The 144,179-nt window shown below is 39.4% G+C and overlaps 2 protein-coding genes across 3 annotated transcripts; one reads left to right on the top strand and one right to left on the bottom strand.

Moving 5' to 3' along the window:
• Window positions 1-44,211: 44,211 nt before the first annotated feature.
• Window positions 44,212-66,568, top strand: TAF8 (TATA-box binding protein associated factor 8). Its single transcript, XM_031964859.1, has 8 exons — window positions 44,212-44,279; window positions 45,307-45,463; window positions 48,243-48,341; window positions 49,234-49,296; window positions 54,461-54,585; window positions 57,046-57,193; window positions 58,303-58,445; window positions 64,496-66,568. Exons 1-8 carry the CDS (start codon window positions 44,235-44,237, stop codon window positions 64,637-64,639), a joined length of 924 nt encoding a protein of 307 aa, XP_031820719.1. The 5' UTR covers window positions 44,212-44,234; the 3' UTR covers window positions 64,640-66,568.
• Window positions 66,569-82,934: 16,366 nt separating this feature from the next.
• C4H6orf132 (chromosome 4 C6orf132 homolog) lies at window positions 82,935-136,657 on the bottom strand. Of its 2 annotated transcripts, XM_031964857.1 has the most exons (5): window positions 135,704-136,657; window positions 115,559-115,665; window positions 97,917-97,998; window positions 93,202-96,109; window positions 82,935-90,056 (listed from the first exon to the last, which is right to left on the bottom strand). In XM_031964857.1, the coding sequence occupies exons 1-5, from the start codon at window positions 135,846-135,848 to the stop codon at window positions 89,939-89,941; spliced, it is 3,360 nt and encodes a 1,119-aa protein (XP_031820717.1). In that variant the 5' UTR covers window positions 135,849-136,657; the 3' UTR covers window positions 82,935-89,938. The 2 variants fall into 2 exon arrangements, with proteins under 2 accessions (XP_031820717.1, XP_031820718.1); XM_031964858.1 differs by lacking the exon at window positions 115,559-115,665 and having other exon boundaries at window positions 135,704-135,840.
• Window positions 136,658-144,179: the final 7,522 nt, after the last annotated feature.

Below are 144,179 nucleotides of genomic sequence, written 5' to 3'. Positions count from 1 at the left end.
AATAAATTGTATTTAAAAGGATATATTGAACTGTTTTATTTTTACATGATATCAGCACATACAGTGAAAAGCAAATTGTGATTTCTTACTAAATGCTTGTTGAATTGTTGAAATACTGACTATTACAGCTGGCCAAAGAGAAGGGCTATAAATACAAAGAAGTGAGCTGAACTACCATTATAAAGTGAAAGTCAGTTAATGAGCATTTATTAAAGACCTACTATGTGCCAGGCAATATGCTAAGGGTTAGGATACAAAGAAAGGTAAAAGATAGTCCTTGTTCTCAAGAAACTTGAAGCCTGAAAGAAACTGGAACTGCCTAATGGAATATTATATTAAATAAATGGAGTACTATATTAAATCACAGAAGACCTCATGCAAGCGTTAAGAAGGAAATTGGTGCTACCCAAGCCTACTAATCAATGGCAATAAAAAGTCTCCATCATGATCTGGAATATATGGATCTACAGAAAACTCAGTATCTGGTACAGAATGAAATATGCTAGGAGATACAATAAAAATATGAGCTTTCTGGCAAATGTGTTCAAAGGGATTGGGCTGGACACTTTATCAACTTATATGGAGAGCACAGTCAGTGGCAAACCTTTGACACCGCTGGGGATTGACTTCTTGTCTTTGGAGAGAATCAGGAAGACACAACATTCTAATACTAGTTGGTCACCATATCTGACATAAATAGTCCTACAAAATCTAGGATTAGTGCTTCCGTGGTGGCCACAGTGATGGGAGAGAAGCATTTCTAAATTCTCTGGGTAATTGGATCAGGATTAAGACTTTGAGAGCAAGTTGTTTAGGGAAACACTTGATCTGGAGGAATGAAGGAGTCTAGAACCGTTCCCAAACGTTTCCAGAAGGATCAACTGAGCTAGCATGTGACATCTCTAATACATGTCTATATTAGTGGCAGGAACAGTACCACAGAATTTATTCTATACTCACTGATATTTAAGTGATTGTCTATTGATCTGAGTTTTGAAAAATCATAGGATAGAGATCCTCTCATTGATAGTCAATATATCACAAAATTGAGAGAAGAGAAAGATTATAAGAAACAAACTATCTAGGTATAGTTCACAGAGTCAGGGATCTAGAGATTGAAGGGAACTTAAAAATAATCTAGTTCAACCAGTTCATTTTATGAATAAGGAAATTGAGAATTCAGAGAGTTGTGACTTGCCCAAAGGCACACAGGTTATTAAGTGGCCAAGCTGTGTTCTTTAGCTGGGTCCTTGTCAAAAGTAAGACAAATGAAGGGGAAATAAAGGAAATTATTAAAAACTATTTTGCCCACCATAGATTAATAAAATGAAATAAATGAATATACGTAAAAATATAAAGAATTCAATTAACAGTATTAAAAAAATAAATTTAAATACAGTAATGGAAAAAAGAAATAGAACAAGTCATAAACAATCTCAACTCCTTTGATTCCATATCTATGGCTTCCAAATGAAGAGTCTATCTGTCAGTCAATAAGCATTTATTAAGCTCCAAATATGTGCAAGGCACTGGCTAGATATTGAATAAATGAAAAAAGACAAAAGATAGCCCCTGTCTTCAAGGAGCTCACAATTGAATGAAGGCTGTAATGATGCTTGAATTTCCAGGTGGCACCCAAAGAGACCTACAGTGAAATATGAATGTCACTGGGAAACCCAAGAAAAAGGAAAATCATATCAGATCTTAGGGGGAGGGTTAGGGACTAAGGAAGGAAGGAAGGAGGGAAGGAAGAGAGAGAGAGAGAGAGAGAGAGAGAGAGAGAGAGAGAGAGAGAGAGAGAAAAGAAAGAAAAAGAGAGAGAAAAAGAGAAAGAGGAAGAAAAAGAGAAAGAAAGAAAAAGAGAGAGAAAGAGAAAAAGAGAAAGAGAAAGAAAGAGAAAGAGAGAAAGAAGAAGAAAGAGAAAGAGAGAGAGAGAGGGAGAGCGAGAGAAGGGGAGGGAGAGAAAGAGGGAGAGGGAGGGAAAAAGGAAGGGAGGAAGGAAGGGAGGAAGGAAGGGAGGGAAGAAGGAAGGAAGGGAGGAAGGGAGAAAGGAAGGAAGCCCTACAAAGATAATGTATCCTAGTCACTAGATGCCCCTAGGGGAACTGTTTGGACCACCCAGAGAAAAAGAGCCAAAGAATCTGGCCCACTAAGGGCCCCATCAATGTGTTCCAGCCAGACAGCTGTCTCCAGAGGAGATCTAGTGTGGGGGTGGCGAGGATCCAGATTCTGAGGAAGATAAAAAAAAAAAAAAAAAAATCATGGTATAATACTTAGGTCTATGGAAGACCTGCAGAGCTATAGAATACAACTACTATGGTGGGAAAGAAGCTTAAAAGCCTGTAGGTAACTACATGAATGTCTGCTACACTTCTAAGGCAGCTCTTAAGGAAGGCAGAGGACTGCTGGGGTGCCTCCTTCCTAGGGACAGACCTGCAGTCATGGAGCAGGGAAAAACTGTGGGCATCACTGACGGCACTGCAGTGACCCCTGCACCTGGAAACAGCCCCCTCCTCTAGGATGACAGGGAGACAGAACACCCACAAGTGACAAGTCCCTGAAGGAGAGCCGGCCTAACAGATGCTGGCCTAGGGGTGAAGCCTGAGGATTTCACTCAGAGACTTCACAGGTGCCCCTGGCTCTGGCACAGACTGCCTCAGAGGGAGACGTAAGTGATTGGTGGCGCGAATGTAGAAATCGCAGTGTTTGGTTTTGAATTTTGTGTGCTGTGAATTTATGATATGCAAAGCCAGGACTATGTATCACATAGTAAGTATATAGGATCTGATTTCATTTGAAAGGATTGAAAAGTTTGGGGAGAGGAAATGCCATTCATTCCTGGATATTCCCTTTCACCTTCCTTCTTCTAAGTTTACCTAGGACCAGAGTGAGCGTCTGATGCCCAGCATGCTAGCATGCTTATAATAATAGAAAAGATACCTAGGGATGGGGATAGGAACAGGTAAAAGGAAAGAAAAGGGGAAAAAGCTGGAGAACCTGGAGCAGTGGGGCCAGGGAGGCCAGAAGAACATTTTAGGCTTCGGTCCCTGATTTTGCAACAGGTGGATGGCAGTGAAAGACAGATAAGTGGAGCTGGGGAATTCCATGAAGAATGGCAGAAAGAAAAAGAAAGCGATCCTCCTCCCTGCCCCCATACCCATTCCCAAGAAGAACAGTAGACAAAGGATTTGAGATGGGGGTGGGGTGAAGGACACTTAGTTAGAGAAGCCCTTGTACTGGAGCACATGTGATGGGGGTTTGCCTGTACCTTTTGGGGGGAGGCAATGGCTATTCATCCAAATATAACTGCTCTTTTTCTATAAAACTTGCTCATGTAATATATGTAAAGCATTTTGCAGCACTGTTTAAATGCTAGGTATCATTGTTATGGTGAACATTATTCTTGAAAATGAGGAATAAGTAGATCTCACTCTTCTGGGGGGTAAGTGCCATGTGGAGGTTTCTCTGGCTTTCCTGGAAAGGGAATCTGAGCCAAGAAAAGTGAGAAAAATCCCCTCCACCCTTAAACATACTTGGACCCTTCATGCCATAAGAGCTTCTGACACAAGGGTTACATTTGCTTCCATTTAATTCTTTAGTAAAGCTTTTTAACCATGACCATGTCTCGGGTGAATTAGTGGGAGGAGGGTTTGCAGACTCTTAGCCAGAAGAGTTGGGGAAATGGTCATATTTCCTTCTGGACACAGGATCGGGGGATTAAGAGCTGGAAGAGACCTTGATTGTTTCTTCCTTCTTTTAAATGTCCTTCTGTAATTCTGTGAGCCACATGTTACTGACCCAGTGGAGCATAGGGATTCTAGGCTCCAAACCCTTCATTTTACAAATGAGAGGATATTACTTGATTAGTGCCCCACTGTTAGTAAGTAGGATTCAAATACCAGGACTCAAACTGGAATTCTCTCTTTCCAAACCCAGTGTTTTCCCCGCTACCCATATGGACTATCTAGGGATGATGACAAAGGTATTCTTCATTCATCCAATATTACAAATATCACAGAGGAAGGGTAAGGGGAAATACATCTTCGAGTGGGGAAGTACCTTATTTTCCACTTTCCTTGATTCTCCCCATACCCTGCTATGCATACAAGTCTCCCCCTTTGGCCGGAGGATGGAGGAGGAGGGATTATGGATGATGTAGAGGAAGAGGGATGTGACTGGGTAGAGAAGAGGGGGGAAGGGACTGGGGGGGGGGGGAGGAAAGGAAGAATGTCCTCATTTCACCCAGCTGCATCTGCCCGCACCTGCTCAGCCCAGAAGCGGGAGAAAACAAGAGCTCTGGGTATGAATGAAATGCAACCCCTCCCCCAGCCTACAGCCTTCACTCTTCCCCCTCACACTCACTGTAGCATCGGTATAACTGACAGGAAAACCTTGAATGAGCTCAGGTGGGGAGGGGTTGGGGTAAGGAGAGAAGCAGCTGTTTCTCTATGGGAGGCAGGAGCTCCCTGAGAGCCCTCTGGCCATGGCCTTGACATTCACTTCAATGAACAAATCTTACTGTGAAACTGGGTCAAGGTTGCTGTATTTTGTTCAGTCTAGAGTTAGAGACCTTTGCAAATGGCAGCTCACTGGATCACTTTAAGCTGGGAGGAAGCTCAGAGGTCTTCCAGCTCAAACCCTCTTGCTTCTCCCCCTCATTTGATAAAGAAGAAAAGAATAGAAAAGTAGGAGCCAGAATCTGACCCAGATGCTGACCCCAAAGTCAGCATTCTGGTCCCACTGCCCTGCCAGTCCCAGCCCATAGGCTTCTCATCCATTCTTTTTACCATTTTCCACCAAGAGTCCATCCCACACAATGAAGGTCTTCTCCCAGGTTTTTTATGTTTTAGACACAGGTGTTGTCTACCTCCCTCTTGCCACATACTCATTTTCTTCTTTTCTCAATCCTCTTTTTACTCAAGGATATTTCTTGTGAGCCTATCTCAACATCCTAAATATAACTAGTTCTGTGAAAATACAATTTTTGTAAAACAATACTGCTAATTCTATGATGACTATGTTAAAAATGATAAGTTCCCGGGCAGCTAAAATTTGAACTATAATTGATTTAAAAAAAAAACAATAACAATAAACTATAAGAAGATTGTATTAGTTTACTAGCTTAACAGATCTGGGGGTTGAAAACCAGGCACACTAAGTCATTAAAGTGATCTCTAAAATTTCCAGTTTAGGGAATCATTTGTTGTGCTCTAGAGAAGAGACAATATTTATTTACTCTTTGGAAATGACTGTAAGATAGTTCTGGAGAGCTCTGTGCTAGAAAATTTTTTATATTTTCTTTAAGGCTTAAAATCTGAGAGTCATTATTGAATGTTCCCTCTCCTTCACCCACATCCAATTGGTTGCCCAAACATAATAGCTCTTTTATTTGACCCCTACTTTTCAAACTTCTCATAGGTGTGTGCCCATTCCTCTCCTCCCTTCCCCAAGTAAGTTTAAGACCTCATCATCTATTGTTTGAACTGTCATAATGACAGACCCCCTAGTTGGCTTTCTTATTTCCAATCACCCCTTTACTCTGCTACCCATGTATTTAATTTTCCTAACTCATTGTTATAATCATGTAACTCGTCTACCCCAACATCTTCAATGTTTCTCCATTTCATACTGGAAAAATACCAACTAACGTTCCTTTCAATTGTAAATCTATGATCTTATAATCCTTCGAATGGCAATTAAGACCTTCTACAATTTGTTTCCAACCTATCTTTCCAGCATTATTTCACACTATTCCCCTTCATGAATTCTAATTTCTAGTCAAACTAGATAACTCACTGTTCTCATTCTGTTCCTATCCACGATCATATTGTCTCTCATTCATGGGACAGATCCCAACTTCTTCAGCTGTGGTTTGTGGTTACAGATTTTGTAACTGAATATAGGGGCTGTGGAATTAAGATTTATTATCAGTAAATGCTGGACTTATTTTATATACCTATATATTCGGGCTCATGTAAAAATTTCTCAGGAAAAAAGGGGTCTCAAGTGGAAAAAGTTTAAGAAGCCCTGGGAATAGATCCCCTCCTCCCTAAGCAAGCAATTCAAAGTTTTTCCTTGCTTCAAGGACCAACTTATAAATGTTCCCTCATTTTTAAAGTTAGAAATAATTTCTCCTCCCTGAATTTATCGCATCACTTTGTATGGCCCTATGTTTTGCATTTGACCAATTTATATTATATTTGTGTATTTATTTTGCTCCCTAGATAGAATAAAAGCTCCTTGAGGACAGGGATTTATCTTTAGCTCCCCTGTCTGTACAAGGTAAGTACTTTATGTGTATTGTTTGTATTGAATTGAATTGCATCCAATTTGTATTATATTTGTGTATGTATTTTGCTCCCTAGATAGAATAAAAGCTCCTTGAGGACAGGGATTTATCTTTAGCTCCCCTGTCTGTACAAGGTAAGTACTTTATGTGTATTGTATTATATTGAATTGAATTGCATCTAAATCCTTCATGATGAAATTTAAAGCTATTTTCTTTGTTTTATTTTTAGAGGAGACCAAAAATTGTAGAATTCATTTATTTATTCATGGAGTGACCATTTAGTACGCTTTCATTGCATGTTCAGCTTGGGATGAGACCCTGTGTATAGGGGATATTAAAGGGGAAAATAATCAATTTCCTATCCTTTAGGAACTTAAAGCTTGATTAGGGAGACATACAGGTATGAAACAAGACAATACAAAACACTTATATGTAATAAGATTGTAGGAAGAGACTTTAGAGATCATCTAGTCTACATTGTTCATTTTACAGATGAGAAAACTGAGGTCTAGAGAGGCTGAGACTTGCCTAAAGTCATGCAGATACTAAGTGGCAGAACTGAGATTTGAACCCATATCCTCTAACTTCTGAATCCCTACTTTTCTCAGCATACCACATTGGGGGTTTTTCTTTCTTTCTTTTTAAATTTTCAATAATAATTTATTTTTCCAAATACATGTAAAGATAGTTTTTAGCATTCATTTTTTGTAAGACTTTGTGTTCCAGATTTTCCTCTGTCCCTCTCTTAACTTTCCTCCTTCCCAAGACCACAACCTGATATGGGTTAAATATTATATTGTTTCTTATAAGTTATAATCAAAAAGTCCAAAGTCAGCATGTCTTGCTGAGAGATAACAGAATAAAAAAGTGATCATAACCAGCTACGCTAAGAGAAAGAACTCTGCGTGATGACTAAAAACCATTACATTGAATTCTCAATCCCTATATTTATGTCCACCTGCATTTCTGATTTCCTTCACAAGCTAATTGTACAATATTTCAGAGTCTGATTCTTTTTGTACAGCAAAATAATGTTTTGGTCATGTATACTTATTGTGTATCTAATTTATATTTTAATATATTTAACATCTACTGGTCATCCTGCTATCTGGGGGAGGGAGGTGGGGGGTAAGAGGTGAAAAATTGGAACAAGAGGTTTGGCAATTGTTAATGCTGTAAAGTTACCCATGCATATAACCTGTAAATAAAAGGCTATTAAATTAAAAAAAAATTTTTTTAAAAAGTGATCATAGCATCTTAAAGTGCGATTGAATTTTGTTCATTCCAGCCTCCCTCCCAGTGTAGTAGGCTCCTAGTCCACAACATTCCAACTGGGGCTTAGAGAGTAGAATTGGAGGAAGCGCCTGAACTCAATTTTCAAGGAGGCAATGAATCCAGACTGAATGCAGCAGTGATCATAATTTAGGAGAGGGGGAATAGTGCCTTGGCTAGAGTAAGAAAGGAAGAGACCAAACACAAGAATAACAAGGAAAGGAGGTGGGGATAATTTGATTAGGATTGAGGAGAAGGGCATTATTATGAATTATTAGTAATGAACATCATTACTAATAATTAATAATTTGGATGATGTGCAGTGGGCAATCTGGAGCCATACTAGGTTCTTTAGTAAGGGATGGTTCCCTTGATAAATAACCCTTTATTGACTTGAAGATTACCATGAAGCCCCTCAGCATTTTTTCCTAGGGCCTTAATAATCCTAGTTCCTTTAGCTTTTTGCTTACAGGTCTCACTTGCTTCCTTTTCTGGCTCTGTGGTTCAGTGTTTTTTTGTTTTAGGCACTTTGTCTTAGGCCCATGTTCCTCTGAAGTTTATAGAATTCAGAAATAGACATGAAAGTCCTGAATGAAATTTGGGTAAAACTTCTTGATCTCTACCTGAAACATTCCTCCCTATACTATCAACATTTCACCTTCTTTTTAAAAGGTGACCAATACTGGTTTGTAATAAAGAAATCTTCTCTATTCTTATTTTTTTAATTAAATTTTATTTTTAAAATTACCAACTTTTCCCCCCATCTCACTAAGAAAAGTAAAACAAATTTCTAGTAATAAATAAGCATAATCAAACAAAAGGAGTCTTTATATTGGTCAGGTCCAAAAATACGTGCCTTATTTTGTGTTTTAACCCATCATTCCTTTCTGCTGAGAAGTGGGTAGCATCCATTATTGGAGGGAATTGTGGTTGAACATTGCATAGATCAGAGTTCTGAAGTCTTTAAAATTGTTCATTTTTACAGGTGGGGCATATGGAAACAACATGTACAAAAATGCTATATAGTAGAGGATAAATTGGAATAACCAACAAGAGAGAAGACACTAGAATCCCTTCAGTGAAGGGAGATTTTAGCTGAGACTTGGAGGAAGCTAGAGAAGCCAAGAGGTAGAGCATTCCAGGTAAAGTGATAACCAGTGAAAATGATCAATTGATTAACTAAATATAATGATAAAATAATTACAAGACTTGAAAATATTTATAAAAATAATAAAGTGAAGCACAAGCACATACTTTGTGCTAAGCACTGGGTACAAAAAAAAGAAGCAAAAGGCAATCCTGACCTCAAAGAACTTTTAATCTAATGGGGGAAGACAACAAACAAACAAATATATACAAAATAAGCTATATGGGATAAACAGGAAATAATTAAGAGAGGGAAGACCCTAGAATTAAGAGATTCTACTGTATATTGCACAAAACCATTCTCCTGGTTCTGTTCACTTTACTTTGCATCAGTTCATACAAATCTTCCACATTTCTCTAAAATTTTCCTTTTTTGAAAATATTCCCTTTTCCTTTATTGAAAATATACTCTGCATTCCTAGCTTCTGACACCAGACCTCATTTCTCTCTATTCTTGCTTCCCTTTAGTACAGCAAGTGAATGAATAGGAAAACTTTTTTTTTTTTTAATTTACATCAAAATACTTCACTCATCCCAGGGAAGGTGTAATCAAGCCAGAACAGCAAGATTAGAAATGTCAATAGTAACTAGAATCAGGTTTTATCTGCCATTCTGATTCCTTCTATTTCCAGCATGGAATGGAGAACAAGGAAGGGACAGGGAACAGGAAGGGATACCTCAGATGGTGGCATATTACAATTTTTATAATCTGCTTTGAAATATAAATTTCTGTCATATTAAGCACAATCTCATTCACACCTAAAAAGAAAATCACATCTAAAGCCAAATACAGATGGTTTTTAGATAATCCACTATTTGGAGTTACCCACATCTGTCAGCTCTGCTAATTAAGAGTGAAAAATAGTAGTGCTATATAACTGGTAAATTAATTTTAATAACAGCTCACTTATAAGGTTTTAAGGTTTACAAAGTACAATTACTCTACGAGCAGACCAAAAATTACTTTCTCCATTTTTCTAGTAAGGAATTTCTGAAAGCCAGAGAGCTCCAATAATGCGTGCCCAAGATCATACAGCTTCTAAGTTCAATGTCAGGATTCAAAATCTAGGTTTCCTGTTCCCAGGGATTTTTCTGTTCTACTGAGCCTGAGCCTGGTATCTGCTACAATTCTAGCTGCTTCTCAGCTATTTTTGTGCCCATGTCTCCTGTTCTGGGCTCCTACCTGTTCTGGGGCTATACTCTGAGGCAAGAATTCAAGGGCAAAACCAAACAAACTTTGGGCTCCAGCACCAAAACTGAGATTCAATAGAGGGAAGCTCTATTTTAGAGATGTGGGGTGTGTGTGTGTGTGTGTGTGTGTGTGTGTGTGTGTGTTAGGGAGTGAGAAACCTTTTATTTTTTGGGGAAAAAAACACAACTAGCAATATTCTCAGCTGCTGCTGCCTCTTGGAGGTTTGGCAGGCACTCACTCCTGTCTCTTTATCCTCCTCTCCTCCTCCTCTTCCTTTTTTCTCTTCCATCTCCTCTTTTTTCCTCCTCTGTCTTCCACTTCTTAGGTTTCCCTCTAAACTTGCCGGCCTAATTCTCTCCAGCTCACAGCTTTCTCTTCTCATTCCCCAGCTCAGTAAGTACATTCTCTTGCTCAGTCCACTTCTTTCTCTCCCTGAAACTCCCTCATCGGAGCCCCCCCTCCTCTTCCCAGGGCTTCTCTGCTCCAGCTGTCTCTGCTAATCAATCCTTTGCAGCCATTTCTGTGGGGAGCGGGTTGGCACCAGAGCAGAGGGGAAGGTCCTTGATAAGCAGCTGGAGCCTGGAGCCCCTTGTTCTCAGAACTGGAGTCCCCAAAGGAAAAGACGAGGCAAACCACCCAGAAACTCATAATCAGTCACAAAGCATCAGTTCTCAGCCTTGATCCCTCTCTTAATTCTACTCAAAGGACCTTTTTTTTTGTGCCTGTGACAATTATCTCCTCACCTCTCAGGCTTGCCTCCTTCCACTAAGTTCTTCAGGAATCCAGCCCCCGTCTTAACTTACTTACCCTTTGGATCAAACTTCCTCCTCTGCTTCCTACAACAGCTAAGGAATAGGGAGGGCAAGAACAGGAGAGGGGAAGTCTCAAGAAGGATGGAGAACGGTACAGAAGAGGTGCATAAGTGAGAACAGTCTCTTAATCATCCCTCAAATACATGCAAGTATTTTTATATACTTTTATGAAGTAGAGAGGCAACAAAGTGTAGTAGAAGGTTGAGAAGACCTGAGTTCGATCTATTTTAGATTCTTGCTTGCTGTATGATCATGGGCATATCACAAAATTTCTGCAAGCCTCATTTATAAAATGAGCGAGTTGGATTTAATTGTTTCTGAGGCCCCCCTTTTTGAATTTCTGCTCTCTTTGGATTGTTTCCTTTGCAGTGAATGCACTACTTGTCTGCCTCTCCAAATCCTAGTCATTCTTCCAGGCCCAAATAATCTCACAGACTTCTGGAAGCCTTCACTGATTATTTCAGCCCTCACCAAATCCTCCTCTGACCTTATGGTCTACACTATAAAATTAATTCTTATATATAGCCTTGAATCAGTAATGATTACTTCATATATTAGTCTATCTCCTCCTCAGACATAGCAATAAATATTTAATATGTTATTAGTCTTGTCTGTCTCTACATTCCTTAGGGCCAGGAACTCGTTTTTTGTTTGTTTGTTTGTTTTTATTATAAATCCTTTTCCCCACCAGGACCTAGCATAGTACCAAATGTATACTGGTAACACACTTTGTATAGATAGCAATAAAGGAGTTTTGGATGCATTGTCTTATGTAGATAATTATGACATCTCTGGGGACTGCACCATTAGTAATCCAAGAATTATTATCCCCATTTTACAGATGAGGACAGAAGCAAGTTTAGGCCACATAGATAAAAACTGCCTAACCATTAAGAGCCATCACTTAGATGGCTCTTTAAAAAAGTAGAACAGACTACTTTGGAAGGCAGGGGCTCTCTCCTCACTAAATTTTCAGCAAAGGGTAAATGGCACTTCTTGGGTATATCGGGGATGGAATTATTGTTCAGCACAGATTGGACTAGATTGGACAGATTGGACAAATTAGGTCCCTCCTAACTTGGAAGGCACAATGATTATGTGATTCTCCCAGGAATCAGTCAACAAGTTCTGACTTTGTGGTAGGGCCCTTGAGCTAAGGGTAGGAAGTAGTAGGAACTCCACCTGGAGCTGGGATTTGGATCCAGGTATCCTGACCTCAAGGTCTATTCTCTTTGCACCACACCAAGAACTTTCAAAATGTTTATGTTTGGACTGGACCTTTGAGTTCACTGGTACAGGGAAATTCAGGAGAAAATTGTCATCCTAACTGGAGCACTGGGAATTTAAAGAAGCCCAGGTCTCACAGACAGTAACTGTGAGAAGTATTAACTGGAAGGTTGGCTGTCTAGCCGTCATATCATTGCTGCTTCACTACCTACTTGTAGAATCAGTCCATGATGGGGTCTTGGCCAACTCCCTTCTCTAAAAATAGAGGAGCCCGGTCCAAGCCAGAGAGGTATAGCAGATGGCCTGGGGAAGACGAACCCAAGCCCCATGGAGGGGAGGGGGAAACACAAGACAATCATTTAGTTACCACTTCCTCCAGTTGGGGGCCAGTTCACAGTTTATAACGGTGTGCAAGGAGGCGAATACACATATACTCACCCACACATACACACACACACTCAGAGCTATTTATTTCCTTTTTAATTGGGCAAATAAAGATCAGCCAAAAACAGGTTCTCTGCAACTGACAAGGTCTCCCCCTCCCCCCAGGTGTCGACTCAGCACTTGGGGATACAGAGGTTACAGGTGGTTGCCTGTCCGTGTCCCCCTTTCCTCCCCTCAACCCCCTCTCCATGCATGTGTGGGTTGGGTTCAGCTTGAGTGTGTGGGTGTGGGTATTTGGAGGGGAGAGAGGTGGTGCTGGAGTCGTGGAGCTTGGGAAGGAGGCATATTGGAAAATGTTCTCAGGTAAGAAATGGTTCAGGAGTAACAAGGAGGGTACCTCCCATTAGACAAATAGCTTTCTGCTCCTCCCTTATCTATTATTTCCCCCATTTCCCTCTGACTAAACCTAGACAGTTAACCTTGTAGTTGAGATGGATGTAGAGAACATGGGAAATTAAAAAAAATATATGTATTTGTAGAATCACCCCCACCAGAGCCAACCATCCATAGTGTGGGAAGTGCCCTGGATACTTTCAAAACTTTTAAAATTTTTATTAATATATTTTGTTTTCATCATTTCCAAATATATCCTTCCCCATCCACTAAACCACATCTTGTATCAGAAGAAGAAGGAAGGAAGGAGAAGAGAAAAAGAAAAAGAAGAAGAGAGATTAAGTACAACAAACTAATTAACTGAGTCTAACAGTATTATATCACACTCCATACTTGTGGTCCCTTATTTCTGAAAAGAAGAAGAGGGATAAATATTGATTTTCTCATTTCTTATGCAGGGATAGGTTCATGTAATTTTGGATTCTTGAGGCTATACTAGTGGAGTGCAAGATTATACCACTATAGGAAGGCTTCAGTGGCCCTATGACTTGACTAATGAGTCAGTACTCTGAGAACTTTGAATGTACTTAGTGCCTCAGGCATTTCTCTCTGCTTATAAATGGTGGCATACCTGCCATTTGCATGCGAAGTGGGGATTCCCTTCACTGGGAGCTTCCTACATAGATCTGAACTAAAAAAATCCCACCAAAACCAATTTTACACAAAATGATCAATAACCAGAGAACAGGAAACCAATCAAAGAGGTTTTTTTTTTTTGTCACAGCAACTCATGAAATCCTTTACTAAGACATCCAGTGAAAGACTGAAATCTTGGTGATTTGGGAGTACTGAAGACCAGTCTAATTCCTAAGATATCTATATATGTACAACAGTCCTGCAGGTCTTAAGACTGGGGCTAAATTTGCCTAAAAGGTGAAAAAATAAGTGAGCTTGTATATAGCTTGACTTTTCCTATCAGCTGTTCACTTCCCTTAAACCTATTCCCTAACTTTAATTCAGTCCAACATTTATTAAGAACCTACTATTTGTAGGGCAAAGACAAAATGAATGTCTTATTTGGAGTGAGAGATGAAGGATATAAAGTTGAGACATTATAAACTATGGGGTGGGGGAGAAGTCTGAAAAAAGATGAAGGAAGTGAATTCTGAGTCACATTTTGAAGAGAGAAAGTGAAAGAATTAACAGAGGGAATAGATACAATACTGAGTTAAGAGGACTAATGAACATCCGTGGGGAAAGTTCAAAGACCAGAAAGTTCATTTATAAGGGATCAGATAGGGCAGTTTAGATTGGTTTGGGGATCTGAATTGAAGAGTTATGATAAAATTGATCATAGTAAAGAAGGTAAAGCAAAAATGAAGCCTTGAGGGCCAAACTGAAAAGTGTGGATGAGATATAATGGGTAATAAGAGCTATTGCTGATTATTGAGCAGGAGGTGTGACAGAGAAAGGGAGGGACATGACATTTCTCTTTCCTGATTAAAGGTACCCAGGCAAATTACTCTGCACCCTAATGCTGACAAACTTAGGGCAATCAGGGAATGTAGTGGGAGTGAGAATAAGTGAATGAAACAGAATCCTTCATAAATTAGGCTGTCAGATAGAAATAAGAAGATGGCAGAGGTGAGAAGACATTTTCCCTCTACCCAGATTGGAAGTTATAAACCTCACCAACTGTGAAAGCTTATTGTGCTCCCAGTAAATGAAGGAGAACTGAAACTCCAAACCACCCATACCCCATCATCACTCTCCCACTCCACCCAGGCTCCCCTGCCCTTGAAACGTGATGAAAATCATTAGGTCCTGTGCCTCCTGAATCCAAAGCTACACCAGGCCTCCAAATCATTGATAGGCTGTACTCATATTTCAAGGAGTAGATGGGGAAAAAGTGGTCATATTTGATTAGAGATGATCACAGACTCTTTAGAAGAGAAGTTCTATAATAGGGCAAAAAAGACTGCAGGTCTTGGGGTTAGGAGACCAAATTTGAATTTTGGTTCTGTTATACTATAAAGGTATGTTATACTATAAAGGTCCCTTCTTAGAAACTCAGTTTCCTCATCCGTTCACCCATTCATTCAAGGAGTATTTAAGTGCTGGCTACAAAAAGGATACAGTTCTAAGGATATACAAAGAGAAAAATAAGATGATTCTTCCCTTTAAGAGCTTACATTCTAACAGAAGAAACAATGTGATCAGAGATATAAATAAAATACAGTACAACGGTAGAAGTTTCCAACCTATATGACTAGAGGGATGGTGGGAGCCTTTAGAGGAATCAGAGTTATAAAGAAGAAAAGATTTTGGAGGAAAGATAATGAATTCCTTCTCTGTAAAATGATTAGATCTCTCAATCCTAATCCTAATACTCTATCAGACTACGATACACCTGTTTCCTAAGATGGGAAAAGAGGGACAAATGAAGTTCCAAAAGAGTAAGACATCTTTCAATATCTAACTTTCCCGACACACAAGTAAATACAATGACATTTCAGAAGTGAAGGTATTAGCATCTGGGGGTGGGAATAATTCAGGAGAAACTGGGGATTCTATGAGGCATAAGTGAGAAGAATGCTTTACAGACTTTGGATGACCTGTGCTAAGGAATATAGAAGGTGAAATGTCAAGAATGGGTTAACAGCAAGAAGGTTAGCTAGGCTGAAAGGTAGAGTGTGTGAAGGAGTAAATATGAATAGGAAGTCTGAAGTCAGACTGGGAATACCAGGCAGAAGGATTTGTATTTTGTCTCAGAGGCAATAGAACACTTTTTAATAGGAGGAATTACTTGGGTAGGTCCGTGATTTAGGACTGTCATTTTGGTAGTCTGAGGAAGATGGATTGGAAAGAAAAGAGATGAGCAGCAGGAAGACCAATTAAAATAAGAGATAATAAGAACCAGAAGTAAGATGGTGGTGATATAAATAGAGAAAAAAGGACAGATGATAGAGATGTCATAGTTAGAAATGGAAGTCTAGGCAATTGATGGAAAGTGAGCAATAAGGAAGAAAGAAGAGTAGAAGTTTCCAACTTGTATGACCAGAACAATAGTAGTACAGCTTTTAGAGAAATCAAAATTATAAAGAACAAAAGGTTGTGGTGGAAAGAGAATGAATTCCTCCTCTATAAATTAGATCTCACAATATTAATCCTAATATTCTGAGTCTACAATATACCTGTTTCCCAAGATGGGAAGAGAGAGGCAAATGAAATTTTATCTTTCAATACCTAACTCTCCAGTGATTTGAACTTTGTCCCATCCAAAGTTCTGCTCACCCCCCAGCTCACAGTCTCTGGTGTTTTTATCTTTCCTTTTTTTCATATTTTCAATCTGTAAATCACAAAATCACAAAATCTTTAGAGTTGAATGAGACTTATACAGCCATCTAGTGCAATCCAGAACAGACCTCTCTCCCAAAACACACTTTGCAAGCGGCCATATCAAATTTACAGGTAGACTTCCAGTGACTAGGAACATGTTACTTCCTGAGATGGCTCATTCAACTTTGGGTAATAAATCATTAGAAAGTTTTCCTAACATAAGGCCTAAACTTGATTTTGCTACTTCTACCTCCTGCACCTTCCTTACTCTGCTATTTAGAGTCATATAGAATAAATCTTCTACATGGCATCCATTAAAATATTTGCATATAGATTCCATGTCCCCGGAGTATTATTTTCTCCAAACTACATATGAAGGGTCTCGTCAACTGATCTTAACTCAAAGGATGGATTCAATAATGTCCTTTCTAAACTAATATTCCCCAAACTAAACCCTGTAGTATTTCTATATGTACATATCTCCATCCATCTATCTATCTATCTATCTCTGGCCCTATCCCTGGGTCTCTCTATTTCTGTGCCTTTCTGCCTTAGTCTTCTCATGTTCAAAATAATTCCATATGGTTCTTGCAACATAAATAGACAATAAACTCAGAAAAACAAACTGCTTTTCTTTGGCAGAAAAGCAGCTCTGCTTACTAATGCTTCCTTCCAGGTGATCCTCATCCCAGAACCAGAGTTACTCACACACCCTTCAAAGAGTCCTGATAACATTATTAGCCACATTAGGGACTCAAAAGATGAATTAGAATCAAGAACTCTGCTTTCAATCCAAGTAGGAGCTGACCCAGAGGAGAGTAGTCCCTGAACTAGGAGTGTTTCTTGACCTTCAGTTCTGTAGGAATTGTAAACTTCTTGAGAGAAGAAAGTCTTTTTGCCTTTCTTTGTATTCTGGCACTTAGAAAGTGCCTGGCACATAGTGTTCAATAAATTCTAGTTGATTGAGGTCCTCATAGAGTCTATTCTCAAATGTTCCCCTTTTCAGTAATTCTGGAAAGAAATTCCCCCACGTCTTCAGAGCTCATCTAGCCCTATCCTGGAGAATTTATCAGCAATTATGTCTAGTATCCTAGGAATACACTCCTCTCTCTATGCCCATCCTAGGATACTATCTTGTCCTAGGGGAAGGAGCCTTGAAGATGCTAATTATCTTTTACTTTCCTTTTTTTTTGGGGGGGGGGGGCAAGGCAAATGGGACTAAGTGACTTGCTCAGGGTCATACAGCTAATAAGTGTTAAATGTCTAAGTTCACATTTGAACTCAGGTTCTCCCGACTCCAGAATTTTATCCATTGCTGTCCATAATACTGCTTTTCTAATACAATAATGGTAATCTTTTCTCTTTTTCTTTCTCAAGGCTTTCTCTGTCCTCTCTTTAATTCTTTGTTTTTTGTTGTTGTTGTTTGTTTTTTGCCTTAGCATTAGCCAGTGGCTAATAGGTGGTAATAGGTGGTAAATATAGGAGTTAAAATGAGTACAAAAGGAGTTCCCACACTCCTCCACAAAAAAGTGTTATTATTGTTATTGTATTGTTCTCATTATTTTTTTTTAAATGTCACCTCTACATATCCCCTTGGGGCTCAAAAAAGAATCAGAACAGCAGGAGAGCACTTGGGTTGAAGCAAGAAGAGTTAAGTTTCAATTCTGGACTTATTAGATGAGTTTTTGTAGGAAAGCCACTTAACTTCTTTGTATCTCAATTTTCCCTACTGTAAAATGGGAATAGTAATGTTTCACAGCCTTACCTCATGTGGTTATGGTAAGGAAAATACTTTATACACTGCAAAGCACTATTGAGAGATGAATTATAGTCATTTCTTTTCCTAACCCTTCAAAAGATCTGTGGTTTCATTTTACAGGCTCCTCCAACATTGATGATGCAGAGAATAACACCCCACCCACATCTTAGTGGATGATCTCTGTCTTTGCCCAAAGATTTCATCAAGTGATTGCTATCTCTCTCTCCCTCCCTCCATCTTCCTTCTCTCCCTCCCCCCTTTCTTTGTCTCTCTTTCCCTCCTTTCCCCCCTTCTTTTCTTTCTGTCTGTCTTTGTATCTCCTCTCTCCCTTTTACTCTCCTCTGTCTCTTTCTCTGTGTGTGTGTACCTCTGTCTCTGTCTCTGTGTGTGTCTCTATCTCTCACTCTCAATTAAGCATCACATTTGGAGGCAAGGACCTGGATTCAGACTTCTGACTCTTTGATATATTTGCCTATGTGACCTGGAGCAAGTTATTAATGCGTCAGTTTTCTCACATGTAAAATGAATACACTAGATAACCCTTAATATTTCTTCCAGCTCCAAATGTATGATTTTGTTGTTGTTCACTCATTTTTCTTTTGTGTACAACTTCTTATCATCCCTTTCGGGGTTTTCTTGGCAAAGGTACTAGAGTGGCTGCCATTTCCTTCTCCAATTTATTTTACAGATGAAGAAACTGAGGCAAACGGATTAAGTGACTCACCCAGAGTCACAAAGCTAGTAAATATCCGAGGTGGATTTAAACTCATAAAGATGAATCTTGCTGATTCCAGGCCTGGTGTCCCATCTACTGCTCTGTCTACTTGACATGATCTTAAGTAGACTGATGTCTTAAAATGGATATAGTTTTATTGAGTCCATACACAAAGCTTTTCCAGCTACTAGATCAATTCTAGTGGGATACCCTTTGAGAATCAAGATCACATCCATGCCAAAATGAGGCTTTGAAAGAAGGCAATAGTGCATTATTGTTATTATAATTTTATTAATTGTAGTTTTACTAAAATATATAGAAAATTAATTCAAATTTATAATACAAGCCATTCTCCAATTGATAAATGGTAAAAGGATATGATCAGATAATTTTTAGATAATACCATTTCTAGTCATATGAAAAATGCTCTAAATTACTCTTGATCAGACAAATGGAAATTAAGACAACTCTGAGGTACCACTACACACCTCTCAGATTGGCTAAAATGACAGGAAAAGATAATAATAAATTTTAGAGGAGATGTTGGTAAAACAGGGACACTGATACATTGTTGGTGGAATTGTGAATTTATCCAACTATTCTGGAGAGCAATTTAGAGCTATGCCCAAACTATCAAACTGTGCATATGCTTTGATACAGCAGTGTCTCTACTGGACCTATATCCCAAAGAAATCATAAAAATGAGGAAAGGACCCACATGTGCAAAAAATGTTCGTAGCAGCCCTGGAGCTAAATAAGTTATGGCACATTAATGTTATGGAATATTATTGTTCTATAAGAAATTATCAATAAAATGATTTCAGAGAGACCTGGAGAGACTTTCATGAGCCTGGACAGACTTGCATGAACTAATGCTAAGTGAAGAGTATAGAATCAAAAGAACATTATCACAGCAACAAGATTATGTGATGATCAACTCTGATGAATGTGGCTCTTTTTAACAATGAGGTGATTCAGGCTAATTCCAATAGATTTGTGATAGAGAGAGAGCTATCTGTATTCAGAGAGAGGAATGTAGGGCCTGAATGTGGATCACAACATAGTATTTTCACCTTTTTTGTTGTTGTTTGCTTGCTTTTTGTTTTCTTACTCATTTTTTTTCCCTTTTTAATCTGATTTTTCTTGTGAAAATATATATAGAAGAATTGCATATATTGGATTACCTGTTATCTAGAAAAAGGGTTGGGAGGAAGGGAGGAAGGGATAAAAAATTTGGAACACAAGGTTTTGCAAAGAGGAATGTTTTAAACTAATTATGCTTATATTTTGGAAATAAAAGGCTATTGTTTAAAAAAAAAAAAAAAGAAATTGTAGTTGTATACATGCTCTCTACTTAGATTTCTAGCTTCTTAATTGATAGCATTAGGTTTCTTTAGCTATTTCCAGTATTCTATTTTATTTTACAATGACCATACTCTTGGAACTTGGACTTCACCATTATTTTATTCCCAGGAAAAGTCTTCATCAGTAAGCTCATCATCTTTGAGACTGGTCAGCTTTGGTACCTTTTCCCAGTACCTTCTGTCCCTCTGATTGGAGGCCTGGAGATCCACCCTCCACCCAACTAGTTCACAAGAATTCCCAATGCCTCCATTTAAAGAGGGTTTGCCAATCAGTCAAACCTTCATTTCACACCAAGAATATTCCTTGAATTGGATTCTATTTACTACCTTCTTCCTCTCTTCACTACCTTTTCAGTTTTTTTGTTTGTTTGTTTGTTTGTTTGTTTTTTGTCAAAGTCTTTCTTCTATTATATTCTAGGTTCTTTGAAGGCAGGGACTGTCTTTCCTTTTTCTTAGTTATATCCCCAGGACTTAGCACAGTGCTTGGCCCATGGTGGTGGTGTTTAGTCCTTTCATGTTGTTGTTATCTTGCTTATTTAATCGTTTCAGTTATGTCTAACTGACCTCTTTTGAGATTTTTTGGCAGACCCTAGAGTAGTTTGCCATTTCCTTCTCCAGCTCATTTTACAGACGAGGGAACTGAGGCAAACAGGATCAAATGACTTGGCCAGGGTAACTCAGCTAGGAAGTGTCTGAGGCCAGATTTGAACTAAGGAAGATGAGTTTCCAGACTCTAGACCTGGAGCTCTTATCTATTGTGTTCCTAGCTGGTGGAACTTTTTTTTTTATTATAGCTTTTTATTTACAAATTATATACATGGGTAATTTTACATCATTGACAATTGCCAAACCTTTTGTTCCAAAACCACCCCCCCCACAGATGGCAGGTTGACCAATACATGTTAAATATGTTAAAGTATAAATTAAATACAATATATGCATACATGTCCGTACAGTTATTTTGCTGTACAAAAAGAATTGGACTTTGAAATAGTGTACTATTAGCCTGTGAAGGAAATAAAAAATTCAGGCAGACAAAAATGGAGGAATTGGGAATTCTATGTAGTGGTTCATAGTCATCTCCCGAGTTCTTTCTCTGGGTGTAGCTGGTTCAATTCATTACTGCTCCATTGAAATGATTTGGTTCATCTCCTTGTTGAAGAGGGCCACGTCCACCAAAATTGATCATCATATAGTATTGTTGTTGATAATGATCTCCTGGTTCTGCTTATTTTACTTAGCATCAGTTCATGTAAGTCTCTCCAGGCCTTTCTGCTGGTCGTTTCTTACTGAACAATAATATTCCATAATATTCTATTCATTTTCTAGTTTCTGGCCACTACAAAGAGGGCTGCCACAAACATTTTGGCACATACAGGTCCCTTTCCCTTCTTTAAGATCTCTTTGGAATATAAGCCCAGTAGTAACACTGCTGGATCAAAGGGTATGCACAGTTTGATAACTTTTTGTTGCTGCTGGAACTTAATAGATGTTTGATTGACTGTAATCAAGTACCTGGCACAGAGTTCCCTAGGTGGATGCACTGCAATGTTGCCATATGTGTTTTCTCATTAGATTTCTAGGTTTCCACTAGAAAGAACTACTGCTTCTGAGTCAGAGCATCTGGGTTCCATTGTTTCTAGGGAAAATATTTCAGTCTCTCAGTTAAATTTCATGCATTTCAACTGTTTAGACTGATGCAATTTTAATCATTATTGTTATTATTATTATGTGTTATTACCACCCCTACTTATAGATCCTTTCTATATATCTGGATTCTGGGGAATACTGATGGCAGGAGAGTGACACCTGCAGCTTAGAGATGAATCTAACCCACAGGTGAGGTTGTGGGAAGAAGGGAAGGAAGAAGAGGAAAGGAAACTGTGGTTATAAAGTGAAAGAGGCAGAACTACAAAGAGGCAGTGCTGGTAGTAGGATAGGGAGGGAAACCCAGAAATCCCCATCTCTGAGCACTAGCTTGGGAGGAGTGGGTATATATTATATCTAACTAAAAAAGACTCCTTCCTTTCCTCTCCCTCCATTCCCTTGCCTTTGTGTCCCACCATCCCCATAGTATTATGAGCTGCTATTTCTTTCTCCTGTCATTCATATGGCCTGAGAACTTACCAGAAATCAGAGCTGTCAAAAATACTATGGGATTCTTTGGGAGGCAGTTATTTCTCCAACACTGGAAATCTTCCAGTGGAGTCTGGAAGACCATTTGTCAGCAATATGGTACAAGTGATTTTTGCATCAAACTTAACCCTGTGGTGTTCTTGCCCACTCTGAGAGTTTAAGATTTCTACAAGTTGTCTCATTCTGTCCTTCTACTCCCTTGCCAGGGTTACCTGGGATATACAAAAGTGAAAAGAATACTTGACTCTAGAGAGTCCTTGATTTGAATTCTGCATTTCTTACTTGCTAGTTGTATGTGACTTATCCTTTCTGAGTCTCAGTTTCATCCTCTGTAAAATGGGGATAATGATGCCTTTATTACCTATCTCACAAGGTCTTGTGAAGCTCAAAAAGAGGAAAAATGCTTTTAAAACTTTAAAGCTTTATATAAATCTGAGGTATTATTACTATTAACAAACAGTAGCAGCAGCAATAGCCTTCTATAAGAAACAGAGCACTGAAAGTACTTAATAAATAAGCTTTAAATTGAAATACCTCATATCCTCAATTTATTCATCAGTTAAAGGGAGATACTTGCATTGTTACCCCAACTGGGTTCATTCAAATAAGTTAAGGTGAGTGAAAGTGATCTGTAAGTATAAAATGCTAATCAATGTAAATCACTCCCCCCTCCCCAATTTTTTTAAGTGTGTGTGTGTGTATAAAATACTTTAAACATCCACTTGGTCAGGACTCATCTGTGACTATGTGTGACCCTGGGCAAATAAATCACTTCCCTTCTTGGGGCCTCATTTGTAAAATGAGGGGGTTAGGCAAAATATCCACTGAAGCATTTCCAAATCTAACAGTGTGTGTGAGCTTATGAGTCTGTTAAATGAAGTTTGTTCTCCTTTTACTATCCAAGTATATCTGAGAGATAAGGCCCAGGAAAAGGAAGGGAGATGTGATGAGGGGTCTGAAGGGTTCAGGTGATTTAGATCCTTCACAAGTAGCTCAGATTTGTACAGAAATCCTCCTAGCTGCTTTTTGCTCCCATCCAAGCTCTAGATCAAATTGGTCCTATCCAACCATAAAAGGATTCAGGGAGAGCCCAAGTCACCATGAAGTTCAAGAAAGAAAGCCATCAGATTAAGACCCAAGGTCACTCTAAGCTCATCATTTTCACCTTGGGTCTTCACCTTCCTAATGCCTCACATTTCTTTCTTCAATTATTCTGCATTTCTAGTCTTTCAACTATTGTTGCCTCTCCCCCCCCCAAAAAAAAAAAATACACCTGCAGACTCCTGAACTGGCTCTGGGGAGACAACTAGAATAGGCTAGGCTAACTAGTAATACAGACACAACTAGGGTTTTTTGATTAGAGCTTTACTTCGGGGTTCTGCATTTAGAGGGCACAGTCTGTAGTTGCAGTCCTTCAACAGAAACAATAGAGCTTAACAACTAGTTCACAAAAATATATTTATATTTATGTTCAAAATAGCCCCTCCTTTCTTAACCTTACAACCCTCCTCCCAAAGTGAGTCTTACAATGTCCTTGATTTTCTGCCCATAAGGCCAGTATTCTGGAACATTCTCTCTCTCCGTCTCTCTGTCTCTGTCTCTCTTTCTCTTTCTTTGTCTCTATCTCTGTCTCTGTCTCTTTCTATGTGTTTGTCTTTCTCTGTCTCTCCATACCTGTCTGTCTCTGTGTCTCTCTCTCCTTGTCTCTGTCTCTCTTTCTCTCTTTGTCTTTGTATCTCTATCTCTGTCTCTTTCTCTGTCTTTCTCTCTGTCTCTGTTTCTCTCTTTTTTTGTCTCTATCTTTCTGTGTGTGTCTTTTTCTGTCTCTGCCTCTCCATACCTGTCTATCTCTGCGTCTCTCCCTGTCTGTCTCTGTCTCTGTCTCTTTCTCTCCCTGTCTCTATCTCTATCTCTCCCTCCTTCCGTCCTTCCCTCCCTCCTTTCTCTTTCCCTTCCTCTCTCCTTCTCCCTTCTCTCCCCACCCCCCCATTCCTTCAGTTAAATGAGGTCATGTTTTGTGCCACTTACTGCAGAAATGGCTGGTCATGCTCTGGTTGGTAGATATATAAGCCCCCAGGGACACAAGCTTTAGTTCTTTACCAAAAATAAAATAAAATAAAATAAAATAAAAATCAACTTCCCTATCCCTCCCTTGCAAAATCTACCTTCTCAAAAACAAAACAAAACAAAACAAAACAAAAAAACAATGTAAGAGAGTTCTGTTCCAGAGATTAGAGTGGGGGGGAGGCAATTCAATTGGAGGTACCTTGGAATCAACCAACCAACCAACATTTTAAAGTGTCTCGCTGGCTAGGTAAAAAGAGATGCCTAGGGAAGGCAATTTGGAAGAGGGGAATGGTGATAGGAAGAAGAGTCAGAGAAGGAGATATGAAGACCATTTTTCCCGGGCTACAGCTGTTTGTTTCTATCTGTAATGTTGGCAGGCTGTGTAACTCTTATCTTGGGACTCACTTGAACTCTCTCCCCTCCTCCTCATTTCTCATTACTGAGCTGGACAAGGTAGATACTGGGGGATAAAGAGACTCTCCCAGGGTGTTCCCACCCTTGACCACTTTAGGATCCCTTTCCAGCTACTTCAATAGACATAAAGAAAGCTAGTCCTTCAACAACATTCTAGTTCAGCTCTTGAGACACTCTGCGATGACAGGATCATGGGACCCTGAGCTAAAAATGACGTAGAAATCATCTATTTAGTCAGGGAATTCTTCAGCTAGGGTTGATAAACTTTTTAAAAAAATTTTCCTTTATAACTATATTACAATATAATTTGGTTTCCTTTTATAATCCTATAGGTTTTATTTTAAGCATTTAAAAAACATTATTCTGAAAAGAGAGTCCAAAACATGAACAAGGTTTAGTATCTCGGCCCAAATTTAAACTGCCCATTTTAAAGACAGAGGGGAAGTAACTTGTCTAAAGTTGCATAGGCAGAGCCAGGACTAGAACCCAGATTTTTCTATCTGGTTTTCACTGAATTTCACAACCGTTTACACCAACGTGTATTTACATGAACCCAAGCCTTTGAAAGTGAGCTAAGTAGGGGTCAAGATTCTTTTTAAAGTAGAGCAGACAAAAATTTCAGTTCCAGAATGTTGAGGGCACTGATTAACCTTTAAAGTCAATATCTAGTCTTCAGTAGACAAATAATGGCTATGTCCCACTTTATATAAGCTGTGCTCCACTCTATGTTGGAAAGACCCTAAGACTTGTAGTCAGAAGACCATTACCTCTCTGGATCTAAGTTTCCTTATGTATAAAATGAAGAGGCTGAATTAGGTAACATTCAAAGTCCATTTAGCTTTAAATCCTATAATAAAAGGACTTAAAGAGATAGCTAGCCTGTATAAATAAAATCAAGTTGGTAAGAATAGAAGAAATACAGAAAATTGAGAAGAAACTTTATTGACAATCTCTCAGATAGGGTGTGAGTGTGTTAGAATACTGCTATAGTGTAGGAAATGATGAGCTGATTGATTTGGAAAAACATGAAAAGACTTCAATGAAAGGAGATGCTATTCATCTCCACAGAAAGAGAAAAGAAGTCAAAATACGCATATGATGGTTTTACATATGTATATATAAGTGTACATGTGTATGTATGGCTATGTTTATGAATATCTATGTAAAAGTATTTTAATTGTAGCCTTTTTGGGTATGGGAAAAATATAGTAAAAAGTATATAGTAGAAAATAAAAACAACTTAGAAGGAAGCAAAGTACAGAGAAGACACACACATATGTATATATGTATATACATGTATTATGTATATATAAATACACATTGGTAGGCCTTATATAAACAAGAGTTATTAATATTTCCAAAAGAAAAATATAAGTAGCAACCACTTGGAAAAATATCCAATCTTATGAACAGATAAATAAATTGCAAAAACCATGTGGTAGGACTTCCCACCCATTAAAATCAAACCAAAAATTAAACAAATAAACAAAAGGGATAAACCCATTGCTACTCCTACAGCTGGATCACGGCAAAAACTTTTGAATATGTTTCTCTATTTTCCCACCCTTCTCACTGCCCCCAACTCTATTTTCCATACAGATTTGAGATTAATCTTCCTAAGGCCATGTTTTTCTCATGGTATTTACCTCAACTATTTTTTAACAGCTCTTAATATAGACCAAATCCTAGTCTAGATCTTTCTATCTTTATCTGCAACTACATACATCCCCTACATATGTTGGATCCTCTCACTACACTCAACTACTCATTTTTCCCTAAACATATTTCATACTTTCTTTCTTTTCTCTTTTTTTTTTTTATATTTATTTGTTCATCAATTCCCTCCCACCATCCACCTGGGTAATAGCACCTACCTTAATTTCTTTCTATCAAAATGTGCCTACCTTTCTAGACCCATCTCAAAGTCATCTCTTCCCCAGAGACTACCTAGATTTTCTCTTCCCACCTCTGGGCTTCCCAAGTCAAAAGTGAAGCTGTTCTGAACGCCTGCGGCATTTTTTACTTCTCAGCATACAACTCCTTCAGGGCAGGGGTTGCATATTAATCTCCAAACATTTCTTCCCTCTAGTATTTTCCCCCCATCCCTATCTTTTCAGCACCTCATACAGTCCCTTGCATGTATTACATGCTCCAAAGATTGATGAATGAATGGATGGGAAGGAGAGGGGTGTTGAGATATGATGGGGTCAAGGGGAGAGAGGCAATGTCAGCAAGATGAGGTAACCCATCCAAACAGCTCGCCCTCTGGGCCAGGGCTGCCTCCTTCCCTTACCTGAGGGGCCAGGACAGAGTCCTGCCTTTCTCTCTGAGGTAGTCAATGTCAGGGCACAGCTCGCCCACACACCCCAGGAGTGCACCACACCCCTGCTGAGGCCTTGGTATTGGGGGAAGAGAAAGGAAGGGAAAGAGGATGGGTGGGGGATGGGGGGAGGAGATTTGTTTGCACCATGACCACAGCTGGGGCTGCTGTGGTCAGGGCTGATTCATCCTGTGCTCTGCAGAAGTGTTGGTCTCATAGCCCCACCTAGCCTGATTGGCACTCACCTCCACCCACCCCTGCTTCCTGGGCCTGGACCTAGAAAGCCTGCGTCTCATCTGTGATCCCTGACCGTCTGTCAGTTGGCCTGCTCTGATTAAGGAGGCCGTCCTTTCGCCTCAGGAAAAAACTCTACAGGTTTTGCTTCTTTTCTCCCACCTCATGTCCTTTCCTGGAGAAGCCTAATGTTCCCTGGTTTTGTGACAAGGGGATCAAAGGGAATTCCCCAAATGCTCTTCACCTTCGGTGTTATATGTAATGCTAACAGTACAAAACAGGTATCTCATCAGGACAAGAGAACTCTGACAGGCCATCTCTGCTTGCTATTCATTGAGATAATTTTAATATTCTTGCTTTTGCTTCCTCCTGTTAAATGCACACACACACACTCACACACACACACACACAAAACACAAACACCTTTAGCAGGAAAATCTGAAGCAGGAATCCTGAGTTTCCTCTTTATCCAATAGCCTAAGGAAAATTCCCAGGGTAAGAGCATTTTTGTACCACTCCCTTTTTTCTACTCCCTTCCCCTTACACAATACCTTAGCAACTCCTTCCCCCTCTTTCGGAAGAGAACACTCAAAAGTCTCCCAAGCCCCTTGTTCCTTGCCCGGTTACTCTGATAGCACTTTAAGATTTACCAAACATTTTATATTCTTGAGTGCATTCATTCCTTACAATGAAGCAGTGAGAGGTAGGAACAAGCGTGACTATCTTCATTCTACAGATAGGGAAATTGATGTTCAGAAATGTGAATTGAACTATGCCAAGTCCAACAATTAGTAGTCGATTCCAAAGCTTCTCTCACTCTCTTTAGTTTGATTCAATACTCAGTTATTAAGACCTACGATGTTCCTGGAAGTGGGATACAAAGAGAAAAGTAGAAAATGGTTCCTGACCTCAAAGTGCTTATATTCTGGGATAGGGGAATGGCATGTACACCTGTAGGGGAAGAGGTGATCATTCATTGCTTATTCCACTATATCAGACAGTTTTGGTCTCCTTTATTTTTACTATCTTCCTTCTCCTCTCTCTTTCATACTTAAAAGATTTCTGTCTTTTTTTTTTTTCATTTTTAAATATTTTATGAATGTTTTTATTACTGTCATTTCCCAGTGAGTCACATACATACAAAATTCTCCCTTGTATCAGATAAATACAGTTAAACAAAACAAATCAAGACCTAAGTATGTTTAAAAATGTATGTCTCATTCTCCACCAGGTACAAGACATACTTCTCCATCAGTCCTAATGTCACTCGTAAGCCATAGTTTAAGGATTAGGAATGACTAGAGTTCTCAGGTCCTATATTACTGTGTCCTTCCCCAACAGTAAGCTAGAAAATGACAAAAATGTGTAGGGAGAAGCTTCAGACATACCAGAATCCATGGATATAGTATATCTCCAGTGGTTAATTTAATAGTCATTTATTAATCATTTAGTATATGTTAGTGTATGTACAAAGTTGTGCTAGGTGCCTCACCTACAAAGGCAAAAATGAAAAAGAGGATCTGTTTTCTAGGAGCTTAGCTTCTACAGGGTATCCTTACAAAAGACACAGAGAATAAATGGGCTTAACCTCAAGCAAAGGGATTTCCATTAAGGTGACCTCCCTCTGGATGGTGAAGGTTATTAGACACAGGAACAGGTACTACCAGAGCAGTTGCAAAATCTCCAGCCAAAAGGTGGGGGGATGACTTTTCAGCTTTATAGCATTGGGCTTGAGGTGGAGGGTCTGGAATGCCCTGATTAATTCCTTGGGTCAGTGTTATAAGGTTTAGGAGAGATGCAAATCTGCCTCACAGAGCAGTCTCTGTAGATGAGTATACAGTATCCTGTCATACAGTATGACTGTATAGCAAAGTACCTCAAATGTACTGAAGTGGATGTGATAAAATGTAAACAGGGGGTTTAGAAAATGCTAACACTTCAGAAAAGAAGAAAACATCAGGCAGGATGTGTGTGGGAAGTGAATGAGAATTCTTAACATGCTAATCCATACCTGGCTGACTTTAATAGCATTGACCTCACCAGGTTGTTGGCAAGATCAAGTGAGATAATATCTGTAAATTGCTTTGCATATTTTAAGCACTGTAGAACTATTATTATGTAAATATTAAGTATGGAGTGAATTATTATTATTGTTGTTGTTAACATAGTAATAGTAGTTTTCTACCCTAGGTAGCCCAGTGATTCTTAAAAGATTTGAGTAGAAATTAAAATCCTTTAGAGGAAAAAAAAAGGCATTCAGAAGTAAGGAATCTGAGTTACTGAGCAAGGAAGGCCTAGAGTAGGGGACTTTAAAGGATATCTCCAATACTTCATTTTACATCTGGGGAAACTGAGGCCCAGAGAACTTGACTTGACCAAAGTCACACAGGTAATAAGAGGTAGAGAGCTGAATTCAAATGCAGATCCACAGCCTTCTCACTGCCTCTATTCTGTGAACGAATTCCAGGTAGTAATAACATCAAACTGAAACTCTTGCTTCTAAGACTTCTTTTCCCAGAAGTCCAAGGAAATAATCAGTCTAACAAACATATCATGGAAAAGTTAGATTTTAGATTGAGAGAGTAGGCCTTGGGCCCACTAAAGACAGGACTCTTTCTCTAGGGACAAAAGAGTTTAAGAGAGAGCCTTGCATAATAAATGTGGAAATATGTATAACAGAATTACATTTTTAACATATATTGGATTATTTGCTATCTAGGGGCAGGGGATGGAGGAAGGGAGGAGGAAAAATTTGAAACACAAAGTTTTGCTAGGGTTAACATGGAAAACTATTTTTGCATGTATTTTGAAAGGAAAAAGCTATTAACAAAAAGAGAGAAAGAGACACAGAGACAGAAAGAGAGAGAAAAAGAGAGAGAGAGAAAAAGAGAGAGAGAGAGAGAGAGAGAGAGAGAGAGAGAGAGAGAGAGAGAGAGAGAGAGAGAGAGAGATTGAGAGAGAGAGGAGAGAAGAGAGAGGATCTCAAAGTCCTGGGGCAAAGGGGCCCTGGAAGGAGTATGAAATGCAGAATGCCTGAGAAAGACTGATTAAGACTCTACCACCTTGCCAAGCTAAATAAGTAATGGTACAATTTTACCTCCAAAATCATAGAATGTTAAGGCTGGAAGGGACCCTGTAGATTATTTAATCCACCCTACTCATTCTACAGATAAGAAAATTGAGACTATAAGGTAAACTAGTGTTAGAACTAAGATGAAAGGCCCAGTCTCTGGACAGTTCAGTCTTCCTTTGTTCATCCAAAAGTAGTGTATCTTTACCCAGTATGTACCTCATGTACCTCACAATAAAGGAAAAATCTCATGCATGAATTGACTGCTGAAGGGAGAAATGTATTAGAAATAAAAGGAGAAAGGCAATAAGAATATTATCAGGTAAAAATAATTATTAGATAAAAAGTAGTTAAAATTCTTAGGTTAAAAATTAGGGGAAAAGAAAAAAGTTAAAAATTAAAATAACAAAACAAAACATGGGGCAGCTAGATGATTCAACAGATTGAGCACCAACCCTGAAATCAGAAGGACCTGAATTCAAATTCAGTCTCAGATACTTAACTTCCAAGCTGTATGACCTTGAACAAGTCATTTAACCCCAATTGCCTCACCTCTCCAAAAAAAAGGGAAATAAAAGAGAAAACACAAAGATTCTTGATTTTGCAAGAGAAATACATGCCTGGAGCATATTGGAAAGGGCTTGGGCTCCAGGTCTAGTCCACTGGTTGACCTGAGGCAAAACATTTCTCCTTCTTTGAAACACTTGACTGCTCCTTAGCAAAATGGAGAAGCTAAAAGAGATGGTCTCTAACGTTCCTTTACAGATTTCCTTAAGCCTCCTTTAATTCCAAAATGTCAAGTATCATTCTCACATAGGTGCGAACTCTGACCCCCTGAACTATTCCATGGGCTAGATAAGCTGAATCCTCCTCTAGCAGTCCACTTCTAGGCCGAGCTGCTTCCTTCCATAAATACTCCTGGGTTTTTTCCTAGTATATTCCCATACTTCCCAAATCTTCTTTCCTACTACAGCAGTAAAATCCTGACTTGCTTCTCTGCCTCCTCCTCCCCTTGCCTTGCACCTGCCTTATGCCTGGACCTCTACACCCTGTATGCTGGTTTCCTTTCTCAGAATCCTAGAACTCTCACAGAAGGGGAAGGAGAAGGGGAAAGGAAACAGAGAGGATCTGAAAAGGAGAGCATGAGAATATGCAGCTGGAGAAATTGAGATGGAATGAATTGTAGGCAAAACCTCGAGGCAAGCAAATCCTGTCTTCTCTGTTCTCTGTCTGGGAGAAGGCTAACCTGGCAACACTGAATTGTTCTCAGGTTACCTGGGGTTTCTCATGGTATCATCAGGACAGAGAACAGTGCCTGACTGTAGTGCCTAAAATGTAGCCCCACAGTGGGTCCCTAAAAATATTTATTGCCTGATTGATGGTCATATTCTCTAACCCTTCATGACCCCAAAGAGGCTTCTTAGATTCACAGAACATTAGATCTAAGAGGGCTTTAAGAGATTTTTTACTCTAACCCCTTAATTTGAAAGATGAGGAAACTGAATCCCAGAGAGGGGGAAATTATAATTTAATGGTCAAGTATGGACTAGAACTATGTGGCTAGTTTATAATCTAGAATATATATATGCTCTCTCTCTCTCTCTCTCTCTCTCTATATATATATATATATATATGTAAATAGCCAGTTTACAATCTAGAACATATATGTGTGTGTATATATATATATATTTAGTATTTTTTTCCAAATCCATGCAAAGATAGTTTTCAATATTCACTTTTGCAAAACCTTATGTTCCAAAATTTTCTCCCTCTCTCCCCATCCCCTCCCCAAGACAGCAAACAGTGCAATATAGGTAAAATATGTACAATTCTTCTAAACGTATTTCCATATTGTGCAAGAAAAATCAGATCAAAAGAGGAAAAGACATGAAGGGAAAATAAAAACAAACAAGCAAACAACAACCAAAAAAAAAAAAGGCGAAAATACTATGCTTTGATCCATATTCAGTCTCCATAGTTCTCTTTCTGGATGTAGATGGCACTTTCCATCACAAACTGTTGGAATTACTTTGAATCAATTCTGAATCATTGTTGAAAAGAACCAAGTCTATCACAATTGATTATCGCATAATTTCATTACTGTATACAATGTTCTATTGGTTTTGTTTATTTCATTTATTATCAGTTTATGTAAGTCTTTTTACGTTTTTCTGAAATCAACATGCTCATCATTTCTTGTAGAACAATGATATTCCATTACATGCATATACCATAACTTATTCAGCCATTCCCCAACTGAGGGGCATCCACTCAATTTCCAGTTCCTTGTCAGTACAAAAAGCATTCCAGTATATTTTTTTACTATATTCTTCCAACTTCTTACTTCCTAAAGCTCCTTGGGATTTCCAGAGAATCCAAAGTAATAGTCGATTAGTCTGACAACCTAATCATTGGTATTAATGAAAGAGGTGTAGAGAAGGAAATCTTTTCTTTCCTCAAGCCTTGTGTCTCTCCAGGAAACATTCATTGTTTTAACGGTATCAGGAAGAGAAAGGGAGACTATGTTGAGAGGGGAGATGGTAGTAAAGTATACAAGTCTTTTAGGATTGTCCCCAAAAGATTAAATTAAAATCATAAAGCACTTTTTTGGGGAAAGAAAGCACAAAAGCAGTTTATAATATAAAAATATTTTTGTATCTTTGCTAAGGTACAGAGTAGTGTAGCCCAAAAAACACTGAATATAGAGCTTAAATTTTCTTGAATTTTTTTTAAGTCTTGGCAATCTGGTGAAACCTAAATGGTTTAAAATTCTCTTAACTTTTTCCCCCCTCCCCAAGTCTATAACATCACTCCTCTGACACTGTGACTACCACCACTCTGGTACAGAACCTCATCACTTCACACCCATATTATTGCAATAACCTGATGGTGGGTCTGCCTGCCCCAAATCTTTCCCTACTTCAGTCCATCCTTTATTTAGCTGCCAAAGGAATCTTCCCAAAGTGCAGCTCTGACCATATCATCTCCCTTTACCATTCAATAAACTCCAATGAATTCCTTTTATTTCCAGGATCAAATATATATATATATATATAAAGCTCTTCATAATCTGCCTTTTTCCTATCTTTCCATTTATTTTTTTGAGGCAATGATGATTAGGTGATTTGCCCAGGGTCACACAATTAGTAGTAAACATCTGAGGCTGAATTTAAACTCGGTCCTCCTAACTCCAGGGTGAGTACTCTATCCCCTATGCCATCTCTCTGCCCCCTTTCCTTTCTTCTTTCCCATTTTTTAGTGCCAGGGTCCTTCTTGTTATTCTTCCTCATCCTCCTGACCCCGGACCTAGCACTCTATTCACTTGAGATCCAACCGAAATGACAGAACAACTTCCTCGCTCCAGAGGCAATGTTCTGTCTACCATACATGCTGTTACACATCCCTCCTCACCTTCCCATCCCCCCGCCCCATGTATATTATAGCTAGTTATACTTGTATAGCTTGTCTTCTCCTAGATTCCAGTTCTGGTCCGTGAGAACAAGGATCTTGTTTTATCTGAATTTAACCCCCAAGCTCAGTATATCCTTTTCACTTAGTAGGAGCTTAATAAATTTTATTTGCTTTAGTGTAGTCTCTGCCACTGCTTGGCTGTGTGCCTTTGGGTAAATTTTTCCCCTTTCAGGGCCTCTTTCTGCAAAATGAAAGGCCCAGTCTAAAATGGTCTCTAAAGTCCCTTCTGGCTTGGACACTTGAGGGTTGAAGGATTTTTGGATTTATTTAGGCAATGGCCTCCTTAGCGTGGGAGTCAGCTTGGCCAGGCTCTCTGCCCTGTTTTGTGAGGCTTGGTTCTAAGGAGGGTCTGTGATGTTTCCCCAATGAGCTGCTGGGAAGACTGGTTAGCAAAAAGTCTTGCTCTCTGCCCTGGAAAAAGGATTCTGTCTCCGCCTGAGCCACTCCTGCCTCCCCCGCTCTATCCTCTCTGCACTCTCCCCCCCCTCACCCCCCAGCTCAAAACATGCCAGGAACAGAAGCCGGAGTGTGTATGTGTAAGGGGAGGGGGGGAAGAATGGGGGCCTTGAAAGGGGATTGGATGTTTCCAGCCAGCCTTTGAGGAGACTCAGCCTGCAGACACCAGAGGACTGATGTTTTGGGGCCCGAACTAGGGTCTGTTGTCTGGAAAGCCAGAGGGAGTCATTAGCAAGTGGGAGAGAAATCCCGAGTAGCATCGAAGCTCTGAAGTGAAGCTGGATTGCAGGAGGTCCAAAGGACTGGGGACTCATGGCGCTGACATTTCCCCATCTGGAGAGTCTTAGGCTGGATCCTGTCCAACACCCCCACCTAGTGGTCCAAGGCGGTACTTCACAGCTTTGCTCGTTCTGTCCAAACCTCTTTTCCTTTTTCCCATTCCCCACCTCTCCAGCAACAGTGCCTTAGGGGTTTCATCCATCCTCATCATTTTATAAGACAGCAAAATCTTATAAAACAAAAAAATTTCTCCAGAAAGGGGAAATTAACAAGTTTTGCTTTATTTGTTTAGTCATTTTTCAGTTGTATTTGATTCTATGACCTCTTTTAGGATTTTCTTGGCAGAGATGCTGGAGTGCTTTGCCATTTCCTTCTCCAGCTCATTTTACAGAGGAAAAAACTGAAGCAAACAGAGTGAAGTGACTTTCCCAGAGTCATATGGTCACTAAGTGTCTGAAGACGAATTTAAAGTCAGATCTTCCTAACTCCACAGACCCAGCACTCTACTCACTGATCTATCTAGCTCTGCCTTAACTTTGACAAGTGGCCATTCACAGTTCTTTGGTTCGTACAGTAACAAGGAGATCATTCCTTCAAGGATACAGCTTATTCCATTGCTGACAACTCTGTGTGTCTCTGTGTTTTTTTTTTTTTTAAATTTGGAAATTAAATTAAATTAAAACTCTTAGCTATTAATACAAATGCCAAGATACTACACAAAATATCCACAGGTACTTTTTAAAATAACTTTTTGAATTATTCACAAACATTTCCTACATAATCCAACATACAACAGAGAAATGGTACATCTTCCTTTCAAATCTGCATACAATGGGAAAAACCCATTGTTGCTAACTTATGCTATAACATCTTTCTATGTGTGGAGTCAAAATTTGACTCTTTGAATCTCCACTTCCAGGTCTCATATCTATTCCTGTCCTCTGGAATAACAAAGAATAAATCTGACCGTAGTTTGATCTAATGGAAGGAACACTGGACTTAAAGTCAGAAGATCTGTGTTCTACCATCATAGCCCTGGATAAGGCCCATTTTTCTCACCTGGAAAATGGAAGAAAGTGCTTTGTAAACTATAATTGGTTAAGATTTGGTCCTGTGATTTCACTAGTTTCAAGCTCGGCATCTTAAATTTTTTCCACTCATGACCCCTTTTGACCCAAGAAATTTTTATGTGACCTTGGATACATAGGTATATGAAATATGTATACAAAATCAAGTATTTACTGATAATAAAACATAATTTCCTGACTCTCACATTTAGTTATGAGACGTGACCTACAGTTGGAGAAGTTTTCTTGGAATTCCTATGAAGGAATTCATAGAAACTTACTCTATAAAAAAGCAGGTCAGCACCATATCTGCAACATATAGTTTGACAAAGTAGCCTGGAACATTGAAAGGTTAAATGGCTTGTTCAGGGTCACACAGCCAATATATGTCAGAGGCAGTATTTAAACTCATATTTTTTTGGCTTTAAGCTGCTTCTAAAACTATAAAGTACTATAGAAATGGGCTGACCACCCCTGAGGTGCTTGAAGACAATTATTTTGTCATCCTTACATTTTCTCTTCATGAATAACATACTCAAGTCCTTCAATTAGTAAAGCAGTGGTGTCAAACTCAAATAAAACAGGACTACTAAATCTTATATAAGGATTCCTGTAGGAGTACATTGACTTAAATATTACATATTAACATGATCTGTTCTTTATGGTATTTTTATCTGTTTTGTTAAATATTTTCCAATTATATTTTAACCTGGCTTCCAGGGACAGGAGGGAATGTTATAGGTTATATATTTAATACTTCTGCAGTAAAGGATTTAGTCCCAATTTCAATTAGAAAGTTTTTTCTTCTAATATCAATTGTCCTTGCTGTGGTCCATTTTCTTTGGTTCTATCCTCATAAGATCAAAAACCTCTGTGTATATATAGTCCTACCTTAAGATTATATATTTTGTTTGTTTTATTTTGGGAAGGCAATTGGGTTAAATAACTTGCACAGTGTTATACAGCTAGTAGGTATCTGAAGCTAAATTTGAACTCAGGTCCTCCTGACTCAAGGATTGATACTCTATCCATTGTGCCATTTTAGCATTGTTTTTAAATAAAAATAATAATAATAATAGTCTTTGAAATATTTGGGCTTCTCCTCAGCCTTCCCTTCAGGCATCGAGGTAGTTCAAGGGATAGAGTGCTGCTGGGTTCAAATTTGACCTGACACTTCCTCGTTGCAAATAAAGCTCTACCTCTCTTCTCTAGTCAATAAGTAATTCTACTTCTGGGAATTTGATTGTTTTGTTTGGTAGTCATTTGTTTGCCTATTCTTTACACACCTCAAAGGATGGGGGAGAGAGGAAATCAGTGAACCAAGATGTGGGAAGGCTGGGGAGAAGGGCATAAAAGGATGAAGAGAAAGTGTTAGAATTCCAAGACCTTGCACAGGTATTATACACCATTCTCTTTTAATGCTGATAACACCCATTTCTAATTTCCTGAGATTATATCCAAAGAACCTACCCTATGACAGGTTGCCTCAGTTCCTTCCTGGAACCCACAGGTTTTAAAATTTAAATATCTCTGTGGGTAAGGTAAACACATGTGCTGCTCAGCTGGGAAAAGGATATTTGGCACTGTCCCAACATCCTCCCCTAACCCCTACCCCACCCCGAGCTTCCGTTGTGTGGTTTCTTAAGAGTACAACTTATTCCCTACTATAGTTTGTGGGCAGAAAGCCAAAATCTGCCTCCCTGCCCCTTAGGGACTCAGGAACTAGAGATCAGTAAACCTGTTGAGGGTTTGAGTTAAGTAGTAGGGTAAAGGGATAATAGAGATAATTGTAAAATTTTACCAAATGCATTACAAAGAACTTTGCAAGGCAAATGTGGGGATGGTTTGGCTAGACAATAACATCCACGGGAAAGAGATAGGAGAGTTTTAGTGGATTGCAAACTCAGGATGAGTCACAGTGAGATATAGCAGCCACAAAGGCCTGAATGATCTTCTGCAGCTTGAAGGGAGAAGCAGGGCCGTCTCAAAGGACCTGGTAGTTGGGTCCTTTGAGTCAGGCTCCTCTGAAAGGTTAAGTTTAGTTCTGGGCATCACTGCTTAGGAAGCTTAGAGCAGGCATACTGAGGAGGGGTGACTAGGAGGGGAAGGGTTTTGAGACTTAGCCATAGGAGGATGAGCAGAAGGAATTGAGGATGTTTAGCATGAAGGAGAGAAGGCTCAACAGGTACATAATAACTATCTTCAAGCATTTAGATTGTTCTGCGGAAAAAGGTTTAATGATTTCTTTTGTTTGGCTCCAGAAAGGCAGACCTTGGAATAGCAAGGAAAAGTTACAAAGATACAGACTTTGTGTCCATGTAAGGGAAAATATTCTAGCAATTAAACCTGTCTAAAAGTAGAAGAGGTTGGCTTGGAAGGGGTGGGTTCCTTCTCATTTGAAATTTTCATGTGGGGGTGGGGTGAATGCCACTTTCTAAGAAAGGAATCTCAGATAGGGAGTGATTAGTCTAGAAGTTTTTGGAGTTTTCCCATTGATCACATTCTGATTCTTTAAAATGAAGGGGAATATGTTAGAAGAGAATTGCAACTCCCTTTGTCTGCCAATCAACCTAAGATCTGTTGAAAATCTTAACTGAAAAAGGCCAAGGTTTCTCACTTTATCCAGGGTCATCTCCAGAAGTCTTGATCTGTATTTTGTCACTGGACATGGCTCTGGAGGGAAAATAAGGTAGGTGACCTTGCACAGCCCTCCCTTACTCAAATCCAATCACTTGCATGTTATAGCCTGACATGTTCCTGATGTCATGATACTCTTCAAGAATGAAGGAAAAACAACAACCCTCATGTTGATTTTTTTTTTTTTTTTTGTCAAATACTCCTTGATTTTTTGCCCAAATCAATGAGGAATCAGAAATGGATTGTATTCTGAAATCTACCAATCTGTGATTGATTGATGCTCTATGACTTCTTATTGTCAAAGGTTCGGCCAACTCAGTTTTTGCCTCTTTGCTACAAAAAATAAAGGATCACAGTTTTGAGAGCAGAAAGATGCTTTGAAGTCATCAAGCCCAATGTCTTCATTTTAAAGATGAGGAATCCAAGGCAAACAGAAGTTAAATGACTATCAGGTTCATACAACTAATAAGTATCTGGAGCAAGATTTGAATCCAGATTCAGGAAGATTCCAAATCCCATGGTTTATTTATTACATCAGATTACTTATCCAAATTTACCCCTTTAAATATACATTGAGATCAGACATACAAAGCAGAGACATTCTAAGCCTTATGGCTGAAGTGGTACAACCAGAGAGAGAAACCAAGTTTGTGGAAAGCACAGTGGCTTGAGTCCATGGAAATTATACTGTAGAGGTCTGGCATCATGAGCATGTTCTTAGCCTGATGCATGGAAGTCATTCTGCTCCAAGCAACTCAAAACTTCCAGAGACATAATGGGACACAACTATTGGTTGGCAACCTGGGAAGTAGGAAGATCATCCAGAGAGAATTCTTGCAACTTCTCTTGCCCCTCACCACATTCTAACATCTGACACCTGGAGATCAAACTTCTGAATATTTTCCTTATCTTATTTTTCATTACAGCCACCAAAGTAGACCTTTCCTCTTCCAACCTAAATAAATTAAAGGGGCATGACTTGGATGTTCTTAAAAATTGACAGGAATGGTGGTACCTTTATTTTCCTAACTTAATGCTTTCTAGTTTCTTAAAACACCCTGTTCAGATGATTCTTTCTTTCAATCCCTCAAGGGGGAACTCCTTTTCTTTCTTCCTGGTGAGCAAGACGTATGTGGGGAAGCACATTAATATCAAGAAAACAATATTTTAAAAAAAGATATTATGCCAGTGATCCAATCTATAGAACCTATTCTCAAACCCTTTAGGGCAACTCTAGGAAGTGAACAACACAGATGGGGACTTATCTTCTGATCCTTCCCAGAGCTGATCTCCGCTCCCAAACCCTCCTTTATAATGCATAAGAAATTATTTTTGGGAACTACTGTGCTGATTTTGCTACTTTCAGCCTCATCCCTATTTTATCAAATACATACTTCACATGGATGTCAGGTCAATCTTCCCCATGCTCAGATCTGATCATTTCATACCTCTACTCAAAATCCTACAATGACTCCCTTTTACCTATCAATAGGTATAAAGTGCTCGATTTGGATCAGGAAGACTTGCATTAAACTCCACCCTCAGTTGTATTTCCCTGGGCATGTCACTTAACTTGTTTACCTCTGTTTCCTTGATTGTAAAATGGGAATAGTAATAGTTATCTCCCTCACAGAGTTGTTGTAAAGATCACATGAGACATTATTTGTAAAGTGCTTAGCATAGTACTTGGTTCATGGTGGACACTATATAAATGCCCAAATATATAAAGTCCAAACTCTAAACTAAGAATCAAAGTTCTCAATAAGGCTCCACCCCTCCCTTTTAACCTTATTTTATATATCTCAAATTGTGCTTTAGTCAAAGCCACTACTTGCTGGTTTTCATACATCTGCATGGTCCTGCCTGATGCTTTGGCTGACACCACTTCTGGAGCCTAGAATGCTGCCTTTCCCCCAACTCCTGTTAAAATCCTCTTCAGCCTTTGAGAGTTAGCTTAAATATTATCTCCTCCAAGAAGTCTTTCCTGCTCTCCAGTCAAAAAAGGGTTTCCCCCCCTCCTCCTCAGACCTCATATAGCATGGTGCTGGGTTCCTCATTTAACACAGTGAGGGGTTCCTCTTCTAGCACTGTGCCATGCTCCTCTAAGGGTACCAGTGTTCCATTTCACCTTGAAATTATCACTTTCCTATTAGAAAGCAAGATGGTGCAGTGGCTAGGAAGTTCTGAGTTCAAATCCAACCTTAAACACTTAATGGTTATGATATCCTAGGCAAATTACTTAACCTTTACACAATTTCCTTATCTCTAAAATAGAGATAATAATATAGTCTACTTCCCAGGATCATTGTGAGTACAAAAATGAGACAAATATGAGAATATTTCTGAAGTACTATAGTGTACTTCACTATATGAGGCAGAGGAACAAAACATTTGAAAAGCATTACTATTTGCTAATCACTGTGCTAAGCTAGAGGGTTAGCTCTCTAAAGCCAGAGAAAATGTTTAATCTCTCTTCTTATCTTTTTGAGTGCCTTATAGTATCCTCAACATTAACATAAATGTTAGTTGAATTAGCTCATATGTGCTGACCTGTGCCCAGTCCAACATAACCAAATGAGTGTCTCTTGCTTGCCAAGGGAAGAAGCAAGAGGAAGACCCATTCTGTGTGTTTGGTCTGGACACAGGTATGAGTCCTGATTTGTTCAAAACTTCATTATCAGAACTATCAGTGGGCTAAGGGTACAAGAGCTGAATTTGACATGTGAGTTGTGTGGTTATCTCAGATCTCAACATGTTCCAGACACTGAAAAAAGATAAGGCATCTGCACAGACTCTAGGTTTTAGCTGATAACTTTGCTCAGAAGAGAGAACAGAGAATCATAGTATTTAGAGCTGGAAGATCTTATTCCTTTACAGATGAAGAAACTAAGGTACACAAAGGCAGAGTTTATTACCTGAGGTCATAGAGCTGGTAAGCAATAGAGGCCAGATTCAGACACAGGTATTAAAGCTGCAAACTCAATGTTCCATCCATTACATTAAGCTATTGTGGTTAGAGAGCTCAGAGGCACAGCCATTTTTCTTGTCTGGAGCAGGCAACTAGTTGGGTGGTTTTTGCGCCAAGATTTGAGGGAATGGGAGTCCTGGGACCCCAGAGCAAAGAAGCTGACTCCTTTTACTATGTAGTCTATCTCCTCAGAGTCCTGAACCTCAATAAAAGTTTAAGACTGATTCTTGGAAGAGATGACTTGGAAGATTAGTGACTGTGGTTGCAGCCCCTGGTCCAAGACTGAGGAATAACTCTTCACTGCTCTGTTTTTCTTTGTCCCTTTCTAACATAAGTATTCCCTTCTTTCACTAACTTTCTCAAACATTTCTTGGCGTGAAAAGAAGCAGGGAAGGAACATCACTTGCTCTTAAGTAAGCTCTGATCAGTCATGTCAATTCAACTTAAATAGTAAGCTAACATATACAAAGCATAGCAGTGCCTGTTAGCTACTTGTGATGCAAAAATAGATAAAATACAGGACCTGTTTATGAAGGATATAAAATATAGTATCAGGGAAAGACAATACCCAATTAACTATGATCCAAGAGAAACTATGATAACTGCAAAAGAAAGTTCCAGGTAAAATGTTATAAGAAACCCGAGGAGAGAGGGGGAAAAACACCAAAGCAGAAAGTAACAACCAGCAAGACACAGACAGTCTAACTCTGGGTACTAGACAAGGCAGAATTGTAACCAGAACCCACCTTAGTGACTCTCTGATTAAATTAATTATTAAGAATTTCCTTGATGCCTAGTTAATTTTTGAATGATGCAAGCTCTAGAAACCTGGGGATGGCAATAACATAGAAGAGAGGATTGAGCTAAAGGCTAGAATTATCCCCGATTTGATTGTAAATAAACCCTTGTAGGTGGAGCTTGTTTACTATTTATCTTTATTACTAGTGTCTGGAACAGTGTCTTGAACAAGGTAGGTTGAAAGTATGTAAGTATATATACATACATACATACATACTCACATATACACATATTTACACCTGTATACATATTCAATATACATGTGTATATATATGAATTGGCACGCATATATGAATTGGGGTCCTAGAACCCAGTTCAAGCACTCTGACCCTTTTGTCTCGGAGAGGGTGAATGGGTACTCTATACATGGGACAGAAATATAATGGGACTTAGAGTTCCAAGGGACTTTTGAGATCAGTAATTCCCTGGTTAAAGTGATAAGGAAAATGACAGAGGTAAATGGATTTTAGAGGAACCAGTGGGAAAATCAGCTACCCTTCCAAGTCCTCGGACCTCAGCAGAGAGTTACTTAAATGGAATTTCTCAAGCCCATTCCCCACCCCCTTTTTCCTTGGACCCTTTTTTTCCTTTGGATACTACAATCTAGCCCTGTGTGCTCCCAGGGGATAGGCGCTGACCCCAGTCGGGGGCTAGAAACCTGCACGAACTAGATTCGAGCCCTACCTCCCCCAGACCTGTTCCATCCGACAGCTCAGCTGCCTACCTAACAGGTGAGTCCCGGAGTCGACTCTTCGCACCCTCTTCCTCCTGGCATAGACGCTCCAGCTCCAAAATTGTGTCCTTCGGGTAGGCCCGTCACTGACACAGGGCTGGGAGTGGGGAGTGGGGGAAGAGGTGGCTCCATACCTGCCCCAGACCGCTTCAATCTCGACCCCTCCTCCGCTCCCGAGCGGGGTGTTTACAATTTCGGTGCTGCGCTAGAGATTCGACGTTTGAAGTTGGGCAGGAAGTGGGGAGGAGGGGGCGGGGGGGAGACGGAGGGGGCTGCGGGTTCCTGCTGTAGAGAGGTATCGCGTCCCCCTTCGCTTTCCCTCATCAGCCCCTCTCCTGAGACTGCCAGCACTGCTGGGTGGGCGCACGGGCAGTCTAGGGGCTGCTGCAGTTCCAAGACCCCGGGCGCACACAGGACCCGAGGGGACCCCGCCTCCTGGCTCCTGCTTTTCAGAGTAGAGGGGAGGGGTGGGGACTAGGGGCCCTGCAGTCTCCCGGACAGCTCTAGCACAGGTGTGGGCGTGAAGGGTGCAGTGTTGTCACCCTCGGGCTGGGTTTCAGACGCTTCCCCACCGACTTTCCGTATTGGTAAAGCAGCGACTCCCCTACCGCAGAGTACTCTGTAGTGCGCGCGGCGTTGTCCTAGTTCAAAGGTGGCAAATGTCAAAAGACCTGGATGCTAGAGACTTCTGGCTTTGCTACTTCATCACATTTAATTTCGATCATGTCGCTGTCCCTCGGGTTGCAATTTCCTCTCGCCAAATAAAAATGTTGGACGAAACGACCTCTAAGGCCCCTTCCAGCGCGGAATACTATGGTCTTCTTATTGTTTAAGGACCCTTCTAAGTCGAATATTCTGTGGCGGTGGGGATTGATTCTCACACCCTAAAACATCGGCAGATTTTGTTGCGAAGGAGTGGAATTCTTACTAGCCGTAGGAACCTCTAGGACGCAGGGCAGAAAGTTTGGGATCCAGAAATGTTTGTCGATTGACAGCTGATGAAGGGCGTGGCTTCAAACAACGAAGTGGAAAGAGCGTGCAGAACTTGGCTCTCTTGTCACCTTGCGCATGTCACTTCTTCCAGACCTCGGTTTGCGATTCTGTAAAACGGGGCTGAACTTTAGTTGCTAAGTGATAGCAAAAGTCCGGATGAAGCAGGTGGTTCTTAAACTTGGAGTTCATGAACTTGATTGTTTGTTTTAACTTTGTATCTGTATTCAATATAATTAGTATCCTTTGATTCTGACGCACTGAAAAACAACAGCCTCCAATCAGAATGACAAAGGGGCCCGTGATACATACACATACGCAGAGGTTAAGAATTCCGTACCCTCAAATGCAAGACCTGTCTGTGATCCTGGGACGCTTGAGGTCTTCTGCTCTGCGAGACTAAGAAGCAGCAGGGGTGTAAGTGAACAAAACGTATCTAAGCTCCCTTTTTCTGCCGTCACCTGAGGGCGCATTTTGTGGGCTTTCCCCGCGAAGTTGCCTAAGCCTGGATGCTCTCCTTGCAGTGGAAGGCCACGTGAAGCCACGGACTCTGGCCACACCCACCATAACACCCACTGGAATTGTGAACCCGACTCCCCCACCTCTCAGTCCTCCTTCCCCTCCCTACGCTGCCCCTGCTTCCGCCTCGAACTACAGTTCCCAGGCTGCCCTGCGCACATGCAGCATTCTCAGGTATTCAAGATGGCTGACACAGCCGCAACTGCCGGAGCCGGTGGCTCAGGAGCGGTAAGGACCAAAGAAGGGGGTATCAAGGGAATGACGGCTTCGTCCCAGGCCTCGGCAAAACGAACTAGCCTGAAAATTGGAGGGCAGAGACGCTGGAATAAGTTCCCGTACTGAGTGACTCTGGCCGGGGCAAAGGCCTCTCCTGGCGCACCCCTCCCCCCACCTCTCAGCCCTAGGCGACCGGAGTTCTCAATTGGCCAGTTCCCAGCAGGAGGCGGGGATTCCGGAGAAAGCCCCTAATTGGCTCAAACTGCTTTCTCTTCTCTCTTTATTGGTCCGATATTTGACCAATCGGAAAACTACCTGGTGGGGGATTTAAAAGGGCTTTTCAATGTGGATCTTGTTCTAAAAAGACGTTTTGCTACCTTTAGCTAGCTCTTCGGCCAGTTTGAGGGGAAAAGAATCGGTGTTACTGTTGTTGTTCAGCCGTTTCAGGCTTGACTGGTTCTTCGTGATTGCCTTTGGGATTTTATTGGCAATGACACTGGAGATTTGCCATTCCCTTTATCTCATTTTACGGATGAGACGACAGGCAAAGGGCGAAGTGACTTACCCAGAGTCAGAGCTACGAAGTGCCTGAAGTCTGATTTGAACTTGAACTGAAATTGAACTGAAATTGAATTTGGTTTTCTTAACTCTGTCCACTAAGTCCTGTCTCATTTCCTAATATCAGAAAACCTTAGTTGTTGAAGGGAACATAGAGGCAATAAAATCCAAGCCCTCCTTTTTTTTTTTTTTTTTTTTTTTTAAATAAGTGTTTCTCATTGTTTGCTGAGGGAAAGAATCATCAGGCTTCCAAGATTCAGCATCTCTTGAACACTCAATAATTATTAAGCTAGTCAGCCAGAAGCAGAATTCTGAGTAACAGTTGTTGCATTTTAAAGGGGAAGATGTTGATAGTCATTTATCTTTCTCTCCTTTCTGTCTTGGATGGTCAGTTATATGTTTTTGTAAAATGTGCGCGTGATTATATCTTTAATATGTGAACTAAAATCATGCTTCCTTTTTTTCCTTTTAATTCACATAGAGATCAGGAAGCAAGCAGGCCACCACCCCTGCAGACAACTACTACCTGGCACGGAGGCGGACCTTGCAGGTAGTTGTGAGCTCCTTGCTGACAGAGGCTGGGTTTGAGAGTGCTGAGAAAGCATCTGTGGAAACATTAACTGAGATGTTACAAAGCTGTGAGTATAGAGGAATACTAGCTGCTCTATGCAAAGTCAGTCCATTCACATTTTTTGAAAGTTATGTACCTATCTCCGTGAAATTTCTTTGTGGTTCAGGTTGGTTTAAATTTTTTCAATAGCTATGCTGATGGATTATAAGCTCTGGATTTTTTGTCTTTTCAGATATAAGGCTCTACTTAGTTTAATTTGGATGTACTCAGCAAAAGCTTGGTCAACAAGTAATTTATTTTTCTCTAACATAGAAGCTTATGAAGTAACTAAGATTTAGTAAATGAATGAACAAATACAGATTTATTAAACATTTGCTGTATATGGAAAGCACTATGTTAAGCACCAGGGATACAGATGTAAAAAATAAGAGTCCCTGTCCTCAAGAATTTGCATTCTATAATAAAGGAAGATAGGCAGGGTCTTATTAGAAGATGGTGGCCAGTTAAGGGAGTCATGGTCTGGGGAGTTATTAGAATAATGAATTGGCACTTTCCAAAAGCTATGATACTATTGATTATTGTTCCTAGATCAATAAATGGAAAAAGAGGAAGGTGGGGGTAAGGAGGATGGGGTATTTGGCATTAACAGGATAATTGGCAAGGTAAAATGTAAAGCATAGCCTAGGTTAGTCTAGTCTGAGGCTGGATTTTGTTTCTGATCTTGAAGGTGAGAGGGAGCCAGTTGAGGTTATTGACTAGGGAGGTGACATGGTCACATCTGCTCTTTTAGGAAGATTATATTGGCAATTGAGTGGAGGATGGATGAGAGTAAGGAGAAACTTGTGGCAATGAGACTCTTTGTTAGACTTTTTCAGTTATTCTTGTTGTTTGTCCTTTGTTCACAAAGAGGACCATGACTCAGGAAGATGATGCCATGACATACAAGTGAGTTGGATTTAAATGAAGGAGGGTTGTGCAGAGTAACCCACCTTACTTTCTCCTCGAGAGCCATATGGATCCAGGGGCCAGATATAGATCAGGACTGGAGATGGCCCAGGATTCAGTGGGAGACTTTGATCTTTTTAAACTAAGGTCTTTAACTGTTCTCAGGTTGATTGAGTTCACACCCATTCAGGGATTATGGCTGAAGTAGCAATTAGGCAAAGAATAATCTCTTTCACCTTGTCATTCATACATACATACATACATACATAAGAGGAAGACCCTGTGGTCTGAACAGAAATTATTATTTCCCTAATTAACTGAATAAAATAATCCTAGATAAGAATTCAAAGTGTAAAGACCTCTTAAAACTCATTGCTTATTCCTTCCTATTAGGAAATTCTCAATGTTTTTTTTCAGTGATTATGGTCACAGAATTGACAGTCATATCATCTTCTGAGGGGACAAATATTAGAAAGGATGAAGTTAAAGACAAAATTCTAATATAACCACATATTGATGAGCTGTCTCCTGTGGGTTGTAGATTGGCAGGATTAAAATATAGAGTGACTTTCTTCACATGTTGTCTTTTTTTTTTTCTATGACATTCTACAACTTGTCTGACTAAATTCATATCATGCTATTAATAATAGATAACATTCATATAGAGCTTATTCTGTGCCAGGCACTGTGTTAAGTATTTTACAATTATCTCATTTGATCCTCACAACCATCCTGGAAGGGAGGCACTATTATTACCCTCATTTTATACATGAAGAAACTGAGTCAGAGAGAGGTTAAGTGGCCTGCCCAGGATCACATAGCTAATAAACTTCTGAGATTAAATTTGAACTCAGGTCTTATTGTATCACCAGTTTGCTGTCATGTATTGTGTGCTGTAGCCAAACAGTGCCTAGCACAGTATCTGGCACATAGTAAGCAATTAGCAAATTAGGCAAAATAGCAAATGCTATTTAAGTTAACCACTTATTTTTCTCCCTCCCCTTCTTCTCTACATAGAACTAATTTTTCTGCGTTGGTGCCTTTCCTAAGTGTGGAATCTCTTCATATTCTTCCACAAGTCCCTATCTTGCTGTTCTTCAAAATCCAGCTCAAAAATCCAGCTCAAATGCTACTTTTATTCATGAAGCTGGCATTTGTCTTTACATTTAGAAAGTGTTTTCATCCTTCACATACTATTTTCTTTTGTACTTGCGTTATACACATGTAGTGTTCAATTTTACATTTTATTACTTATGTAGTTCTCATGTCTCTAGGAAATTGAACTCTTTGACAGAAGACACCATGTCTCATTTATCTCTATGTTTTCTCAAGCCTGGCACAATGCATTGTATGTAGAGTATGTAATAAATATTTATTGAATTTCTAGCTAATAGAAAAGAATCAAGTAGATGGTAACTTATCATCTCCATACACACACACACACCTTACATATGGAGATTTCCTTCCAGCAACTACCCTGAGAAAGTTTGTCCACAAATTGAAATCATCGGTACTCTGAGTATTAAAGTATATCTTGTACTGGACTATTAGCTTTAGAGATGTCAAAAGAAGGAGGCCTAGTCCCTGACATCAAAGAGTTTATGGTCCCGTTGAGTAGCCAGAGACTTGGACAAATGGAATCATTCAGATAATGACATGGTACAATGTATAAACATTTTTCAGATGAAGATACTGAGGGGAAATGATTTACTTACTTAGGATAAGTTTGTGGCAGATCTTCACCATAGCCCTGCATCCACTTTGTTCTGTTCACTGAGCTTTGTGGAATCATTGGAAGCTTATTTCATCTCTTGTGAGCACTTGGCATCAGGCAGAAGAGACTAAAATGTCCATTGCTGATATTGGACCATATACTTATATTTATTTGTTTATTTTCCTAGACCTTTCAGAAATCGGGAGGAGTGCTAAGTCCTATTGTGAGCACACGGCCAGGACACAGCCCACACTCTCAGATATTGTGGTCACGCTTGTTGAGATGGGTAAGTTTCATGTTTCATTGTATACATAGTGACTTGATTGGTGAGTGATTGTGGGAAGGAGGGAAGTGCCTTCTAGATCGCCTTTAGTCCCTTGATGGTTCACAGTTAGGGGATAGCATCCACCGCGCTTTGCTTAGAGGAGCAGCTGTCATATATAGAAACCATGTGACAACTTGTGTAGACAAGTCACATAATTTATCTAGGCCTCAACTTATCTATGAAGTGAGAGTACCTGAACTGGCTCTACTTCAGCACTTTGTAATCAGCTAAGTTCCAATTGAGACAGCCAAGTGGCACAATAGATAAGATGCCTGAAGTTAGGAAGGTATATCTTACTGAGTTCATGCCTCAGGCACTTACTAGTTGTGTGACCCTGGACAAGTCATTGCACTCTGTTTACCTCAATTTCCTCATCTGTAACATGAGCTGGAGAAGGTTATGGCAGAGTACTCCAGATTCCGCCAAATGGGATTATAAAGAATCAGACACAACTGGAAAATGACTGACCAGCAACAGGTCCTATTTAGTGGAAATAATGAATAAAGCAAAGCATGAAAAAAATGAGTACTATTCGAAGAATAATTATGTAAAATATGGTCATTAGTTCCAGCTGAGTGGAAAATACATAGTGCCTATCAGACACATGTAAATGTGAGCAGCTATTATTGTCACGTTTCTTTGTAGCCATCCAGATTTGTCATGAATTGGCACCTCTGAAGCCATTATCCCCATATAGTGATAATGAAGACTTTTATCTTTAATTTTAGAGTTTCTGCCAAGTAATAGCATTGTTGATGTGTTTCTAGAATAAGATACTCCAGACAGATTCTTTTGCCTTCTGGATGATAATTTCTGGAGGTCTGTACAGTGATTTTATTTTTCTTTCCTTTAGGTTTCAATGTGGAAACTCTCCCTGCATACGCTAAACGGTCCCAGAGGATGGTCATCACAGCACGTAGGTTGTTCTTAGAAGGATTGTCTACAATGTAGACAGAAAGGGTCATTATGTGAAATTGTAGTTATCAGAAGGGGAAACTGATTCTGTCTTGAACTAAAAGTACAATAAGAGCCACACAAAAGTACTGTTTGTGTACTTGCCCAGAGGAAGAATATAGTAGCCTGACCATCTAGAAGTGGTTGGCTTGATTTGGCATGAGGCAAAGGGAATCGATTACATTTTATTTCATACTCTATAGAAATATGCTACCATGGTTTTAAATCCTTCACTCCTGAGGAATCAGTGAAAGTGATCCTTCTCATTCACTTCATGTAAAATGAGTCAGTGACCCTTTCTGATTCACTTTCTGTCTATTGCTTAGGGACCTAGAAGGAGAGAGGGTAGCAGCTTCTCCAGCTTGCCTTTTTCTTAGTATAGCTGTGTCACTACAGTAACACTTAGGCAGAGTTGGGGGTGGGTGGGGAGAAGGCAGTTCTGAGAAAGGTTGGCAGGAACTCCATATACCTCCAGTTACTGAGTGCTTAGACCAAACCTCTCAGGATTCTTACTTGTTCTATATTAAAAATAAGTTATAATAATTTGATACAAATTCTTTTTGACATTAGATACATATACCCTTACCCACCTACAAAGTATCTTTCTTGAAGAAAGTGTTAAATAGTTAACCAGATTTTTAAAAACTATCAGACTACAAGTTTCTTTCTTTCTTTCTTTCTTTCTTTTTTTTTTAATAACTTTTTATTGACAGAACCCATGCCAGGGTAATTTTTTACAACATTATCCCTTGCACTCACTTCTGGTCCGACTTTTCCCCTCCCCCCTCCATCCCCTCCCCCCTCCCCATCCCCTCCCCCAGATGGCAAGCAGTCCTATACATGTTAAATATGTCACAGTATATCCTAGATACAATATATGTGGGCAGAACCGAACAGTTCTCTTGTTGTACAGGGAGAATTGGATTCAGAAGGTAGAAATAACCTGGGAAGAAAAACAAAAATGCAAACAATTTACATTCATTTCCCAGTGTTCTTTCTTTGGGTGTAGCTGCTTCTGTCCATCATTGATCAATTGAAACTAAGTTATATCTTCTCTTTGTCAAAGAAATCCACTTCCATCAGAATACATCCTCATACAGTATCGTTGTTGAAGTATATAATGATCTCCTGGTTCTGCTCATTTCACTTAGCATCAGTTCATGTAAGTCTCTCCAAGCCTCTCTGTATTCATCCTGCTGGTCATTTCTTACAGAACAATATTATTCCATAACATTTATATACCACAATTTACCCAACCATTCTCCAAATGATGGGCATCCATTCATTTTCCAGTTTCTAGCCACTACAAAGAGGGCTGACACAAATATTTTGGCACATACCCAGGTCCCTTTCTCTTCTTCAGTATCTCTTTGGGGTATAAGCCCAGTAATAGCACTGCTGGATCAAAGGGTATGCACAGTTTGATAAATTTTTGAGCATAGTTTCAAATTGCTCTCCAGAATGGCTGGATGTATTCACAATTCCACCAACAGTGTATTATAGACTACAAGTTTCAGAGAAGGTGCTGGCTTCCATTACATAGAGCATGGGTTCTTAATATTTTTGGTGTCATGAAACCCTTTGACAGTCTGAGGAGACATGTGGACCCCTCAGAAAAATGTTTTTAATACTTGAAAGAAGAAGTTAATGAAAATAAGGATGTAATTTTGTTTCATATCTGAATTCACAGATCTCTTCCCCTGAAATCTTTCCACAGACTATCTTAGGGGTCTGTGGATACTTGATAAAGATCTTCTAACATGTAGGGAGTTTCCATTTAGGGAAATTATACGTTCAATTCTTACCTAATTTTTTTTTAACCCTTTATCACAAAATTTTAAAAGAGATGTTTAAAATGAATATAAGAAATTTTTACTTTTTAAATTTTATCATTTTTTTATTTTTATTTTTATTTTAATTTTTAAAATTTTATTTTATTTGAAAAAAAAACAGTAAGAAAAAAAGAAAAACAGAAAAGGAATACAAAACAAAATAAAGAAAAACAAAAGAAAACATGTCATGTGTCCAGCAGAACATCAGAGAGGATTCAAAATACATAACAACAAATTCCCAGATCAATATAGTATATATATTTGTAGAAGAAATTATATTCATAAATGTCCATTTTTTCTTTACTTCCTTGTAAATTGTTCTTTGGTTCTCTGCTGAACACCTTATGTACTTTATTCTTTTTTCCCTCCAAGCAAGTACAGTCAAGTATGTGTGTGTGTGTATATATATATATATATATATATATATATATATATATATATATGTAGTTATACATATACACTCCCTCCCCCCCTCCCCCCACATATACACACATTTCTTTTCTATCTCTGCTGAGTCTTTAATTAAATTCTGGTCCATAACTTGCTTGCTATAACTTAACCTTCCCCTGCCCCCCACAAGAATCCTTCCCTTGTCTTCTTCCCTAACACTTTGCTTCTCCATCTGTCCATTTTCCTCCCCCCCTTTTTTTTCCGAGGCAGTTGGGGTTAAGTGACTTGCCCAGGGTCACACAGCTAGGAATATTAAGTATAGGTATCTGAGCCCAGATTTGAAATCCTCCTGACTTCAGGGTTGGTGCTCTATCCACTGCACCACCTAGCTGCCCCGCTTCTTTTATTTCTTTACCATTCCTGATATGAATAGGTTTTCAGAACTATGAACCCTCGTCATCCCTCTAATAATTCTTATATTCTTCCTCTGCATCTCATTTGTATGACATGATTACTATTTTTACCTTAACTCCCAATATTTCTTTTGAGTTACTTTATTGTTAAGTGAATCTTAAACATATAGGATATATTAATAAAAAAAAAAATAAACTTCTGTCCACATTTAAATAGTTTGTTCATGCTAAGTTTCTTGAAATTGATCTTTGATATTGGTTCTTATATGTTAAATTTTCTATTAAGTTTGGGTTTGGTTGATAAAAAGAAATCCTGAAAATCTGCAAGTTTGTTGAATGTCCAATTTTTCTCATTCAAAATTAGAGATAATTTTGCTGGATATGATATTTTTGGCTGCAGGCCTAGTTCTTTTGATTGTCAGTAGATATGATCCCAGGAACTGTAGTCTTTTATTATAGCTGCTGCCAAGTCTTGTACAATTCTAATTGTAGCTCCAGCATATTTGAATTGGTTTTTTTGTTGTTGTTGTTTCTTGCAAAATTTTCTCTTTCATCTGGCAATAATATTTCTGTGTGTTTTCCACAAAGGATCTCTTTGAGATTGTGATAAGTGGATTTTTTCTGTTTCTGTTCTCTCCTCATGTTATATCACTCTAGGACCATTTTCTTGGATTATTTCCTGTATTATTGTGTCAAGGTTCTTTTTTTGGTCACAACTTTCTGGCAGTCCAATAAATCTTATATTTTATCTTCTTGATCTATTCTCCAGATATGTTTTTCATATGAGATGTTTCACATTCTGTTCTGTTTCTCATTCTTTATAATTTGTTTTGTTATTTCTTGGTCTCTTATAGCTTCACTAGCTTCCTCTTGTCCAATTCTAATTTTCAAAGAATTTTTTTCATCTTTGAAATATATTTCCCTTTTTAGTGTCTTAACTTCTTTTTCATAATCTTGTTTTTCTTGGATTTAATTTTTGTGTTTTTAGTTTTTCCTCAATATCTGTCATTTGATTTTTAAATTCTTTTTTTTGAGTTCTACAAATTCTCTCTGGGCAGGGAGCCATTTTATGGTATTCTTTTATTAAAGTGTCCTCTGAAATGAATCCTGGTCTTCCCTTTTCCCATAATATGTTTCAGTGGTGGGATTCTTTCTTCTTTGCCAGTTCTTTTTTTTTTTTTTTAAATTGGAAGTATTAATGGAACCCCCCCCCTACCTCAAGCTTCTCTTCAGCTCTCCATTCTGACCAAGAATCCCAAACCAAGAGCTCCACCCTCCTGCAAATGTCCCCAGCCAACAGCTTCCCTGCCTCACTGCCTCTGTACTCACTTGGTACTAGTTCCACTTCTCAGCAGCACAGCGGGGCCTGTTGTTCTGGATCAGCTGAGGTTCACTTATTCTTCCTGGACTTAGATTCAGATTCCACAAACAGTCTGGGAGGTGAAAGTCTTTATGGTCCCTGCTTCAGCTCCAGCTATACCTAGCTATCCCAAGGGGTCCCTACTTGCTCTTTCTGGGAGCTAGCCTAGAGGTGTTTGCACTTTAGAGAGGTTAATCACTCGGCTGGGGGTCTTTTTTCAAATTATCTCAGGATTTGGAGGACCCCTATTCTCCTCTAAGTCTTGATTTTTCACCAGTCTAAATTTATTCTATTTGTGGGGGAAATCTGGAGAGCTTGAAATTTCTTTTTTTTTTTTTTTTTAATAGCCTTTTATTTACAGGTTATATGCATGGGTAACTTTACAGTATTAACAATTGCCAAACCTCTTGTTCCAATTTTTCACCTCTTACCCCCTCCCCCAGATGGCAGGATGACCAGTAGATGTTAAATATATTAAAATATAAATTAGATACACAATAAGTATACATGACCAAACCATTATTTTGCTGTACAAAAAGAATCAGACTCTGAAATATTGTACAATTAGCTTGTGAAGGAAATAAAAAATGCAGGTGGGCATAAATATAGGGATTGGGAATTCAATGTAATGGTTTTTAATCATCACCCAGAGTTCTTTCTCTGGGCGTAGCTGGTTCAGTTCATTACTGCTCCATTGGAAATGATTTGGTCGATCTCGTTGCTGAGGATGGCCAGGTCCATCAGAACTGGTCATCATATAGTATTGTTGTTGAAGTATATAATGATCTCCTGGTCCTGCTCATTTCATTCAGCATCAGTTCGTGTAAGTCTCTCCAGGCCTTTCTGAAATCATCCTGTTGGTCATTTCTTACAGAACAATAATGAGAGCTTGAAATTTCAACCCACTCCACCATTTTCCCAGAATCTTCTGTGACTATAATAGTTTAAAAAATTAAGTTTTGCCAGTTTTTCAGGCAATCAAAAGTTGTTTAGTTGCATTTCTTCAGTCTACCCATTGTTTTAAAAGCAAGAGACATTGGTCAGTAGTTTTATCCTAAGAAGGAAAAACTTTGGGTAACTAGAACCCAATGGAAGGAGCAGTCAGTGAATGAGTCTGTAATTCTGTTGCAGCACCAGTCACCAATCAGCCTGTGACTCCCAAAGCCCTGACTGCTGGACAGAACAAGTCTCACCCACCTCATATCCCTAGCCACTTTCCTGAATTCCCTGATCCCCACACGTACATCAAAACACCGGTAAGTAAGTTGAACTTGATAGCCTCTTAAGCAATAGGTCCGTTTCTGGTCACTTGTAACTCCCAGTTTATGAATAGGTTATCTTTCAAATATTGGTTTATAAATTAGGTTATTAGTGGAACTCATAATGCATTTGCCCATGAAATAGTATTTTAAAATTATGATTAAATTGCAAATCTAGTCCACAGATGTGCATTGAAAGTCTTTATAATTGAAAAATGTATTAGCAGGAGCCCTGACTCCTTTTTTCTCTTGATTGTTGGGAAGAGTCTGAGTGGATGGGGCAGGTAAATTGAGAGTTGGTTGTATCTAACATTCTGATAAAAATAGATATATCTGTGTGTTTGTGTGTGTGGGTGTGTTTATACATGTTGATATGTGTATATATCTATAAATCTATATATATAATCTATAAATATAAAAGAAAAAATACTAAGTTTTGCTTCCATATGTGTATGTATCTATAAATATAAAAGCAAAAAATAGTACGTTATACTTCCATTGAGCCATGCTCATTTGATAAATGTCCTCTCTGTGTGTCTTTACTCTTGAAATTTGGTTTGAAATTTTGGTTTGTACTAATTAGAAATTTTATTTTTCCTTGGAATATATTGTCGTAAACACTCCCACAGAGGACTATTTATCTCTGGAAATTATTTACTACTCCTTTTTAATGATAGTGTTGGAACTAATATAAATCTGTGCTCTCTGTTTTGGTCATATATTTCTAGTAATAAAACATTTTTTAGCATGCACACTCACACTTCCATCATGTGTATGTTTGCTTATTTATAAATTTTGTGTATGTAACCCCACTGGGTTGTGCATCAGAAAGTGCTTGGTTCTATTAACTACCTCCTTCCTTCTAAAAGGGAATGGAGCTCAATCTCCTTAAGGCTTCATCTCCTTCCTTTCTCTTTGGAGGCTAGAAATTTAAGTGGCTATATTCTATCAAAAAGCTAGTTTACTCTTAACCTGAAATAATATAATGACTTTCAGGTTTTCAAGGTCACTTTCTCATCTCTTTTATAGAGTTTTTAATCAAAGTTATTAATACAATCAGTAATTCAGAGTTCCCAGTTAGGAAAATCATGTATATTATAAACCTTAAACAAAAATAGAAATTTTAATAAATTGAGATAAAGATGACTTAGATAAACTAAAAAAAGCTTATTGGATAAAGGCATATGTTCATCAAATTTGTAGATGACATGAAGCTAAACCTGTGCATGACAGACTCAGCATTTAAAAGGATCTTGATAATGTGGAGCCTTGGGTTGAATCTAATTATATATGAAATTCAGTAGGGATCAATATAAAGTCTTGTTCTTGGGTATAAAAAATCAACTCTGCAACATCTTATATTAGATAAAGGGAAAGATATATAGACAGGAGTTCTGTTGACATATCTGGGCATTTTTGTGGATTCTTAAGTTCAGTGAGCCACAATGTGATGTGGCAGCCCCAAGAGCTGATGCAATCTCAGGTTGCAATAGAAAGAATAGAACATTTTACATAGGGGAAGTTGAGGATCCAATCTTTCTTAATGAATATTGTGTTCATTCTTGGGCACTCAAGTTTAAGAAGGATATTGGTAAACTGGAGCATGTCCAAAGGAGGACAGCTACCATGGTGAAGGGTCTGAAGTCTATGACCTGTGAGGATCAGTTTAAGGAGTCGGGGAAGAGAAGCCTTTGGGGACACGGCAGCTGTATTAGAATTGCAAGAATTAAACCAGTTCTGAGAAATGAGTACAGAGACGCTAGTTTAAGCCTATTCTTAGGGAGTACTTCCTAATGTAATGTGCTGGCCAGTAATATAATGGACTGCCTTGAAAGGGCCTGGGATTCCGCTTCTTGGCAGTCTTCAAGCAAAGGTCTATCATATCAGAAATTCTTTTGGTATCGTATGGACTAGAGGGCTGCTGAAGTCCTTTTCAATTTTCACATTTTGTGTTTCTGTGACTAATGTTGACCCTATAGTCCATTATAAATCCTTTAGGATCATGGTTGGTCACTGAGTTCTTAAGTTGTTCATAGTTGTTTATATAACATTATCATTGTACAATTTTGTACACTTTGTAATGTTCTGCTCACTTTACTCTGTATCATACAAATCTTCCTGATTTTCTCCAAAATTATCTTTGTCATTTCTTATAGCACAGTAAAATTCGATTGCATTTATGTACATTTTGTCCAATTGATAAATACCCCTTTAATTTTTAATTTTTTGCATGACTTCTCCTTTGGAGACCACTGGCATAGATTATGGACCAGCATTTTTTTTGTGTGTGTAATGAAAGAGATGGATTTTTACCCTCAACTGTCCCTAATAGACCTGATTAACAGCAACAAAATTTGTCTGAAGGTCGGAAGAAACACAGATGGAAAAGGATAGGGACCCAATAAAGCAAGATGAAATTTTTTTATGCTCTAACATCTTTTCCTCTTCTTTCTTTAGACATACCGCGAACTTGTGTCAGATTACCAGGTCCTTCGGGAAAAGGCGGCATCACAGAGGCGTGATGTGGAACGGGCACTTACTCGTTTTATGGCCAAGACAGGCGAGACACAGAGTCTTTTCAAAGATGATGTCAGCACATTTCCATGTGAGAATCACTCCCCTGAATGGACTTGTGTTTTCTTGCCATCTGGGAATAGGACTGAGGATGCCATTTTTCCTCCCTCTAGATCTGAGCAGGAGGAAATGAAAAATCTTTTGCTTTTTTTTTTTTTCCATAAATAATCTTTTTTATTTTATCTTTTTGCCTCAGAATAATCTAAGACCCCCAGATTTTTCTTTTCCAGCTCTTCACACAACCTTCAGCAGAAGTGAGAATGTGTTATATATGGTTCACTTCTGGTAGAGGAAGGGAGGAAAGAGGGCTGGCATGATATCACTCCTGAACCTTGCAGGTTATAGGGACACTAAAGTTACTGTAGAGGTTTTCTAATATTGGGTGGGGTCGAGGGATGGAGAGAGACAGACAGACAGACAGACAGACTGAATAGGGAGTCAAGAACCTAATTTTTCATTCTATGTAAGCTTGAGCAAACTTTCCCTCTTTAGGCCTTAGTTTTTTCATCTAGAAAATGAGGATGTTGGAATGGATATTGCAGAGGTCCCTTTGATCTCTGACATTTTATGATTTTATTTATGCTTATTTTAATAAATAATTGCTAGCATTTGTATAGTGATTTAAAGTTTGTAAACTATCTCATTTGAATCCTTACAACAACCCTGAGAAATAGGTGCTATTATTCATATTTTATAGATAAGGAAACTGAGGCAGGCAGCAATTAAGTAACTTCTCAGGGTCACACAGCTGGTAAGAGTCCAAGGCAAGATTTGAATCGAAGACTTCCTTGATTCTAAGTCCCATGTTTTGTACCACTTTAAGTGTATATATTTTTTTAAGTTTTTTCCCTTCAGTACCTCTCGATGCTTATTTGATGCTTGAAAATTCTCAAATCCCATGTCCTTGAAGCTTTCTGTACTCCTGAGTATCAGCAGGGCTGATTATCAGGTAATGGAGGGAGATTCTTAATTCCAGATTCTGTGACTATTGAGTGTTATCAATTTATATTTCCCCTTATCCATCAGCAGAAAGACTGTCCTAGTGAATTCATCTAAAAATAGTTAATTCATTTTCTTGCAAAGTTCTATGCTAACATCAATGACTCCCCCAAATACCCTAATATCTCATTCCTTCTTTAGTGATTGCTGCCCGGCCATTTACCATTCCCTACCTGACCGCCCTTCTGCCCTCTGAGTTGGAGATGCAGCAGATGGAAGAGACTGATTCTTCTGAACAGGATGAGCAGACAGACACAGAGAACCTTCCTCTCCACATCAGTACGGTATGTTGCCTTCACCAGAGTTTACCCTTTCCCATTCTGCAGGCTCATTGCTACTTAGGCCTGCCAGGCCCTTCCCACAAAGGTTGGCTGGGTTGTCAGAGTTAGTTAGGGTATCTGATTGGCCTTCGTCTATCCGTAGCTCAGAACTTGGCCTTTTCCAGTCCTACAGTAGGTATGTGCCACCAGGCCCACTTTGTGGTGGGCTTCCCCCAACCATCACATGGGATAGAGAATCACTTCCAGTGACCTTGTTGGGTAGGCAGGGAAGTATATGTGTTATTTGAAGTAAGAGTGGAAAATCCCCTCTGGGATGGCAGTCTTAGGAGAATTCCCTAAAGGAAGAAAAGGGTACATGTAATACCTCTGGTGAAATGATACTTGGCTTTGATGCCTCTAAGACTTTGTGGAATAGGAGAGATGGAACACTATATTTAGAGTCAGAGAACCTAGGAGTAAATCTTGGCTCTGTTATATTACCTTGACCTTAGCAAATCATTTTGTTCTCTTGGGGCCTCAAGTTTCCTTATCTGTGAAATGTAAAAAATCTGAGATTGGATGACTACCTCATAAAATTCCCCCGATTTTCCATCTAGAGCTGTGGCAATGATGCTGCTGATAATGGGATACAGAATTACAGCAATGACATCCCACATTCTTCACAGAAACCCATTTTATCTGATTTATTTCTTTTAGATTCAGCTAAATTCCTTTTAAAATTCTGACCTGAAAGTCTGTGATTTAGAGCAAATAATTATCCTTAGCTTTTATATTTTAAATACAGTAAAATCTCTTATTGTGGATTATATTAACTTGGAATTTGTGATAATTGAGGGAGTAAGTTACTAGTGCTTGTTTTTGTTTTATCTGATGACAAGTTGCTTAGCAGATTAATTATGGGGCAAAAAAGGTTATTAAAAGGTAATTAAAAAGTTATAATATAAATACCATATAATTTAAATACCAATGCCTCTCTCCCTTCAGTTGTCAGCATTGTTCAGACCTACTTCTCTCAGTCAGACACTTAATTTCCTTCATAGCTTCTCCCTGAGGCTTTCCTACCTACGTGCCTTCTCAGAGAGAAGACATTGTCCAAGAGAATAGATGAGATTAATAAGAAAAATAATGCTCTTACCCAATGGGAGAAATCAGAAAAAAAGTGGAATTTCCAGGAGAATCATGTGAAAGAGGAGAAAAATGAGATAGTGTCCCCATCACTCTACACGTTCCTCCTTTTTCTTTTGCTTGGTTTGCTGACACATAGTAGTGCTGATACTGCACAGTAGCAGTGATTCTGTTGAGATATGGTTCGAATGTTGAGGTCTAGATTTGGGGTACCTAAATGAAATTAGAGTTTAGTTAGGTCTAGTGGCGGGTTTGGGGTACAGGGAGTCAAACAGAGCTCCCCTGTAACCCCCTTGGATTCGGCGCAAGGATATGGCGGTATATGAGGTCTAGTAGCGGCGTGGAATTCCCAATAAAAGCATTTATTGGCCCAGAGAGCTAGATTGATAAAATAGGTTTATTTTTAGAAGTAGGAGATAGGTGAAGGTAGAGCTAAGGAGGGCACTGGACAGAGGGTCCAGTGGACAGAGGGTCCTCACATGGCTGGCATGTTTGGAATCTCTGCAAAGAGAGGTTCCCAGAGGCCCTTTTATAATAGGAGACTTAGCTCAAGGGGCTTTTGGGTGTAGCCCCAAAGTTGGCTCAGATCTGGGTGGGGCTGGGACAGGTCTGGATCTTCTATTGGAATTCAAAGGGACCAGGATTTGTGAGTCAAAGGGTAATTTACATTAACTGGGGGGGGTTGGGAATCAAAGATTGGAATCTTTCCCGCATAAATTCTAACCTTGCTCCATAGAATCTCAGTGTCTCTAATTATCTTAAGCGCTGTTGTGATATCCTTAGATTATTTACAAATTAAAATCAAATGTTAAATTACAATTTTCAGAATAATTGTATGGCTTTATTCCTGAGCTTTTTTTCTCTCTCCTTTCTCTCTTCCCTCCCTCTATATAGAAGGCCCAAGGTTCTTCGAATTGGGTCTGTTGTGATCTTTGAACTAGGATCTGAACCTCACAGTGATGCCTTACAAACTGGCCTGGGACCCCTTTGCAGCCCCTGTGTCTTGTTGCCTATTTTTCTATTTGTCATTGTCTCCAGACAACTTTCCCAAGAGATTTGTTTGACCTAAGCCACGCCACCTTGGACTATGCTCTCTGTAGAGCTGTTTGTTCCTCTTGCTCTACTTGGTTCTACGTCCTTCAACATCCTCTGTCCTTGGGTTTGTCTGTTTTGACAGCAAACTACCTGGGTTGCCAAATGGTAAATCTTTTGCCTGAAGGCAAAAGAGGAATTTATATCTAGCACCTTGTTCTCTTGAATTTCATCGTCTGGTTGGCATTTTGTAGTATGTTCTTTAAAAAAAGATTATTTTTTATTATGAATTTAATAGCCATTAACAAGTATAAATTCTGAAAACATGAGAGTACTGTTTATTTTTTTAAGTGTATTGAATTGAACAAGGTAGTAACAACATTGTCCTGTGGATAAGCCTTTCTTCTAAACTTCTTTTTGTTCTCTGTGTATTTTTAGTGTTTTATTGATGGTCTTTTTTTCCTTTTTTATTTGAATATCTCATCACCCAGTTCTTCACTAGCTCCCTAAACAGAAACCCTTCTTTGTTACAAATAAATATAGCCCAACAGAGTAAATCAACATATTATCTAGGTCTTAAAATGAATCTCTCATTGCCTTTCTACCAAGAAGCTCAAGGAGATGTGCTTTATTCTCACTTCTAAAAAATTGCCTGCTTGTTGTGTTGATTAGAGTTCAAAACTTGTTTTCCTTTATTATGTAAATTATTTTTCCTGGTTCTACTCATTTTATTCTGTATCATTTCATATGAGTCTTCTCATTTGTCTCTGAATTTTTCCTACTTGTCTTTTATTATGAGACAATATTTGATTACATTCTTTTTTCATTTCATTCTCAGGTGATGGGAACTCATAGAAAATGAGTTTCAATTCTCTGCACTGGCAGAAGGAGCTACTGCAGATAATGTAGTTTCTTTCCCTCTATCTGTTACCTCTTTGGGGCAGTGTGTCTAGTAGTCATATGATTATGTCAAAGTAAATTTTAGGATAAAGTTCCAAATTGTGTTTTAGGAGTGTTCTCATCAATTCAGTTTGTGAGCAAAGTGGCATGTTAATCATAGGGGCACAGTTTTCTGTTACAACAAAGGATGTCTAAACAGGCCTACCCTTACAAAACTTAGCTCATTTAGGGGTAAATTTCGAAGTCTGTAAAGGTTTGCATTGAGATGCTGTAATATTGCAGGGGAATTGGGAGGCCAGAATTGGTAGTTCCCTACCACTTTCTGCTACCATTCTCCATTCCCATTTTTTCCTTCCTCTCCTTTTTTTTTCTTTTCCTTTTCCTATATCTTAAGTGTTACCAACGATAGAGCTTTAGGGCACTTTTTACTTTTGTAGCTATGTAATTATGTATTTTTTTTATTATTATTTTGCAAATATGAGGAGAATGAGAAATTGTTCTAGATCTACCCTAAATGATACCAATATTAGTCCAAGTGGTATTAGGTCATTTCACAGTTCTTGTGGCTTCAACAACATCCTGCAAATGTTCATTGTCTAGTATGTGCTAGACATTGAGGAAATAGCAAAGATAATAAGATTTGGTTTCTTGCAACCTAACAGAGGCAAGAAAATGTTTATACAAATAACAATAAAATTTAGAATGTATTGAATGCATGAGATGGTACATGTGAGTTTTTGGGGAAAAAAGCTCATTTTGACTTGGAGGATTAGGAAAATCTTTAGATTAAGGAAGTCTTCATAAAGGAAGTGGCATTTGATCTGGGTAAGACTTCAACAGGACACCAAGATAAGATCAAAATGGGTTCATGATCTAGGCATAAAAAATGAGATTATAAGTAAATTAAAGGAACATAGAATAGTTTACCTCTCAGACCTATGGAAGAGAAAGGAATTTATGACCAAAGAAGAACTAGAGATCATTATTGATTACAAAATAGAAAATTTTGATTATATCAAATTGAAAAGTTTTTGTACAAACAAAACTAATGCAGACAAGATTAGAAAGGAAACAATAAACTGGGAAAACATTTTCACAGTCAAAGGTTCTGATAAAGGCCTTATTTCCAAGAAACATATAGAGAATTGACTCTAATATATAAGAATTAAAGCCATTCTCCAATTGATAAATGGTCAAAGGATATGAACAGACAATTTTCAGATGAAGAAATTGAAACTATTTCTAGCCATATGAAAAGGTGCTCCAAGTCATTATTAATCAGAGAAATTCAAATTAAGACAACTCCGAAATACCACTACACACCTCTCGGATTGGCTAGGATGACAGGAAAAGATAAAGATGAATGTTGGAGGGGATGTGGGAAAACTGGGACACTGATACATTGTTGGTGGAGTTGTGAATACATCTAGCCATTCTGGAGAGCAATCTGGAACTGTGCTCAAAAAGTTATCAAACTGTGCATACTCTTTGATCCAGCAGTGTCTGTATTGGGCTTATATCCCAAGAGATCTTAAAGAAGGGAAAGGGACCTTAGAAATAATCAGCAGGGTGATTTCAGAAAGGCCTGGAGAGACTTACATGAACTGATGCTGAGTGAAATGAGCAGAACCAAGAGATCATTATGTATTTCAACAATGATACTGTATGAGGATATATTCTGATGGACATGGCTCTCTTCAACAATGAGATGAATCAAATCAGTTCCATTTGTTCAATAATGAAGAGAACCAGCTACCCTCAGCAAAAGAATTCTGGGAAATGAGTGTGAACCACTACATAGCATTTCCAAACCCTCTGTTTTTATCTGCTTGCATTTTTGATTTTCTTCACAGGTTATTGTCCACTATTTCAAAGTCCGATTCTTTTTGTATAGCAAAATAACTGTATGGACATGTATACATATATTGTATTTAACATATACTTTAACATATTCTACATGTATTGGTCAACCTGCCATCTGGGGGAGGGAATGGGGGGGAAGGAGGGGAAAAATTGAAATAAAAGGTTTTGCAATTGTCAATGCTGAAAAATTACCCATGCATATATCTTGGAAATAAAAAGCTATAATAAAAAAAAAAATTCAACAGGAAAAAAATAAGGGACAGAGGCCCTTCCAGGTTGAGCAGAAGCATAGGAGGTATGCTTTCAGACACTTGGGGTGGAGAGCTCAGGTCAGTTAAAGCATAATGTTGAAGAGTAGAACTAATGTGGCATGAATTTAGAAAGGCTGATTAGAACCAGATTATGAAGACCTTGAATGTTAGATACTGGAGTTTGGCCTTTATTAGGCAGGCAGTGGGGAATCATAAAAAGTCTTTTGAGTAATGGAGTAATATTAATAGAGTTGTGGTTAATGTAGTAGAAATATGTGAGAAAGACTAGAAGTAGGCATACCTGTAATGAGGTGATTGTAGTAGTTAAGGTAAAATATCATGAGCAATTTAAACCAAAGTGGTAACTATGTGAGAATGCTTAGGAGTGGATGATTCTGAAAGATATTTCAGTGATAGAATTGGACTTGACTATTGCTTTCTATGGAGGAAGAGAGAAGAGCCAAAGCTGATTCTTAAATTATGATACTCTTTCCTTTAGTCTTGTTGAATAGCCAAGTTTATCTCGCCTTTGTCTTTTAAGTCTCTCCCTTCCTTAAGTAGCCTGGATTTCCTACGTCCCTTGATGCTTCCTGTCCATCCTTGTGAATTCATTGCTACTTTTATTAGTTATTCAAGCAGTTATCCATCTCTAATCCCACTAACCAATAATAGATTGAAATCTTTTTTCATCCAATAGAGAAATAGTAGTTTGGGAATGGTGGAAAAATAGGATTCTGTTCCTCTGACAACTGAATTTCTAATCACATCATGAAAATGATACTAACACTTCTTATTTAAGAATTTGGTTTTCAGAGAATCTCTATTCTCTGCTTCTGGCTAGAATTGCCTTCTATGTTAATTGTGTTGTTTTTTGTTTTACAGGATGAATCAGGAGCAGAAAAAGAGAATGCCTCTGTTCTACAGCAGAACACTTCCTTGTCAGGGAGCAGGACTGGGGAGGAGAATCTTATTGATAACCCTTATCTACGACCTGTAAAGAAACCCAAGATCCGTAGGAAGAAATGAATTAAGAATGAGGACATTCCATTCTGAATTTGTCTTCTCTGCCTTCTTGAAAGCAGGGAAGAAATGAGTTATTCACCATTAAGCTTAGGTCTAGAAAGAGTCTCCTTGAGCTTAGCAGACATTTTCCTTGTCTCTTTCTTTCTGAATTTCCACATTCCCATCTTGAGGTATCTTAAAATGATGCTATCTCAACTTTTTGAGATTGGATGACATTATTTTAGCTGTCCTTCCTCCAATAGAAATAACCTCTAGAATGCATTTGGCCAGAGGTCTCCCATGGCCCTATGGGTCACCTAGGACTTCTCTTCTGGTTCCTCTTTTTGGATGAAAGAAAAAAACCCTCAGTTGCAAAGGGATGTACATGTCCATTCCCATTCCAAGATCCCCAGGAAGGAGAAGGCTAGGTGGCCAAACTGGAATCCAATTGTTGTTAAGTGTTTGGCTTCCGAGAAACAAGTTTTTAATAATGATGTCCCATGCGGTCTGTATTGTGGGATATGAGGAGATGTAATGATTTCATTTTTTATTCCAGTTAAAATCCTAGGAAACTATTCCAGACAATACTTTTATTGATCACCAACACTTCTAGCGCTGGCCTCAAGGAAAGAACCTCATTCTGTGGCCTGTAAAAGCCTGAGAAGCCCAGGCTGAAGAGGAAGCTCAGTGGGTTGCTGGTTGAATTGCTTTTCTGCTTTGAGCTCTAGCACACTCAATGAGCCTTTGCTTTTTTTTCCTGGACAGAAGGGGAAGTCTTGTTTCTTTCTTCTGTAATCTCTCTCTCCTGAACAGGAGATAACTTCTGAGGAAGCTATGACTAGAAAATTCCAAATTCTTCCTTTTCTCTTGGCCAGAAAACAGGTTCTCAAAGAAAATTCCGTGTAAACTGCTAAATATACCTTTGGCTGGACATTAATACAGGGAATTTTTTTTTAATGCCAACTGAAAACTACTGGATAGTCACACATTTTAAATGAAAGAAATAAGGAATCTCCTGTGGTATTTTGCTTGAAATCCTTTTGGAGAGACAGTCTGATACCATAATAATTTTATTCTCTCCTTCCCTTTCTCTTCTTTATTATTATCTACACTTCCTTTCCCTAATAACTAAGATTTCTGGGCCTGATAGTGCTGCCCATAAACTTCCTGAGCAGCTATTTTGATGGAGAGATTCTTAAGAGAAGAGAGCTGTTTGTTTGCAATTGAAGAGAAGTCTGCTAATCAAAGTGTCTTAGGAGAGAAAATGTTACATTCTGACCCCAGCTTTCCAGGGTTGTCTATAGTTAGTTAAAGTTGCAATATCTCTTTAACTGAGAACAATTGAAAATTATTTTCACAGACCTATAGGCTTTGTGAATCTTGAGTTGTTTTCAGCCCTTAGAGATGGGCGATGTGGTGAGTATAGAGAAAGTTTGCATCTTGGAAGTGAGCACTGAAGAAGATGATGGGACAGAAACATTTAAAAAACTTGTTTGTAACTAGCTCCTCCCAAGAGCACTGGAAGGTGGTCACTGTGTTGTATGTAGTTTTACTACTGTACTTGCACATCTTAATGCCAAAAAGCATTTACCAGCACCTACTTAAAGGAGGTACTTGTTAAATGGAGCTTCTTGTTACTTCTGCCAAGAGACCTGAGCCATTATTGCTGAAATACCATGTTCTGAGCTTTGCTGAGCAAAATGGGTCCATGTGAGAGAATCTGGGGATGGGCCATTTTCATATCACCCCTGACAGAAGGCTTGTTCTTGTATCATGTTGATCCTGACTTTTTGCTGTTATGTAAAAACTGTATATACACCCAAACACTTATTTGTAAGTTTTTAATTTTAATAATTTGGATGAGGTTTTTTGAAGGAAAAAACGCCAAAGCCAAATGAAAACTGTTGTTTATATATGTGCATAATAAAAATCTGTGATGTAGATAGAATGGAATCACAAGGTTATAGCTTTGACTTATTTTCAGGAATTATTGTGTTGACTATGTGTCCTGTAGCTCAATCCCCTTTTCCACCATCCTCCTTTCTCTTCTTCCCAATACTTTTTAATTAGTCTCCTTAGGTTTTTGTTGATTTTTCTCTTTTCCTTGTATTATTTAGTGATTCAGCCATTTGGACAAATTCAGTAAGTTTAATTCCTTTGTAAACTAGAGACTCTAAATTCTCTGGGTACCCTAACAAATTGGTACCATGATATATTAAGTGATTTTGTATTCACAATTGTACAATGGTCAACTAGAATTCAGTTCTTCCACTCATCTTAAGATGAGTCACTACAGTTTATTGAAAGAATAATGGGATGAATTATGGACATGAAACCAACATACTATTTGGGCAGGAAGGGAATCCAATATCATGTTCTGATGTAAAGAAGGAGATCCTTTGTGCCTTCTCCTCTTGCTCAGAGATGGATGGATGAGAGCACTTATTAAGTGTTTATTATATGCTTGAAATGAAACGAAACAATCCCTGCTCTCAAGGAGTTTACATTCTACAGGATACAATTCGTTATGTTTATCTGAATACTTTACAGATCTGTAGTTTATTTCATGGTGGATTTTTTCCCACTGACTAGACCAAAATCTTTTTTCCCCTTTCTAAAAACTGAATTATTTTCCTAATTTTATTTTATTCAGACTGATAAAGAAATTGATTTTTATTCCTTGAACACAGATTGGCTGGTAGGAGTGGGGAATTAGGAGCCCATATTTAGGCAAGGATAAATATAAAGATTGTTAGTACAGCTGACTTGAGATTTAGAGAGGCAGCTATGGTTTCATGGAAAGATCCCTGAACTTTTATACTTAACTGTATGACCTTAGGCAAGTTAATTACCCTCTCTGATATTGAACTGAAAAAATAGGGGTGGTAATACTCTGAAAACTTAAGTTCTAGGGTTGTTAGAAAAGTGCTTTGTAAATTGTAAAACATATAAAATGTGAATTATTATATCACTTAGAAATAAATTCCAACTAAGGGAGTTTATCTTGATTCTCTAAGGCCCCTTGTAAAGATCTCTTTTTCCTTTTAGCTCTGCCTTACTGTTACCCTGATTTATTTTTTTAGGGGCAATCAATACTAAAAAGCATTAAATCATGTCCACGGTTAAAGTATGATACAGTGGAAAAAGCACTGGATTTAAAAATCAGATGATTGAGTTCAAATCCCACCTTTTATCCCTTGTCAGATGTGTTTTTTAGACAAATCACTTCCCCTTTCTTTGTTTAAATTTTTTCATTTGTAAAATAAGGGCATTAATTTAGTTTAAAAATCACAGATTTAGAGCTATAAAGGACTTTACAAATCATTTAATCCCCTCATTTCACAGATGAAGATTGAGGTCTTGAGAAATGGCATATTCAAGTAATATTTTTAGATTCCCTTCTTGTTAGATCTTGTAAGATAGACCTCCAGAAAGATCACTGAATAAATGATTGTGTCTAAGCTGTTAATCACATTAAACCAGCAAAACAGCACATAAAGCAATTGAGCAACAAAAAGAGGGAAAATTAAAGGAATTCCCGAGGAAAGGAAGAATTAGTAATATCTAAAGCCTCATTAAAGAGATCATAACAGCAATTAGAATACCCACAAGGTGAAAAGCTTAATAAAATTAAATTTTGAGGGAGAATCAATTGTTTAGGGGGAAAAAGTAGAACATTTAAAATATATTTCAAGGCATCCTGAAAAAAAGAAAATGGAAGGAATGGAACTTGAAAATATTAAGATTCAATAGAAAATAATAGAGCAGAGACAATTTCAAAGCACCTAATCTTAAAGACAGATCTTGAAGAGACAGAGAAATATTGACTTTCCAGAATAATATAATAGAACAAAAAGCTTGATTGACATTTTCTGATAAAGCATACATGAAAATTGAGAAATGTCAAAACTAAAGAGCAAAGTGTGGTTTAATGTAATTCCATGGACATTAATTGAAAGGAATCCCAATTTTAACTCACTCAGAAATGCAATTGCTAGCTAATTATACCTCAAAGTCAAAGAAAAATAGCCAGGAGGAACTAACCTATTTGTTAAAGGACAGAATCAGCCACCCAAGATTACAAAAAGGAAAAAAAAAGTAGATATAATGCAATGAAAAATAATGGAAATTTCCTGAGCCTACGGGCAACTTATTTTAAAATGGCATAATCACTTTTTGGTGATTATGGCTAAATCTTACTTCCTCAATAGATTTTTTTTTTTTTTTGGTAGGGGGAGAGGGAAAACAATTGGGTTTAAATAACTTGCCCAGTCCACACAGTGTCATGTGTCTGCTGCTGGATTTGAACTCGGGTTCTCCTGACTTCAGGGTAGTGTTCTATCCACTGTGCCACCTAACTGCTCCCTCATTAGACTGTTAACATAATTATTTTTTGTTTCGGGGACCTCATTATTTAAGATAACATTATAAAATCTCTTTTTAAGTTTGTTTCTTCACATTTTCGTTATCAATTCTAGTTTGTATTGTTGGGGGTCTATAAAAAAATGCTAAGTATTTCTGCTCTTCTGTATTTTAAGCAAATAATACTAAATACCCTCTAAAGTAGCCATTCATTTGGTGGACTAATGGTAGAGCTATCTGTAGCCAAAATATATACTATATTGCCATACTATCTATATTCATTCATTTATTATTTTTGCTGAGGCAATTGGGGTTAAGTGACTTGCCCAGGATCACACAGCTAGGAAGTGTTAAGTGTCTGAGGTCAGATTTGAACTCAGGTGGTCCTGACTTCAGGGCTGGCGCTCTATCCTCTGTGCCACCTAGCTGCTCCTATTGCTATCCTATTTAATTAATTGAACGACAGTCTGCTTTTCAGGACTGCCAAAAGGAGAATGAGTCAGGTGTGGATGGTTATAGCTTCTGCAGCACTGCCAAGCATACTCTTACAACCAGCAATTAATCACAAATGCAACCACAAAGCAATACATTCATAAATGAAGGAAGACTTAAATCCTTTATTCTCTTCAAGGCTGAGTGGTAGTGGCCAGTGTCATGGGCAGCAGAGAAGCTAGGACGATAGCTTCCACTTCTATATCCAGGACACTCCCCTAAAGAAGCTTGGACAGTTGGAGTGGAAAAGAGTATAAATAAGTTTCTGTTCCTCTCAGAAAGTGAGTTGGGTCAAGGAAAGAGGACCCCAGCTTGGGCTGGGCTGGACTGCCATTTTTTCCCCCACAAAAATTTGTTTTTTACTTAACATTTTTTTCCACTCATGCCTTCTGGAATCAACAAGTACTGGGGTATACTATACACTATACATGAAAACAGAGTTCATTGCATCAGAGATATTGAACTAGAAGGGGCTTTTGAAAGTCAACTAGTCCAATCCCTCTCATTTTATAGATGAGGAAATAGTTCAGGGAGAAGTGACTTTCTAAGAACACACAGCCAGTGGGGAGAGCTAAGATTTGAACTTCTTAGAAGTCTGGAATCTTTTCCATTATAGAGGAAGAAGGTTCTTGGAGGGTATCTTAGAAAACTAGGGCAAAGTAGGATAATGACCCCCAGATGAGGTCCTGAGCAGAGAGTTAAGCTGCCTTTGCTTCTGGTTCCCCCAATTAACTGTACACTGACCTCAAGCTTGCAGAGTAGCCTGGTTATCCAGGTCATTCTGGGATCAGGACCACTTGTCCCAAGGGAAGGCCTCCCAGAAAACAGCGTGATAGCTTTGGGCATGAAGTAGGGCAAGAAGCTGCATTGGAAAGGTAACGTCTCCTACCATATGTGACCGTGGTGACCATATACTAGTTCTGATTCTCTTTACTATGGAGGGCCTATTTACTCAGGCCTTTAAGGTTTACAAAATACTTTGTGTACATTGTTTCCTGTGATACTGACACTGTGATAGATAATAGAAGTATGATTTCCCCCCCCTCTCCATTTGAGCCAAGATCTTGATTCCCAGTATAGGGATCATTCTATTTCATCACAGCAAGCTAGAGGAGGGGAACACATGTAGGGATTCTTATTTTCTAGCCCATCCATGCAGATAATTTAGAAGTTAAAGGAGGGGCAGCTAGTTGGTACTGTGGTTAGAGCATTGGCCCTCCATTCAGAAGGATCTGAATTCAAAGCTGGCTTCAGATACTTAATGCTTTTATTAACACTTTCTAGCTATGGTAACCCTGGGCAAGTCACTTAACCTCAATTGTCTCAAAAAAAATAAAATAAAACCACAACTGGATGAAATATCAGTTCATTTTTGTTTAATCTCAAATGAAAAGTGAGGTGCCTAGAAGAATGAAATGACCCCAAAGAGATTTTCCTCTCTAAATCAAATGAGATAACTGTAAAAAGCACTTTGGAAAGGTACCTGGCACAAAGTAAATGCCATCCAAAGCAATCCCGAGAGACTTTGGACAGAAAATGCCATCTGCATCCCGAATAACAACTATGGAGACTGAATGTAAATCAGCACATGCTATGTTCACTTCTTTTTTCTGTTTTTTTAAATCTCTCCCATGGTTTTTCCCTTTTGTTCTGATTTTTCTCTCCCAACATTATTCATAAAGCAATGTGTGTTAAAAATAAATCAATTTTTTAAAAAGACAAAATAAATGCCATATAAAGTTAGCTATTGTTGCTGTTACTATTTATGGGCCTCCATGAGCCACCACGGCTTTTGGATAGGAATGACACATTAATGGGACAAAGGATCTGCCAACAGGGGGCCCCCTCTTCCTTTCAGTGTTTCTTGTACCTTCTGAGTTGGTTGTTGTCCTTTCTTATGGAGGTCCAAAATGACATCACTATATTAGAGTCGAGTTACAATGTGTCCGACTGTGACTGATCAGATCAATATGAGCTTAAAATGCTCTGCCACGGGTTGGACACAAATAGTCCACACGAACATTTGGGGTGAATTCTCTAACTTTGTGCTAATTTTGCTTTGTTCATAGAGCAGCACCTTTTCTGATGAGGGCACACCACGCTGGGTAAATCCTGTGCCAGTGTCTTCCATGTCATACAATCGACTCTAAATTCTTGAGTGTCCTTGTATTGCTTTTTCTAACTATCTTGTGAGCACTTGCCCTGCTTGAGTTTGCCATAAAGTAATTTATTTGGCGAGCGTACATTTGGCGTTTGAACAATGTGGCCAGTCTAACACAGTTGCATTCTCTGCAGTAAGACTTGGAATGCTCGGAGGTTCAGTCTAATAAAGGACCTCAGTGTCTGGTACCTTATCCAGGAGATCTTCAGAATCTTCCTAAGACAATTCACATGGAAGCAATTCAGTTTCCTGACGTGGCACTGGCAGATTGTCCAGGTTTCACAGGCACACAACAATGAGGTCAGCACAAAGCCTTTGTGGATCTTCAGTTTGTACTTTTTTTATATGTTTTGTAAGAGCCTGAGGACCATTCACATGCTGGAGTGGTGGGATGAGGTGCAAATCACAGAACAATGAGATCCTAGTTTAGCGTTAGTTAGATGGAATCTGGGAAGTCATTCTTAGTTTCCTCAGCTGTAAAACTGGGATAACAGCATCTGTCGTGTACCTAGTAAGGATGGCGTTCAAACACAGGTCTTTCTGATCCCAAGTCCTGCTGCACTCCCCTGCATAACTGTAGTGGTGGGTAGGGCGGCTAGTTGGTGCCCTAGTGCACAGAATGCCAAGCCGGGGATCAGAAAACTAGTTCAAAGCTGACCTCAGACACTTACTAGCTGTGTGACTGTCGATTAATCCTGTTAATCTCAGTTTCCTCATCAATAAAATGAATTAGAGAAGGAAATGCAAACCACTGTAGTATCTCTGCCAAGAAAACCTCAAATGGAGTCATGAAAAGTTGGATACAATTAAAAAAATAACTAAGGAACAGCAGGAATGTGTAGGGGAAGAATGGTGAGAATTGAAAAAAGGGATTAGAGTAGGTACAGTTATCTTATTCCCTTCTATCCTCCAATACTCTAAAAACTCCAAGGGCTCCCAAAATCTCTAGGATCAAATAGAAACTCTTTTATCATTTCAAACTCTTCATAATTTGACCCCATCCTAGCTTTCTAGCCTGAACATTTATGATTTCATATGTTTAGAGGAATTGCTGCTAGAGGAGGAGAGAGGCCAGGAGGGAGGGAGAAAAATTTGGACCCCAAGGTTTTGTAAGGGTGAATGTTAAAAACTATTTTTGCATATATTCTGAAAACAAAAAAGTTATTATGAAAATTAACACTTCATTCCAGCAACCCTACAAATCATCAATATTGATTTTCTTATGGTCCCTTGTAATGGGCTGAGGTTTGAGCTGATGCACTGAGGTCCCAAGTACATGAGGCTAGATAGTAATTGGGCTATACTCTATTAATATACATGATTGGATTAAGAATGGTCCCTGCCCACTCTCCTTGCAAGTCCTGATGTGTTGTATAGGAAATGACGATTTTGGTGGGTGGAGGCAGAGAGAGAGGGAAGAAGACAAGCTGGGGGAGATTGGGCTGAGTTCGAGACTCCGAGCTGCTGGTTGTGTGGCTGCTGGTCGAGCTAGCTTCTTGACTCAGCTGCACACATTGCTATCGCCGATTCTCTTCCACCTCCGATCCTTCTTCACTGAGAATAAAGACTGACGATTTTCCCCTAACCTGAATTCCTGACTCCTGTTGATTTAAAAATACACGATCTTCACAGTCCCTCACATGTCTCTCCACTTCCCATCTCTGTACCTTTGCATCGGTTAAGCCCAATGACTGGGATGTTTTCCTTTTCACTTTTGCCTCTTAGCAAAGTTTCTTGTTTTCTATATAAACTTACTCATGTGACACTTTTAGCAGGAGGCTTTTGTTAGCATTTTCCTCTCCAAATTTACCTTGCATGGGTTTTGTATATACCTCTATTGGTTCAAGTTGTCTGCCCATTAGAAAAGCTCCTTGAGGGCAAGCACTATTTCATTTTTCTTTGCATCAATATCACCTAGAATAGTGTCTGGTATATAGTAATGTTTCTTGATTGATTATCTCTAGCCTCAGAATGACCCATGGAAGAATACTGATTCCTTGCAAGTGTTAAGGAGACAGAATTCGATTTGCATCTTAGAGTGGAGAAGAAATAAAAAGGAATTCACCTCTAACTTGGCTACTTATGATATATACTTAATGTATACCAATGTATAGAGTGGGCCTACCATCTCATGTAGACAGTACTGGTAGAGAGTGAGTTGGGTCCTGAATTAAACAGGAGTAGTATAGACTAGACTGACTTTGCAAAATTGTTCATTGCTTTTAATGACTCAAATTTCTTCCTGAAGCAAATGTCCATTCCTTTAATGCCATCAATCTTCTAATGATGTGATATAATTGTGAGTCATCGAATAGCACAGTTTCAGAGGAACTAAAATTGTATGTCATCCAAAGGACAATGGGAGAACCCATCTTATGTAGCACATTACTAGAGAAGGGTTATGGAAGAGAAGTAGTGGAAAAGGTGTCATAAAATGCTTAATCAGAAAAGAAGGTGAATGAGTTAAGTGGTAAGAACAGGGTTAATTAATGGATAGTCCATAACCTCCATATAATGTCAAAAGAACTAGAGGAAGTCTGCGCTCTTCTAGCACTTTGGATAGATGCTGTACAAAAGGAATCACAGGAAGAAGTGGACCACATCTTGGGATGACAGGTCACAGGCGGATTGGTTCCTCATTGTTGGAGGGACCTCACCATTGGCCATGAGATCACATACAGCTCAGCTTAGATTTAGGGTTGTGACTATCTTGTGATGAAGGCAGAGACAGTAAGTCCTGTGGCTTTCTGAGCAGGTCTGTGGAATGGAGGCTAAAAGAAAAACAACAGAACCAAAGATGGTCTAATGTCTATTCAAGGAATGGATTCCCCAGGATTATCATTCTAGGAAGTGATAACATTCCCCAAGACAGAAACTACAATGGTGGTGATGAAGTGACAGAATTTTAGATGACATGAAAATATGGCAGCAATAGAAAGATTCCAAGTTTTGAGGGGAAGAATATGAAGGGTTGTCGAACTAACAGAAGAATCCCTAGACCACATAGTTAGTTGTACAAGCTCAGGCAAGAAGAGTGTTTTAGCAATAATGTAAAGCAGATCGTTTGCCAAACCCCTTTCCTACTTTGGATTAGGGGTTTTCTGGTGATGTTCTCTATGACTTCTTTCCTCAGTTCATGAGATTGTATTCATTTTGAGTATGGTGGGTTGAGAAAAATTCTATTGCTTAATTACTGCATTCTGTCCAAATTAAATATTTTGTTGTTTGATTTATCATTCCCGCTTGATCCTATCGGTAGAAAATGCTTTAGATTAGGCTGAGTCTCCACATAAAAAAAAACAAAACAAAAAAAAAACTTTGATAATGAAAGCAAATCTGAGCAGTAATGTGATTCCAGAAATGAGTGGGACACATAAAGTATATAAGGTCTAATCCACTTGGTCCCTCCTACCTTCCCTTAATCAACTAACTCTCAAAGCAGGTATTCTATGATCATTAAAATGATTAAGTACTATGACCCCAGGGCTAGCCCTAAGTGATTCATTTGTCAAATAGGAGTTGTATGCTCCTGTCTATCCCACCCCACCTCCCCCAGGGCGTGAGTGAATATGAGCATAGGCCTCCAGTCTACTTTTAGAAAAATTGTGTAATACAAGTTTGTCTTCCAGAACCAGAGAGAGAACTGTGGGAACTAAGTGTGGATCACAACATAGCATTTTCACTCTTTTTGTTGTTTGCTTGCATTTTATTTTCCTTCTCATTTTTTTTTTCCTTTTTGATTTGATTTTTCTTGTGCAGCAAGATAATTATATAAATGTGTATTCATATACTGAATTTAACATATATTTTTACCATGTTTAACATATATTGGAATATTTGACATCTAGGGGTGTTGTGCCATAGTTCCCTTTTATTGTCCTGACTCAGTTTCCCTAATTGTCCTGTCTCGGTTTCCCTGAATTGTTCTGCCTCAGTTCCTAATTGTTCTGTTCTATTCTGTAACACCACCTTCTCTTCTAATCACACGATCCAGATAAGGAGAAAGACCTTCTACTTTAGACATAATCAGAATGTCTGGTGCCTCTCCCCATTCTGTAATCCCATTTTATCAGAATGTCCAGTGCTTCTTCCCACTCTGTCAGAACCAGATTGATAGTCTCATTCCCGTACTCTGCGCTCTGATTCCACCCCTGCCTTGGTCTACCCTGTAGCTGTGTGTGTGTGTGTGTATATGTATGTGTGTGTATATATATATATATATATATATATATATATATATATGTCATTGAAAACTCACTTTGGTTGCTGGATGCTTTGGACATCAGACCTGGGGGCAGCATGCCCCCAGCACAATCTCTCCCTTTCAAATAAAATATTTAAAACTCTCTAATCTCTATCTTGCCTCAGTTTCTCTGGCATTACATTTTGGAGGCCCCACCGAGATATTAGAAAACAAGAGCAGGATTAGAGATTAGAGAGCCTTGGGCCTGGGGATGGCTGGAGATCTGGGTTCTTGGCCTGGAGAGGCTGGCCCTCTGGATTTTTGCAGAGTCTCTGAGAAAGAGAACAGTATTCAGCTGCAGCCATGCCCAACGGTGGACACCTTTACTTTGGCCAGAGTAAATCTGGATGTTTTAGGACATAATCTGATCTGTTTACCTGTTCTGTCTGTCTGGACTAGCATCTGGATTTTCAGAATAATAAAATGCTGACAGGCATTAAATTCTGAGAAGGGTATCATTCTGGGACGCTGGATGATCCCCTCTAATTTGGGTGTCTTCTAAGACACATCTGGTTTGATTTGATTCTGAGTGCCTTTTTGGGCCCTCTCTGGTTATATGTATTAAATGTTTTGTTTAATGTAATTGTGCAGTCTGTGTTCTGTGTGACTTATCTGTCTATTTTGTTGGTTAAAGAGTTCTACTAAAGGTTTAAGAACAATGATTAAGAATTGGTTATTTCAATGTTGCAACTGTGATTAGTATAAAATTTGTGATTTTAAACTTTTTAACTTGTTGCACTAATTTGTAAGTAAAAAAACAACAACAAATAAACAAAAACCAAACTTTTCTTTTGGGTCGTTTTACAATTGTGGGAAATTGTGGGAAATAATTTTACAGTTGCCGATGCAGGCTAGATTTGGTTATCTTTGAGTATAAGATCTTAAGAAGAATGGCTTGTTAAAGAGAAGTTCTGTTAACTTGCCTGAAAGGGGTCACATGCCTCTAATTAGGTAAAATATGTTACCTTCTGAAATACTTTGGGTAATTTGTTAACATTATAAATTATACTTTAAATCCAGCTCTGCTGGACATGTGGGACTTATAGTCATCTAGCTATTCACTGTATTGGGACTCTTAATAGTTTTGAAGGTGATTTAGGAGAGACAAGAAAGAAAATTTGCATGTGGAAAAGAAGTTGGGTGGGGTAGGGAGAAATGGAACCTTTTGTCTTCAAAGAAAGATTAAATTCACTCCCCACTACTTTCTGCTACTTTAGCAACGGAGCCTCTAGCTAGAAAGGTTGTTGGAAATTGGTTATATAGCAAGAGAGAAAGAAATTGGAGTAGAGGGTTTGGGAGCATGGTAGAGTTAGGAGAAATGCCACGTGGAATAGGGGAAGGGCGAAAAGGAGGCTATGTGAAATCCCCTTACCTCAATTAAGCCTGATATAGAAGGGTGGCCATGTGGAATCCTTTCCCTCCTCCCCCTAAGTATGTTCCAGCTGTTTTGTTTTGTTTTGTTTTATCAAGTTGCAGCCTCTAGGTTCTTGACTGAAAGGAGCAAACTGTGATTTAAATTAATTGATTGAATATTTGTTTCTTTTGATACATAATGACTTTCTTGGTTAAGGAATATGGTCATAAATGTGATTCATAATTTGGTAGGGCTATTTCTAAAAGTTTAACTGATATTTTAAAGAATCTTTTAGATTCTCTTATGTGGTATTTGGATATTCTGTATGTTTTAATTGTATACGATTTAATTGTATTAATTGTATTCCATTTAAAATAAGTTTTTCTTTGTCCTTTTGAAAATGTTTCTGTTATAGACAATATACAATTTGCAATCTTAGAGAGACGAAAAACCTTTAATTGTGGAATGCTTCCTATTAGAGATCAGCTGCTGGAGAAGGGAGTTTGGGGAAGGTTATCTGTGTGCAATAGCAGAGGCCACTGTAAATAGAAGTTTCTATTGCATATGTCTTCATAAAATCAGCCTTGCCTATCTTACCAAGCTCATAAGGATGTTGCCATTACAAAATGAGACAGTTATGTGAAAGGACTCTTGTTCTTATTGGGATACGAATAAGGATTGAACCTTTAATGCCATTTATATGTTGGTTGAGTCGTTTTCAGTCATATCCAACTTGTTATGATTCCATTTGGGGTTTTCTTGGCAGAGATACTCAAATGATTTGCTATTTTCTTCTCCAGCTCATTTTACAGAAGAGGAAACTGAGGCAAATAGGGTTAAGTAATATGCCCAGGGTCACATAGCTAGTAAGTATCTGAGACAACATTTGAGCTCTTATATCCTTAGAATGTTGCTTAGGGCACTGAAAGGTTGAGATATTTACCCAGGACCACACAACCTATATGTGATAGAGGCAGGACTTGAACTCAACTCCCAACTCCAAGACTGATTCTCTACTACACTATGTTGCTTCCATATTTTGTTTTGTTTTTAAATCATTAATAAAGTTGTTCACATCAATTTGGCACTTCACAAAATGCTTACTTCAAAACACTACTGTGAGATAGATAGTACAAAGTATTTTTGTTTTTATTGATGCCTTTTATTTTTTACATGGTTCATTTCTGAACATGCCCCCTCTTTTTATCTAGAAAAAGAAAAAAGTTCAACAAATCTAGTTATCACACCAATGGTATATGACAATATATATACATATTCTGCCTTCCCCCTCTTTCCTTTTCCCACCTCCCTTTCCTCACACTCCTATCTCTCTGCAATAAAGGAAGGTGCATTTTTTCCATTTTTTTTTTCTGAGAGCAAACTTGGTTGTTGCAATTATACAATGTCCAAACTTTGCTTTATTTTCTTCTTATTTAATATTGTTAATATTAATATAGAGTCAGGGCAGTTAGGTGGCCCAGTGGATAGAACATGCTGGCTTGGAATCAGGAAGTTTGTTGTTCACTCGTTTCAACTGTGTCTGACTGTTTTGATCCCCATTTGGGGTTTTCTTGGCAAAGATACTGGAGTGGTTTGTTGTTTCCTTCTCCAACTAATTTTTACAGACAAGAAAACTGAAGCAAACAAGATTAAATGACTTGCCAGAATCACACAGCCAGGAAGTGTTTGAGGGTAGAACTGAATTTAAGAAGATGAATCTTTCTGATTTCAGGCTCACTATTCTATCCACTTCCCCAGGACACAACTGAAAGTATCAGACAATAGTCACAGTGTACATTGTTTTCTTGTTTCTGTTTACTCTGTATCAGAGGCATTAGCATCTTCCCATATTTTTTCTAGACTCTTCCCACTTGTCATTTCTTATAGTGGGAATATATTAATTCTTATAGTGGAATACATTAATATTCTACTACATTGGTATCATGGTGTGTTTAGCTATTCCTCAAACCAAGAGGCACCAACTTTGTTCCAAATTCTTTAATAGAAGTATTGTTACCCCATGTTACAGATGAGAAAGTCAGGTTGTAAACATTAAATGACTTGCTCCTTCCTGGGCATGGGGTACTAAGTACTCAAATGAAAGTGCTCTCTTTCCATTATACTACATCATCTCTCTTCTAAAAACACAAAGGATTAGTCAGTCATTAAACCTATGTGCCAGGCATTTTGCTAAGTGTTGATTATCAGCAACCACTCCTTGACCCCAGTACTTTTTTTCCCCTAAGATAATAATCTCCATTTATTTAGGGATTTATAAATTTTACATACTTTCTCCTTTGCTGCTGGTAACAACATTATAATCCCTTGTACAGATGAGAAAACTAAGGCAATTAAAGGTGAACTGATTTTGTTGAACAAATGGCTGAGAGTAGTCCTCCCTTTTAATATGGGTAACAACAATGGAAAGACTAAGAGTAATGGCAATAAGTGGATTGTAGCAGATAACACTGTAGTTGAAAACTTATATACAAGGAATAGTATAAAGGATGTCCTGGGAAATGTATGATTGGAAAAGGAAGTGGGTCAATCATGTAGCAAGAACAAGGAAAAACAGATGGACAGTTCTAGTGATGAGGTCTTAGGTAATTAGATAAGCATTGAGAGACAGCCTCGTTTGAATCATCTCATTGTTGAATTCAAACTAGTTCCAGTTGTTCAGTGATGAAGAAAGCCATATACACCCAGAAAGAGGCCTGTGGGAACTAAGTGTGAACCACAACATAGCATTTTCATGCTTTCTATTGATGTTTGCTTGCATTTTGTTTTTCTTCTCAGGTTTTTTTTTCTTTCTAGATCTGATTTTTCTTGTGCAGCAAGATAACTGTATAAGTATGTATACATATATTGGATTTAACATATATTTTAACATATTTAACAAGTATTGGACTACCTGGCATCTAGGGAAGGGGGTGGAGGGAAAATTTTGGAACAGAAAGTTTTGCAAGGATCAATGTTTAAAAACTACCCATGTATATGTTTTGTAAATAAAAAGCTTTAATAAAAAATAAATAAAATTTTAAAAAGAGAGATCAAGAGCCTGAATTACTATATATAAACTGGAAGTCTAGCTCTCTAAGGCAATCTGAAAGGAGCACTGTTTGTTGTTCTTTGTTCTTGAAGAGGATCAAAATGAAACCATTATGTTAAAGTCGAATTACAGGTGGCCAACAGTGGCTGATCCGACCAAAGTGACCCTCTGCCACAAGTTGGACACAAAAATCCCATATGAACCTTTGGGATAGCTTCTCTAATTCTGCACATCTTGCATTTATTTTAGGTTAATTAAATTCTGCTTTGCTCATAGAGTATAGCATCTTCTCTGATAAGGCCCATGTCAAAAGATTGATTCTAAAGTTAAGTGTCCTTAAGTTGAGGGTGTCCTTGTGTTGCTTTTTCTGATCACCTTGTGAGTGCTTGACCTGTGAGTTCTCCACAAAGTTAAAAAAAAAAAAAAAAAAAAAAAAGAGCACTAATAGGATCATCTCAGCCTTAAATGGACTTTTGATTATGGTCCCATCTCAGATGGAGGTCTCTGAAAACCTTACCTTTACTGTATCCAATCAGAAAGCCAAGTTATGATGCCAAACACCCAAGATCATATTTCCTCTATAAATTAATACTTCACTAACTGTTTGACTCCTTTTTAGGATTACCCTGCCATAGTATATTCCTGGCTCATGGCATCTTTCTCCTTACTATAGCTAACTCCTTCCTGGGATTAGTCCATTTAACTTGCCACGCTTTAATGATATCTTCTTCATTTTACCAGGGAATTTATTTTTCCCCTTGTTAATTGCTAAGACCCCTTTCCTTGCTAACTTTTCTATGGATTTAGCTTGCTCTTAACAGCATTATGAAATCTTTGCCTTTTGATATAGAGGATGTCTAAGTCAAATTTTTTGAAACATTACACATCACCAGCCCCAAACATCACTATACTTTTGAGGTATCACTCCTCAGTGATAACTGATAAATGATGATAACTAATCTCATCAGTTGGTGGGTAACCTCAACATTTTGGTGACGTGGTATGAGGAAAGTCTTTATTGTACCCTATACCCATCACTAATAATGCACTGTTATCTATGGGAAAGAACCAAAAGAAAGTCTCTAGTACATTTGGCAAGTGCTCAATGAAGAACAAAGAATCAAAAAGGCTGATGGACTTCCAAAGGATGAAAGCATAGTTCCAATGAAATTGTGACATATAAGAAAAGATTGGTTCTAAAACTGCCAATTCATTCAGTTTATTTGTATAAAACCTAAAAAGGCTTAATAAAGAGAAAGGAAGGCCTTTATTTAGTGCCTATTGTGCTAAGAACTGTGTTAAGTTCTTTGCAATTATTTTCTTATTTGATTCCTATAACAATCCTGGGAGGTAAGTGCTATTATTATACCCAATTTACAGCTGAGGAAACTAAAGCAAACTAAGGTTAAGCGACATATTTAGCACAGTGCTTAATAAATGTTTATTCTCTTCCTTCTCTCTGTTTAATTATATAATATTAGACAATTTACTTTATGTTTCTGAATCTTAGTTTCCTTATCTATAAATAGGTGAATTAAAAAAAAAAATCAGATGGTTTTGGCAGCAAAGTAAGTTGCAGGTTAGAAATTTTTTCTCTCAAAGCCTACTTATATCTCTTTTGCAATCTAATCAATATACATTTAGTGCCTATAATGTGCCTTACCCTGTGCTAAGTGCTGGGATAAAATTAATAAAAAGATAGTCCATGCCCTAATGAGCTTACAATCTAAAAGGGGACATAACTCTCAAAATAAGGTGGGAAAGTGAAGAGGGGAGACTGTAAGACTAGTATTTATAGAGGCTTTAGGGCTTACAGAGTACTTTACAATTATCTTGTTTTCACACCAAACCTGGAAGTTAAGCGGTATAATTGTCCTCATTTAACAGATGAGGAAACTGAGGCAGACAAGTGACCTGTCCTTGGGACAAAGAGTTAGTAAATGTCTGAGAATGGATTTGAAATCAGATTTTCCTGACTCCAGGCCCTGTGCCTATCTACTGCAACATCTGGCTATAATTTATGGTGTAAGAAAGTTGCCTGGGGGCAATAAAGGCCTTCCCTTGGGTCTCATAGCCAATAGGTGTCAGAATTTAGATCAGGTCATCTTGGCACTTGGGGTAGGATCATATCTACTATCCCTTTCCATAAATGTAAATTATTATTAATGCAGGATTGACAAGAAAGGAATAGAAAATGGAGCTAGTGAAAATTGGCCTGAGATGAGCTAGCTAGTGAACGATTTGCATGTTTGATGTGATGTGGGGCATGAATGACTCTAGGAAGAATTTAAATGTACTCTGTTACTTATTACCCCTGTGTTTGAAAAAGTCATTTCTTTCTCTGAGCCTTAACTACCTCCTTTTTTACATGAGAGTTAGAAAGCCTGGATTTAGCAGAGTGAATACTGTTTTGTTGTTGAATCATGTGTCTGATACTTCACGACCCCATTTGGGATTTTCTTGGGCAGAGATATTGGAGTAGTTTACTACTTTTTTCTTCTCCAGTTCATTTTACGATGAAGAAAATGAGGCACACAAAGTGAAGTGACTTACTTAGGGTCACAAAGCTACTAAGTGTCTGAGGCCAGATTTGAATTCAGGAAAATGAGTCTATTTATTCTCTAAAATATATTTGCTGTAATTGGAGTCATAAAGACCTGAGTTTAAATCCTTCCTCAGGCTAGTAGTAACAGTATGACCCTGGGCAAATCACTTAACTTATTTCAGTCTCAATTCCCCCAACTGAAAGGGAATGCTAAGGTTTTTGCATGGGCCAAATGAGATAATGTATGTAAAGTGTTTTGCAGACCTTAAGGTTATCTATTATCATTGTTATTTGTGTCCCTTGACACATTACTTCATGTTTCTAGATCTCAGTTGCCTCTTTTTTAACATGAGAGGGTAAGAAAGAGGCAGTTTGGTGTAATGGATAGAGAGTGGGCCTCATAGACAGGGGAAAACCTGGGGTCAAGTCTTACCCATGACTCCTACTGACTGTACCACCTCAGGCAATTCACTTAACCTGTCTGTGAACCCAGGTAAACTGAGCTGGAGAACACAGGAAAATCTGCTTTGGTAGGTGGAGTTTCCTCACCTAAGGAATTCTCTAAATGAAAGAAATCAGAAATTCAGACCCTTCTGCCTCCCAGTCTGAGACAGTAAAGAGAGATAAAAAGATATACACAGAGAAATAGAGACCTAGAGACATACAAGGGGGAGGGGAAGGGAGAAAGAAAAAAGAGAGGGAGGGGAGACAGAGAAAAAAAAGAATTGATCTAATACAAGGGTTCTTAATTGGAGGTCTGTACATTTGCTTTTTAAAAAATATTTTGATAACTGCATTTGAATATAATTGCTTTGCTTAGTGATGTTATGCATTTTTATTTTATGCATTCAAAAACTTACTCTGAGAAGGGAGGGGTCTCTAGGCTTCAGCGGATGGCCCAAGGCATCCATAACACAAACAAAATTGAGAACCCTGGAGTAGAGGGAGTCTCATGTCTCTTCCAGCTATGACATTCTATGAGATGATGAAGCCTGGGACTAGGATGGTGGCAGCAGAAATGGAGAAGGGACACACATAGAACAGACAGAAGAAAGAATCAACTGGACTCAGTATCTATTTAGATATGAGAGGAAGACATAAAATAAAGAGGAAAAGAAGCAATGAACTCAGGTGATTGGGAATCTTTATGAGGGAAATCATTAGAAAACCAGCAAGCTTTCTGAGAAAGAAAACATTTTAAAATAGTTTGTATTAATAACTTAAAGATGTGGAAGAATTATCTTGACAATAGTAGTTTCTAGCGGTGGAAGAGGAAAGCCATGAAGAATTCTGTTCTAGAACAATAATGACAGCTGAGCTTGCAGCTGTTCACATTTCTCTAGTGCTCCTAAGGTTGACTAAAGCCCTATTGTATAGGTTCAGGGAGTCTTTAAGCAGTGCCGGAGCTCTGTTATTGGGGAAGCTATTCAAGGTAAGCTATTCAGGTGACCTTTGAAGTCCTTTCTAATACTGAGCTCCTAGCTGGAGTCACCAGACATTATTCTCCATTTTACAGATATAAAAAGTGAAATTTAAAAATGGAAAGTGACTTGCTTATAGTCACACAGCTCAGAAATATCAGCTGGAACTTCATCTCCTGTCTTTTTTCTACTATACAAAGTGGTAGGCACTCAATCTGTTAATTGAGTATACTGGGTTCAGTTTTGGAGATGTTTTGTAATCTGAAAATAGGTAATTATGTATTGCAATATGTAATTGTACCTATGATGAGAAAAGGATGGAAGGTGGAGGGAATCATGCACATAGAAGGTGATTGTTGAAGCTAAGGATGGATCAGTTCTCTGAGGAAGAGTGTCATATAGATTGAGGATCAAAACATTTTATGGAACGATTATATTAAGAACATGAAAGGAAAGAACTCAGGATAGGAGAGATAGAAGGAGTAGTTAGAAGGGGTAGAAAATGAACCAGAAGTCAGCAGTGTCATGAAAACCAAGGACAGGAAAGGAAGACTACTAAATGGGGAGATTAGGTCATTGAATGGTGGGCAAGAGATTGCAGAGAGCTAATAAGTGTATATAAAGTGTACATAAGAGGCAAGGGGAGAGAAAAAAGAAGAAAAGGTAAATATGAGAAATACACAGAGAGCTATTCATCAGAATTTTTCAGCAAAAGGGAAGAGAAATAGGACAGTAATTAGAGGGTAAGCCAAGAACAAATGAAGTTCTTTTAAAGAGAAATGAGAAATGAGTCAAGAATTACTAACCATCTGTGAGACCTTGAAAAAATAACTTGCCTACTTTGAGCCTGAGATTTTTCTATATGTAATTTGCCATTGATTATATCCTTGGGCAAATGTCAAATTTGGAAATAGGTCCAGCCAGTCTATTACTTTGCTGAGATGAGAGTAGCCAGAATTAGGTTCCATTCAGAGGCTTCTGGGCTAGTTAATCATTAAGGGATCCTAACAATCTTTAATTTTTATATGAAACCTGAGCAGCCAGTGGAGAGGGAGACATTGGTAATATTGGAGAAGGAAGGGAACTTCATGGAAGCAAGATTCTTAGAGATGGCTGGTTGCTGGCTCAGGTAGAAGTTTTAAGAGAAAGGCTCCAAGATTTGGGGGAATAGAGAAGGTTCGATCTTAGAGGCTGAGATAGTTGAAGTAATGAGAAAGTACAGAAAATCATGTTGGATAGCCCTGATCTTTCCCAAAGATATAACCCCTCCTATCTTATTCCTTTAAGCACCACAAAATCTTGTGGAAAAGGGGCACCTAAAACTCATATCCCCCAAGTATGAATCAATAGCAGCTCCTGAACCCAGTTGAGGAAGCTACTTTCTGCCCTCTCTACTAATGACAGAATGTGCTCTTGAGTTTTAAGAGTAAAAACAAGCCAACAATCAAAAAGCTCCCATTAGCTAGAGAGAGTTTGGGAAAATCTGGTATCAGGTGCCAGTGGAAATGGATGGGTCTGACCCATACTTTACAAATCAGCTTTGCAAGGAGCAGCTGTTTCCTTTCTTTTATTTTTTGCTCATCCTAAAAAGATTCCAGTTTCAAACTTTGAGGTAAAAGAGCCAGAATTCAAACTAGTTCCTCTGACTCTGAAGGATCAGGAAAGTTGATGTAGTAGAAGATACACTGAATTTGGAGTCTGGATCTGGAATTAATTTTCTGTCCCTTGCCACCCCTGTGATCTTCATTTCTCTGGACTTTATTTTACTCATTTATAAAATGACATGATTGAACCAATACCTGAGATCTCTTCCAGTTCCTATGAGCTCAGTGAACTTAAGGTCATTTAATGTTTCTGACCATTTCTTCATGGTAAAACAGGAATACCTGCCCCAAAAGGATGGTAGAATTGGAAAAGTACTTTAACAATTGTAAAAGTCTATAAAAGAATAAATCACAAGTTGTTTCTAGGAAATTCTGATTTTTAATCTGTGGAGAGAGCTAGGCTGGAATTCTCTGCTATCCCTCAATGTTTAAGGCTGTCCTCTTTCTCTATTTACCTTACTCCACCTTCTATAGCTTCCACCAGATCTCAAAATGGCTGGTTGGTTGTACTGACACTTGATTGTAGGAGTGGTGAGAGAAGACTCTTGTTACAAGGCAGGCCAGGCCCCAGTAAAATGCTTCTGAGTTCAACAGTGAAAGTATTAAGTTGACCTGGGAGGCCCCTGGGACTAGCTCCAGGTACATTCCCAAAGGGCAATTTCTAGGGATTCCCTCCCCTGCATTGTAGGCCCTGGGATAAATGCCCAGCTGCCCCACTGGGGAGTCCCGAAGGGGTGTGGGAACACCCTCTCCTCAGCACCCTGCTCCATCTACCTGTGGCTGACTCACCTGTCCACAAGCACTCCCTGGGCAGGGTTGGTCTGGGAGCGCCCTGGCCTGGGGCTCCTTGGCTGAGCTCCACATAGGTAGCAGTTGACTGCAGAAACTCCGGGTGAAGTCAGTCTGTCCTATATATGCCAACCTGCTCCACCCCCACCCTTTTGGGGACTGCAGCAAGCAGACGAGCTTCGTCCCTTTTCTCCCATCACAACCTTCCCACCCACCCCTTCTCCATCAAATTGCTATTTGGGGACAATTGGGGGACAATTTGGGGAAGCTTGTCCATTATTTATTTAATATTGTCAAGAAAGCCGGGGTCCCAAGCATGGGGCAACCTTCTTTCTACTTCTGGCCCCCCCGGGATAGACCCGGACTCACTTAGGGCTGGGTTGTGAGCACTCAGAAACTGGTGCAACCCGTCCCAGATGAACGCATCTCTGCACAACTGGGTGTGTGCTTCAGGGGTCTGGTGGAAAGCTGCTGAGAACCAGGCTAAGGGAATGAGGAAGCATCAAGGAGAAGGGGCCAGGTGAGGCCGTCTAAGGTGGTGGAAAATTTTCATATTTCTCCCTGTGAGGTACAGGCTGATGTACAACCAAAGCATCTTTCTGGTCTTCCCTGCCCCCACCATCAGCCCTCTGCCAAAAAAGAAGAGGAAATATAAACATCCTCAGCCTAATGGCTTGGTCACAGACTTATTGTGACTAGCTTGAGGCTTTTTGGCACAAAGACTAGGGAGCAGGATTTGGGGTCAAGCAGACCTTCGTCCATATCCCTCCTCTGACACCTGATGGCCAAGTGAAGGTGGACCGTTCACACCTTCCAAGTCTCAGTTTCTCTACCTATAAAATGGGAACGATACCAGTAACTTTTACCTTACCCAGTTGTTTGTAAAGATTAGGTGAGATATATAAAACTCCTGGTCACCTGAGGGCTCTCCACTGTTTCCTTAAAGCACCAATTATTATTATTGTTTTATTTTTTATGTGTGAGGCATTTGGGATTAAGTGATTTGTCCAGTCTGATGCTGGATTTGAATTTAGGTCCTCTTGACTCCAGGACCAGCACCAATTATTGGAAGGGATCCATAGAGCCCATGATCGGTCCAGCTTCTTTATCTGACGAAAAAGATGAGGCCTAAGGTCAGTTGACATGGCCAATAAGTGGCCTGGCCTGGATTCAAACTTGGGTCTCCATACTCCAAAATCTAACGCTCCTTTTCCTAGGTCCCACTGCCTCAGCTACTCCTGTCTTTAGTGTTTTCTTCCAATACTTTCTAGCCTCCTTTGGGTTTTCTCTTCTTTCTGGTTATAGGATTTTAGAGTGGGACAGGACTTTAGAATTTTATAGATAAGGAAACTCAGTGAGAAATGATTTGTGCAAATCCTTAATGCTGCCAGCCTTATCACAGCTTTCTTAGGAGGTTTAAATGTAAGAAATTTATCATCCTCACTGAGCCTTCAACAAGCTCTTCTCACCTACCACCTAAGATAGAGAGGGAAAGGTAGTTGGGGTTGAAAGAATTAAAGGACTTGACTTCCAGGAACAAAAAGAAAAGATCTACCAATTTTTGCTCCCACTCTCTTCCCTTCTCCTCCCTCCCCCCTCCATCATAATAAATCCAAATGCTTAGTGCACAATTGGAGAGCTGGTCATGGTCAGTAATCTCAAACTAGGCCTGTTTATTTCCAAAGCCAAGAAAAACCCACTCTCTGCTCTTTCTAAATAATATACAGCAGTTAGCCCACACCCCACCTCTCCCGTGTGTGCCTTAATACAGAATATAAGTTAATAGACTCTCTTATAAAACATTGCACAGAGAAAATACACACAAATTTCATATACATAGAGCCAGGGCTAGGCTTGGAGGTAGGATCAAGTACATTTCTTATAAGGAGATGGGCAGATACTATCTCCTAGACTCAGCAAGGGATATACAGGGTTCTTTTAGTTTCTCTAGCAGGCTTTACTTCTCCCCTTCCCATTCCTCCACTTCCCCTCTTCCCTTCCCAATTTTTCCTCAATGTTCCAAATTTCTAATGTTTCCTTAGAGCATCTTCTGTGCACTTTCCCATTGAGCATGTACCCACAAATTAACACAATTCACATTCTTTATCACCTAATGGCACCCTCTGACCCAGAGGAGACAGAGATGGGCAGCTCCTCTGGCTCTGGACTGGATTCAGGAAAGTCACTTACCTGAGCCTAGGTCCAGGAAGGACATTTAAAAGGGACATTGCTTTGGAAGCAGATGTCCCTGCCTTGAACCAGATAGATTGAACACAATCTTTTTCTTCCTTTCTCCTTCTCTCTTCTCAGTTAAACATTAAACTCATCAGCTACAAATAATCCATTGACACTACCTTCCTTATTCTTCTTAATGCCTTAGCTACAGATTTTAAAATCCTGGGGATAAGTGTGGTGAACAACTTTTTTTTTGAGGGGGTGGGTTGGGGAAATAAGTCAAGATCCGTGAGGATTCTGCCTTTTAAGCACATTGGAAGGCCTGGATAAATGAATGATTCCAAAGCCAAATCCTAGAACCCAGGTCTTCTGGCTCCTTTATTTTCTGATCCCAAAATCATGGCTAAGAAGACCTAGACTTGAATTGTAAAGCAAGTCCCATTTCACCCTTCCCCTCAAAATACAACTCATCTTCTCCTAGTCCTGGCCTAAGGAAATGGAAAAAAATATAGTGTCCCCCTTCCCTTTCTTTACCCAAGATAAACAGCAGTCCAAGGCACTCTGATTTTCTTGGGTCTCCATGTTAGTGGGATGGCTGTGGATGGGAGCAGGTTGAAGACCCTTTCATTTGGGGGAGTGAAAACTTCCCAATTCTGCTGGGACATGGTCAAGCCCTCTACCAGAAGTGACAAGCATTTAGAGCAAGATCTAAGAGCTAACCAGATGGATATTCCAACTGTTCTATGGGGCTCATTAATAATCTCATGGAGTTTCAATTAAGACTTTTAGCCCTTTGTAGACCTGGGGGTTAGGAGACAACATCCCTGCTACTGTATTGTTCACAGGCTACTTAGGTTTGAACTTTCAAAACTTCATAAAATTTTTTGCATTTGTTGGGGTGGGTAGGGGGGATTGGGGCATAAGTTCTATTCTGCCAAAAACTTGGGCTTTTGCTAATTTGGGATCCTAGCTAAGGGTCTTTCCCTTTCCTCCCCTCCTTAATCCAGTGTCAATGACAGTGTTTTGTCAAAATTCAAACAAAAGCCTTTCATTCTCTCCAGAAGACTACTTCTCATTTGTCCATGTGTCTCTCAAGTAACTTTCAGCCCACTGAAACAGGCAAAGAGCTCAAGATGTGGCTTTTCTATGTGCTCCAGAGTATACGTAGGAAATTGGTTGTCGGGTTCCAGGCCGCACTGTGAAAGTGTTGAGGGGACTGCTGTATTTAGCACTGCTGGGGGAGGACCTGGGATTGGGAAGAGAGGCAGTCAGAGTATTGCAGGTAACTGGTCAGATGAGTTTACACATAGACAGACACACAGACATACACATAGCCCATGGTACTACATCATTACTAGAGAAATGAAATTCGAGAAGTACTTAAGCATCTTTAGCCTAGCCTCAGGTTCTAGTCTCAGATCCTTAACTCCAATAGCCAGGGCCCACTCTTCTTCAACAGTTTCTCATCAAAATGGGTTAGGGATAGACAGGGATGGCCCAGAGTAAATATATGTTGAAAAAATTATCAGTCCTTAGAATTCTACAGTTTTCCCAAAAACTTAGCGTAAGCCATGGGATTTCAAGAAGGAAGAGTGGAAATGGGAGGGTAGTGGGTGGAGAAGCAATCTAGGAGAAAAGGTGAGAGGAAAGGAAGGAAAGGTAAAGAACGAACTGGCACTCATTTAAAAAAATCTACTCTTCACAGTGATTTTTCTAAACTTTTTTCCTTCCTCTAACTTTCCTTGGCTCCCACTCTCCCTCCTACTCCCACGGCAGAGCTGAAATCCTTCACTCACATGTTATATAAAAAATTGAGATTATTTGCCAGGAGCTTTCTTTTCTCCCCTTTTCCTCCTCTCCTATCAATCAAGTGTTTTCTATTTCTTCATGCTTGTCTTACTTCTTATCAAGTGGTCTTACTTCATATCAAGATTAACCCCGCTATCTGTTCTAGAGATCCCATTCCATCTCATCTTCTCCATCATATTACCCTCTCTGAAATCCCCACTGTCACTTATTTTCAATTTCTCTCTGTCTACTGGGTCATTTCCCACTGCTTACAAACATGTCTATCTATCCTATTCTCAAAAAACCCTCATTTGATTTTTCTATCTTAAAAACTTGATAGAAATCACTTCTTTCTCTTGTGCTCTATAAAGCTAAACTCCTTGGAAAAAGCCATCTTCAACAATTGTCTCTCCTTTCACTTTCTAGCTCTAACCTTATCATTCCACAATTTAGCTCTAATGTGACCATTCCTCCAAAATCACTCTCTCTGATGTTGCCAGTTCCAGTGGCTTTTTCTTAATCCCTGTTTCCCTTGACCTCTCTGTAGTTTTTTCTCACTGTTGATCACTCTCTCCTCCTTGATATTCTTTTCTCTTTAGGTTTTGGGAGCACTACACTCTCCTGGTTCTCCTCTTACCTATCAGAGCGATCTTTACCTACCTCCTTTTCTGGATCCTCTTCCATATCATATCCTCTGATCACCGGTGTCCCAAAGAGTTCTGTCCTTTTTTCTTTTCCCTTGATACTTCACTAGCTGATACATAGATTTAATTGCCATCTTTATGATAACAATTCTCAAATCTATCTTTCCTGCCCCAATCTCTCTGCTAATTTTCAATCTTTCATAAATGGATGTCTAATAAACCTCTTAAACTGAACATGTCTAAAACAGACTTCAGGATCTTTTCTCCTAAACCTTCTTCCCCTTACTTTCCCTATTACTGTAAAAAGCAACACTTGAGGTTTACAACCCTGGAGTTATCCTCTACTAGTCACACTTTGTTACTTGCTATATTCAAAATGTTGCCAAGGCTTATAGATTTCACCTTTGCAACATTTCTTGAATATGCCCCACTTCTCTTCTCTGACACTGACACAACTCTGGCTTGTAACATCTCCTGCCTTCATCTTTGCAACAGCAGACTGGTGGGTCTGCCTGACTCAGATCTCTCTCTGATCCAATCCATCTTCCATTCAATCACCAGAATGATTTTTCTGAAGCACAGATTTGATCATATTACTTCCTAGCCTCCAGCTACCACATATACTCAATAAAATCTAGTGGTTCCCTATGGCCTCTAGGATCCAATGCGAATGCTTTGTTTGATATTCAGTCTTTTATAACCTAGCCCCTTCCTACTGTTCCAGCCTTCTTATACATTACTCTTCTTTATGTACTCTTTATAAGAACAAGACACTCCATCTTTCCAATCCAGGTATTTTCTCTAGCTGCCATCCTGTGCCTGAAAGGTCCCCCCTCTTCAATTCCACTTACTGACTTCCCTGGATTCCTTTAAGTACCAAATAAAATCTCAACCTTTCTTAATTCTGGTACCTTTTTCCTATTCATATTACTCATGGTGGGTTTGTTTAGATTTGTTTTCTTTATTAGATGGGGAATTCCTCAAGGGCAAAAAATGTCTTAGCATAGTGCCTGGCATGTAGTAGGTGCCTAATAAATATTGATTAAATGGTTGATTGATCCCTTCCCTTCTCCCACCACTGGAGAGGCAGGTTGGGGAAAGGAGGAAGTTTCTTTACTTTTTTTCTTTTCTTTTCTTTTTTTGGCAAGGCAATAGGAGTTAAGTGACTTGCTCAAGGTAACACAGATAAGAAATATTAAGTTTTTGAACTAGGGTCCTCCTGACTGCAAGGCTGATGCTTTATCCATCGCATCATCTAACTGTCCCTTTATGTTTTTTAATAGATCATGCATAGCAGAGTTGTTGAAGGAGTAGTAGTCATAGTGAAAAGAATGGATTTGTAGCTAGAAATCCTGGATTTTCACTGTTATTCTACCACTTAATATGCTCTGTGAGTTTAGGTTTGCCATTTTTTTGCACTGCAGTTCCCCCATCTGTAAAAGGGGAAAATACTTGAATTATTGATCTTCTGTTTTGTAAGAAGCCCAGTGTAAACATGAGAAGTCACTACTTTAATGATGTTAAGAAACAGGCCCCTTAAGAAATAGAATAAGTCTAGTGCAGGTGTGGATTTGGGGTTTGGGAGGAGAGGGAGAGGAATGATGTGCAAGATAACTAGAGGTCTACCAAGGGCAGGCACAAATGGCAGAAGATGTCAATACCCTGGTAGTTCTGACTTGAGAGAAGACAAAGAAACCCTTAAGAAGGATTGTAGCTGGAGTTTGGTGGTGAATATTGGAAAAAAAAAAAAGAAGAGAGAGAAGGTGGAAGAAAAGGAGAAGGAGGAGGGAGGATATTTCTAGCATCTGAAAAATGATGTGTGACAGGAGAAAACCCAAAGGGTGCCTACCTAACAAGTCACCTTTGATGAGGTTGCTGGAAGTAGCTTATTCCAGTCTGGCCAGGCTTGGCCACCTCTCCCTCCCTTCCCAACATTTTCCTGTGTTTTCCAAGACTCACCTGCTGGTTGCTGGGACGAAGCTGTAGTCTGCATTAGATATTTTGTATATATTCTCCCCAGGTCCACCACTGCCAACTGCCCGTCCTGCATAGGGTCCATTCCTTCCAGTCCCTTCCAGGGACAGCCTTCGAGAATGCAAACCCCCAGGCACCCGGCCTGAAGAATTAACACGTCGCATCTCTGCTCCTCCATGTCCAGACCCATATGTTCCACCAGGTTGGGGCCCAAAAGCATTTGGGGTGCTCAGACTTCGGGCAGTTCCACCTCCTGGGCTACAGCGTGGGGGTCCAGGGCTCCTCCGAGGTTCATTTAGGTAAAGGCGTTTCTTAATGAGGGAGTGGCCACCACTTGAGAAGCGTTCCAAGCCCCCGCTCCCACTGTAGTGGACACCAGGATAGTAGCGGGAGTAGGTATTTCCCGGGGATCCTGAGGGTGAAGGCCGCTCATAGCTGGGAAGACCCAGGTCTAAGGTCTGGCCATAGTCTGAGAAGCTGTTTCGGAGAGGAGAGCCCCTATGGCCCAGGTAGGTTGGAGTTGGGAAAGGAGCTGGGGCCGGAGGTGGGGTAGGCAGAGCAGTATCGTTGCTGAACTCAGGAGGTGGTGGGATGACCTCAAAGTTAAATTCTTCCTCCTCTTCCTCACCTCCTTTGCATGAAGGGGAGGATGGTGAAGAGAAAGACTTGGATAGCAGGTGGCTTTGGGGGCTGTAGGAAGCGGCTGGTCTCTCCTGGCCTAGGGAAGCCTGAGGTTCTTCCTTTGACCATTTTTGCCTGGGCTGGAACTCTAAAGTCACTGGACCTTTTGAAGCTGGGGAGCCCCACTTGCTGGGTCTGTCATGCTGAGTTGTTGGGGATACTTGGGAAGCCTGTTCTATTTCTCTCATGGGCTTGGGCACAACTGTGAAGGAGTTGGGCCTGATCTCACTATAGATGATGCTTTCAGAGACAGACTCTGATTGATTTCTGTTGCCATGGAGACTCCCTGGCAATGAGGACCGGCCCAGAGCACTGCCCCTGGCCCGTCCCTTCTGGGCCCTCTGTTTGGCAGCCAGGAGTAAGGCCATTGGAGATCCCCTTTCCACCACCTCCCCTGTCACTGGGTGTCTGAGGACCTCCCCCTCTGACCGATCTTCTCCAGGGCTCTTAACGGATAGCTTTCCATTTTCCTTTATTCCCTCAGGCTCCTTTTTGACAGGGCTGGATATTACTACAGCAGTGTCCTGGCCAGAATGGGCCTGGTCCTGGTCCTGGTCCCGGTGGAGTTTGTAGAGAACTGATGCTTCCTCTTGGGCTAGGGGAGTCTTTGGTGCAGGGGCTGGTGAAGGAGGGGTCTCCATTTTATCAGGTTTTGAAGGCACCAAAGGGGAGCTCTTATCCTGAAGGGGAGAAGATATTTTTGGTGGCTGAGGTTCTGTGGCTTTCTCGACAGTCTTAGCTATGAGGACGCTGGGTTCCTTTTCTGCCTCAGGTTTGGGTGGAGTGGGCAACAGTGGGAGCTTCTTGGCCACTGGCTTAGGAAATTTGGCATCCCCAGTCCCATTCTCCGCTATCCTTCTGGTGTCTGCTGAGGGCTTAGGGGATAGGAGACTTGTGGCCGGCTTTGCTTCCTTCTCCATTGAGGGGGCCATCAGGGCTTCCAGCTCACTCCTGATGCGCTGGACACTTGAAGTTGGGGGTTCTGCTGGGGCATAGTCCACAGGAGGGAGAGGCAGTCTTGGGGGAGGTTCTTTTTTGGGTAAATTGGGGCTTTTGTCTCTGTTCTCTCCAACTTTGGAGGGAGGTGTGGGACCAGTCCCATTGCAGGAGGAACGTTCTTCTCTCCTTGAGCCACAGAGGTAAGCAGCCAACTCGCTTCTCAGTTTGTCCATTTGTTTGGGATCCCTCCAGTCCACAGGATCTGAGGAGACCTCAGTCATTGGAGTGGGAGTTTTGGGTTTGGGGATGGGAGAACTTGATTTGGGGCCTTTCCCAAGTCCTTCCAGTGGCACTGGGATCTTTTCGATCACCGGCAGAGGGGGAGCCTCTGGGGGGAGAGGGGGTGCTGGGGGTGGTAATGGAGACGCTGGGGGTGGTGTTGCTGTTCTGCTGTTTATTCTGGGGCTATTTTGGTTAGGTTGAGGACTGGCTGGCACAGTGTCTTGGGGCTTCTTGGGGCCATCTGGCTCCTGAATCCCATCAGGATATACCTGGGATGCAGGGCGGATGTGGAAGCTGGGTGGTAAGGGAAGCCGGTTTGAGATCTTTTTAGAAGGCACCTCCTCCTCTTGGAGATCTTTAGGAGACTCTTGAACTGGGATGGATGAGGTCCTGACAGGTGCTGGGGGGGGCACTTTGAAGGAACGGGGGAAGGTAAGATGAGGGTCAGCCTTGAACTCAGTAGGAGCAGCGGGGCTTCTGGGAGGGCTGTTCTTGTGGGCCTCAGACTGCCCTCCATTTAGCACAGTCTCTGATTTCCATTTGGAGACACCACCAGAAGAGAAGAGGCGAGGTCCTGTTGGGGTATGAGGAGACTCTGGGACTGGGGGTCCCGGTGCTGGCATAGGAGGGGGTGGTGGGGCCAAGAAGGCTAGGGGAGGGGCTGGAGGGATGAAGTCCGGAGGGGTGGGGGTTGGTGGGGAGGAGAGTGTGGATGGGGGAGACAGAGCCCCAGACACAGGTGGTGGAGGTGGAGCCATGTTGGGTGGGGGTGGGGGCTGCGGTTCCAGCAGTAGGGGAGGAGGTGGGGGGGCCATAGAAGGTGGGGGAGGGGGTAGAGATTCCCCCTTAAACATCAAGACATCAGGAGGTGGTCCTGGGGCTGGGCCTATGGGGGGTGGAGGGATGATGGGTTCTTCACCATAGTGCCCAGACCTCAAGTCACCCACAGAGCTGTATAGCCGGAGGTTACCATTGACTTGTAGGGAACTGCCTATAAGAAAAAGAGAGAGCAGAATGAGATAGGTCCAGAACTTCCTCTTTTCCAGGAAAGGTCACTCCTGAAAGTAAATGACCAATCCCTGTTTCTTAGGTAGGAAAGATAGGACAGCAATGGTCTGAGCCCTGTATATTTGGCAATTAAGAGCAGGGCAGAACAATGTAACTTAATGGTATCTGGGGGAAGGGTGACCAACAGAGCTCCATCCTTGGATGGTCCACCTGACAAACTCTCATGGTACCAGCAGAAGAGAGACAGGAAAAGGGTGAGAAGTGGGAGCAGTGAGGCAGGGAAAAAATGCTACTTATTAGGGAAGGAAGAGTATGCAAGGAGTAAACCTAGCTTTTTTCCTCTTCTGCCCCCTTTACCCTCCCAGAAACAGGCCTTTTCCAGCTATGTTTTTTCTCCCAGTTTGGGGGAAAACTGGGGTTTCCTCCAGTTCCATTTTGCTACATCAGCAGGCAAAGGATAGCAGATTGTAGCTGGGCTCTCACAGTTTTTACACTGAACTCTGAATTTCTGAAGAGTATTTAGGTGCTCTCTCATCCTACTTTTCCCAACAGAGAAGATACATTTAACAGGTTTGGATTTTCCAGATTCCTTTCTTTCTTGACCAGCTTCCTGCTTTCTAAAGGCCTCCAAGTCTAGCTTCTCCCCTTCCTTCCCAGGACTGGTTTTCTGGTTTCACATCAGGAATGAACTTGAACAACAAAAATGTGTGATGATCAATTATGAAATACTTGGTTCTTCTCAGTGGTTCAGTAATCCAAGGCTATCTCAATAAACTTTGGACAGAAAATGCCATCTGCATCCAGAAAAAGAACTATGGAGACTGAATATAAATCAGCACATGTTTGTTCACTTTTTATTTCTCTCATAGTTTTTCCCTTTTGCTCTAATTTTTCTCTCCCAACATGATTAACAAAGCAATGTGTATTAAAAATAAATTTTTTTAAAAAAGAATTTAAATTTCTAAGCTTTTGATAATTGCCATGGTTATTTTTAGGACTAAGAAAATCCTACCTCCATGACATTTCCCCCCCCCCCCCCCCCCAGTATTTATTTCATCTCAAGAGATATGTTGGAAGACAGAATTTTCTCACCCCCTTCCACCTGAAGGAAGCTACGGGGAGGACTTTTATTGTGTCATTTTTTCATGTTTCACTCTTCAGGATCCCATTTGGGGTTTTCTTGGCCAAGATACTGGAGTGGTTTGCCATTTCCTTCTCTAGTTCATTTGACAGATGAGGAAACAGGCAAACAAGAGTTAAATGACTCATCTAGGATGATACAACTGGTATCGGGGGCCAGATTTGAACTCAGAAATATGTCTTCCTGATTCTAAGCCCAGTATTCTATCCAGTTTACCATCCAGCTGCCCATAGAGAGAATAAGTCTTCTTGTCAGTAGGTAGCAGCTTTTACCTGTTCCTGGGTTAGGAGATAGCATCTTTTCTATCTTTGATGTTTGACTTCTATATTCTCAGAACCCTTAACCATTCTGGTATGGAAGGAAGAGGGGATTTTTTTCTAAAAATGCTTTCTCCCAAGACCCTCCCAGACCTATTCCTGAACACCCTCTTCCTGCCAAATAAGAATTCTTGTCCAGTCCTTTATTCTCTCCCCTTATCCACTGCCATAACCCTTTTTCAGCCCAGATCCAGCAATGATGATAAGATAAACCTGGGATCTCAAAATATAGTTTTTATTGTACCTTGACCAACTTAAGCTCTTTAAATGTTTGGAGGCAATAACCAGAGTCTTAGAGTCCCTAGAGCCAAAGGCAAGGGGAGCCCAGGTACCTTTATTTGTCACTTCTTTGTCCACAAAATCCTCTGGGACAGATGGGGTTGGAACAGCCAGTCCATGGTTTTCCTGGGCATTCTGGAAGAAATCCAAGAATGGTAAGTAAGGAAATGTATAAATTCATATTTTTTTAAAAAAAATTACTCAAAGTCACTCCTTTGGCTCACAAGCTAAAAATGGTTCTCCATTGTTTTTTTTTGTGTTTGTTTTGTTTTTGAGGCAAATAGAGTTAAATGACTTGTCTAGGGTCACACAGCTAATAAGTATCTGAAGTCAAATTTGAACTCAGTGCCATTTCTATATCCACTGTGCTACCTAGGTGCCTCCCCATTGTGTACTGGATAAAATTTAAACTGCTGAGATCAGCATTTGAGGTCCTCTACAACTGGTCCTGACCCACCTTATGGACCATCTGTTACAGATGGTCCTTCCTCTCTTCCTTATCTGCCAAAGCACTTGACTCCCTGGGTTTACCCATTATCTGGGAAAACTACCAGTTTCTCTTCTCACTGTGGCAAGATGTCTAGAGATGGCCTTGGATGTATGGTGATGGATGTCTGGATGGTGACTTTGTACAATCCTGCTTCAATTAAATCCAGTTCACTTACAAGTCATGACATCACCTTCCCAATGTCACTGGAACTCTTGGAGAACAAGGGACAAACAGCAACAATCTAGCTCTGCAAATCCTATCCTTCCTTCAAAGATCAGTTCAATTTTCACATCTGAAAAGTCTTCCTCTCTCAGACACAGTGATTTCTGTGATCTCTGACATTGCTCCTGCACTTTTAGTCTGTACTATAACATGTCACATTTAATTATTTTCAGTTTCACCTGTCCATCTTGGTCTCTTGGATAGTAAACTCTCTACTAATTCCTTCAGTTGTTAGTACCACTTTCCCCAAATTTCTTTTAATTTTCACTTTTGATTGTGAGCTTCTTGTGGGCAGGGCTGTCTTTTGCTTCTTTGTATGATCTCAGTGCCTAGAATAGTGTCTAGCACATAGTAGGTGCTTAATAAATGTTTGACAGAATTGATTTTTGCATTCCCTTATCTAATATTTCAGTTCCTCCACCCCATCCCCAATACCCCTAATACAGGCACTTTGAGGGTAGGGACTACTTTATCATTGTTTTTTGTAGGATAAAATGGTAGGTAGTTCATAAATGCTTATTAAGTTGAAATTAGGTGTTAAAGAGAAAATAACTTAGTAAGTGTTGAGAGACAGAGTTGGAAAGTTTTAAGAGCTGATCTAATCCAAAATTTTCATTGGATCCATAGAGGAAAGTGAGACCCTGAGGGCTAATCAGCTCTAGGGATTGCCAATTCAAGAAATCTTCCTGAGTTGAGCCTGAATGAGCTTTCTCAGCCTCCTTACCCCAGCCACTCATGTGTCATTCCCTCAGCATCCTCCCAATTGGCTATGGGGTTTACCTTTGGGCCTTCCTGCCTGGAGGACTAAGGGGGCAGAGTGGCTTGCAGCTGGTTTCTGCAAATAGGCTGTAGGCCTCCAGGCTCTAGGGATTGCCAATTCAAGAAATCTTCCTGAGTTGAGGCTGCAGAGGGCTGGCCTTAAACTGGGTCATAGTATCTGAGAGCTCGGGGCAGAATTGAATACATCACATGTATTCCACAAGCCATTTGTGGAATGAATGAATAAATAAATGAATGGAATTTTAGAATTTAAGGGATCTTACAGATTATCTAGTGAGGAGGAAATGCAACATTTGAACCCAGGTCTTCCCCTGTTATTTCCACCAGACCTCAGAGTCACTTTGGATGGTTTGTATGCAATTCTATAAGGAAGGTCTCCATGACCCCCAGTTTCACACAGCCCCTGACTCCATTATATTCAAAAATCACAACTAATGCAAACCCATTCTTAGACCCAGTTTGCAGTGTTGGTCTGGATAGACCAGATGCCTTTAAAAAACCCTCTTAATATCCTTTTAAAGACACCATGAGGATGCATGGGACACACCCTTCACGCTTTATTCTGTTAGAGAAGTAAATGCTTTTAGGGTGTTCCAGTCACATAGCAGAAAGGGTAGGACATCCCTTTGAACCTTAAGAGTTTGGGTGAGGCTCCAAGTCAGCCTCTCACCTCCTCACAGAAGACTTCCTAGATCAGGTCTAAATTGGCTCACCACCCACTCATCATCCGAGACACCACCCATTCCCTGTCCTCCACTCATTAGGTCTTTATGCAAACAGTCAACTCAATTACTCATTCTCTTGATGATCTGTGGAATGCTTTAAAATTCCTAGCTTGCCTTTCTCACCCAGTATATTCTCCTGGACCCAACTGTCAATGCTCATTTGCTCAGACAATGGTAATATAAATTCATTTAAATATCAGCTCAAGAAAAACCCAACCAGGAAGGTAAATTAGCTGCCCTTTAACAGGATAGAGAATTGAGGGACTGGAGTTGGATCTTCACATTCAGATCCAGTAGTCTGTAGTCGTCCTGCTGAATTCTACCGCCCCAGCTCCATCTTTCCATCCGATTGACAGCTACATGTACCCTCTTAAATGGGTACCCCAATAGAATGTGATCACCTTGAGAGCAGAGATTATCTTTGTATCTCCAATGTCATAGCACCTAAAAATGCTTAATAAATGATATTCAATTTATTCAATAATAGCTCACATTTCTATAATACTTTATGGTCTATAAAGTGCTTTCTTCTAAGCAGTAAGCAGTGCAAGTATCATCTCCTTTTAGGCAGAAGAAACATATAAGTTGAAAAGCGCTTATTTTTTTTACATGTAGATATATATGTGTAGATATATTCATATGCACATATATGTAGATATGTTAATTATTTTTATTCAATATATTAGTAAAAGCATTGCACAGAAATGGATCAGACACAAAACTTAATGTCATGTTACTAGAAATTTCCCCTTGGAGGACCTTCCAGGTCTACTATTCAATACTAGATTTAGTAAATTCTCCCTCCTCCATCTCTCCCTTCCCCCAGCAGAGAAGTATTTATTAACAACTACTATGTGCCAGACACTGTACTAAGCACATTACAAATTTATCATTTAATCCTAACAATGATTCTACCTGGGAAATAGGTGCAATTATCTCCATTTTATAATTGAGGAAACTGGAACAGGTAGTAGTTAAATGACTTTCCCCAGATCACAAAACTCTTAGGCATCTGAGACTGGATTTGAACTCAGTACTTCCTAAATCCTGGCCTGGTGCTCTATCCACTGAGCCATCAAAATCCCTATTCTCCTTTCCTTAATTGTCCCCATTGCTGAAGAAAAAGCAAGTAAAGAGAGGTGAATCAAGTCCTGGTTAGGTAGCATTCTTTGAATAAGAATGGAAATCTTCACTTTTCTAACCTTTTCATCTCCCATCAGGATTCTAAAATCAACAGATAGAGGCAATTATTCTACTGTTTGTTTTTGCTTGTTTGTTTTGCCATAAGAGAGGGGAATTCTGAAACAGGTGCTGTTAAGAGAAAAGGCAATAAAACATCAAAAAAAAAAAAAAAAAAGAATTGGAAACCAAATTCTGGGAGGGGGAGGGGGAATTACTGGTTCTCCCCAGGGCCTCTCAGGGGACCCCCAAAGGACACAGAACCAGGAATTGGGGGATCTGGGTTAGAGTTCTGGCTCTCACTAATTGCATAAATTTGGATAATCTCATTTCCTTATAGGTCAACTGGAGGGAGACACGTTCTCCAAAATCTTTTGCAGCTCTACTATCTTTAAAGCCAAAGTAATAGACTAATGGTCCTTCAAGCATGCCCTACTACTCCTTTGTGTCTCAGCATATTTCTGTGTTTGTCCGAACCCCTAAGCATCTCCTGCCCCACCCCTTTCTTTGTTAACTTAGAGAGTCGAGATGGGGGAAAGAGACTCATCTTAGAACTTTGGATTTTCTGCAGGAGCCTCCAGAAATTTTTTATTCCCCAGAATACAAACCCTTCCCTTTCCCTGCTCTATTCAGGAAGGCTAGTAGAAAGAACTTTAGATTTGAAATCAAAAGTCTTGATCTACCCAAATAGATCCCCAAAGCTCTATACACTGAACCACCTAGCTTCCTCTAAAAGTCAAAAGACTAGGGTTCAAATCCTACCACTTAGGCAATTAGCTAGCAGCCAGCTGAGGCAGAGGATAGAGCAGTGGAGCCAGAGTTAAGACAATTTCTAATTCAGTCTCAGATATTTACTAGCTAGGGCACCCTGAGCAAGTCAATCAATCTTTGCCTTAGTTTTCTCAACTGTAAAGTATTAGGATAATAATAGCACCCAAACTCCCAGGGTTTTTGTGAGGATCAAATGTGGAAAATATTTGTAAAGTGCTTTGCATGCAGGAAACAGAATTACAGAAAGTGACCCCTCCAAGGTCACACATGTAGTTACATGGGAGAGATAGTGAAAAGGTAAATTTAAACTTGCTTAAGATCACACAGCTGGTAAATATGAGAAATGGGATTTGAATCCAGGCCCAATGACCACCATTAGGCACCTAAGTGACACAGTATTGGGTCCAGAGCTGGAAAGATCCAACTTTCTTACTAGCAGTGTGATTCTGAGCACATCTTTTAACTTCTATCTGCCTCAGTTTCTTCAAATGTAAAAGGAGTATAATAATAGTGCTTAACTCCTAGGCTTTTTGTGAGGATCAAATAATATGTGTAAAGCACTCAACACAGTGCCTAGCACATAGTAGGCACTTAATAAATGCTTGTTCCTTTTCCCCCTCCACACTTTCCCCATTATACCACTACTGCCTCTCAGGAAGTAGCCCTATTATTATTGTTGTTGTTTTAGTTTATTTATTTTTAATACACATTATTTTATGAATTGTGAGAGAAAAATCAAGAGCAAAAGGGAAAAACCATGAGATATAAAAAAAAGAAAAAGAAAAAAGAAGTGAACATAACAGCAAATTTGTAGATTTGTAGAACAAATGTAAATTTACATTCAGTCTCTTTAGATCTTTTCTGGATGCAGATGCCATTTTCTGTCCAAAGTCTATTGGGATTGCTTTGGATCCCTGAATTACTAAGAAAAACCAAGTCTTTCATAGTTGATCATTGCACACTCTTGCTATTGCTGTGTACAATGTATTCCTGGTTCTGCTCGTTTCGCTCACCATCAGTTCATGTAAATCTCTCTAGGCTTTTCTATAATCAGCTTATCCATCATTTTTTATAGAACAATAATATTCCATTGCCTTCATGTACCACAGCTTGTTCAGCCATTTCCCAAATGATGGACAGTCACTCCTTTTGCAGTTCTTTGGAAGAAGCCCTATTATTAATAACCATGCCCTGGATTTGAACTAAAACTGTGTGCTATAAGGACTTAATCACTTTCTCTCTCTAAGCCTCGGTTTCCCCTTCTGTGAAAGAGCCAGTTGGACTGGATGGTCTCTAAGGTCTCTTTTGGCTCTTCCATCGGAGGACTCCTTTCCTCTCTGGTCCAAAGTGACAACTTTGCATGTGAGTCACCCTGAAGTTCTCCAGGAGAGCTGTCAGCCGGCACCTGGGAGCTGGAGGACATAACTCAGTTACAGGAACACTGGGAGAACTGAGATATTCCAAGCTGCTTAAAGGAGCTATCTTCTCTGGGACAGGAAGAGAAGTAATTTCCTTGTCCCCTGGGTCAGGAGAAAGCTGCAATGGCTTAGTGATGGGGACCAATTCCTTCTACTGCCCTTTTTTTATGAGTTCCAGACTTGGTGCATTAAAAGTCTCATGTGCTGGACACACAGGAGTGCCTAGACAAAACCTGTTGGAGGTGAGCAGGTTTTATAGCCTTTATATAGGATTTACATCCTTTCCTCATACCTGCGGTCTAGTTCTGGCTACACCCAACCCAATAGTTTAAAAGTCATAGATAGGGATCTAGGAGAAACTTAAGAGTTCATTTAGTGAAACCTTCTTATTTTATGGATAAGGAAACTGAAGCCAGTAGGGTAAAATAACTTATCCAGGTCCAAACAAGTAGTAACAGAGTACAGATTCGAACTCAGATCCTCGGACTCTAAGAATTGGGACTTTACCTATTCCACCCACCCCCCATATTTATGCTGTTGCCTCTTATTTGAGAAAGATAGCATCACAGCCCTCCCTATTTAGGCTACCTAAATCAACAGATTTGAAGGGTAATCAAAGATAATGAAATTTGAGCTAGAATTTGAAGCCAGGTCTCCCGACTCATACCAATAAACTGTATGTGTGGACATTTTATTTTTTCTCTATTTTCTGCAAAATGAAGGTGAAGTAGGTTAATTCTAAGATGCCTTCCTGCTCCAAATTTTAGTAATCTAATACTGAAACAGGTGCACAATTTGCATGTTTCTCATTTGAAGTCCAAATCAGGGTCTGGACAATCTGGGAGGTTGGGCTCCCAGACAGAGATTGCAGGTGTGGGCAGCTAGTGCAGCTTTCTCCCTCCCCCAGCCCTCTACAGGTCCTTGCTCCACCTGTGGCCTGTCCAGTCAGGCCCTGATTTTCATCTGATATCCCTCTCAGATAGAACTACTCTAGCTCCAGCAAACTATTGGTCCAGTTGTTGACATCAGTATTCCTGCAGTTTGCAGGAGAGAGTATGGTGCAGTGGAAAGAACACTTGCTCTGGAGTCAGAAGTGGTAGTTGTCATTAGGGTTTCAGGGCTGATTACTTGTGATCCCATTTGGGCTTTTCTTCACAAAGGTATCACGGAGTACCTTTGGTCTGACATTTCCTTCCAGGAAGATTAGATGATTTTTCCTCAAGGTCACAAAGAAAGTAAATATTGGAGGTCATTTGCCAAAGACAAAACAGAGTCAGAAATACCGATCAGGTTCTAGCTCTGGTGTTTATTCCACTGGACCACACCATGGGTTAGGGCATCCAGTTGTCCTGATCTAGCCACTGGACCCACTGGCTCTGGAGGAGAGAGTGAGACTGAGGATCTTGCACATCACTTCCCAGATGTCATGGCCCTTTTAACAGTAATCAGTGAATTATGATTGGCCCAAGAGGCTGCAATCTATTCTTCATGAGGGGAGTCACACAACCCTATACATATAATCCAGCCTATCCTAACCCTTGAAATCCCCTCTCAAAATAATAGGCTACAAGTTGGATAGAAAGCAATGAAGTTATTTGCCCTGGAGCATGGCAAAAAAAAGGTCTACTTTTAGCCGAGGGGGAGGGGACAGTAATATCTGGAGCCCCCAGATATTTTGCCCTTTGACTCAGCCTCCTGAAGAGAGTGACAGTGGTAGGATGAATCCATCAGGAATCTCCCTATTTTCCCTCTAGAGACACTCCTTATTTTTCTAAATGACTTCAGTGAGGAGACTCATTTTTTCTCCCTTGAAATTCCAGATCAGAGCCAAAATCCAGACCCTAATCTCACGTTTTCTTCCACCCTAATTTCCCAGCTAAACACACCTTTTCCTCTTCTCTCTTCATATTTCAATTCAACAAGTATTTATTAAGCCTAGGCTATGTGCAACATAATCTACTAGGTACTGGAGATATGGAGACAACATTAAAAATATCTTCTGCCCCCAACGAGCTCACATTCCACGAGATATATTCATCATATATATAGACAAAACAAGATAATTTAGGTAGTAGAGAACTCTAAATGGGAGGTTAGGAAAGGTTTAGAGTAAAGTTTTAACTGGGTTGAGCTTTAAAGGAAGCTATTGATTCTAAGAGGAAGGAGATTTGAACTCAGGTCCTTCTGATTCTGGGGCTGACACTTGTTCATCCTTCCAGACATCAGAGAGGTGATACCTTGACAAGCAAATGAATTGGATTTAAGTGAGGGAGGGTCTATGCAAGGTCAGCTGCCTCATTTTCCCTTATAAATAAAATGGAAGACTTTGGCCTTCTTAAGCTAAAGTCTACAATAAATCCTAAACCAAGCCCCATTAGGTCATTGTTGATTGACTCAGATTGAATGTAAATGGCAATCATTTCAGCTTTGGCCAGAAACTTTTCTCTTCCAGATTCATTTATTTATTTAGATTTTTTTGGAGATTAGGTGAAAGAGGACATTCTTTATCATTGAATGGGTGTGGAGCCAGTCAAACTGAGATCTGTTGAAGATCTTAGCTTAAAAATTGGCTTTTTGTGGTAAAAAGAATTGGAAAATGAATAGATACCCATCAGTTAGAAATAGATACTCATCAGTTAGGGAATAGCTAAAAAGCTGTGGTATATGAAGGTAATAGAATATTATTGTTCTATAAATAATGATGAACAAGCTGGCTTTAGAAAGGCCTGGAAAGATTTATATGAATTGATCCTAAGCAAAACAAGCAGAATCAGGAATATATTGTACATGATAACAGCAGGAATGTGTGATAATCAACTATGAAAGGCTTGGTTCTTCTCAGTGATTCCGTAATCCAAAGAAATCCCAATAGACTTTAGGCAGAAAAGGTTATTTGTATCTAGAAAAAAATCCACGGAGATTGAATGTTTACATTCAACATATTATGTTCACTTTTTTTCCTGTTTTTTTTTTTTTCCCCTCTCCCATGGTTTTTCCTTTTTGAAGTGATTTTTTTCTCTCCCAACATGATCCATAAAGCAATGTGTATTAAAAATAAATTAATTAATAAAAAAAATAATAAATTGGCTGACACTATCCACTGGGCCATCATACAGCAGTCCTAGAAAGGCAGCCTAGTCTTGACAAAAAAATTAGCTTTAAATGTTACATTGAGAAGTTTGCTTTTTATCCTGAAAGCAATAGTTGAGCCAGAAGTCTGCTTTAGGAAGATGATTGTGGCAGCTGTGTGACTGAATTGCCTCCTATCTTGGGGGAAGGAGGAAAGAATAAATTTTGGAACTCAAAACTTGAAAACCCAAATGTTAAAAAAATTTTTAAACATAATTCAGGGAAAATTTTATGTATCATATATATGCATATAAATGTATAAAATAAAGAGATATTGTAAAATAGAAACATATTATTTTTGTCAACTGATTGGATGAAGAGAAATGTAATGGAGAATATATACATAGGGGCAGTTACATAGCACCGGCCCTGAAGTCCGGAGGACCTGAGTTCAAATGTGATCTCAGACACTTAACACTTCATAGCTGTCTGACCCTGGGCAAGTCACTTAACACCAACTGCTTCAGCAAAACAACAAAAAAAAATATACATAGATAATTTTTCAACAATGATCCTTGCAAAACCTTGTATTCCAAATTTCCCTCCCCTAGATAGCAAGTAATGCAATATATGTTAAACATGTTTAAAAAATATGTTAAATTCAATATGTGTACACATTTATACAATTATCATGCTGCATAAGAAAAAATCAGAAAAAAGGAAAAAATGAGAATGAAAACAAAAGGCAAGCAAACAAGAATAAGAGTGAAAATGCCATGTTGTGATCCATACTCAGTTCCCATAGTCCTCTGGGTGTAGATGGTTCTCTTCATCACAAGATTATTGGAACTGAACTCAATTATCTCATTGTTGAAAAGAGCCAAAAATAAAATAAAATAAAATAAAAAAGAAGAGAGCCACATAATAGGAAGATCTTATTTCTAAGCTCAAATCCAGCCTTAGACACTCAAAAGCTGTGTGACCCTGGGCAAGACACTTAACCCCATTTGTATCAGTTTCTTCAACTGTAAAATGAGTTGGAGAAGGAAAAGGCAAACCATTCTAGCATCCTTGCTAAGAAAACCTCATTTAGGGTCACAAAGAATCAGACATGACTAACTAACTAATGTAAACCTTAAAACACTACAAAAACGCTATTATAATTGCAGAGAAATAAATGAACCCATGAGAATTGATGATTTCCCACTCCTTATAGACTTTGGAACCAGAATTCAAACCCCAATTCTTCAAATCCAAATGAAGAGCACTTTTTAGTGATCTCACTTGTAATTCTTTGCATTTGATTCCATTTCTTTGCTCTGTGCCTCTCATTGACAGTTCCTTGTACTTAAGAATGCTCTTCTGGATTCCTTCAAATTCCAGAAAAAATTCCACCATCTGTAAGAAAATTTTCCAGGGGACTCCCTTGGTGCTCATGCCTTTTTCTTGGAGATTACCTACAATTTATCCTTCATATATCTTGTATAAATGTACATAGCTGTTTCCATACTGTCTGCCTTATGAGAATGAGAACTTCTTTTGAGCAGGGGTTATTATTACTTTTTTAAAAACTTTCTTTGTACTATTAGGTGCCTGATACATAGAAAGTGCTTAATAAATATTAACTCAATCACATTAACTTATTTTAGGGTCCTAGACCTCTTTGGGAATCTGCTGAACTTAGATTACCTTCTCAGAGATATTAGAAACAAGTTTGTCTTTAGAGAGAGACAAGGCTTGGCCAGGAACTCTGCCTTCTGAGTGAGCCAGATTTGTTCACCTCGGTCCCCTGGGCCATGTGTTCCTTTGGACACTTTCACAGAGCTCTTTGTTCTTGGATACCCTCTCCCCACACCCAGGGGTTGGTGTTGTACACATACAAATCTTCATTCTTAGAATTCCTTACCCAGCCAAGCCCTGGTCATTCAGCTCAGAGATTGGTTGGTAGGTAGAGGCTTGGCTGGACATCACAACCACATTTGCTCTTTCCACCAGATCCCACACCCTTAGCTACCCTGCCCTGTGCCACCCATCCAGACTCCAGAGGTATAGTTTGTCTACACTAGCCTGGGGGTTGGAGGAACATAAGAGAGAGTCTTGCAAAGTTCCCATCCCTATTTCTTCACATAGTTCATTTGGCCTGAGGAAGACGTTTATCCCAAGGACAAAGGGAAGGGAAGAAGCATTTATTAAAGGTCTATTATGTACCACTTCTACACTAACTACTTTAAAATATTATCTCATTTGATTCCCACAATAACTTTGAGAGATAGGAGTGGTGATACCAAACTGGGGAAAGGGGCAGAATAAAAAAATCTCAGAGCCTATGGAGAACAAATGAAGGACAGATGCCCTTTACATCAAATAGTATCTTGGTGCCAATTCATGATGTTTTGCTTTTCTGCACATTTGTGTGCTTTTTTTTTAATGATATAGTATTTTTGTAATAATAATTTTTCTGTAGTAAATTTTTGTAAAGGTGACAAAGAAGTAAACTGTTCCTATTCATTAATCTTCATAGACCAGTATATCTGACTTTTCTCTAATGCTACAGGGTCCTAAACTTTTAAAATTTATATTATTTTGATTAGATTTGTCTAGCTCTGAGAAGGGTAATATTGAAGCCCCTCATTTTGAGAGTTTTAATTTTAATTTATTCTGTAATTCAATGACCTAGTCCTTTAAGTATTTACATGCTGTGCCACAGTGCCTAAGTACTAAGTATTCCATCTATGGTGCCTTTAAGCAAAATGAAGTTTCTTTTTTCTCTCTTTTGATTCATTCTATTTTTTGTTGCTTTGTCTGAAATCATGATTACACTCTCTGCTATAATTAGCTAAATTTTTTGAAAAGAGATTTACATTTACCCTTTTAGCTCAACCCACCTCTAAATTACCAATTGCCCCCTTTCCTCATTTTTCTTTTCATTTGAGGATTTTGGCTCCCTTCTTTCTGTCTTTTTTTTTTTTTTTAAATACTACAAATAAACGCTTGATTTATTTTGTTGCTTGTCTAAACTTAAGAAAATGATGGAGAAAATGTTAATGTACAAATTAAACTTAAAAGTATATTATACTTATTTTTTTCTCCCCTTCAAAGTACTGGTTGTTAAACATTTACCAGTACAACCCTGGATATAATTTCTCTCTTGTAGAACCAGGATCCAAGAAAACAATTGCCTATACCTTACCTTAGGATTCCCTCACTTGTCTTTCACTTCAGATCATATCAACTATATTAACCAGCCCAAATCAAGATTGCCACCCATTTCCTCTACCCAAACTTCAACAGAGCCCGGGGAAATAGTTATGAAATAAGCTTAGTTCCAGTGAAAAGATTTAAGAAGACATTTCCTTTTCTGCAAAAGGCAGGGTTGGGAAAGGGGGGAAATCAAGATGTTGGTAGAATATTGAACATGATATCAAAATCTTTTTGATAGATTGACAGGTTTTGCTCATTTTTTCCTCTTTTTTCTCTTCTTCCTTTTCCTTCTTTTAAAAAAAATGTGATATAAAAGAGAGCTCTGGGGAAGGGGAAGGAAGGGAATGCAGGGGAAAATCTAGGTGATGTAAAAACAGAAGACTGAATGAACAATCTATTAAGAAAACAAGTAGCTGAGTGCAGTGGGGCCCCATCTAATTTTGGACTCCCCATTGCAGGAGCCATTAAGCAGAGATAATGGTCCAGAAGGTGGATGGAGTGATCAGAGTGACACCTTTGGGGCACAGCCCAGAACATCCCCTCATCCTCCCAATTATAATCCAGCCTGACTCAGAGAGGGTGGGGTTCCTGAAGTGCTCTCGCTGCCCCAGGCACCCAGGACCAGTCTGGCCAGTTCCTTATATCACATTGGTATTAAATGTTTAATTCCCTACCTATACCTCATTTGGGCATGGTTTGGTCTGGATCTGGAGAGGTCAAGAGGAAGCCCTTGGTAAAGGAAAGTACACCCTCGTCTCCAGTTTGTTGTTTCAATCCTAGTAACATTTCTTCTATTTTTACCAGGAAGCTGCAAATCAAAACTTGGAATATAAAAAAAGGACAGTGAATTCTAGGTTTCTTACCCTGAAATTCACAGGATCATAGAGTTAGCTCTGAGGAGTTTTTAGAAGTCAGATGAGCCTTGTTTTACATATGTGGAAAATGAAGCCCAGAGAGAAGTGACTTTCTCCAAGTCATACAGATATGACTTACAGAGGAGTTCTCAGAGCCAATTTTTATTGTTATTCAGTCATTTCAGTCACGTCTGGCTCTTTGTGACCCCATTTAGGATTTTCTTGACAAAGATGCTAGAGTGTGTTTTGCCATTTTCTTTTTTGGCTCATCTTACAGATGAGTAAACTGAAGCAGTCAGGGTTATATGACATTCCAGGGTCACATAGTAAGAAGTATCTGAGGCAGGTCTTTCTCTGACTTCTGACTCCACTGGGGGTTTTCTTGGCAAAAATATTGGAGTGATTTGCCATTTCCTTCTCCAGCTCATTTTACAGATGAGGAAACTGAGGCAAACAGAATTAAGGAACTTGCCCAGAATCACATAGCTGGTACATATCTAGGCAAAATCTTTCTCTGATTCATGACTCCATTGGGGGTTTTCTTGGCAGAAATAATAGAGTAGCTTGGGAGAGTAGTAGAGTAGATGGGAAAACTGAGGCAAACAGGAGAAGTGACTTGCCCAGGGTCACCCAGCTAGTGATGTCTGAGGCTAGATTTGAACTCAGAAAGATGAGTCTGACTCCAAGCTGGGTACTTGATACAACCACTGTTGCACCTATCCGCCCTTCTCAGAACCAACTCAAATACTTCTAACTTAACATAGCTCCTATCAGTCCCTTGGCTAAGGCTGATTGAGGAACAAGTTTTCCACGGCTACTTTTGATATCATGCTTCTTTCTCCTCCTGCCTCATTTCAAAAGGAAAAACCCAAAACTTTAGGGGAGAGGAGGAAAGATGACTAGTTCCTCTCCTCTTCTTGCCAAGCTCATTCTTCCTCCAAAGCTCATTCTGTTTCTCTTTCTCCTTCTTTTGTCTGAAAGAGGGCTGCCCTATAACTGGAGGAAGTTTGCAGAGATGGAAAAGGGGCATTTCTCAGTGAAAGAGACTTCTCTTTCTACCTGCCCTAACATACCAATCATCCCAAATATTCTTTGTGGTAACTCTGCCCCTTTCCCTCCTTTTATGGCCTGGATACAGCCTTTTCTTCTCCCCTCCCACCCCATCCCAGAGACGACCTGAGGAGTTTCTAGTGAGTGTGAGAACCACACTGCACAACTAGCACTGCCAACTTGGTGTCAACTTCTAAGTGAGCCAAGTAGGCACGGCCTTGGGCATCAATCCAATTACTCTACCCGTCCCCAGCCCAAGGCAATGGAAGAAGAGACTAATGTGACTTGACAGAGGTGTGTGTGTATAGCTGCTCTCCTCACTACACTGCTGCCTGGGTAGGGTGATGAAAAGAAGGGATTTGATAGGAGCAGCAGAATTCATCTATCCCAAACTCCTCAATTTAATCTGAGGACCTTCTGTAACCCAGAGAACATAAGTGTCCTGAGGCTGAATCTGTGCACAGGGAAAGACAGTTGAGTGGGAGTCACAAGAGGTAGAAAGAGATATCTCTTTACAAGCTGCTTAAAAAACAAAACCTAAATCCACCTGTGCAAAAATATCTGGAGCAGCTTTTGTTTGGTAGCAAGAAATTGGACATTGAGGGAATGCCCATCAGTTGGGAAATAGCTAAATAATTTGTAGGACATGAATGTCATGGAATATTATTGTTCTACAAGAAATGATGAGCAGGATGATTTCAGGCAATAGGGTGATGATCACTTATGACAGACTTAACTTTTATCAACAATACAGTGATCTAAAACAGTTCCAATAGCCTTGGAATGAAAAATGTCATCTGCAAGGCCTGGAGAGACTTACACGAACTGATGCTAAGTGAAATGAGCAGGACCAGGAGATCATTATATACTTCAACAACAATACTAGATGATGACCAGTCCTGATGGATCAGGCCATCCTCAGCAACGAGATTAACCAAATCATTTCTAATGGAGCAGTAATGAACTGAACTAGCTATACCCAGAAAAAGAACTCTGGGAGATGACTAAAAACCATTACATTGAATTCCCAGTCCCTATATTTATGCACACCTGCATCTTTGATTTCCTTCACAAGCTAATTGTACAATAATTCAGAGTCTGATTCTTTTTGTACAGCAAAATAATGTTTTGGTCATGTATACTTATTGTGTATCTAAGTTATATTTTAATATATTTAACATCTACTGGTCATCCTGCCATTTAGGGGAGGATTTAGGGGAGGGGGTGGGGGGGGGGTAAGAGGTGAAAAATTGGGAACAAGAGGTTTGGCAATTGTTAATGCTGTAAAGTTACCCATGTATATATCCTGTAAATTAAAGGCTATTAAATAAAAAAAAAAAAAAAGAAAAATGTCATCTGCATGTGGAGAGTGAACTATGGACACTGAATGTGCGTTGTAGCATATGATTTTCATCTTTTTGTTTGTTTGCTTTTTTTTTTTAAATAGTTTTTCCTCTTTTGTTCCAATTTTTCCCCCCACATGGCTAAAATGTAAATATGTTTAAAATAATTGTACATATATAATCTATATCAGATTGCTTGCTATTGAGGAGAGGGAGAGAGTAAGGAAGGGAGAAAAAAATTTGGAACTCAAAATCTTACAAAAATGAATGCTGTAAGATAACATTCTTTATATGTAAATAAAATACTATTGAAAAGTAAAAAACAAACAAAACTCCTCTAAGGTTTATAGGTAGTCATCCCATATACTTCACCATATATGGGATTTATCACTATGGGATTAGGGCTGACAGTGAATATTCTTCCTATATTTCACACAGGATCAAAGATCCAGAGGCAGAGGGACTTTAGAGACCATCTAGTCCAACCTTGTCACTTTTACAGATGGAGAAACTGTGCAGAAAGGTTAAGTAAATTTCCCAAGATCACATAGGTTTTGCCAGAGGAAGGAGCTGAACTTAAATTGCCTCCAAAGCCAGTGTTCCAACACCTTCTTTCTTTTTTAAATTTTTATTTATTTATTATTTTAACACTTTAACTTGCTTTATGAATCATATTGGGAGAGAAAAATCAAAGCAAAGGGGAAAAACCATGGGAGAGGTAAAAAAAAAAAAAAAAACCCAGAAAAAAAATGAACTTAGCATGTGTCTACCAATCCCTTTCTCCCTTTCCTTTCTTGCCTTCTGTGTCTCTTTTTAAGGGCCCTTGGTATACAGTGTAGTGATCAGATTTGTCACTTAAACAAAAATTTTGGGGGGAGAATGTTGGATGACTCTTCTGTACAATTTACTCCTGATGCCCCATCCACCTTACCAGAATGCAGTCTTTTCCCAGCAATGGGCAGAGCCTTAAAGAAACTTTTTTCCCAGTAAAGAGTCAGCGCTTCAGGACTCTAAACCTAACCTGCAAACTAGGTTAAGAAGTACTCTCTGCTGGATGCTCTGTCTATAGCCTCCCAAGAGTGACTCACCCATCAATTACATATAACAACTGACTTGGGTTAGACCCAAATGGATGGTTGAGCTGGGAAGGCAGGAGTCAGCTGTCTCCCCCAAAGTCTCTTGGGATCAATATTAGTAGTCAATTTATATTGTAAAGTCTGATCCACCTGAAAAGTGACCATCACCATCATGGAAGCAAAAATCAAAATACTTTCACAATTCAGGTTTTTAATCTGGCCCTGAGCCATTTCTCTGGCCTTGAGCAATACTTGGATTGCTTTCCCTCTGTAGTGCTTCCTTCAGTTAAAAGTCCCACTTTTTATGGGAAAACTTTCCCAATACCTCTTAATTCTAGCATTATCCTTCTGTGGATTATTTCTAGTGCATAGCTTGTTTTTGACATGTTTTCTCCCTCATTAGATTGTGAGCTCCTTAAAGGTAGGGGCTGTCTTTTACCTTGCTGAATCCCCAGCTCTTAAAACAGTGACTGGCAACTAAATGTTTAATGATTGACAATCATTCAAAACATATTTATTTAATCAAAACCCAGCCTGTGCCCAGGAGTTAGCTCCAATTCCCGACCTCCAAGAACTCTGAGTACATATAGGATCTCTCTATCTAGATGTTGATATATAGAGATGTAGATATATACACATGAGAAAAATTCAAGAGGGAAGAGGTGGGACTTGAATTGTAAATTGAAATAGACATAAAGGATTGGTGTTTTTATTTCCCCCCCAAGGGAGGGGGGCAGTAAAGGAATAAGGGAAAGTGCATAAGTGAAAGAAGAACAGATAATATAAGAAAGCCTTTCTAAACTCTAGAAGTGATTGACTTTATGTAAATCCAAGCTCACAAAACATCTGTTTACCATCATGGTGCTCAAAGTTCCCACCATTCCCATCCTCCGTGTACATCTCAAACTCTATCCATCCTGAGCCCTTGTTGATTGTCTCAGTACCACAGGATTTTTGTTTTGTTTTGTTTTTGTCTTTCACTGTGCCCTTGACTTAGGGCCTGGCCAATTTTGTTGTTGTTTTTGTCATTTTTCAGTAGTGTCTGATTCTCCATGACCCCATTTAGGTTTTTTTTTGGCAGAGACTAAAATGGTTTGCCATTTCCTTCTCCAGCTCATTTTACAGATGAGGAATGAAAGCAAACAGGATTAAGGGACTTATCCAGGGTCCTACAAGCTAGTAAATCTCAGATTTGAACTCAAGATGAGCCTTCCTGACTCCAGGCTTCGTATTCTATTCACTTTACTGTACCTGGAACACAGCAGGTCCTTAACAAATGCTTGTAGACTTCGCCCAGGAGCTGGATGGGCTGATTTCCTTACAGTTAGTGACTGCTGTCTACATGGACTGGATCCTCTCTGGTAATGGCACCAAGGACAAAGATGACCTCACAGGAGTCAAGGGGAGGAGGGACCTATCACAGCAGCCACGTGGCTCCCACCCCCTCAGCCTCAAGGGCAGGCCCAGTGCCTCCCTCTGCCAGCCCACACTCCCTCAGGCTGGAAGTCCATACTTACCAGGGGTAAGAAGGTTAACAGAGGGCGGACTCTGGGCCGAGGCTTGAGGGTGGCGGTTCCTGACTCACTCACAGTATTAAACTGATTGTCTCCATAATAAATTCCATCTGCAGGAGATAAAGGAGAAGGAGGTGATGAGCTGGAAGATCAAAGACTTCTGGGCATCCCTACTAGATATAAACCCACTACGTTTCCAAATCTTCCCCGGCCTAATAAGAGTCCCAAAGTAGCTCCCGATTTGACTCAGACAATATCATCTCGTCTCACATAACAGGCTTGAGAGGTAAGAGAGAAGGAGGATAGACACATTCAGTAGGGTTGGGTGAATTGGCCCAGTTGCTTTTTTCTTTAAGCATTTTTTTTTAAATGTCTCATTGATGGTTTTTGTTTTTAATAATAACAACTAAAATATATAACTTACACCTTTATTTACAAAAGGTTTTCCATGTATTGGCTCACATTCACAACCACCTTTTTTCAATATTCATATAAATAGTGAGTCAGAGACGGGTTTTTTCCCCCCAATAGTATTCTATTTTTCCAAATAACTGCAAAGATAGGCTTTTTTTAAAGAAAAAATTTTATTAGTTTTTTATTTTCAAAGCATGTCCATAATTTTCAACATTCACCCCCTCAAAATCTTGTGTTCCAAATTTTCTCCCTTCTTTCCTCCCACCTTCTCCCCTAGATGGCAAGCAATCCAATATATGTTAAACATGTGCAATTCTTCTACACATATTTCCACAATTATCTTGCTGCACAAGAAAAATCAGATCAAAAAGGCAAAAAAAAAAAAAAAAAAAAAAAAGAGAAAGAAAACAAAATGCAAGCAAATAACAAAAAAGAGGGAAAATACTATGTTGCTATCTACATTCAGTTCCCACAGTCCTCTCTCTGGGTGCAGATGGTTCTCTTCATCACAAGACCATTGGAACTGCCTGAATCATCTCATTGTTGAAAAGAACCACTTTCATCAGAATTGATCATTGTATAATTTTGCGGTTTCTGTGAGCCTGGTTCTGCTCACAGTTCCTGTGAGAATCTTACACCTGAATTTGCTTCATCTGACATTCTATGACCCTGGGCAAGCTGTTTAACCTTTTTTAGTCTGGTTACAGTGGGAAATCAAGGGCAAAAAAAGGGGCACTGGGGATGGGAATAGGTGGGATGGCTCCAATCATCAGTTCCTGTAAGCTTCTCCAGGCCTCTCTGAAATCATCCTGTTGGTCATTTCTTATAGAACAATAATATTCCATAACATTCATATCCCATAACTTATTCAGCCATTCTCCAACTGATGGGCAGCAAAGATAATTTTCAAAATTCACCTTTGCAAAACCTTATGTTATTTGCCATCTAGGGTAGGGGTTTAGGGGAAGGAGAGGATAATTTGAAACAGAGGCTTTGCAAGGATCAATGTTGAAAGATTACCCATGCATATGTTTTGTTAAAAACAAACAAATTCTTATGTTCCAAATTTTCCCCCTCCCCAACATAGAAAGCAACATATAGGTTAAACATGAACAATTCTTCTAAACATATTTTTATGTTCATTATGCTGCACAACTAAAATCAGATAAAAAAGGGGAAAAAAAATCACAAGAAAGGAAAAAATAAACAACAGCAAAAGTGAAAATATTGTGCTTTGATATACATTCAATCTCCATAATTCTCTCTAGATACAGATGGCACTTTCCATCCCAAGTCTACTGGAAACAGAGTCAGGATTTGAATCCTTCAGGGAAGGGATTATTTATCTTTCATATTTCTTTTCCCACTGCCTAGGCAGTACACTGGCTGTACATAGTAGGATAAAGGACAGGAAGAGAATTTAGACCATCTAGTTCTAGCTGAGACTCAGAGAAGTGATCTCACCAAAGGTAGTAAGTAGCAGAGGCAAGATTTGAATTGAGGTCCTTGAATTCCAGAATTGGAACCATCCTACCCATCCCCATCCCCAGGGCCCTTTTTTTGGTCCTTGATTTCCCATTGTAACATATTTGAGACTAAAATAAGTTAAACAGCTTGCCCAGGGTCATAGAGTGTCAGAAGAAGCAAATTCAGGTGTAAGATTCTTCTGGATGTATCATTAACACTCCTACCCCCATCACTTTATATTTATATATTGAACTTTCCCTTGTAACCAGGAAAGCAATTAAACAAAAATACCAGACACACCGAACACAACTCCCAACATCTTGCCCCTCTGGTAAGAAGAGGGAGGAATGTTGCACTGGTGTGTGTCCAGCTTCTCAGAGCCTAGCTTCCTTTTTAGCAACCTTTTCATTCACATCATTGTATTCATTGTGTACACAGTCCTCCTGGCTCTGTTTCAGTTCATACAAACTGTTTCTCTGAACTCCTCATCCTCGTTATTTCTTACCACACAATAATACTCCTCCATTCCCTGATGGATGGCCTAGTTTAAGAGATGAGACAGGGAGTTATAAAGTCAAGCTCTGTTCCTGGGCCAAATACAGTTGCTGGTGTTGGAACCCCCTGCCCTTTTGGGAGGGAAGTCCATCCCTGACAGGCTGATGCACAGTCCATGATCTCTGACTTTCTAACCCTCAGGTAAAGCTTAGGATGGGATGTGCAGCAGGGAAGGAGGAGAGGGGCTCAGCCAGGGAGGAATGCATTTATGCCTTGTGTTCATAGTGCTGGTGGGCTGAAAGACTACTACAAGGAAAGAAGCTTGTTCTCCGAATGTCAGCTACCTCCCTTGCCTGGGGAAAACCCCTGAACATTCTGCTGCTAAAAGCTCTGGTCCAGGCCACTTTTCCTAGATCTCTTCCAATTCAACTTTTAGGGATTTTATAGCCTAATAAAACCTATAACCTGTCTGTCCCTCCTGGAGTAGACTCTATCTGGTCTTCCCTTTCAAGATTACAAATGCCTTTGTGCAGGCAAAGCTAAAGAGCCTGCAAATACCCTTCTATGGGCAAAGCTAAACACCCAACTGGGCATCCCAGCCAAAGCTTATCTCCCAAAGAGAGAAAAACAAGAAGGGATTTTTTTTCTCAAGTGCTTGAATTTCTAGCTGGAATTGATTAGTTGAAATCCCTCTCCTCCTAGCTGGCCTCCCAGACCCTGCCCTACTTAAAATCCAAACCTTACTTTCATGCAAATGTGTTTATCCCCAACACATTTATCACATAAGTATTAGTATCCCTGCCTATATTATAATGATGCTAATGATCACCTCCCTATTATCTGCAATTTTGGTGTCACAGCTCCATCCCAGCGCCCTTTATTGTCTTAGAAAGGTGTCTCTGAGAGATTTAAGGTCACCAATGAAAAATTTCATTTGTTAGTACCAGAACTAAAAAAAGCAACCCACACATATACACAGTAGGAAAAATTTCAACAAGGTTAGAAACAAATAGCTTAATCCCCAATTATGGAGAAAATTCTTCTGCTTAGTACAGCCTATTTCCTAAATCTTCTAGTTAATCTGGATTTTCCAATTAGGGAAATCCTCATAGTATGCTCACCAATACTTGGAGTGAGTGTGTTTGTTAAATTTGTTAAATTTTCAGTAAGAACATTTATACCTCTGAAATCAGCAAATATTATAAATAATGGCTTGGTTTACTGTTTTGTTGATTGTCTAGACTTAAGAAAGTGATGGGTAATTGTTAACAGTTTGGATTAAATTTAAAAGTGTGTCTTGCACACAATTTTTTTTTTGGTAGGGAAAGCCAGATGTTAAACATTTACCCTCACACCATGCCCAGGAGCACACTCTCATTTTCCCTTTTCAGAATTCTTCTCTTCCTTTAATGTTGACTTTAAGAAGAAGTCTTCCCTAATCCTATCTTCTCCCTCCCTGGGTTTCTCACCAGCTCATTTATGCTCAAATTTTCCTACTCCACTTTCCCCCTTTTGTCATTCTATAGTTTGTTTTCCTATAAATGAAGTACTTTCACCACCACTACACCCTTCTTCTTATTTGTGCTATTTGTTATACAGGATGATTCTTTGGGAAGAAATGTGGAGGATGATCGGGAACGATGGTGCTTAAAAAAAACAAAACACATCAATAAAAACTTTTAAAAAAGAAATTAAATGGAGAGATTAAGGGACAAATTCATAGACACAACCCAATGTTCTTTCTACTTTACCATCAAGTTCATGGTATCAGTCTAGGCAGGGGGAGGAAGGGAGATTCTTAGATGAAGTTGTCTGGATGCCTAGGTTCTAGTTCCAACTCCAGCTACTGACTCTAACTCTTGCCAAGTCTTTTACCCTCATTTTATAAATTGGAAGGTGCAGGCTGTATATATCTAGGACCTGATACATACAAAAAATTTATATTGGGAACAGTGGTACCGATGCTAAGAAGTAGAAGCATCATCCCTACCCTCAAAGAGCTATTTGGGGAGAAGAAACCCCTAGGAAACAATAACAAATTTGCCCATTTAAGAATTCAAGGAATGGAATAATGAATACTCTAGAAAGCCAGGAGAGAGATCTTACACCTTTCAAGTCAAGGTTAAGCATCTCAAAGACTAAGCTGGAAAAGACCTTGTTGTGTCATTTTTACAGTTGTGTTTGACTCTTTGTGACCCAGTTTGAAGTTTTCTTGGCAAGGATACTGGAGTGGCTTGTCATTTCTTCTTCCAGCTCATTTTACGGATAGGGATACTGAGGCAAACAGGGTGAATTGACTTTCCCTGGGTCACACAGCTAATAAGTATCTGAGACCAAATTTGAACTCTTCCTGACTCCAGGTCCAGACTCCAGGTCTATCCACTGTACTACTTAATTCCTCCCCTAGAAAGGATGTAGGAGGTTGTCCAATACAGCTCTCTCATTTTATAGATGAGGAAATCAAAGTCTAGAGAAATGAAGGAAATTGCTGAGGTAGAATTTGATCCTAAGTCTTATCCTTTATTACCATGCTCCCTCTTTACTCAAGTTTCTTGAAATCCTATCTCTATCAATGAAGGATCTTTATAATACTTATTAAGTATTGTGTACAAGTGGAAACAAAGACAAAAACATAGTACCAATTCTCTAGTTTATAATCCAGTTATCTTTTTCATCATTATATTTCCCCTCCCTCCAGTGCCTAACACACTGCCTTTACACAGGAAACATTCTATAAATGTTTGTTAAATGAAGGCTTACTAGTCAAATGAAAGCTTTCGACAAGATCATCACTAAGATTCTTTCCATCTCCAAGGACCATAATCTTGTTAATTACTACAGACTAGACCAGACTAATTGGTCTTTATGAAAAACATAGGATTTGAGCTGGATCTTGAAGGATGGGAGGATGTGGGAAGGTAGATGGAAGGAGAAAAGGGGCCCCAAAGCATCCTGGGATGAAGTTAGGGAAGCAACAAGAGTATTAAGGGCATAATTAGGAGAATGAATGGCGCATAGGGTCATGCAGAGAAATAGTGGGAGCCCAATATGAAAAAATTAATTGGAGCCAGATTGTGGAGAAATTTGAGATGCTAGGGTATTTGGACTGGACTCTATAAGCCGTGGGGAATTGATAATGCAGGCAAGTATATGAATCATAAGTTCAAGAACAGTTCTGGATGTCTTTTTAATTTCACCCGCCATGTAGTTCCCCCATACCACCAGGACTCAACTTGGTAGTGTGGACATTTCTCTAGGTTAGATCCACTGGGGAACTCAAGTTCAAGGCTTTCTTTATCGTACCTAAGGCCCAGGATGAAAATAATCTCCCTATAGAGACTTATTTTAAATACTAACACAAGGAAATCTAAGATCACTTTCCCAGTATGAAATAGGAATATAATTGAAATTAAAAGTTTAGAGGTTCCTATTTTTGGTATCTCTTTTTGCAGAGAAACTGGATTCAAATTCTACTACATATGCTTATCAGCTAAGTAACCCCACCGTTACTTTGCTTCTCTGGGCTTTAATATCTTTCATTTATAAATGAAGGAACTAAACTACAGGGTCTCTAAGGTCCCTTCCGGTTCTCAGTGTAAGCCCTTTTGCTTGTCATTATGTTTCCCTAAAAGGACTTGGTATGAGAATGGTATATAGTTATTCCTTCCATCCCATACCACCAAATAAAGGCTTGGTGCTCCCTCAATCTGGAAAATCTGAATAAAATGTTCTGGTCCTCTGTTAGTGTCAGAGAAGAGGTCTGAATTATTATAGTATTAAAAAATAGTTGATGTTATATAATACTGTACATATTTTTATGCATTTCTGAATTTCTAACCTTTTTCTGTGTTGTCTGCTAGCCTTTGCATATCATATGCAGCTTCCACAAAACTCCTATTTAATTTCTTATGCTGATCCAAGATATAACGAAACTGTGATGGGGAAAGTCATTATGTGGAATATACACACACACATACACACGATCATATATGAGTTTATACATGTAAATATGATTATATATACATACGTATACACACATATGATATATACACACATCCATACATGCACCTACATTTTACATTATATGTGTATATATGTATATGTGTATATACACATACATTTACACATATGTCTATCCCAACATTGGGATAATTTCCAAGATCCCTTCTTCAGAAAAGCTATGATTTTAAGAGCTCAGTTGTAAGAGAAAAGAAGATAAGATAAAAACAATTCTAGCTCCATTTGCATTCCAAGGAACACTAGAGACAACCTTAGTTGAGAGATTTTGAAACTCAAAGAATTTTCCTTTCTTTATAAATTTCATGCCATCTGCTTCTCTGAAACTACTAGGTATAAAAATTTAGAATATTTCTTAGAGGCCGATGGATTTGTTTCAGAGACAAAAGAAAAAGGTAGATATTAGGACTGCACATATTTAACCTAGATCAGATTGCTTGCTGTCTTGTGGAGGGAGAAAAATCTGGAACACAAGGTTTTGCAAAGGTGAATGGTGAAAACTATCTTTGCATATATTTGGAAATTTAAAAAAACTATTAAAATTTAAAAATTAAAAAAACACAACAAAAACCCCATAAATACTGGAGTAGTTTACCACTTCCTTCTCCAGCTCCTTTGACAGATGAGTAAACCAAGGCAAACAGGGTCCAGTGACTTGTTTATCAAGGTCACACAGCTAATAAATGTTTGAAGTTGGATTAGATCTCAGGAAGATGAATATTCTGGACTCCAGACCTGGCACACTATCTACTGGCACTGACTACCTAGCTGCCCAGTTTCCTCTTTTACTGATGTAGAAATTGGAACCCAGAAGGGGGAAGTTATTTGCCCAAAGTTACAAAGCTGATTAGTGGAAAAACCAGGAGTCGAACCTGAGAATCAAGAAAGGAAAAGCAAATAAATAACAATGAAAACAAAACAAAACAAGAAAACAGTGGAGTAACAGAGAATGGCCCCTAGAAACATAACTTTTCAGTCAGTCCTGGGAGTCAGAAGACAAAGGAACAAAGAACAAGAAAATGACTTCGGAGCTACTATAAGAAAGCTTGAACCAGTAGGCTGTGAGAACACTAGCAGAATCCCTATTTACAGCTTTGCCCCACAGACCTTTAGAGGGGACAAATTCCATTCTTGATTCAGGCACAATATAGAGCCTCTCAATTAATGCAGTAGTGATCTTCCTCCCCACTCCATTTTAATTTTTTAAATATTAAAATTACACACAGATATATATACACATACATACACTGTAATCAAACTCTATCTCTGAAAAAGCCAGTTTCCAAAATGAGAGAAATTAGGTTCACTTTCTTCCTCAAAATAAAAAGCTTTAGGATAGGATTCCTTTTAAGTTCTCTCAGTGCACTGAAAATGGGGTTTGCTTTACACGCCAATTCAAACAATGAAGAGCAATGGATTTGGAGTGAGAACACTTGGGTTCAAATCCTGGCTCAGATACTTCCTGCCCCTAAAACCAGGGGGGAGGATTTTGTGGATTAGATGATTTGTACAATCTGTTCCAGCTCTAAATCTTATAATTGCATGATCCAATTCAGCATGTATTTATTGAAAGCTGGCTACATGCTGGCATGGAATTCCCAAATATTCAATTAACACAGGACTTTCCAGGAATGTGCCTTTCTATTAAAATGAAGGACAGCTGCATTTCTGGCTTCACATCAGATTGCAAATGAGAGTCCTGAGAATCTGAGACAGATGGGCTACTGCCCATCCTTAGAAGGGGCCCTGGGCAGGGTTGTTGGCTTAAAGTCATAGCTGTGGTGCTAAAGAATCTCGTCCTGTCACAGGATCAGGGGAGGGAGGCCCTGGGATGGAGCTGGAGCTAGCGCTAGGACTCTGAACCTCTCTGGGACTCAGTTTTCCTTTGTGCAAAATGAGGGCATAGGATTTGTTAATTCTGGAGTGCTTTGCATTTTTAAGCTTTTGATCCTATGTAGTAGAAGTAGCCCTGAACTAGGAACCAGGAAACCTAGGCTGCTGTCCAATTCTGTTGCTAATCTATGTGGTTTTGGATGAGTAAGTCACTTCCCTCTCTGAGCCCAAATTTCCTTCTGGATAAAATGAGGGGCTTGGGTTAAGATTACCTGTAAGATTTTATGACTTTAAAATTCAAAATGTGATGAAGTCAAGAGAATGATGCTATTGACACTACAGGAAGATTTCTAAGTACACTATCCCCTCATTGCTATAAGAAAGGTATTCTTAGTCATATTCTTTGACACTAATAAAGCCTATAGACTTCTCTGAATATTTTTAAATGTCTAAAGTAAAATACATAGGATTACAGAGGAATCTATTTTGAAATAAAAATGTAATTTTTTTCTCATCTAAGTTTGTGGATCCTCTGAAATCTATCCTCAGACCCCAAGTTAGGAAGTATTTATTGTAAGGGAAAGCAGAACCAACCCTCTGAAACTCTGGCATACTAGTTGGTTACCAGAAAAAAAAAAATCTTAAAAACAAAAAACAAAACCAAAAATTCTCTCCACCCCCACTCCCCAAGTTTCATAATTGTTGCTTCCTCAAATTAGATTTTATTTATTTAACTATTTTTTATGTCCTAGTATTTCTAGCTGCTCTTTGTTCAAAGAAGGTGCTTAATGAGTTTATGGAACTCCTTCTGAATTCACAAGGATTCAGAAATTTCCTGGATCTGAAGGTGAAGATCTCTGTTCCCCAATTCTCCTCACTTAGCCCTTGTGATACTTCTCTTCCGGAAAGGTTCATCCTAGGTTAGATGGAGGTCAGTCAAGTTATATGCAAAACAAGAATTCATGGGAAGCAGGAGCAGCTGTCCAATTCTAGAAATTTGCCTGCTATTCATTAGAAAGGCTTTATTTTTATTTAGCTTTCTAAAGGGAACTCTTCAAATCTTTGACTATACGAATGAAGTCTGTATGTTTGCTAAGGAAGAAAAATGGAAAAGATGAGTCCTTGAGCCCTGCTAACTTCTGAGAAATCCAGGGTAGAAAATAAGTTTTCCATGGGATATAAGCTCCTTGAGGGCAGAGACTGTCATTTATTCTTTGCATCCCCAGCACATAATAGACACTTACAGAATGCTTGTATGGGATCTCTCCAAAGCTCTCCTCATTACCAATCCTGTCCTTCCCTTCTTTTCATGTCCTCCTGAGGATCCTGCCAAAGTTTTTACTGAATTTCTCTCTTTTTTTTTTTTTTTTATTTAATAGTCTTTAATTTACAGGATATATACATGGGTAACTTTACAGCATTAACAATTGCCAAACCTCTACTGAATTTCTCTTAAAAACACATTACTGTAAAAGGTAATAGTATCCTTTAAAAAACACTCAAAAGATGTTTTGAGTGATGCTAAGTGAAGTGAACAGAACCAAGAGAATATTGTACACAGTAACAAGATTATGGGATGATCGACTATGACTTTATTCTTTTTCAACAATTCAAGGCAATTCCAATGGACTTGTGATGGAAAGTACCATCCATATCCAGAGAGAGAACTATGGAGACTGAATGTGGATCAAGACATAGTATTTTCATTTTTTTTTTTTTTTGATTGTTGTTGTTTGCTTGCCTTTTTCCCCCTCTCATTTTTTCCCCTTTTGATCTGACTTTTCTTACAAAGCATGATGAATATGGAAATATGTTTAGAAAAATTGCACATGTTTAACCTATATCAGATTGCTTGCTGTCTTGGCAAAGGGGTGGGGAAATAGGGAGAAAAATTTGGAATTCAAGGTTTTGCAAAAGTGAATGCTGAAAGCTATCTTTGAATGTATTTGAAAAAAATAAAATACTATTAAAAATAAATAAAAGAAAAAAAGGAAAATAACCCTCAGATTGAATACTCCCCTTGTCTTCTTTCCCCTTCTTTACCCTGAAAGCTACCTTTAAGTCTAATTCAGGATAGAAAAATTGAGGATTTGAAACACTAGCAGTCACCTGGAATGCCCTTCAAATATACGTAGGGAATAAGGAGAGAGGAAAATCCGCAATGAATGGAGCACCCACACATGAGAGCATTCCTCCCCTGCCATTAAATGTAAGGAAGCAGTGCCAATATCTGAATATGTAGAACTTCAGATGACAGGAACCACATGAAGATTTGGGGACAGCTGTCTGGCCTGTTTCCAAATCCTGGAGGAGCTCAGATTGCACAGAGAACTCCCAGACATTGCTCTTCCAGAGACTTGAGTAAAAACCCCAAACCTTTATGTGGGACACAGTATGGAAACTAATATGGGAAACCCAGTCCTGCAGGCTTCCTTGGGAAAAGGGAAGGGAAGCACAATGCAGATAGTCTCATTTGATCCTTACAACAATGTTGTGAGGTAGGTGCTATTATTATTCCCATTTTATAATTAAGGCAACTGAGGTAAAAAGAAATTAAGTGATTTGCCAGAGTCACACAGCTACTAAATGTCTGAGGTCACTTTTCAACTCGGGTCGTTTTGACTCCAGTGCTGATACTTTTTGCACTACTGCCCCAGTAGAATTCATGATTAATGATAATAACCACAATAATATATTTACATGGCTTTTATGAGTTTACTGAGTGCTTTTTCTTTAACAGTCCAGTGAGGTTGACAAGTACCATTAGGATTAATCCTATTTTTCAGATGAACCTGAAAGAACTAAAGACTTTTCTGAGGTAAAACACAATAAATGCTGAAATTGAGATCCAGACTCAGTTCTTCTGATTCCTAGTTCAGCATTCTTATCATACCATGTCCCTTTAAAAACATTTTTTAATCATCAAAAATCCTCATCTTCTTCCTACCTTCACTCCATCAATTGAAAAAGGAAACAAACAAAAACTTTTGCTACAAACACAAATAGTCAAAAGCATCCATTCAAAAACCCCACAATTGCTGTATCCAACCCCCTCCCCTTCTCATTTTTGTACTTGGAGTTTTCCACCTTTTTATAAGGAGACGGGTATCCAACATATTCCTTTTTAAATTAGGATAAACAGAGAAGAAACCTGTGGCCTGAATCAAGGGTCAAGACCCCTCAGTCAAGGTTTCTGGTCCTCCTTCCCCACTCAGGACTAAGTTTAGTTTTCTATTTTTATTTCCTCTGCCCTCCTCACCCCCTCCACCCCATACCCTAGATACTAATCCCATGAACAAATTCCCTCAGCTACAAAATAATACAAAAAAACCCTCTGCCTGGTTAAGAAGCATTTATTAAGTGCTTTATTAAATGCTGTGCTAAGAGTTGAGGATACACAAAAATAGTCCCTATAGTATGGAAATCTACATTATAGAGGGGCTATCTTGGCAGCTATACAGATAATTAGCAAGGTTTATTAAACAAAGGTACCAGGACTCCTGGATCCTATCCTCAGTCCTGCCACCTGTTGCCCAGGGTCTGGGAGTCCTAGAATCTGTTAAACTTGAGCTCTAGCCATCAGACTGTCTTGAGAGATGCAAGAAGCAAGAGATGAAAAAGCATCATTAGCAGTTCAGCTGTCTGTGGTTTTTCTTTATGAGTTTCCTACAGACTTCAGTTATGAAATCCTACTCTTGGAAAGTTAGAGAAAAGAGAAAAAGGAGGAGGAGGAAGCCCAGAAATGCATTAGTCATGAGGCTAGAGATACATGGAGCCAGAGTGACTGTCAGCCTGAGAGCCTCTCTCTATGGCCCTTTCCTTCTGCCTTCATGTCTCATTTCTGGCTGGCTAATAGCACCAGACTCTGAGTGATCAAATTCCCTGATCCATTTAGTATTCACTAGGAATCACATGCAAAGGTACCATGTCAGGCAATGTGTGACAGAGTGAAGTCTGTTGGCATTCCTTATTCTTCAGGATCATTAAAAATTAGCTATCAGTACAAAAATAGTAGTATAAAACAAGCACTAATTGAACAATAGTAGTCAGGAGAACTGGGTTTTACTTCCAGCTCTACCATGAATTTTCTGTGTGGGTTTGAACAAATTGCTTTCCTTCTCTGGCTCTCAGTTAATTCCTCTGTAAAAGCAGGGAGTAGGCTAGATTATTTCTATCTAAGGTCCGGTGCCACTGTAACATTCTAGGAGTGGATGATTCCACAAGTGGCTCAGAAAATGAAGACTCTTGAGAATTAAGAGGATGAAATATCAGTTTGGGCTGGGGCAATCAGGTAACACCTTCCTGGAGGTTCTTCTGGAGTTGAATCCCCAGCTAATATAAGCAGGGAGGTAGGGGTGGAGTGGGGTAGATAAATGGGTAGAAGGCACCAACTGGTCCATAGGTAACATTTCCATGATCACAAGCTCCTGTTTCTCCTTCTTTCTTGACCGCTTTCATTTCTAAAAGAACAAACAGCTTCCCTACCTTCTACTTCCTCCCCACCCCCCCACCCCCCCCAACCCCGCCCTCCCACCTCCATTTTATCCTACTGAGCAAATAGACTCTAGGATCATCCTAATCCTATATTTATTTGTACACCTAGTTCATCCTTCCCCCTACCTCCTAGGATGAAAGCTGTTTTAGGACAGGATTGGGGTAAAGACCTTCTGAGTCCAAATGACCCTACAGTTACAAACTGGAGGGCAGCCTCTAATTGGATACTGGGGGAGTTAAGCAAGGACAGAGGCTTAATTCTATTATTATAACCCAGAATAATCCCAGTAACCTAAATCCTCTTCATCCCAGGTCCAATTCTAATCCACAATCCCTGCCAGCCAAGGGGTAGCCACTGCTTTCCCAATGGAGGGAGATGAGGGAAGGAGGAAGGGATGTAGCCACTAATTGACCATAATGAAGTCCTTCCTTGGTAATTAGCAGGTGAGAAGAACAACAGGTTGAAAAGTCCCAGCCTTTCCCAGAAGGACTTCTGAGTAATTAGAGATTACCTTACTCAAAAGCAAAACAGAGGGGATGGATTAGTCCAAGGTCAAAAGGAGATTTAGAGGACATGGGGAGTGGTTCCGAAAAAACATAAAAGAAAGATTGGTTGGACTAAGAAGGGGGCCATGGATTTATGTGAGGGGAAGGGAAGAGAGATGATCATAGGATGGGTAAAGGATAGTATGGAAAAGAGGAAATCTCAGAGGGGCTATAGAGTGTGTATGTGGGAAATGGGTAGGGGGAGGTAAGGCTAGAGGGAGCCACTTTATCCTTCCTGGAAAATACAGAATCATGGAACTGGAGGGAGCCTTAGAGATCTTTTAGGCAAGAGAGTTCTTAATCTTGTTTGGGTTATGGATCCCTTTGGAAGTCTGAAGAAGAAATGTTGCCTACAGACCAACTTTTCAAAAATCACATTTTTAGGTGTATAAAATAAAATACATAGGATTGCAAAGGAAACCAAGGATATCGAAAGTTATTAAAATAATAAAATTTCCATGTTCTCTCCCTCCAAATCTACCAATGGATCCCCCCTTAAGGATCTGTGGGTCTCAGGTAAAGACCCCCTGATCTAATCGAACCCCCTTGTTTTAAAGATGGGCTGAAAGGTAAAAAGCAAAGATGTGATGTGCTCAAAGTCACACAGACAGTTAAGGTACAGAAATAAGATTTGAAACTAGGTTGGGAGACTTTCAATCTAGGATTCTTTGGCTAGCATTGTGTAAACTGGCCACAAAAACAAGAAGAAGGGATTATATAATACATGTACTGCAGAGCGGGAAGGAAGGTGGTGGCAGGTTGAGTATGTGAATGTGCAGAGCTCCAGGCAAACCACAGAATACCTCCAGGAAACAGGAGCACAAACAAAAGTCTCCTTCACACCCCCAGAGAGAAAGTCACAGGTCAGCCTTCTCTGCTAGTGCCAACCTGGTCCTGGCTGAGATTAGTTTAGTTCTACCTATAAAGTACTTTCAGAAGCCCTGCTAGACCAAGTTTTCATGGAGGACATTAAGAAAATTTAATTTTCCTTTATTGCAAGAGGTTTTGAACACATATATATGTAGGTATCTATGTATGTGTATATATACACATATATGTAATTATTATATTTCACTATAATTAGTTTATTTTGTAATCTGATGTCTTTTATTCATTGAAAAACATTATTTTGAGAGGTCCATAGGCTTTATCAAAGGGCCAGAGGAGTCTATAAAGTAAAAATGTTTAAGAACCCTAATTCTAATGAGATGTAGGAGAGCAAGACTTTTGTTCCAGCCCTGGATCTGCTTTCTACTTGCTGGCTGCCCAATCCCCAGAAATTCTTACGAGGCTCAAATATATCTACAAAAGTAAGATGCTGGGTGGTATAGTAAATGGAATGCTTTATTTAAAGTCAAAAAGACTGAGTTCAAATTCTGCCTCAGACATTGAAAAGTTCTTTGACTCTGGGCAAGTAGTTTTACATTTCAGCTTCAGTATACTTATCTATAATATAATGGGGGTAATTTATACCTGCACAGTAGGCAATTTATATCTATCCACAGATGATTGGAAGGGATCACCTATGTGAAGTGCTCTATAAATCTTAAAGTACTATATAAATGATAGCTATTTTTGTTGTTGAGAGTGCTATTATTATTAGAGCGATATCTTCACCATAAGAGAGCATCTGTGAAATATTACCTGAACATTAGCTTCAAGAATAGTAATAATGATAGACACAGATTGCAGAGATTTTGGGGTGGTGGCCTTCTCTCTACTTTACTCAGCAAAATGGCTCTGGGGTGCAAGCCAATTATAGAGGCATTAAGAAAACCTACAGTGGGGTCGGGTTATAGGTCTGGTACAAAAGACAGAACATTGGTCCTGCGGATAGAGTTCTTGGGTTCAAATTTAATTTACACCTAGCTGGGTCCTCTTGGGCAAGTCATTTAACCTGAGTCAATTCTGTCATCTATAAATTGAGGGGATTAGTTTAAATGACCTCTGAGATCCCTTCCAGTCTCAAAGCCATAGTCTATAATGATTATACCAGTTCAGGGGTCCTGAGCCTCCATCTACCAGAAACAAAGTAATCAGGAAATAGAGAAGCACATCTTGGATTCTTTAGAGATACATAAAGATACATAAAGATACATGCTTTTCCTCTCAAAAATCACAGTACAGTAGGTGGCCACCCATCAGGAAGCTGAAATGCAAAGAATGCAGCTCTGTTGACTAAGGAGGAAGGTGATGATGGAAGGGATGAAGAGGAGTCTGGGGAACACAAATTCCCATTCAGATCTTCTTGAAGGAAGCACCCTGGCTTAGAAGGAGGAACCACAATTATGAACACAAGAGTTAATGCTTAATGAGTGCCTTATGATCACAAATACCACACATTATTTCATTTTATCCTTACTACCACCCTATGAGGTAGATGGTGAAGATATTCACATCAACCCCATTTTACAGATAAGGAAATTGAGGTGCAGGGATATGGAGGGATTTGCCCAAGCTCACACTACTAGTAAAAGGGTGGAGAATCATGACTCAAACCTGGAATCTTCTGACTCCAAACACAATGATCTTTCCATAAGACTCGTCAGGACAAGAGACCTTAAAGAAAGTAAAGGGATCCGACAAACATCTTAGGGATAGTTAGGCAAGGAGAGGATTCTATCTTTTTCTTAAAACTCCATCAGCAAACTGAGTGGATGTCCATCAACTGGAGAATGGCTGAATAAGTTATGGTATGAATGTTATGGAATATTATTGTTGTATAAGAAATGATCAGAAGAATGATTTCAGAGATGCCTGCAGAGACTTACATGAACTGATGCTAAGTGAAGTGAGTAGAATCAAGAGAACATTGTACACAGCAACAAGATTATACAAGGATCAATTCTGATGGACGTAGCTCTTTTCAACATTGAGGTGATTCAGGCTTGTTCCAATGGACTTGTTTTGGAGAGAACCATCTGCAAGGGAGAGGACTGTGGGGACTCAGTGTGAATCACAACATAAGATTTTCACTTTTTTTGTTGTTGTTTGCTTGTTTTTTCTTTTTCATTTTTTCCCCTTTTTGATCTGATTTTTCTTGTGTAGCATGATAATTGTGAAATATATATATAGAAGAATTGCACATGTTTAAAATATTAGATTACTTGCTATCTAAGGGAGGAGAAGGGAGGAAGAGGAGAAAAAAAATTTGGAAAACACGGTTTTACAAGAGTGAATGTTGAAAACTATGCATATATTTTGAAAATAAAAAGTTTTTTTTTTTTTTAAAGTCCATCAGCAAAAGAACACATACATTCTGCTCTCCATTCTCCTTGTATATCTGGGGAGGGGTGGGGAGTGGTGATAGAGAGGGAGGACTCCCCCAATCTATTCCAAGTTCCTACAAACCCTCCCCTCAATTCTTTTACACTGATTCTCCCTTCCCCATCTCTATTACTATTGTCTCCCAAATGGGCCAATTCTCATTACCCCAGGTTTCAGAGGCAATATTTCATACAGAGGGTTGAGGGGTCTAGTCTTTAGCTATTTGTGTGAGAGAGTTATTTTATTCCAATCAGTATCAGTTTTCCCTGATGTCTAATAGGACAGTTAGGAGAAAAGAGCTGAGGAAACAATGCTGAAAATAATCTTTTGATAGAAATGGTAGAAATAAAGTCCATTTGTATAATTCCTACTGCTTTTCAAATGTATGGTTCTCTTATCCACAACTACTCTGAAGGACTTCCGATGAAAAATCCTATCCACAAAGTAAGAACTTATTATGTCTAAATATAGATTGAAGCATTTTCTCTCTCTCTCTCTCTTTTTCTCACTCTCTCTCTCAATTTTTCTTAAGGGTTTTTATTTTCATTAGGGTGGGAGATGTTTGTTTTTTTCCTACAACTTGACTTTTATGAAAATGTTTTTGATTGTTAATATTAAATAAATAAAATAAAACAGAAAAAAAAAAGAGAATGTACTTTTCTTGTGATTCTGAAAAATTTTAGAATAGATATCAAGCCCATTTGAAATGAGAAAATTGATGTCCATCAAGACAGGAGAAAAGAATTGAGGAAAACTTGGACAAACAATCCTGGAAATAATGTTTTGATAGGGGTGGTAGAAATAAACTTCATTTATATATTTCCTTTTCAAAGTACTTCCAAGTCTATTATGAAAATGTATGATTTTCCTAATTCTGGGACATTGTGAGAATAGATATCAGGCCCATTTGATATGAAAAAATTGACTAATGAGAAAAAAAAGCCAGTTAGTAATAGCCAGGAATAGAATCTAGGGTTCTTGATTCCTGGTTCATTCTTTTCATATTTGGGCTTTGACATACACAATCCTTCCCCCACCCCCCAATACCATACATACCCACCCACCTCTATTCCTGTTTGACAGGGTGGAGGGCCAGCTGCCACACCCACCAGCACCCAATACCTCCAACTCAGCACACAGGAAACCCTGGAGAGCAGACTACCCAATGCATGCTTTATTTTCCACCCCTACTTGTGCTGAGACTGGCCCAGGCTGAGTCAGCTAGTACCAGGGCCCTGCCCTGGGGAGAGGGAGCTGCCCTCATGGGCCCTGCCCAAACCTAGGAAGGATACTAGCCACTTCCAGGATCCAGGATTCCCTCTTCTACAATTTCAGGGAAGACTGAGACTGAAATGTTTCTTTTGGCTAATCTCAGCTGGCCTGCCTATACTTTCTACTTTGACCAGCCCAGAGCTCAATGCTCAGATAAGGAGGGAAAAAAATGTTTCATCCCCATCTCCTTCCCAATCCCACTGAATTAAGAGCCAACAAGATCCTGTGAGCTCTTCCTGGCACACGAACACACAGGGTGTATATCAGGGCAGACCTCAGGCTCTATATCCTCCCCCAAACACAACTTCAGATCTTAAGATCATAGATTTAAAGGAGGAAAGGATTGAAGAAGCCATCCAGTGGAATCCCCTACTGTTACATATGAGGAAACTGGGTCCTGGAGAAGTCATTATGTGACTTGTCCAGGGTCAGGAAGATGGTAAAGCAGTCCCACCCAATCATCTTATAGGTGAGGGATGTTCATTTAGAGTTCATCCTCATAATGGCTGCCTTAATCCTTCCTTACCAGCCCTCTTTGCTCATTGATAGATATGTCACAAAAACCTGGGAAATGTTTTGCATTTGTGGGGTTGTGGTGGGCTGGGGGCTGTGTAATTGTAAATTATTATAAATTTGTAAAATATTGTAAAATTGTAAAAATTGTAAATGCCTCGATGTCAAGGGTCAAGTCCACATAACTTTACTTTACTCTCTATTTAGGCTATTGTAGATTCTTCAACTCCCACCACCTCATTACTAGTGCAAAACCTGATGCTGCTGTAACTGGTAGTAAATAAAGAAGGGCTCCCTGAAGCAGGAGACTAGAACTAGAGTCCAGGGACTGCAGGGAACCCAAGTGGGGTTCTTGCAGCTTGCATTTTGTATACTCCCACGGACACAAGGTCGGTCATCTGTAACTAGTCCACAACTGAATCTCCTTCCCCTCCACTCTCCATTTCCCCCAAATTAAAAGAAGTACAAACTGCAGTGAGATGAATTGATGAGGTGATACAGGGCCCAAACCCTTGGGCTTGGCTGAACTGTCCACTGATTTCTCCCTTTTTAGATGGTGTCCATCCTAATTTTGCTAAGTAGGGAGTGCATCAGGGGAAGGGGCAAGAGTAGAAAGGGTCATAAGCCTGAGTGACCTTAGGAAAGGTTACTAAAATTACCTGAACCTCAGTTTCCTTCCTTGAAGAGAGAGAAGGGTGGATTAGATGGCCTAATAGCTCTAAATCTATGCCCTTAGGACCACTCTACCTGCCTTCCCAGTTCCTATAAGTTTCTTCTCTTGATTCAAACCTTCTTCCCAACAAACCCTTCAAACCATGACTCTGATGACAGGCATAGAAATAGGGGAAAAGTCAGTATTAAGTGAAAATGTGACTCATTTCTTCACATGTATTGACATCAAGGACAGTCAAACCCCACCTTTGTTGACTTTTTCGTCTGATAGAAAACCCAAACATGCCAAAGTGGGAGGAGCTGCAGAATAGAGTGGGTCTGGCGACCCTGGAACAGCTGGCTCCCCTGTGGCTCCTCTGACCAATCTGACCCCTATGTGGCAACACTGGGCAGGGCCTGTGGCAAAGTCAAGGCCTGGAAGTCAGGGTTAAGGGCAAGGCAGGGGTGTCCCCAGAGTCCTTCAGTCTCTCTTTGATCGAAAACTGGAACCATAGAGATTATTTAATAAAACCCTTTTTTATTGGATGAGGAAACTAAGGCCGGGAGAGGAAAAGCGATTCAGAAAAAAAGCTTCTGAATTAAAAAGATAAAGGGGGTATTAGGGGTTGGGAATTTTCATTGGCAGGCCCTGCTACATACCCTTTGACTGTGAGAACTTTAAAAAAAAAAAAAAAAAAAAAAAAAAGGTTATACTTAACCAACTAGGGGAAGAACAAACACTTCAGAAAGCGGACTGTGGGAAGGAAGCCCTGCAGCGGGATCCTTTGGGATCCCCTCCGTGCACACATAAACACACACACCCCTCTGGATCCCAACAGCACCTCCTTCTCCCAGGCCAGCCCAGCGCCAGTCCCCCAGCTCTCCTCCCCTTTCTCCTGCAGTTTCTCTCTCCCTCATTCACAGGTTCTAACGCGTCCCTTTCCCGTCCACCCTCTTCTCCGAGTTTCACGTCTTCCCTGCTTGCACTGAGCCCATGGAGGGAGCCTCAGACTCGCGCTCCCTGGGTACATGTGCCTCTCGGCTCTTTGCAGGGTGAACGGGAACGAAGACACCGGGCCAAGCCCTTCAGTGGGGGCTTCAGAGGGATCCTTTAATTCCCCGGCCCCACCCACTGGCAGAGCTCTCCCCCTTCCGGCCCCAGCCCCAGAACCGACTCACCAAAGTTCCTGGTCCCCTCCAAGGGGACCTCCTGGGTGAAGATCCAGGGCGGGTTGGTGGCATACAAGGAGGTGGTGGTGGGAGTTGTATGTTTCTTCCCAAAGAGTTTGCTGAAGGTCCCTTGCACCGACTGGTTCTTTTTCATCTTGCCCTCTGCGTGTGTTGAGTTGCGCAGGGCCGCCTCCTCCCCGGCGCCGGGGTTCCGCTGAGTTGGGTTGGACTCTGCCCCGGCCTCTCACCGAGGGGAAGATTCTAAGAAGTCATTCCCCCGTCCACGGTCCTAACCCCGCCACTATCTGCAAAGGCTGCAGGTGCTATGGGCTTCGCAGCACTCCTGGAAATGGGAGGCACCTGGACAGGTAAAAGGGCTGGTTGCTGTTACCTGGCCCCGCCCAGCCGCCGCACCACAGCAGCCGCCCCACCGCCCAACTCCCCGGGTCACATTCCAGCCTGCCTCTAGCCTACAACAAGCCATTGTTCAGCTGGCCTAGCTCAGGTAGTCTGGGAATCTATGCCCAGCAAACCTCCTTCTCTGGATGGCCACCTAGGACCTTCCTGGCAAGTCTGTCGGGCCCATTGGGTTCCTCCCTTTGTGTTTCCTGATTTCTCCCACTGCCTCAACCCCCACTGAGGAGAAGCTTCAAATTCCCACAAGAACTAGCTGGGTTCATGGTGGTTCATGGGACCAAAGATAGAATTTAGAAAGAAACGGAGCTTAAAATGGACTTGTCCAGATTTGTCCCAGATAATAAGGAGCAGAGGAAGATTCAAACTCGGTCCTATTTCTCAATCCTCCATTCTCATTCTACAAGCACTAATGAGTGTGAACTAGAGACAGAATAGCCTACTACAGAGTCCACTGGACTTGAATCAGGATGGGCGGGTCTGACTCCCGGGAACTCTAACCAAGCTGAAACTTGGAAGCTCAGTCATACTTACTATGTGAGATCCTGAATAAATTACTGAACTTCTGACTGCCTCAGTAGTCTTATTTTTAAAATGGAGAGGTTAGACTTGATGGCCTCTAAATCTATGAGCAAGGAACTAACAGTTTCTGAAAGCAAACCATCAAAGACCCGAGCAAGTCCCAGGCCATGGGAGGATAAAACACTTTTCTTCTGTTTTGCTCCAGGACCTGGAAGTCAGAGGGAAATATGAGGGAGGAAAGGGTAGGATTGTCAGGTTTATGTCTCTTGACAAAATGTGTCAGCTGGGTAGTTTGTGAAGTGTGTGATTCAGTGACACAGACAGATACTGACTGGACTTTCCACTGAATTACCCAGGTAACAGCCCCTCTTTCTGAGTTATAAAGGCCCAGAATGCTCCAAGCATCCAGATGCCTGTAATTTTGATTTAGTTCCATCAGTGACAGCTTAATTGTGTGGCAAAGAAGCTTCCTACCTCAATAAAATAGAGTCCTCCAACCTTTGGGACACCTATGACCAAATGAGACATTGAAACTGACTGCTTTTATTCCTCATTCTGTAAAGATGCTTACCTGCTCATGTCTAAAGACCATATTTATTTAGAGTAACATGTACTGGAAAGACCAAATAAGTCATCAAAGTTTTCATTAAGTGCTTTCCATGTGCTGATGGCTGTACTAAGCACCAGAAATACAAATATAAGCAAAAAGAAAGTCCCAGCACTTAAGGAGCTTATACTCTAAATAGGGAATTCAGCACATGAAAGGAAGCAAAAAAAGAGGTGGGAATAGAGTGTGGAAATGAGATAGGGTGGGGAATGGAAGCTGCAGAGGAATGGAGATATAGCTAGTTTGGGAACTTGTTTTGCAGTGGATATTCTGGAACCAAGCACTCAGAGAAAAATGTTGAGAAATGGTAACATACTTCCAATATGGTGAAGTCCAGAGAATAAATGGACTTCCACGGTGAGAAGACTTCTGTGGCATTGGAGCAAATTTAGAAAGTCAGAAGTGGGATCCAGAGAGGCATGGAAGCACTGAATTTATACTCAAGAATTCTATTCAAATTCTGTGGCTGTTACTCTGAGGATTAGAGAAAAGTGACCAGTACAGGAAAAGGTGGTAGGGATTTCAATTCAATAAAATATTTATTAAGTGCCTACTATGTGCCAAGCATTGTGCTAAGTGCTGAGAATCCAAAAGGAGTCAAAAGATATCCTTGTCCTCAAGGAATTTACAATCTAATGGAAGTAGGAAGGACTTGGCTGAGCTTCCCTATTCTTCCATTTTCTTCTGTGTGACCATGAATAAGTCACTTAACTTTTGAATCTCAGTTTCCTTCTCTGTAACATGGGATGATGATACTTGTACAATCAACCCACATAGGAATGGTTTGAGACAAAAGTTCCCAAACCTTGAAACACTAAAGAAACGAACCATTTAATAATAGAAAAAAAATGTACCGAGTACCTATTATCTAATATCCATCCATCAGTAGGCATTTACTGAGTGCCTTCTATGTTCCAGTCTTGTTGCTAGTCTGGAGATACAAAGACAAAAATAAAACAAACCCTGGAATGTTCATTCTTTTGGAGGAGGAGAAAGAACACATACATAATTATACATAAATGCCAAATAAATGCAAACTAAAGTTTGAGGGGAGGGCACTGGCAGCTGAATGTAGGGAGATGCTTCACATGAGAAGGTGGTGCTTGAGCTGTTTTTGAAAGAAGCAAGAAGTTCTAAGAGTTGGAGGGGGATGGGAAAGGGGAAAACCCTTCTGGATTTCTGGGAGATAAAGACATTGTCAGCCTGGCTAAGCATTCTGAGTGAAGACTAAAGTGTAAGAGATTCTTTCCCCAAAGGAGCTCTGAGTCTTATCATAGAAACAAGCCCTACACTGGGAGAATAAGATAACCTCTTACATATACACATATATAGGAATCTATGTACATAGATAATAGATCCATGGATAGATAAGAACTAAAGCTATGATTTCATTGATACAGGGAGCTCCAGGATGAAGGACCTCTTTCTACCAAAGCAGCTTAACAATGTCTCTGCAATTTAGAGTTTTAGGGAATTTTTTAGTCAGAGTGATTTTCCCAGAGTCACATAGCCAGAGTATGGTAGAGACAGGATTTGTTAGGTCTTCTTGGCTCCCAAAGGAACTCTTTATGCATATCATATAGCTTATTATGGTTATTGCATATCCATCTATCATCTATTGAATCCCTTCTGTTTCTCTATCTATATAACTCCATGCATATCTAAATATCTATTTCTTTATATCTATTTGTAACTCTCTAGCTATATCTATCAATCTCTCTCTAACCTATATCTAATTATCTATATCTATTTTAGTATTTATATCTGCCTATATATATTTATCCATGTATCTATATCTGTTTATATATTTATATCTATTTCTGTATCTAAATCTGCCTATCTATCTATAATTAGATATAATTATCTTTTTCTCTATATCTACCTATTTCTGTATCTATATCTGTGTCTATATCTATGTGTAGCTATCTCTCTATATATTTAATTATCTTTCTTTCCATATTTCCTCATCTATTTTTATATCTATGTCTATATCTATATGTAAGGATCAAATGAAATAATATATGTAAAGCTTTGCAAATGTTAAAAGTGCTATATGAATGCTAATTGTTTTAATTTGGTATTTTAGGACTTCAGAGAAGGGGAGGTCATTCTGGGATGTCAGGAAGGTTTCATAGAATAGGTAAGGAGGGTATATATAGGTGGGGGCAAGCACAGGATACAATAGGAGCTAATTTAGCATGGGGATAAAGCAAGCAAGAAATAAATGCATTTAAGGGGAGACCAGTAGCAAAAAGGCATCAAGGTGTAATAAACAGAGTACAATAGTACTCAGTGCTGGGAACACTTGGGTTCAGGTATCTCTGATGTTTTCTAACTGTGTGACACCAGCTAAGTCACTTGACCTCTCTGTGACTTATCTACAAAATAAGAAAAAACAAACTTAATGACTTCTAAGTTCCCTTTCAGGTGTAAATCAATGATCTTACACCTACTCAATGGGAGGAGAAGGTTCATAAAAAGAGCCGTAGGACATAAGATTATCTAGCTTAGGGATAGGGAGTGCATTTCTTGAGGATCTCAAAGTTTGGACTTGATTTGTGATTCAATGGAATCCTGGATTCAAATTCTGCCTCTGACACATGTGTGACCTGGAGCTAGTTATTAAAATTCCTTAGGTCTCAGTTTTCTGATTTATAAAATGAAAATTTTGAAATAGATGATCTCTGACATTTCTTCTAACTCTACAGATAACAGAGGGAAATGTAGATTTTTGAGTAAGGGAGTTCCCTGATGAAAGGAGCAGGTGTGTGTAGTAGGATCGGAAGATCTGAGATTAGGAAGAGGCAAGACAAACAGCTTCTAAGGCCAATGCAAATTTGCCAACCAGGGCTTGTTAATTTACTTTATTTCAGGGTTTCTTAAATTTTTCCACTTGTGACCCCTTGCCACACAAGAAATTTTTACATGACCTCATCTCTGAAGTGTTTCTAGCAGTGCTCATGCATGCACAGTGCAAAGTGCACATTAAGTGTTCAAAACCCATGCTGCAGTGAAGTCAATGCAACATGGTCAAGGGCTGCCAGAAACATCTTGCATTCGTCATGAATTTTATTTTTAATTATTCTTTGATCATTGTATTCAGAAACCTTTTATTGTTCCTAAATTTTTCATGACCTCCCCATTCATTTAGATGATCCCAAATGGGGTTGTGAATACAGTTTAAGAAGCTTTTCTTTTCTTTATTTTAATTTGTTGTCCTAGTGTTTTTTGGCCTTTTATGAACTATTGCTTTCACTCCTTTCTCCTCCACTTCCCATGAAATCTTTCCTTTTCACAAGGGCCATTAAGCCAACCTTAGATAAGAATGTTGGACCTGGATTCAGGAAGACCTTGAATTCACATCCAGTCTCAGACACTAGCTGTGTGACTCTGGGGATATCACCTAACTTATTTGCCTCAGTTTTCTCATCTGTACCTTCCAGGATATAAGGATCAAATGAGGTGATAATTGTAAAGTATATAGCATAGTGTCTGGCATATCTAATAGGGCATGCTGCGTTTTGCAATCATAGTTTACCACTCCTCTCTGAAAAGAAAGGTCATGTTTCATCATCAGTCCTCTGGAATCAAGATCAATAATTTTATTTCATTTTAAAAATTAATAGCATTTTATTTTTCCAGATATATGCAAAGATAGTTTTCAACATTCATCTTTGCAAAACCTTATGTTCCAAATTTTTCTCCCTTTCTTCCCTCCCTCCCCCAGATAGCAAGCAATCTAATACAGGTTAAACATGTGCAATTATTGTAAACATATTTCCATATGTTTCATGCTGTGCAAGAAAAATAAGATGAAAAAGGGGAAAAAAGTGTGAGAAAGGGAAAAAGAGCAAATAAATAACAACAACAAAAAAGTAAAAATATTATGCTTTGATCCATATTCGGTTGCCATAGCTCTCTTTCTGGATGTGGGATGGCTCTTTCTATCACAAGTCTATTGAAACTGCCTTGAATTACTTAATTGTTGAAAAGAGTCAAGCCCATGATCATTACATAATCTTGTTACTGTGTACACTGTTTTCTTGGTTCTACTCACCTCACTCAGCATCAATTCATGTAAGTTTTTCCAAGTTTTTCTGAAATTGACCTACTAGTGAAGGACACTTCCTTTTTAATTATTTATTCACAACATTAGTTTTTGTTTAAAATTTGAGTTCTAAATTCTCTTGAGTTGACAAGCCACATACTATTGATTATAAATTTCTCTATTTTTATTGTTTTTTAATTGTTTTGGTTACGTATGACTCTTCATGACCCCATCTGGGGTTTTCTTGGCAAAGATACTGGAGAGGTTTGCCATTTTCTTTTCCAGCTCATTTTACAAATGAGAAAACTAAGGCAAAGAGCATTAAATGTTTGCCCAGAGTCAGACAGCTAACAAGCGTCTGAAGCCAAATTTGATCTGGGAAAGATAAGTGCTCCTGGTTCCCAGCCTGGAAACTCACTTTACTGATCCAATTTCTCTGTCATGTGGCAAAATAAAACAAGAAAACTAAAGAATGTAAAAAGAGTATGTTTTAATCTTATTTTAGAGTTCATCAATTCTCTTTTTAAAGTGGGTAGCATTTGTCATCATGGATTTTTTGGAACTGTCTTAGAGCATTGTCTTGATCAGAATAGCCAAGTCTTTTAGAGTTGACTATCCTTACAATGTTGCTGTTACTGTGTTCAATGATCTGGTTTTGCTCACTTCACTTTGTATCAGTTCATCTTAAGTTTCCCAAGTTTTTCTGAAAACATTCTGATCATCATTTCTCAATAGTATTCCCACCATCATATAACACAACCTATTCAGCCATTCCCCAATTGATGGGCATTCTGAGGAACACTTTTTAATAGTGCTTTTAGTAAATGCATTCTCTCAGGCAATACCTATTTATTTGGTATGTCTTAGTTGCATGTAAAGGCTTAATGCCTCAACTGGACAGTTATGTATAGGAGGTGCAATTTTTACAAACAGAAATTTCCTACTTTATCTAGGACAAACAATGGCCACATCATGACTGGTTCTGTTAACTCAGAGTAGGGAAACACTGGAGCCTGGATACTGTTGCCATTAGTCGGGTATAGGGAAATGAATCTTGGTGGCCCAGGGAAGAAAATATGAAGAAAACACTTACTTTTTCTTTAATTTTAAAAGAAAGAATGATAGTTTGTAATTGCTTAGAGGCAAGGGATAAAGAAGAGGCAGGAGCTGAAGAATAAGACTGGTATGGAGTGGTTTGGTTAGGAATTAGAAGATCTGGACTCAATTTTTTTTTCTTCTACTTATTATTAGTTGTATGACTTTGGTCAGAGGAGAGAGGGAAGAAACAGGCATTTATTAAACACCTACTAAATATCAGTCACTTTGCATCATTTGGTATTGACAACAACTCTGGGAGGTAGGTGCTATTATTATCATCTTCATTTTTCAGATGAGAAAACTAAGTTAGTGTCTGAGGCTGAATTTGAAGGCAAGTCTTCCTGATTCCAAGCCACTGGGCCACTTAGCCATAAAGTCTCAACCTCTCTAGTTTTCACTTTCCTTATTTTTAAAATGAAGGAGTTGTAGTAAATGATTTTTAGGATTTCTTCCAACTCTATGTGAAATGATCCAGCCACTCTGTAGAGGAATTTGGAACTATGCCCAAAGAGCTTTAAATTGTGCATTATCTTTGACCCAGCCATTACTGGCTCTGTATCCCCAAAAAAATCATATAAGAGGGAAACGGGCCCACATGTGCAAAAATGTTTGTAGCAGCCCTTTTTGTGGTAGCAAAGAATTGGGAAATGAGTAGATGTCCATCAATTGGGAAATGGCTGAAAATATTGTGGTATATGAAGGTAATGGAATATTATTGTTCTGTAAGAAATGATGAACAAGCTGATTTTTAAAAAGTCTAGAAAGATTTACACAAATTGATGCTAAAGGAAATAAGCAAAACCAAGAATACACTATATACAGTAACAGCAAGATTGTGAGATGATCAACTATAAAAGACTTGGTTCTTAGTGGTTCAGTGATCCAAGGCAATCCCAATAAACTTTGGATGGAAAACACTATCTGCTTCCAGAGAGAGAACTATGGAGACTGAATGTAAATCAATATATGCTATGTTCACTTTTTTTCTTTTGTTTTTCCCTTTTGTTCTGATTTTTCTCTTCCAATGTGATTCATAAAGAAATGTGTTTTTTAAAAAAGAATGTGTATATATATAACCAGAAAAATATTTTTACATGGGAATTAGGGGAAATAAAAAAATAAATAATTTATTTTATTTATAATAGCTTTTTATTTACAAGATATATGCATGGGTAATTTTACAGCATTGACAACTGCCAAACCTTTTGTTCCAATTTTTCCCCTCTTTCCCCCCACCCCCTCCCCCAGATGGCAAGTTGACCAATACATGTTAAATATGTTAAAGTATACATTAAATACAAAATAAGTATATATGTCCAAACAGAAAAATAAATAATTTTAAAAAGATTTCTTACAACTCTAAATCTTTGATCCTTTGATATTCACTTTTGTTTGTTTACTTCATGCCCTTGCCAGATGATGGAAAAATCATACAAACTAGTAAAACTTTTGGGGGTTATGGGTATAATGCCCTTTTTCACATTTTGATCTTTTCAACAGAATCTACCAAATTGTTTCTCAAACACAAAGCTGTTACTCCCGTTTTACAGATGGTTAAAGAGAGGCTAGGAAAGGTTTTGCATCCATTCTATTACCAAGGCCACCACTGTTACTGAAGTAGGGAGCAGAACTCAGGTTTCTTAAAGATTTCAGCCACTTGTAGAAACTTCCTTTTGTTCCTTTCTCTGGATTTCATCTTCTTAGCTTGGTAAGCTATGGAGAGCATAGGGCAGGGGCTGGGGTTCTCTAGGGTAGGGATGGGGCCAAATTCTTCATCTAGTTCAACATCCTCAATA

This window comes from Sarcophilus harrisii, chromosome 4, assembly GCF_902635505.1.
Source record: "Sarcophilus harrisii chromosome 4, mSarHar1.11, whole genome shotgun sequence".
NCBI classification, from domain to species: domain Eukaryota; kingdom Metazoa; phylum Chordata; class Mammalia; order Dasyuromorphia; family Dasyuridae; genus Sarcophilus; species Sarcophilus harrisii.
This window is presented reverse-complemented; position numbering and strand designations above follow the sequence as displayed.

Excerpts from the sequence above, each read along its gene's own strand:
- C4H6orf132 (XM_031964857.1), bottom strand. The coding sequence starts at position 135,848 with ATGAAAAAGAACCAGTCGGTGCAAGGGACCTTCAGCAAACTCTTTGGG. Across the intron at positions 96,110-97,916 it reads CAAAGAAGTGACAAATAAAG|GCAGTTCCCTACAAGTCAAT; the intron begins GTACCTGGGCTC and ends TTTTTCTTATAG. Across the intron at positions 90,057-93,201 it reads TTCGTCCCAGCAACCAGCAG|GTCCTCCCCCAGCAGTGCTA; the intron begins GTGAGTCTTGGA and ends TCCCAATCCCAG.
- TAF8 (XM_031964859.1), top strand. The coding sequence starts at position 44,235 with ATGGCTGACACAGCCGCAACTGCCGGAGCCGGTGGCTCAGGAGCG. Across the intron at positions 45,464-48,242 it reads AACTGAGATGTTACAAAGCT|ACCTTTCAGAAATCGGGAGG; the intron begins GTGAGTATAGAG and ends TTATTTTCCTAG. Across the intron at positions 49,297-54,460 it reads GAGGATGGTCATCACAGCAC|CACCAGTCACCAATCAGCCT; the intron begins GTAGGTTGTTCT and ends ATTCTGTTGCAG.